This window comes from Protomyctophum parallelum, assembly GCF_964188405.1.
Source record: "Protomyctophum parallelum genome assembly, chromosome: 5".
Classification (NCBI taxonomy): domain Eukaryota; kingdom Metazoa; phylum Chordata; class Actinopteri; order Myctophiformes; family Myctophidae; genus Protomyctophum; species Protomyctophum parallelum.
This window is the reverse complement of record NC_139702.1, coordinates 3,267,946-3,401,866: the sequence shown is the minus strand read 5'-3', so window position 1 is coordinate 3,401,866 and position 133,921 is coordinate 3,267,946. Positions and strand designations below refer to the sequence as shown.

At 43.2% G+C, this 133,921-nt stretch overlaps 3 protein-coding genes across 8 annotated transcripts in view; 1 reads left to right on the top strand and 2 right to left on the bottom strand.

The window, feature by feature from the left end:
* The first annotated feature begins 33,756 nt into the window (after positions 1-33,756).
* Positions 33,757-79,612, top strand: cplx2a (complexin 2a). The gene is made up of 5 exons (XM_083765208.1): positions 33,757-33,839; positions 34,128-34,418; positions 35,483-35,613; positions 72,661-72,842; positions 77,823-79,612. The coding sequence occupies exons 3-5, from the start codon at positions 35,583-35,585 to the stop codon at positions 78,009-78,011; spliced, it is 402 nt and encodes a 133-aa protein (XP_083621334.1). The 5' UTR covers positions 33,757-33,839; positions 34,128-34,418; positions 35,483-35,582; the 3' UTR covers positions 78,012-79,612.
* Positions 79,613-88,488: 8,876 nt separating this feature from the next.
* tmod1 (tropomodulin 1) lies at positions 88,489-125,391 on the bottom strand (the record flags this gene model as incomplete). Of its 6 annotated transcripts, none has more annotated exons than XM_083766066.1 (12): positions 125,106-125,391; positions 118,825-118,919; positions 117,744-117,882; positions 112,493-112,649; positions 105,608-105,724; positions 100,137-100,226; positions 98,546-98,676; positions 97,303-97,410; positions 96,317-96,460; positions 95,184-95,328; positions 92,720-92,825; positions 88,489-91,863 (listed from the first exon to the last, which is right to left on the bottom strand). In XM_083766066.1, the coding sequence occupies exons 3-12, from the start codon at positions 117,864-117,866 to the stop codon at positions 91,845-91,847; spliced, it is 1,140 nt and encodes a 379-aa protein (XP_083622192.1). In that variant the 5' UTR covers positions 117,867-117,882; positions 118,825-118,919; positions 125,106-125,391. The 6 variants fall into 6 exon arrangements, with proteins under 6 accessions (XP_083622192.1, XP_083622191.1, XP_083622196.1 ...); XM_083766065.1 differs by having other exon boundaries at positions 118,829-118,919; XM_083766070.1 differs by having other exon boundaries at positions 95,184-95,235; positions 118,829-118,919.
* A 2,210-nt stretch (positions 125,392-127,601) lies between these two features.
* Positions 127,602-133,921, bottom strand: part of LOC310859201 (tudor domain-containing protein 7B-like) — a gene marked incomplete at its 3' end in the record, with an annotated part of 14,727 nt that continues 8,407 nt past the window's right edge. The window contains exons 7-11 of the mRNA XM_083765602.1: positions 133,525-133,682; positions 132,218-132,411; positions 131,049-131,209; positions 128,025-128,145; positions 127,602-127,701 (exon numbers count right to left, since the gene is read on the bottom strand). Of these exons, the coding sequence (XP_083621728.1) occupies positions 127,602-127,701; positions 128,025-128,145; positions 131,049-131,209; positions 132,218-132,411; positions 133,525-133,682 (734 nt within the window). The remainder of the gene's footprint in view (positions 127,702-128,024; positions 128,146-131,048; positions 131,210-132,217; positions 132,412-133,524; positions 133,683-133,921) is intronic.

The window sequence follows — 133,921 nt, the reverse complement described above, 5'->3', positions numbered from 1 at the left end:
GCATGACTAAACACTGGAGTATCTAAATGTAACTACACCATACTGCATGACTAAACACTGGAGTATCTAAATGTAACTACACCATACTGCATGACTAAACACTGGAGTATCTAAATGTAACTACACCATACTGCATGACAAAACACTGGAGTATCTAAATGTAACTACACCATACTGCATGACTAAACACTGGAGTATCTAAATGTAACTACACCATACTGCATGACTAAACACTAGAGTATCTAAATGTAACTACACCATACTGCATGACTAAACACTGGAGTATCTAAATGTAACTACATACTGCATGACTAAACACTGGAGTATCTAAATGTAACTACACCATACTGCATGACTAAACACTGGAGTATCTAAATGTAACTACACCATACTGCATGACTAAACACTGGATGTAAACTATCACTATTAACTTAAAAAATCACACCTGTGTGAACCGAGTGGTGCAATTCCCCTCTCTCTCTCTCTCTCTCTCTCTCTCTCTCTCTCTCCCTCTCTCTCTCTCTCTCAGCACTACCCCTCTCTCTGTTTCTGGCACCCCCTACTGGTATTAATAAATGCACGCACACAGCATTACCCCGTGTTCCAATTTCACGCATGCGCACACCACTCGTGCTCTTGACTGATACACACGGACATTCCTGGTTGTAGGAGTGGTTGCACCACTCAAAAAAACTAGCCTAAAACCACAGCCTAAAATAAAATGGTAAACATTTTATTTCCAACTTTATTCTTTCATTCTTTATTCGGATCCCCATTAGCTTCCACTGTTGCGGTCGCTAGTCTTCCTGGGGTCTGCACATAAAACATCACAACATAAATCAACATACAATCTTCATACAAACAACAATTGGCACTTGTCAGTCTAAACCTAAGTTACACTGTGCAGTATTTGTGTTATTTGAAGCTGATACTGTAGTGCTAAAGCTGTCTTAATTAGTCCCAAACCTTCCAATCGTATAAATGGTCTACTGAAAGACACAGAAACCCCTACCAGACCAGTACAGTACAGTACAGTACAGTACAGTACAGTACAGTACAGTACAGTACAGTACAGTACAGTACAGTACAGTACAGTACAGTACAGTACAGTACAGTACAGTACAGTACAGGTACTACTCACAGACAGTACAGTGCATCACAGGTTTATCCTCCAAGCTCACAACGCCTCGCGCTGTGAGGCATTGTGAGCTTGTATATTGGCTAATTCAGCAAAGACGTTTTGTTTACAGGGGAAAAGAGCAGACCAAGTACAGAGTGAAAGGTGAAAGTTTACTATTGACGGTTTAAGTGGTTAAATAACATACACAGATGACGACCTGCTATAAAACAAAACTAATCTACAACACAATTTTATAAAATATGTAGTGGGGTGCCTTGTTAAATCTGTCTCTCAGCTAAGGGGTCCTGAAAAACATTGAAGACCACGGAAGTAGGGCATTCATTTACGAGAAAAACCCCCACAAAGAGATCTCTTATCTGACAGCAACAATAGAGAGACTTCAGTACAGAGGCTGACACTATTGATTGTCTTAGCGATTATTCTGTTGATTTTTTCTTTCAATTAATCTAATAATCAAGAAGTGTGTTATTTTATACATTTGTTTTATAGATACTATATAGGCCCTATCCTATCCATTTAAATGAAACACATCCAATAGAGCTTTCATAGTATTCTTTCTACATCGATTAAATTTATTAGCTCTTGCAATGTACCCCATACTGTCATACATCAGTGCATTGCTGAAGGTCATTAGCATTAACAGCTGCTTCAGGTTCAGCCATGCATGCTACTTATCACCCGTTAACCTACTTTACTGCACAGACAGTTGGTGTTGGTACCTGGAACTGTTTTTGACCCACTTGCGACTTATATACATATTTTTTGGAAGTATTAATATACCTATGAGATTAGGCCTCTGTGTGGCCTTCTCTCTCTCTTGAGTTTGTCTATAACAAGGCTGTCTTCCTTTTATATTTGGAACATTGGTGTACTAAGTGTTCTGATTCTGATACAGTACATTGTAATATGTATGGAATGCTTAACCCTACCACACCCGGTCAAGTAATTTCCCCAAAGTCACGGTACCAAAAGTTAACTCTGAACTTAGACCTAGTAGACCTATACTAGAACTTAGTAGGTAGATCTGCTTTTAGCTTCTGTGGCCCGGCCTAATACATGGAATAACCTGCAAACAACAATAAAATTGACCACGTTGGTACCCTTAAGTCGTTTTAAAACCTTGGTGAGCATACAGATCCCCACAATATGTAAGTGTTTTTAGATCGTTTAGACATTTGTCTTAGCCTCTATTTATAACCTATGCAATTCACATGCATACCTTTTGTTATTCTTTTCCTGATCTTCTGATGTATTGTGATGTTTTTCTATATGATTTTGTATTACTCGACGACACTGAAAATGAGTTTAATTACTCAGTGTAATTTCCAGAATAAATAAAACTTGAATGAAATATTTTAATGTTATTGTTACGGTGTGGCTCGGCAGGAGTCTGCTGGACCCATCTGAGGTTGTTTTATACTTGATTTCATAATAAAAGGGGCTCTGAATAGGCTGTAATGTAACCTCCATTTCCCCCCATCTGAAACCTGGTGAGGGACGACCTTCACAGCCTCCTGTTCGCCGTAGGCGGACATGGGGGTTGGGGACGAAATCATCTAACAGACTGGTGAACAGGAAAGGGGGGGGGGGGATGGCATACTTAGTTTAGACTAGTCATTGGTTAGACATGGGTTAAGGTTAGGTTTAGGTGTGCTGCCCCGTGGGAGGTTAGGTTTAGGGTGAGGGTTTGAGATAGGTTGTAGTTGTAGGACTAATGACTGGTCTAACCAATGACTACCGGTAGTCGAAAACCAAAAACTGTCTAAACTAAGTGTTGTAAACTCTAATTGGACCCTAACAGGAACATATATAGTGCTGGATCCTAATGACGTGACAACAAGATATGAGACATAATAACATGCCTAGGCAAGGCTGACCTTGCTGTCTGAGATGTCTCTCGTAGCCTAACTATAAAGTATGCTACAGATCAGGCAGTACACAATACATATCAAGTACACTGTGTCTCACGTTCAAGTACACAGACATGGGCGGTCATGATTATAACACTAAGTGCACCCGAACAAGGCCTATACATCCATCTTGACATCGAGGGCAACACCGTCTGAATGATGTTCTGTGACTTCTCCAGTGCCTTCAACACCATCCAATCACAACTGCTAGCGGAGAAGTTTGCATAAACGCATGCGTGTCCTTCCCCAAAGACTGGACTTATAGTATACTATGATGTATTGTAAGCAACACAGCTGCAGCTAATCAAATTAATAACGGGAGTGTTAAATTTAGGTGTCATTGTGCATTGGCAAATGGCAATATATGACTAGGCCTACTGTATGCTTGCACATTGGCACACCCACGGCTCTGGGCAGTGGGAACCCTGTAAATACTGTATATCACGCCCATTATTAAATGTATTAGCTGCAACTGCGTTGCTTACTAGACTGTCCTGGTTTCAAACATTTAATCCCTACAGATAGTTGAACTGAGTCCCCCAGGGCTATATACTTGGGACGCTTCCTTTTGCCAGGTTCTTTGTACGGCAGCGCTGTGCTGCTATAGAAAGCACCTCAACCACTCAAAAGAACCGCTGAAGAACAACCATTTTGTGTGTGTGTGTGTGTGTGTGTGTGTGTGTGTGTGTGTGTGTGTGTGTGTGTGACTGTGTGTGTGTGTGTGTGTATACAGTAGTATTGTGCCTAGTTGATAATAACAAGAAAGAAAATAGATTGAAACCCAATCTCAGTTTTCAGTTCCATAGTAAAATGTGAGGGAACAGAGGGGGATCTAGTGATACTGTGGAATAGTATGTTCTGCTGATTGCAACATTTTAACTGAATCAATGAATCCATCCATCTACATGTAGCATGTAGTGTCCTCGTATGAAACTACTCAAACACAGCAGACTGATGATTAGCCCATTCAATCCAGGAAAGCATCTGTGTCATTTTAGATTTTACTATAGGCTACATATATCAGTTTATCAGGAAACTGTTTGGATTTAGAAGGCATTTGTAGAACCGGCGTCAGCGTCTAAATGGGTTACAGTAGGTCAGTGGGGTTCTCAAATGTTTGAGAACTACTGAAAACAAACTAACAAATCAGCCTATAGGGTTTCATCCCCCATCAAGTGGTTCTAAGATAGGTGCTATTGAAATGAAATAGGTTCCTAGGCTCATGATTATGAGCAAACTGGTCATTTTTACAGCTATAATTTAACACCATTTTTGTTTGCGTGTGTTAAGTTAAGTGTGTGTAATAACACATCATTTCATTGACAGGACGCTTTAGATTTGAACAGTCATGCTTTTTGTTCACGTGTCTTACATGTATTTCCTTCATACTGTATCGGGTGGAAACCTCTGTCCAAAGATCTCTTAATTCCGGTGATTCAAATGAGTGATCACAGAGCTTAATTGGTTTCCTTTGTGTTCATCCCAACATGTATCACATACTTTATTTGGTTATTTGATATTGTATCAGCCAGAGAGATTGATGGCAGATGAAGAGGGAATGTTGATACATTTTACATTTAGAGACATGTTTGTACAGCTATTCAGCTTAGCGTCTAAACATTTAGAGACATACAAATAGACACTTCTATGTAGCTAAAGTACAGAACAGGAATTCATCATATAGGAAGCAAAAAGGGAAAGGATACATATACAGTGAGGGGAAAAAAGGGGGGGACACAACATTAGGTTTGACACAACATTTGTGTTGTATGAGGGGGAGGGTGGCAGTCGAAACACAGCCGAAAGCCATACAACAGCTTGTAGTCCAAAATGTTGTATCAAACCATGTGAATTCCATTGGAAATGCATTGGGGCGGCCATGACACTTACATCTTGCTTACATCTAGCATGCATCAATACAATGTTGTATGCTACAGTACAAAAGTATTGGTATCAAAATGTACTTAAAGTAATTAAAGAATTTTCAAATGGCCCTGGTTAATGCATGTTTTGTAATAATCTAAATCTACAAAGTAAGTAGTAACTACAGTTTAAAAGAATAACATAATAATTTGCCTCTGAGATGTAGTAGAGTAGAATTAAAAGCGTTGAAAACTGGAAATACTCCAGTAAAGTAAAACTACTGTACCTCAAAAGTGTATCAGTACTTAAGTACAGTACTTGAGTAAATGTACTTAGTTAGTAGTTATACTTTACACCACTGCGTGCATGCATGCATGCATGCATATGTTTTGCAGTAGTTTTCCATCACATGCTGAATGACCTCTCTTGGTTGTTATTGGGTACTCTAACTCACATGGGATTTTGGGCGGCGTCTGTGGAAGCCAGCAGCTCATTCAAAGGCACAAACACTGTGTGATCAATCACAAGATAGCAGTGGTGATTTTTAAACGGCCTTTCACTAATCTTGTCTTTACAATTGCTGCACGTTATAGTATGTATAGCTTTGTTGCTAGGTGTGTTGCTTATACTTGCTCACCTAAATTACTGCTGTAGCTACAGTAGCATATATTGCCACTGTCAGGCAGAAACCTTTTGCCATATCTCAACGTTTTAAGATTATTTTATGAATGCCATACTTTGTTATAGAAGGGTGCCACGCAAAAGTAGCGGATATAGGTGATCTTGAAGCCCACAAACAACACGTCAGTGGCGTCACTTTGCAACGTGTTGTGAACTTGTAGGTACCGTATCAGCAATTTTTGCTAATTTGGAAAAACTCAGAAAGTAATAATAATAATAATAAAACTTTATTTGTATAGCACCTTTCATGACATGAAATGCAGCTCAAAGTGCTTTACAGAACAATGGAGAATAAAAGAAAAGCAAGGCAACGGCATTAAAAAACAAGCAGTAATGCAATACAGTGAGGACATGAATAACAAAAAAATAAAAGATCAATTAAAAGCAATGTTGTAGAAGTGGGTCTTGAGCTGAGTTTTAAAAATGCCTACAGAGGCTGCCTGACGAAGGTACAGTGGGAGCTTGTTCCATGCCGACGGCCCGTAGAAGCAAAAAGCTGCTTCCCCATATTTTTTAGTTGCCATTTTTTTAGGCAAAGCGAGCAGGCCAGCAGTGGAAGACCTTAGGGGGCGGTTTGGGACATATTTAGGCAGGCAGTCATGTAGGTAGGAAGGTGCGAGACCATTGAGAGCTTTATAGACAAGTAAAATAATTTTAAAATCAATCCTAAAAACAACCGGAAGCCAGTGCAGTGATGCCAAAACTGGAGTAATATGTTCTCTCATCTTAGTTCTAGTAAAAACTCTGGCTGCTGCATTTTGGACAAGTTGTAATCTGTCAGTTGTTTTCTTAGGCAGTCCTGAAAAAAGTGCCTGAAGAAAGTTCTCACTCATCCAACATTTGATGCTAGACAGACAGGTCAACAGCGGGTCTAAAGCACAGGGATCATCTGGAGCCACAGAAAGATATAGTTGGGTATCATCAGCATAGAAATGAAAATTGACTCCGTGATTGGTAATGAGTTCGCCCAATGGCAGGATGTACAAGGAGAAAAGCAGAGGACCAAGAATCGAGCCCTGTGGAAGACCAGAACTGATGTCGTGTTTGTCTGAGTCAAACTCGGCTAGATTGACAAAGTAACTTCTGTTTGATAGGTAGGAGGAAAACCAGGACAGGGCCGTACCAGACAGGCCTATCCAGTGCTCCAGACGCTGTATTAAAATTGAATGATCAATCGTGTCAAATGCAGCCGTTAGATCTAGAAGTAAGAGAACGGATACATGTTTCTTGTCAGCAGACACCCTAAGATCATTCATTACTTTTACAAGTGCTGTTTCTGTGCTGTGACCTTTCCTAAAACCAGATTGGAATTTGTTGTGGACATTATTGTTCTGTAGAAACACATCCAATTGATGAAAGATGCATTTTTCTAAAACCTTGCCCAGAAAGGGTAGATTTGAAATGGGTCGATAGTTACCCAAAACAGAGGGATCAAGATTGTGTTTCTTGAGTAGGGGCCTAACTACAGCAGTCTTCAGTGAGTCTGGGAAGACGCCTGATTGTAGAGAGCTGTTTACAATTTTTAGGATATCTCCAATCACACTGTCTAAGACCTCTTTGAGAATTGTGGTGGGAATTGTATCCAATGAACAGGAGGATGATGTCATCTCTGATATGGTTTTGCGGAGTTCGTCTTCATCAATTGTGCAGAACGATAATAGGCTCCCCCTGGAGAGATCTACCCTGGGACCATTAGCTGCTGTTTGAAGGTTTGCGCTAGCAGCAGCACCATTCATAATATAAGTCGTTCAATGGTAGAGAATAGGACTCTGGCATTTTTCTTGTTCTCATTAATAATGCCAGAGAAATATGCCTGCCTTGCTAGACGCAAGGCTTTGTTATAGGCGACTGTTGACTTTTTAAGAATCTCTAGGTGGATGGTGAGTTTGTTTTTACTCCAAGCTCGCTCAGCTCTACGACATTCTTGCTTCAGTGAGCGTGTATGCTCATTTATCCAGGGTGTTACTCTGGTGTTATGTTTCTTTTTTGTTTTCAAAGGAGGAAAGTGACCACATTTCAAAAGGAGGAAAGTGACCACGTTTCAAAAGGAGGAAAGTGACCACGTTTAGGCCTACTTAACCAATTGAAGTTATTAACAAGAGCCCGTGAATAGTGCTAATAATAACTACATTGGATCCATTGGATCGCAAGCTCTTTTATTTTAAATTTCCTGAAATACAAAATGTCAGGAAATGCAAGTTTTCCACGCGACATCGACAACATCTTTGTTCCCTTAACAACGTTCTAATCCCAGTCCACTTGCCCTATTGTACATTGATATTATGTTCATGGCACTTCCTCTGACCTTGATATTATGTTCATGGCACTTCCTCTGACCTCTGACCTTGCCGCACTGTAAATCGCTCTGCAAAAGAGCGACCGCTAAATTGCAAATTTTACTAGAGCATCTGCACTCGCAGCCACATAAATCACTGGCAGGGTTTTACATATTGCAATGCCACCAAGACACGGCAAAGAAACAATCTGTCATTGTCACAATGTGACATAATGTATACCCCATACTGGCCCCCAATTCATTTGATTTCAACCATAAATAACATTCACAACAGCATATATGCAGAAATTGCTCCACTTGGGAGCACTTAAGACCAGTGATGGAAAGTAACTAAGTACATTTACTTAAGTACTGTAGGCCTACTTATACTGTAAGTAAAATTTTGAGGTATTTGTACGTTGTCAATTGTATGTCAATTGTATGTCAAAGTATGTCAAAGTATTGTACTTTTACTCCACTACATTTATTTGAAAACTTTAGTGACTAGTTGCTTGTAGACCGGTATTACAAAATATACACTAACCGCTTCAGCTCTACAGTATATACATTTTGACCATTTGAAAATAGCTGATCTACAAGCTCACAATGAGTCATTTTGATGCCAATACTTTTTTACTTTTACTCAAGTACATTTTGAATTCCGGAGTTTTACTTGTAACAGAATAGTTCTACAAATAATGCAGTATTGTTACTTTTACTTAACTAAAACATTTGAGTACTTTTTCCACCACTGCTTAAGACTGCCGGATTTTCCAAAACAATTCCTCCTGGGGGTGAAGCAGAAGTGTAATGGGAATTCTATAATGATTACATTTGTACTGCAGGAAGGAACAATATACTTTGTAATCCAAAATGTTGCCATCTCTTTATGTAGTACAGCGCAATGTCTGTATTAACTAGTGATGCACCATTCATCTCTTTACGTAGTACAGCACAATGTACTGTATTAACTAGTGATGCACGATGTACTGTACAATGTACTGTATTAACTAGAGATGCACGATTCATCGGTAGCATAATCTACTGTATCAATGTACTGTATCAATGTACTGTATTAACTAGTGATGCACGATTCACTGTACTGTATTAACTAGTGATGCACGATTCAATGTACTGTATTAACTAGTGATGCACGATTCAATGTACTGTATTAACTAGTGATGCACAATTCAATGTACTGTATTAACTAGTGATGCACAATTCATCGTACAGCACAATGTACTGTATTAACTAGTGATGCACGATTCATACAATTTACAATTTACAATTTAGGCATTTAGCAGACGCTCTTAATCCAGAGCGACTTACATTTAAGCAAGAACAAAAGCATGGGAATACATCACATAAAAGCATTTATCAATATCATGAAACATGCGTAAGCTAAGAAAGTAACAGTGGAATATCTATATAATGAAACTATACATACACTATACATATAAACTATACATATTTACTACTATGCTATACATACGTACTATGGCGTGCTATAACTATATACAATACAATTATAGTGCTGTCTACATAACATGCTATAAGTCTGTGTCAAATGCTATCTAAGCCAACAGAAATGCTATCTAAGGGGTTAGGGTAAGTGCTATGGGCCATGATGGAGTCTGAAAATGTGGGTTTTCAGGCTACGGCGGAAGATTGGGAGTGATGCTGCAGTTCTGACTGCAATGGGAAGTTCATCAATGTACTGTATTAACTAGTGATGCACGATTCATCAATGTACTGTATTAACTAGTGATGCACGGTTCATCAATGTACTGTATTAACTAGTGATGCACGATTCATCAATGTACTGTATTAACTAGTGATGCACGATTCATCAATGTACTGTATTAACTAGTGATGCACGATTCATCAATGTACTGTATTAACTAGTGATGCACGGTTCATCAATGTACTGTATTAACTAACTAGTGATGCACGATTCATCAATGTACTGTATTAACTAGTGATGCACGGTTCATCAATGTACTGTATTAACTAACTAGTGATGCACGATTCATCAATGTACTGTATTAACTAACTAGTGATGCACGATTCATCAATGTACTGTATTAACTAGTGATGCACGATTCATCGGTAGCATCATCTGAAACGGCCATGTCGGCCATAGAAATGCCATATCGGTCTCGGAACGGTCTCAAAATAATACAGATTATTTAATCGGTTTTCACCAGCAAAAAATTAAATAAAATCTTTTTAATTTGCCATTCAGTAGTCTTGTGGTCTAATTTGTGTACTCATGCCATTCAGTAGTCATTGTGTAATTTGTGTACTCATGTCATTCAGTAGTCATTGTGTAATTTGTGTACTCATGCCATTCAGTAGTCATTGTGTAATTTGTGTACTCATGTCATTCAGTAGTCATTGTGTAATTTGTGTACTCATGTCATTCAGTAGTCATTGTGTAATTTGTGTACTCATGTCATTCAGTAGTCATTGTGTAATTTGTGTACTCATGCCATTCAGTAGTCATTGTGTAATTTGTGTACTCATGTCATTCAGTAGTCATTGTGTAATTTGTGTACTCATGCCATTCAGTAGTCATTGTGTAATTTGTGTACTCATGCCATTCAGTAGTCATTGTGTAATTTGTGTACTCATTTCATTCAGTAGTCATTGTGGTCTTCTGTATAATAAAATCTTTTTAATTTGTGTACTCATGTCATTCAGTAGTCATTGTATAATTTGTGTACTCATGTCATTCAGTAGTCATTGTGGTCTTCTGTATAATAAAATCTTTTTAATTTGTGTACTCATGTCATTCAGTAGTCATTGTGGTCTTCTGTATAATAAAATCTTTTAATTTGTGTACTCATGTCATTCAGTAGTCATTGTATAATTTGTGTACTCATGTCATTCAGTAGTCATTGTATAATTTGTGTACTCATGTCATTCAGTAGTCATTGTATAATTTGTGTACTCATGTCATTCAGTAGTCATTGTGGTCTTCTGTATAATTTGTGTACTCATGTCATTCAGTAGTCATTGTGGTCTTCTGTATAATTTGTGTACTCATGTCATTCAGTAGTCATTGTGGTTTTCTGTATAATTTGTGTACTCATGTCATTCAGTAGTCATTGTGGTCTTCTGTATAATTTGTGTACTCATGTCATTCAGTAGTCATTGTGGTCTTCTGTATAATTTGTGTACTCATGTCATTCAGTAGTCATTGTGGTCTTCTGTATAATTTGTGTACTCGTGTCATTCAGTAGTCATTGTGGTCTTCTGTATAATTTGTGTACTCATGTCATTCAGTAGTCATTGTGGTCTTCTGTATAATTTGTGTACTCATGTCATTCAGTAGTCATTGTGGTCTTCTGTATAATTTGTGTACTCATGTCATTCAGTAGTCATTGTGGTCTTCTGTATAATTTGTGTACTCATGTCATTCAGTAGTCATTGTGGTCTTCTGTATAATTTGTGTACTCATGTCATTCAGTAGTCATTGTGGTCTAATTTGTGTACTCATGTCATTCAGTAGTCATTGTGGTCTAATTTGTGTACTCATGTCATTCAGTAGTCATTGTGGTCTAATTTGTGTACTCATGTCATTCAGTAGTCTTTGTGTAATTTGTGTACTCATGTCATTCAGTAGTCATTGTATAATTTGTGTACTCATGTCATTCAGTAGTCATTGTATAATTTGTGTACTCATGTCATTCAGTAGTCATTGTGGTCTAATTTGTGTACTCATGTCATTCAGTAGTCATTGTGGTCTAATTTGTGTACTCATGTCATTCAGTAGTCATTGTGGTCTAATTTGTGTACTCATGTCATTCAGTAGTCATTGTATAATTTGTGTACTCATGTCATTCAGTAGTCATTGTATAATTTGTGTACTCATGTCATTCAGTAGTCATTGTATAATTTGTGTACTCATGTCATTCAGTAGTCATTGTGTAATTTGTGTACTCATGTCATTCAGTAGTCATTGTGTAATTTGTGTACTCATGTCATTCAGTAGTCATTGTATAATTTGTGTACTCATGTCATTCAGTAGTCATTGTATAATTTGTGTACTCATGTCATTCAGTAGTCATTGTGGTCTTCTGTATAATAAAATCTTTTTAATTTGTGTACTCATGTCATTCAGTAGTCATTGTGGTCTTCTGTATAATAAAATCTTTTTAATTTGTGTACTCATGTCATTCAGTAGTCATTGTGTTCTTCTGTATAATTTGTGTACTCATGTCATTCAGTAGTCATTGTGTTCTTCTGTATAATTTGTGTACTCATGTCATTCAGTAGTCATTGTGGTCTAATTTGTGTACTCATGTCTGTTGGCCTGTCGCGTGTCACCCCACTGTAGCTACATAGAAATGTCTATTTGTATGTCTCTAAATGTTTGTATGTCTTTAAATGTTTTGATGAATTGAACAATGTGGACCCTGTTGTAAACAAGTGTAATGCTTAATTGGGTCGTCCACTCACAGTTGACAGTCTTTGTATTGAGTTTGTGCTTAAAATGTACTGTAAATTCTACAAACTGTTAATAAATATTTCAATCAATCAATCAATAGTGCATGCATGTGCACATCTTTTTACCCGTGCACTACAATGGGAGGACACGCGACAGGCCAACAGCACACACACCAAGGCCCTGATTGGATAAAGGCTGGGCCACCTAGCCAAAAATGAAACCTATGGTTTTTTGACCCCCTGCGGTTCACCGGGGACAGGGAGGAACTCCTTATATGGTCAGCACACTCTATAGTAGGGAGGATTATCACAACAAAACAAGTGATATTTGAATTAAGTGAAATCACTGAATATACCTTAAAGCAAAACAAAGACACCAGGAAACACAATAACATGTTACTACAAAACAAAATAACACAACAGGATGATATCTCATGACACTATAGACGCATAATCTTTCTTTTGTATGATGTTACAAGCTGTTGGATGAAAACCTCCTAGAAGCGGATCTTTTTCAGGAATCCATGATGATGACTATTTTTGGATGGAAGTTCATGTATTTTTAAAACGACAGGATGGGCTTTAAATAGTCGCCTATTCATTATTGGTTCGTGATGAATGATCAGAGGTTCTGCTAAGATCCTCGTGGGACTGCAGCTCAATGTGCATGCAGCCTCCTTCACTGACACCATGACAGTGGCAACAACCGTGCAGACATGCATGGGTTACACTGATATAATGATGCGATTAGCAACTGCAAGTGTGGTTGCCTCTTGTTTTGTAATACATTTCACTAGACTTTATGTAATAAAGATGCTGATATGATGTTATATGGTTTATATAAGTGTTTTGTAAAACATTTCACTAGACTTTATGTAATAAAGATGCTGATATGATATTATATGGTTTATATAAGTGTTTTGTAATACATTTCACTAGACTTTATGTAATAAAGATGCTGATATGATATTATATGGTTTATATAAGTGTCTTGTAAAACATTTCACTAGACTTTGTTTATATAATAAAGATGCTGATATGATGTTATATGGTTTATATAAGTGGAGACGCTGATGTCATATGTCATACATCATAATAATGGAAAAGACCATAGACCTGAGTCATAGATGATTATGGCATCAGCCTGATAACATAATAATGGACAGGACATGCCAGACGTTACTCTAGAAACATACACATGTCTGGTTGCCCTGTATGTGTCCAACCACATAAAAAAATATAATATATAATATATAATAATAACAACAACAACAACAATGATGTTCTATCTATAAATAAAGTCTCTGTACTTGTGTGTGTTTGTGCGTACGTCTGTAATCCAAGTAACTCGGAAACCTTTCATCGCACCGACTTCAAATTTGACACACGCTGCAGGCTCTGGACAGGACCTCAAATTAGCCAATAAATCACCCCTGATCCCCCCTAGATCTCCACATCTCCATATATGGTGCTGGCCTGTTCTGACATCACAATGCTGTTCTTTTTTTTTTTTTTTTTTTTTTTTAAGATATTTTTTTGCGGCTTACGCCTTTATTGATTTTTTAAGGGATAGAAAGTAGGCTGACAGGAAACGGGAGAGAGATGGGGGATGACATGCGGTAAAGGCCGTGTCGGGTCCGGGAGTCGAACCCGCGGCACACCGCGACTGGATCACCAGTCCGGTGCCCAGACCGTTACGCTACGGCCTGGGCCTACACAATGCTGTTCTGACACCAGCATAGACTCCATATTTGGGCATGCCGTAATTCCAAGTAGGCCAGTGCCCAACGGGCACCACTCTAGTAATAATAATGATAATATCTCAACTTTCTTTAGCACCCCAAAGACCCTTTACACGGGGGGAGGAGAAAACAACCCAAAGACCCTTTACATGGGGGGAGGAGAAAACTGATAATAATGATAATATCTCAACTTTCTTTAGCACCCCAAAGACCCTTTACATGGGGGGAGGAGAAAACTGATAATAATGATAATATCTCAACTTTCTTTAGCACCCCAAAGACCCTTTACATGGGGGGAGGAGGAAACTGATAATAATGATAATATCTCAACTTTCTTTAGCACCCCAAAGACCCTTTACATGGGGGGAGGAGAAAACTGATAATAATGATAATATCTCAACTTTCTTTAGCACCCCAAAGACCCTTTACATGGGGGGAGGAGAAAACTGATAATAATGATAATATCTCAACTTTCTTTAGCACCCCAAAGACCCTTTACATGGGGGGAGGAGAAAACTGATAATAATGATAATATCTCAACTTTCTTTAGCACCCCAAAGACCCTTTACATGGGGGGAGGAGAAAACTGATAATAATGATAATATCTCAACTTACTTTAGCACCCCAAAGACCCTTTACATGGGGGGAGGAGAAAACTGATAATAATGATAATATCTCAACTTTCTTTAGCACCCCAAAGACCCTTTACATGGGGGGAGGAGAAAACTGATAATAATGATAATATCTCAACTTTCTTTAGCACCCAAAGACCCTTTACATGGGGGGAGGAGAAAACTGATAATAATGATAATATCTCAACTTTCTTTAGCACCCCAAAGACCCTTTACACGGGGGGAGGAGAAAACTGATAATAATGATAATATCTCAACTTTCTTTAGCACCCCAAAGACCCTTTACATGGGGGGAGGAGAAAACTGATAATAATGATAATATCTCAACTTTCTTTAGCACCCCAAAGACCCTTTACATGGGGGGAGGAGAAAACTGATAATAATGATAATATCTCAACTTTCTTTAGCACCCCAAAGACCCTTTACATGGGGGGAGGAGAAAACTGATAATAATGATAATATCTCAACTTTCTTTAGCACCCCAAAGACCCTTTACATGGGGGGAGGAGAAAACTGATAATAATGATAATATCTCAACTTTCTTTAGCACCCAAAGACCCTTTACATGGGGGGAGGAGAAAACTGATAATAATGATAATATCTCAACTTTCTTTAGCACCCAAAGACCCTTTACATGGGGGGAGGAGAAAACTGATAATAATGATAATATCTCAACTTTCTTTAGCACCCAAAGACCCTTTACATGGGGGGAGGAGAAAACTGATAATAATGATAATATCTCAACTTTCTTTAGCACCCCAAAGACCCTTTACATGGGGGGAGGAGAAAACTGATAATAATGATAATATCTCAACTTTCTTTAGCACCCAAAGACCCTTTACATGGGGGGAGGAGAAAACTGATAATAATGATAATATCTCAACTTTCTTTAGCACCCAAAGACCCTTTACATGGGGGGAGGAGAAAACTGATAATAATGATAATATCTCAACTTTCTTTAGCACCCCAAAGACCCTTTACATGGGGGGAGGAGAAAACTGATAATAATGATAATATCTCAACTTTCTTTAGCACCCCAAAGACCCTTTACATGGGGGGAGGAGAAAACTGATAATAATGATAATATCTCAACTTTCTTTAGCACCCCAAAGACCCTTTACATGGGGGGAGGAGAAAACTGATAATAATGATAATATCTCAACTTTCTTTAGCACCCAAAGACCCTTTACATGGGGGGAGGAGAAAACTGATAATAATGATAATATCTCAACTTTCTTTAGCACCCAAAGACCCTTTACATGGGGGGAGGAGAAAACTGATAATAATGATAATATCTCAACTTTCTTTAGCACCCAAAGACCCTTTACATGGGGGGAGGAGAAAACTGATAATAATGATAATATCTCAACTTTCTTTAGCACCCCAAAGACCCTTTACATGGGGGGAGGAGAAAACTGATAATAATGATAATATCTCAACTTTCTTTAGCACCCAAAGACCCTTTACATGGGGGGAGGAGAAAACTGATAATAATGATAATATCTCAACTTTCTTTAGCACCCAAAGACCCTTTACATGGGGGGAGGAGAAAACTGATAATAATGATAATATCTCAACTTTCTTTAGCACCCCAAAGACCCTTTACATGGGGGGAGGAGAAAACTGATAATAATGATAATATCTCAACTTTCTTTAGCACCCCAAAGACCCTTTACATGGGGGGAGGAGAAAACTGATAATAATGATAATATCTCAACTTTCTTTAGCACCCCAAAGACCCTTTACATGGGGGGAGGAGAAAACTGATAATAATGATAATATCTCAACTTACTTTAGCACCCCAAAGACCCTTTACATGGGGGGAGGAGAAAACTGATAATAATGATAATATCTCAACTTTCTTTAGCACCCCAAAGACCCTTTACATGGGGGGAGGAGAAAACTGATAATAATGATAATATCTCAACTTTCTTTAGCACCCCAAAGACCCTTTACACGGGGGGAGGAGAAAACACCCCAAAGACCCTTTACATGGGGGGAGGAGAAAACACCCCAAAGACCCTTTACATGGGGGGAGGAGAAAACTGTGAGGAATACCATAATGAAGAGGTGGGTTTTGAAGGATTGGAGGGGAGAGGAGGCTGCTCTGGGAGTATTGGGGAGTGCATACAAAAGGTATTGTATGTGTGTATTGTACCCGTCTCATTGTGAGCTGAGCTGGTAGATTGGCTATTTTCGCCCGGGATTAAGGGATGCTGTAAGGTTCAAGTGACTAACCTTTTAGATGTAATATGAAAGGACTCTTTTCAGGCCTGCAGGGCAATATGATTTCAAATCAGTATTGCTATTATTTAAAACGTCCTGCCTCGATCAAAATTAATGAATGACTACTTAAGTAACAACTTATTGTCTACCCCCCGATATATGGACAACAAGAGCTACCGCCTTCTATAAGTCCTTATAATTATGTCTCGTTTATTCGATGAACCTACATGAGTTATTGGTGCTGAATGCTGATGTATTTTTGGTATATTATCCATAAATAAAAACTATCAGACTGTCCAAACATGTACACAATGTACAGAAAACCAGGAGAAACTATCAGACTGTCCAAACATGTACACAATGTACAGAAAACCAGGAGAAACTATCAGACTGTCCAAACATGTACACAATGTACAGAAACCCCAGGAGAAACTATCAGACTGTCCAAACATGTACACAATGTACAGAAACCCAGGAGAAACTATCAGACTGTCCAAACATGTACACAATGTACAGAAAACCAGGAGAAACTATCAGACTGTCCAAACATGTACACAATGTACAGAAACCCAGGAGACCGTAAAATCCATGAGAGAACCAACCTACAGTATGGTCTGTTCATGTAGTGATTCACATGGGAACACTCACAGAGCCTTTGTGTGCGTGTGTGCGTGTGTGCGTGTGTGCGTGCGTGCGTGCATCTATTGTATCATGTGTTATTGTAGTGGGTGTATATTTCTTGCTAGTGCAGTGTATGTACTGTATGTACCTGTATTAGTGTGTGCTTATGCTTGTGTACGGTGCGCAAGTGCGTGTGTGCACGTGCGTGTGTGTGTGTGTGTGTGTGAGTAGCCTACTTCTATTAGCCTACTATACAGGTTTAATGATGTCCAAAATTCCCACAATTAGACCATTTTCCTGGCCCTAACAAGACAAATAGTTAATTGTTTCATGGCAAATTCGGGGAGTTATAATTAGGACGTTTTAGCAGTTAGGGTTAGAAGTATGCCTGGTTTATACTATAGGCTCACAGGAGCTTGTCTAGATCGGCTTTTTTTTATATAGATTTGGCTTCAGGGTTAGGGATACAAATAGCAAAAACTTTGCCATTCATGAAATTGCCATTGCGCGCGCGCGCGCTCACACACACACACACACACACACACACACACACACACACACACACACACACACACACACACACACACACACACACACACGTGTTGTTGTTGACGTTACAGGGCGTGCAGGCTATAAACAGGGTGATGGATGTGTGTGTCACAGTGTGTTGACCAGACACATGCTCTTCTGCATTGATTAATTGACGGACCCACAGGAGTTCAACGTTCCACCGCCCTGCTCTGTGTGCTCATCACCTCTCTCTCTCTCTCTCTCTCTCTCTCTCATCCCGCCCCGCCCCACCCCCCCTCTCTCCTTCGCTAAGCACAGAAGCTCTCACTATTACAAATATTTGCACGGTGACAGAGGGGTTAGAAGAACGAACTTGGAGTCAAGGTGATATGATTAGTGTGAGAGTAAGAAGCTACAGTAGGACGTGAAGGATAAAGTAAAAAATAAAAGGGAAAGCGTGTGCGCGTGCATGCATGCATGCGTGTGTGTGTTTCAGAAGTCCTGGCCCTCCCTGATGCTGAGGCTGAGCTGAACACAGTCCATGGGGAACACTGCCTCTGGCCCATTGAGCTGAGCACAGTCCACAGGGACACACTGCCTCTGGCCCAACAACATGTCCTGTTCTGCTGCAAAGGGCATATGGATAGTGCTGGAGAGTGGTTCTCAAAGTGGGATCCACAAGCTCACAATGTGTCGCAATGTGACACGTTTTGAGCTTGCAGATCTGCTATTTTCAAAATATATCCTTAAAAGATTCTTGAATGTTCTTGAAACATTTTTACAACACAAATCTTGTATGGGGGTCCCCTGCTGGCACGAAATACATACTACAGTATATTGCAATTTTGTCATGGACAGTTAATCACTCCAGCCCTTATCGGTTCATGCCATTAATGCGACAAAAACCCGATTCCTGAACAGTTTCTACCCAGCCGCCATCAGACGGCTGAACGAGGCATTGAAGTGCCTGAGGTGGGCGCCGAGGCTGCCTCAGGCCTGCCATTTAAAATATGTGTTGTTGTTGTTTTGACATTTCCATGAACTGATCTTTGAAGCAGCACCTTAAGAAACACAGTAAACCTGCTGCGACTTCATTTTACCCAGCCGTATGGCTTCACATTATGCTCACATACAATATGATGCTAATGTTTCTAAATCATGTGCCGGTGCATGTGACACTAATGTTTCTATAGGAGAACATGTACACACCTGCATGATGTGACGCTGGTGTTCTAAACATCATGTGTAGACCCATGTTTTCTATCTCTCCCCCTTCGCTCTCACCCTATAAGAAATAAGATAAAAAAATGAAATGATTAAGAATTTCACTCACTGCTTTACACCAGTGAAATGTGACAAATACAATCAGGTGGAAAGTAACTGAGTCAGCACTTTATTGGAGTATTTCCATTTTTCTGTACTTTTGGTTATAAATAAAAGTATAAAGTATATGCTAGTTATACACTTCTTACTACACTACAATTATTAGAAAAGTTTAGTTACTACAATGCATTGCATTGTTAGATTTGTATTAATATTATTATTATTTTGTATACATTTTATATTGAAAACTTAACCTTTTGCATACTTTCTACTTTTGGTACTTTAAGTGAATTTGATGCCAATTTTGAAGGACATTCAAGGACTTGTACTTGCGAACTGAGATAAATTCTTCTACCACCAATAAAACGGACTCTGAATGTGATGGTGATATTTGGGGCTCCTCCACTGCAGTCTACAGTGCAAGCTGCAGACGATCAGTGTCCTGGAGCTGGATGCGTGGGGGCACACACACACACACACACACACACACACACACACACACACACACACACACACACACACACACACACACTCACACTCACACTCACACTCACACTCACACTCACACACACACACACACACACACAGTACACACCCACCCACACATGGATCTTCAGTCATGGAAAGCGTTGCAGCATTGCAATGGAAATGCTGTTACATAATGAAACATACAGTATCGTTGCTGTCGGGGCAGAAACTTCTCTATCTTATCTCCATATTTTAAGTAAATTAACGCTGTACTTAATCATACTACAGTGTCACACAAAAGCGTCAAAGGTATAGCAGATCCACAAGCTGGAAGTTTCAAGCTTTTATATCTGCTACTTTTGCCTTTTTTCATCCTTACATCAACAGTTTTGGACATATGAGGTTTCCACCCGACAGAGACGATATACTGCATTGAGTAGTTTCTATACGGTATATGTTTCTGGTACAGTATGTGTAACCACTATGTATATACAGTATGAACGTTTAGCTCTGGTACCTCGAAAAACGTTTAGGTTGCCTGAAGAAGACCTCTCATTTCAACACACGTCGCTTATTGTCTCCACCAGGCCGAAGGCATGAGGGCAGAGTATGTTTTGCACTCCGTCCGTCCGTGTGTCCGTGTGTCCGTCCGTGTGTGTGTCCGTGAGCAGCTAATCTCGGCCACCGTTAACCCGGTCGATGCCAAATTCTGCACACACACTCCCTGGATGCCAACGATGAACCTCTGCCCCAAACTTTCCAGAACGGCCTGTTATAGCGCCACCAGGAGGCCGCTTTGTGCAAAACAAGTTTTTGCACAGTACACCTACAAATTTTGTCCAAACATCACGCAAATTGGTACACAGTCTCTCTAGAGCCATTCAACGAAACCGGTCTTTCAGATTTCTCAGACTCCATCCTGATTTACTTTTGTTGCCCTTTTATCCAACCACCAGATGAAGGCAAGCTGCAATGTCCTACATTCCTATCCTGGTGGAGACCTGTGCCCAGAAGGGCACTTTTTCTAGTTTGTCCTGAATTCACCGGGGAGAAAAACGACCTTGTGTCTGGTTTTGTTGTGTTCTGTTTTGTTTTGTTCATCACTTTGGCGGTTGGCCAATAACTTCTGCCCTTTTGTCACTTTTAGTTTTATCTTGTTCCCAGTCTGGCAACTCTGATCACCTTTAGCTCCGATCACGTTCCATTGAAGATAACCCCTAAAGAAACAACCTATACGTCCTTGACTGGTGACCCCCAGGGGTCATGGCCTCAACCCTTTGACTGGTGACCCCCAGGGGTCATGGCCTCATCCCTTTGACTGGTGACCCCCAGGGGTCAGGGGTCATGGCCTCGTCCCTTTTTAACCCATTCTACGCTATGCTTTCAAAATCAGTAGTTCTAAAACCAGATGTAGCGTGTTTGGTAAAACAGTCCTCTCTGTTAGAGCCTCCCATCACTGGAATAGTCCAGACCAGCAACTAGGCCTACTTGAACTTCAAATTCAACCTTAAGAGGTGACTTAAAGCAAACCAAATGTGTAACCATCATCAGCTCCATAGTCCATTTGTCAATGGTGTCACTTTTAACATTTCACTGTAGTTGTTCTGTCCCATATACTATTGTCTTACGGATTGTGTGGTCTTGCTCATTCCCTGATGGACTGATCGAGGGTAGCTACTGGGACGTAAATCAGGATTTGATCAACCCCGGCTGTGTCGCCTGAGTGAGGGGTATGATGTTGGTAGACCCGAAACCCTGTTGACCTCACTGAGGATACGTCCCAGGTGCATCCATGCCATGTATTTTTACTAGTTATAGTTATTCTATTTATAGTGACTCATAGGAATAGATTATGTGACAATCGGTATAGTCTGGTGACTATTGGAGAGACGGGTGACAGCCGGAATGTAGACGGCACCCGGGTGAGCAGTATGGGTTAGCGCCGCAGCCTGTGTCCTCCGTGAGGAGGAAGCCCAACAGACCTCTGTGAAGCCTTTAGGAGGGCCATTATAATCCACCACTACTGAATGAAGTGCCTGGGCCAGGTGAGAGCAGGAGTGGACCTGGTGAGACGTAGGAGGGGCCCGGACAGGAGTCAACCCACAGAGCCTAGTCCTTCCACGCACCAGAATCTGGTTCTCCCAGTCCCGGCAGAGTAGTTCCGGAGCAACGGATTGTGTGGCCTTGCTCATTCCCTGATGGACTGATCGAGGGTAGCTACTGGGACGTAAGTCGGGGTTTGATCAACCCCGACTGGGTTACCTGAGTGGGTTACCCCGAAAACCCTGTTGACCTCGGGATACATCACTGAGGATACGTCCCAGGTGCATCCATGCGATGTACTTTTAGTTATAGTTGTCTTGTTGTATTGTAAAATTGTATTAGCCTACAGTTTTTACAGGTGATGTAACTGATTGGTTAGTGACTGGTTAGTGATAGGAATAATGTTTGCGGTGTGTGTTTAGTAACAGGGGTCTCCCCGTCTCTCCGGTTCTTTAATACACTGAAAATATATTTTCAGCTGGGTGACCAATTTCATCCAATCAGGAGAGTGATCCCATTTATCATCTTCAACTTTAACTAGGCCTACTCCAATCACAACCTGAAAACATATGTTCTGTTTATTAGAGCTGAAGAGATGTGGGGTGGGGAACAAACTCTCTATTACAGCAGTGATATACTATGGGATAATGGGAATATATTATTTTAAAAACAAACATACGACTTACACTTCCTTTAAGCTAGGTTTGCTGAGAATGGGTCCAGTCAGCATTGCATGCTGGGAAAGGTCGTCAGATTCCTGGACCTGAAAAAGACAAAGACAAAAGCATGAAAAGGAGTTCAACTTCCAACCGTGAAAACAACACACTGAGATTCTTCAAGCTAAATACCTGAGCATATTGACACCTGCAGGCTACACACAAACTCATTCTAATGTAGGTACAGTATAGGAAGAAAGCCCGCTGTGACAAGTCACCCGTCTCCTTTATGTGCAGTACTTTGTGTTGTGATTCTGATTTGGATCTATATTTCAGAATAAGTAGGTTTCCACTTGTAAAAAACAAAAACAAAACAAAAACCAAAAACACAATAAACAGAGGGGCTTACTCAATCGCTTCTGCTCGATCTACTTGTGATTTCAAAAATAAAAGAAATTACAAAAATACTGTACTGTAGGTAAGTGTTATTGTGGTTTAAGGAACTTGTTAAATTGTGACTTTATCAAACATACCAGACAATCTACATTCATACCCAAAAAGAAATGCGAGTCTTAAAGGCAGTCTTATATCAGAAGCAGGGATGCAACATAATTATGAACCATAAAAATTAATGACTGGGGGGGATGGGGGGTGGAGATATCACAAGCAAAATCTCCAGCAAATCCAACCCTAGGAACAAGGAACTAGAAGTGCACATTATGTGCCTCACTCCATTTTGTGTGAATTCTACTGCAAAGGACTGTCAAAATGTGTTACACCCACCTCCATCCCTGGCCATGATGCATTACAGCAACGCCGTCGGATGGAAACCTTGTATGTCACAAACCTGTGTTTAGTTGTTTTTTTGTCACTATCTCTTGTTAATCTTAACGCATTTAGACCTGAGGCAGATTCTACAAAATGCCATCTAAATCAGTAGTTATTTTTCGTAATTCAAAGTAATTCAACATTTTTCAAACACTTTCAAGATTTTTCAAAAATAGATGTGCGGCACGATGTGACACACTGTGAGCTTTTGTATATCTGCTATTTTTGAATAGCCAACACAAAAATGTAAAATGACACAGATGTTTTCCTGGTTTTAATAGGCTACTTTTCACTGTGAAAAATTGCCGATCTACAAGCTTGTTGTATAGATCGGCTATTTTTGCTGCTTTTGTGTAACGCGACAAAGTAAGCAAAAAAAAAGAAAGAAACGATATGGAGATACAGGGTTTCTGCCTGACAGCCACGATAGTCAACAGCCTTCTGGGCAGCATTAGTGCAGAGTACAGGGCCATGCCAGGGTGCTGCTGCCAGTGAGACGCTCAGTGCAAATATGGGTCCAGCATATATATACACACACACACACACACACACACACACACACACACACACACACACACACACACACACACACACACACACACACACACACACACACACACACACACACACACACAGTGCTGCAGTGAAGGTACATTCATTCTCCATGACATTTCTCCTGAAGTAAATAAGTAGCAGGCCGTTAACACTCACTCTGTGCTGCTGTACGGTTACAGTGCAGGGGAAAGTATATATGTACATATATGTATATATACTGTGCTTGAGCAAAACTGTTGACTTTTACTTCACCTGAGTATTTAAACATTTTCAATACTTCATACTTAGACACTCCGTTTCGTAACGGGGGAGAGGTTCTCTGGAGTGGGTCGTTAGCCCACAGCCAAGCAGAACAGAAGTCCTCGAGAGGCGGCTGTTGGTAATCGTATAGCCACAGTGGACTCAGTATGGGGCTGAGACATGGACCCTATGGGGCTGAGACATGGACCCTCAGTATGGGGCTGAGACATGGACCCTCATCAGCACAACAGGAAAGATCCCTGGAGGACCCGTGTAGATTTTGACAGCACATTTTGATTTTGGTTTTTGGTCTCTTGAATAGTTTATTTAGTTTTAGTCACATTTTTGTCACCTGGAATGTTTCAGTGTTGTATTGTTGTATTTTGACAGGCCTTGATGCATGCCGTATATAGTAATGACTGATTTTACACTTGCTGAAAATAGCAGATCTACAAGCTCACAACTCGTCGCAACGAAAACATTTCGTCATAGTATTAGTCGACGAAATCAACACTGCCCTGGACGGAGTCTATACTGTGGCATTAGGACGGAGTCTATACTGTGGCATTAGGACGGAGTCTATACTGTGGCATTAGGACAGAGTCTATACTGTGGCATTAGGACGGAGTCTATACTGTGGCATCAGGACGGAGTCTATACTGTGGCATCAGGACAGAGTCTATACTGTGGCATTAGGATGGAGTCTATACTGTGGCATTAGGACGGAGTCTATACTGTGGCATTAGGACGGAGTCTATACTGTGGCATTAGGACAGAGTCTATACTGTGGCATTAGGACGGAGTCTATACTGTGGCATTAGGATGGAGTCTATACTGTGGCATTAGGACGGAGTCTATACTGTGGCATTAGGACGGAGTCTATACTGTGGCATCAGGACGGAGTCTATACTGTGGCATTAGGACAGAGTCTATACTGTGGCATTAGGACAGAGTCTATACTGTGGCATTAGGACAGAGTCTATACTGTGGCATCAGGACGGAGTCTATACTGTGGCATTAGGACAGAGTCTATACTGTGGCATTAGGACGGAGTCTATACTGTGGCATCAGGACGGAGTCTATACTGTGGCATTAGGACGGAGTCTATACTGTGGCATTAGGACAGAGTCTATACTGTGGCATTAGGACAGAGTCTATACTGTGGCATTAGGACGGAGTCTATACTGTGGCATCAGGACGGAGTCTATACTGTGGCATTAGGACAGAGTCTATACTGTGGCATTAGGACGGAGTCTATACTGTGGCATTAGGACAGAGTCTATACTGTGGCATTAGGACGGAGTCTATACTGTGGCATTAGGACGGAGTCTATACTGTGGCATTAGGACGGAGTCTATACTGTGACATTAGGACAGAGTCTATACTGTGGCATTAGGACAGAGTCTATACTGTGGCATTAGGACAGAGTCTATACTGTGGCATTAGGACAGAGTCTATACTGTGGCATTAGGACGGAGTCTATACTGTGGCATCAGGACGGAGTCTATACTGTGGCATTAGGACAGAGTCTATACTGTGGCATTAGGTGGACGGAGTCTATACTGTGGCATTAGGACGGAGTCTATACTGTGGCATTAGGTGAGTCTATACTGTGGCATTAGGTGGACGGAGTCTATACTGTGGCATTAGGACGGAGTCTATACTGTGGCATTAGGACGGAGTCTATACTGTGGCATTAGGACAGAGTCTATACTGTGGCATTAGGACGGAGTCTATACTGTGGCATTAGGTGGACGGAGTCTATACTGTGGCATTAGGACGGAGTCTATACTGTGGCATTAGGACAGAGTCTATACTGTGGCATTAGGACGGAGTCTATACTGTGGCATTAGGTGGACGGAGTCTATACTGTGGCATTAGGACGGAGTCTATACTGTGGCATTAGGACAGAGTCTATACTGTGGCATTAGGACAGAGTCTATACTGTGGCATTAGGACAGAGTCTATACTGTGGCATTAGGACAGAGTCTATACTGTGGCATTAGGACAGAGTCTATACTGTGGCATTAGGACAGAGTCTATACTGTGGCATTAGGACAGAGTCTATACTGTGTCATTAGGACGGAGTCTATACTGTGGCATTAGGACGGAGTCTATACTGTGGCATTAGGATGGAGTCTATACTGTGGCATTAGGACGGAGTCTATACTGTGGCATCAGGACGGAGTCTATACTGTGGCATTAGGACGGAGTCTATACTGTGGCATTAGGACGGAGTCTATACTGTGGCATCAGGACGGAGTCTATACTGTGGCATTAGGACGGAGTCTATACTGTGGCATTAGGACAGAGTCTATACTGTGGCATTAGGACGGAGTCTATACTGTGGCATTAGGACGGAGTCTATACTGTGGCATTAGGACAGAGTCTATACTGTGACATTAGGACGGAGTCTATACTGTGACATTAGGACGGAGTCTATACTGTGGCATTAGGACGGAGTCTATACTGTAGCATTAGGACGGAGTCTATACTGTGGCATTAGGACGGAGTCTATGCTGTGGCATCAGGACAGAGTCTATACTGTGGCATTAGGACAGAGTCTATACTGTGGCATTAGGACGGAGTCTATACTGTGGCATTAGGACGGAGTCTATACTGTGACATTAGGACAGAGTCTATACTGTGGCATTAGGACAGAGTCTATACTGTGGCATTAGGACAGAGTCTATACTGTGGCATTAGGACAGAGTCTATACTGTGGCATTAGGACGGAGTCTATACTGTGACATTAGGACGGAGTCTATACTGTGACATTAGGTGGACAGAGTCTATACTGTGACATTAGGACAGAGTCTATACTGTGGCATTAGGACAGAGTCTATACTGTGGCATTAGGACGGAGTCTATACTGTGGCATCAGGACGGAGTCTATACTGTGGCATTAGGACGGAGTCTATACTGTGGCATTAGGTGGACGGAGTCTATACTGTGGCATTAGGACAGAGTCTATACTGTGGCATTAGGACAGAGTCTATACTGTGGCATTAGGACGGAGTCTATACTGTGGCATCAGGACGGAGTCTATACTGTGGCATTAGGACGGAGTCTATACTGTGGCATTAGGACGGAGTCTATACTGTGGCATTAGGACAGAGTCTATACTGTGGCATTAGGACGGAGTCTATACCGTGGCATTAGGACGGAGTCTATACTGTGGCATTAGGACGGAGTCTATACTGTGGCGTTAGGACGGAGTCTATACTGTGGCATTAGGACGGAGTCTATACTGTGGCATTAGGACGGAGTCTATACTGTGGCATTAGGACGGAGTCTATACTGTGGCATTAGGACGGAGTCTATACTGTGGCATTAGGACGGAGTCTATACTGTGGCATTAGGACGGAGTCTATACTGTGGCATTAGGACGGAGTCTATACTGTGGCATCAGGACGGAGTCTATACTGTGGCATCAGGACGGAGTCTATACTGTGGCATCAGGACGGAGTCTATACTGTGTCATTAGGACGGAGTCTATACTGTGGCATTAGGACGGAGTCTATACTGTGGCATTAGGACAGAGTCTATACTGTGGCGTTAGGACGGAGTCTATACTGTGGCATTAGGACGGAGTCTATACTGTGGCATTAGGACGGAGTCTATACTGTGGCATTAGGACGGAGTCTATACTGTGGCATTAGGACGGAGTCTATACTGTGACATTAGGACAGAGTCTATACTGTGGCATCAGGACAGAGTCTATACTGTGGCATTAGGACGGAGTCTATACTGTGGCATCAGGACAGAGTCTATACTGTGACATTAGGACGGAGTCTATACTGTGGCATTAGGACGGAGTCTATACTGTGACATTAGGACAGAGTCTATACTGTGGCATCAGGACGGAGTCTATACTGTGGCATCAGGACGGAGTCTATACTGTGGCATTAGGACGGAGTCTATACTGTGGCATTATAGGACGGAGTCTATACTGTGGCATTAGGACGGAGTCTATACTGTGGCATTAGGACGGAGTCTATACTGTGGCATTAGGACGGAGTCTATACTGTGACATTAGGACGGAGTCTATACTGTGACATTAGGACAGAGTCTATACTGTGGCATTAGGACAGAGTCTATACTGTGACATTAGGACGGAGTCTATACTGTGGCATTAGGACGGAGTCTATACTGTGACATTAGGACAGAGTCTATACTGTGGCATTAGGACAGAGTCTATACTGTGACATTAGGACGGAGTCTATACTGTGGCATTAGGACGGAGTCTATACTGTGGCATTAGGACAGAGTCTATACTGTGGCATTAGGACGGAGTCTATACTGTGGCATTAGGACAGAGTCTATACTGTGGCATTAGGTGGACGGAGTCTATACTGTGGCATTAGGACGGAGTCTATACTGTGGCATTAGGACGGAGTCTATACTGTGGCATCAGGACAGAGTCTATACTGTGGCATTAGGACAGAGTCTATACTGTGACATTAGGACGGAGTCTATACTGTGACATTAGGACGGAGTCTATACTGTGACATTAGGACGGAGTCTATACTGTGACATTAGGACAGAGTCTATACTGTGGCATTAGGACAGAGTCTATACTGTGGCATCAGGACAGAGTCTATACTGTGGCATTAGGTGGACGGAGTCTATACTGTGGCATTAGGACAGAGTCTATACTGTGGCATTAGGGGACGGAGTCTATACTGTGACATTAGGACAGAGTCTATACTGTGACATTAGGACGGAGTCTATACTGTGACATTAGGACGGAGTCTATACTGTGGCATTAGGACGGAGTCTATACTGTAGCATTAGGACGGAGTCTATACTGTGGCATTAGGACGGAGTCTATGCTGTGGCATCAGGACAGAGTCTATACTGTGGCATTAGGACAGAGTCTATACTGTGGCATTAGGACGGAGTCTATACTGTGGCATTAGGACGGAGTCTATACTGTGACATTAGGACAGAGTCTATACTGTGGCATTAGGACAGAGTCTATACTGTGGCATCAGGACGGAGTCTATACTGTGGCATTAGGACAGAGTCTATACTGTGGCATCAGGACGGAGTCTATACTGTGGCATTAGGACGGAGTCTATACTGTGGCATTAGGACAGAGTCTATACTGTGGCATTAGGACGGAGTCTATACTGTGGCATTAGGAAAGAGTCTATACTGTGGCATCAGGACGGAGTCTATACTGTGGCATTAGGACGGAGTCTATACTGTAGCATTAGGACGGAGTCTATACTGTGGCATTAGGACAGAGTCTATACTGTGGCATTAGGACGGAGTCTATACTGTGGCATTAGGACGGAGTCTATACTGTGGCATTAGGACGGAGTCTATACTGTAGCATTAGGACGGAGTCTATACTGTAGCATTAGGACGGAGTCTATACTGTAGCATTAGGACAGAGTCTATACTGTGACATTAGGACAGAGTCTATACTGTGGCATTAGGACAGAGTCTATACTGTGGCATTAGGACGGAGTCTATACTGTAGCATTAGGACGGAGTCTATACTGTAGCATTAGGACGGAGTCTATACTGTAGCATTAGGACAGAGTCTATACTGTGGCATTAGGACGGAGTCTATACTGTGGCATTAGGACGGAGTCTATACTGTGACATTAGGACGGAGTCTATACTGTGGCATTAGGACGGAGTCTATACTGTGGCATTAGGACGGAGTCTATACTGTGACATTAGGACGGAGTCTATACTGTGGCATTAGGACGGAGTCTATACTGTGACATTAGGACAGAGTCTATACTGTGGCATTAGGACAGAGTCTATACTGTGGCATCAGGACGGAGTCTATACTGTGGCATTAGGACAGAGTCTATACTGTGGCATTAGGACAGAGTCTATACTGTGGCATCAGGACAGAGTCTATACTGTGGCATTAGGACAGAGTCTATACTGTGGCATTAGGACAGAGTCTATACTGTGGCATTAGGACAGAGTCTATACTGTGGCATTAGGACGGAGTCTATACTGTGGCATTAGGACAGAGTCTATACTGTGGCATTAGGATGGAGTCTATACTGTGGCATTAGGACAGAGTCTATACTGTGGCATTAGGACAGAGTCTATACTGTGGCATTAGGACAGAGTCTATACTGTGGCATTAGGACAGAGTCTATACTGTGGCATTAGGACAGAGTCTATACTGTGGCATTAGGACGGAGTCTATACTGTGGCATCAGGACGGAGTCTATACTGTGGCATTAGGACAGAGTCTATACTGTGGCATTAGGACAGAGTCTATACTGTGGCATTAGGACAGAGTCTATACTGTGGCATTAGGACGGAGTCTATACTGTGGCATTAGGACGGAGTCTATACTGTGGCATTAGGACAGAGTCTATACTGTGGCGTTAGGACGGAGTCTATACTGTGGCATTAGGACGGAGTCTATACTGTGGCATTAGGACAGAGTCTATACTGTGGCATTAGGTGGACGGAGTCTATACTGTGGCATCAGGACGGAGTCTATACTGTGGCATCAGGACGCAGTCTATGCTGTGGCATTAGGACGGAGTCTATGCTGTGGCATTAGGTGGACGGAGTCTATACTGTGGCATTAGGACGGAGTCTATACTGTGGCATTAGGTGGACGGAGTCTATACTGTGGCATTAGGACGGAGTCTATACTGTGGCATTAGGACAGAGTCTATACTGTGGCATTAGGACAGAGTCTATACTGTGGCATTAGGACAGAGTCTATACTGTGGCATTAGGACAGAGTCTATACTGTGGCATTAGGTGAGTCTATACTGTGGCATTAGGACAGAGTCTATACTGTGGCATTAGGACGGAGTCTATACTGTGGCATTAGGACGGAGTCTATACTGTGGCATTAGGACGGAGTCTATACTGTGGCATCAGGACGGAGTCTATACTGTGGCATTAGGACGGAGTCTATACTGTGGCATCAGGACGGAGTCTATACTGTGGCATTAGGACGGAGTCTATACTGTGGCATCAGGACGCAGTCTATGCTGTGGCATCAGGACGGAGTCTATACTGTGGCATTAGGACAGAGTCTATACTGTGGCATTAGGACGGAGTCTATACTGTGGCATTAGGTGGACGGAGTCTATACTGTGGCGTTAGGACGGAGTCTATACTGTGGCATTAGGACGGAGTCTATACTGTGGCATTAGGACAGAGTCTATACTGTGGCATTAGGACGGAGTCTATACTGTGGCATTAGGACGGAGTCTATACTGTGGCATTAGGACGGAGTCTATACTGTGGCATTAGGACAGAGTCTATACTGTGGCATTAGGACAGAGTCTATACTGTGGCATTAGGACAGAGTCTATACTGTGGCATTAGGTGAGTCTATACTGTGGCATTAGGACAGAGTCTATACTGTGGCATTAGGACAGAGTCTATACTGTGGCATCAGGACAGAGTCTATACTGTGGCATTAGGACGGAGTCTATACTGTGGCATTAGGACGGAGTCTATACTGTGGCATTAGGTGAGTCTATACTGTGGCATTAGGACGGAGTCTATACTGTGGCATTAGGACGGAGTCTATACTGTGGCATTAGGACGGAGTCTATACTGTGGCATCAGGACGGAGTCTATACTGTGGCATTAGGACGGAGTCTATACTGTGGCATTAGGACGGAGTCTATACTGTGGCATTAGGTGGACGGAGTCTATACTGTGGCATTAGGACAGAGTCTATACTGTGGCATTAGGACGGAGTCTATACTGTGGCATTAGGACAGAGTCTATACTGTGGCATTAGGACGGAGTCTATACTGTGGCATTAGGACGGAGTCTATACTGTGGCATTAGGTGGACGGAGTCTATACTGTGGCATTAGGACAGAGTCTATACTGTGGCATTAGGACAGAGTCTATACTGTGGCATTAGGACAGAGTCTATACTGTGGCATTAGGACAGAGTCTATACTGTGGCATTAGGACAGAGTCTATACTGTGGCATTAGGTGAGTCTATACTGTGGCATTAGGACGGAGTCTATACTGTGGCATTAGGACGGAGTCTATACTGTGGCATTAGGACGGAGTCTATACTGTGGCATTAGGACAGAGTCTATACTGTGACATTAGGACAGAGTCTATACTGTGGCATTAGGACAGAGTCTATACTGTGGAATTAGGACGGAGTCTATACTGTGGCATTAGGACAGAGTCTATACTGTGACATTAGGACGGAGTCTATACTGTGGCATTAGGACAGAGTCTATACTGTGGCATTAGGACGGAGTCTATACTGTGGCATTAGGACAGAGTCTATACTGTGACATTAGGACGGAGTCTATACTGTGGCATTAGGACAGAGTCTATACTGTGGCATTAGGACAGAGTCTATACTGTGGCATTAGGACGGAGTCTATACTGTGGCATTAGGACAGAGTCTATACTGTGGCATTAGGACGGAGTCTATACTGTGGCATTAGGACAGAGTCTATACTGTGGCATTAGGACAGAGTCTATACTGTGGCATCAGGACAGAGTCTATACTGTGGCATTAGGACAGAGTCTATACTGTGGCATTAGGACAGAGTCTATACTGTGGCATTAGGACGGAGTCTATACTGTGGCATTAGGACAGAGTCTATACTGTGGCATTAGGACGGAGTCTATACCGTGGCATTAGGACGGAGTCTATACTGTGGCATTAGGACAGAGTCTATACTGTGGCATTAGGACGGAGTCTATACTGTGGCATTAGGACAGAGTCTATACTGTGGCATCAGGACAGAGTCTATACTGTGGCATTAGGACAGAGTCTATACTGTGGCATTAGGACAGAGTCTATACTGTGGCATTAGGACAGAGTCTATACTGTGGCATTAGGACAGAGTCTATACTGTGGCATTAGGACGGAGTCTATACTGTGGCATTAGGACAGAGTCTATACTGTGGCATTAGGACGGAGTCTATACTGTGGCATTAGGACAGAGTCTATACTGTGGCATTAGGACGGAGTCTATACTGTGGCATCAGGACGGAGTCTATACTGTGGCATTAGGACAGAGTCTATACTGTGGCATTAGGACAGAGTCTATACTGTGGCATTAGGACGGAGTCTATACTGTGGCATTAGGACGGAGTCTATACTGTGTCATTAGGACGCAGTCTATACTGTGGCATTAGGACAGAGTCTATACTGTGGCATTAGGACGGAGTCTATACTGTGGCATTAGGACGGAGTCTATACTGTGGCATTAGGTCACATCATGAAATGTGGTCCTCTACGGGGGTTTACCACGAGTCACAGACAAGGTCAGAGAGAGATGGATGAGGCTGGCAGGGCACTGCGTCAGGCACGTGCAGGGCAAAGCCGCGGAGCCCCACACGCTACAGATGCACTGCTCACTTCACACGGTGTGATGTTTTTCGCTTTGTGAGCTTGTAGATCTGTTATTTTCATTGGAAACTTGTGAAATGGGACATTGTGCATAATGAGTACTTCTACTTATTTTGACGCCGGCAATACCTTACTTTACTCAAGTAAATTTAGAATAGGCCTAGTGTTACTATTACTTGTTGACCACGCAAAAAGGGTGAAATCCCCCAAAAGCAGGAGAAAAGCAGGAGAAGTGCTGGCGCAGGAGTTGTACTGCAGGAGGAATGGTCACATAAAAGAAGGAGTCTCCTGCGAAATGCAGGAGCCAGGAGGGTTGGCACTGGGCAGGTATGGTGGATAGGCCTATCTACAGTTTTCATATAGCGTATATCTGCTAGCTTTTCATCTTCATTTACAGGGAGGACAATACAGATGGAGAGGATGAGAAGTGTTAGTGTGACTTAAGAGAGAGAGAGAGAAAGAGCGAGAGAGAGCGAGAGAGAGAGATGTGGAGGGAGGGAGAGGAGCACATGTGATTGCCATCATCATCATCATCATCATCATCATAGGAGGAGGAAGGCGGCAGCCAACTGCAGTTCCCCCTCTCTCTGACGCCCTCCTCTTCTCTCTTTGCAGGAAGAAACGGTCGCTTCCTGCGCTGTGCGTGTGTGTGGTGTGTGTATGTATGTGTGTGCGCGCGCGCGTGCGTGTGTGTGTGAGTGTATGTGTGTGTGTGTAGACCGTGTACCTTTAGCTACTTGGAAATAACAGGGATGATGACCGCAAACTGAGTGCCTGGAAAAAAAAACTAACAACAAAAAAAAACCCCAACACTCGCTCCGTTTTGAGCGACAACTTCAAGGATAACACGACAACGCCGCTCTCTCTCTCTCTCTCTCTCTTTTGGCGACAGAAACAGGCTCAAAGGTAAACGATATGCGACCGTCAACGCCGCTCGTCATGTCGTGCTGGTGGCAATAAGACGAACGGTCGACTGTTTTGCGCTTGCGTTTGTGTGCACACGGGACAGGACGGGGAATCCCGAGGAACTGTCCACCCCACACGGTGCAGAAATACGATGCTAAACGCTAAACGGGGTGCCGTCGTGGCGTAGACAGAACCGAACCGGGTGCTTTTAGCGGTTCATTTGAGGTAAATAATAATAATACTAATAATACTAGCCTGCAGGGCATCGTTGTGCCGCGGATGCTGCAGGCAGACGACGCTCAGGTGGAGCCACTTAATTAATAACGCGATTGGCTGTTTTTCGAACTGCAAGTTTGGACGCCCTGCAGCGTGTAAATGATAGCCCGGGCCGAGGTTTGGGTTTTTTATCGTTATGTGACGTGAAAACGTTGCGGAAAATACTAGCCTCCAAATTGGGACAAAAAGATACACCGATCGGAGATTGTATAGGCTATATTTACACCACATAGGCTATATGCTAGTCGTTTAAGGAGAAGGCTATCTGCGGTTTCTCACTTTGGGATAATGCAAGTGTAGCAAATATCTTGTGCTTTTCACAGTGGCTACCTCAGTCCGCGTATCACCGAATACTGACATAATGAGAGCGGTCCATAAACCCAATACTGTATAGCAAAAAAAAATATATGCTCTAAAGTCTAGTATAGGCTATATACCTCATATCTGACCTGAGTTATTTATTTCCACGAAAACACATCACGGTCAGACAATTAAGCACAGTCAGCATAAATGCACAGCAGAGGAGCCTGCTGGGCTGAGGACGGAGGAGGAGGACGCAGGTGCACCAGCCACTAAGCCAGGCAGCCACGTACCGAACGCAGCGTTATTAGTCATCATCCAACCCCATCCCGTCAAACTTCACTATAGTAGGCTCATATACCACCGTCAGCGTAGTAACTTCACCATCGCATATTACCATCATAAAGCTATACTACTATATTAGCCGTATATAATAGTAACGTCATATATATAGGCTCTTGTTCTCTGCTCCTTCTCATCACATATAGGTTGTCATCCTCCAAACACAGCTGACCACAGAGGAACGGATCTTGTCCGTGATTATTTGAGGACCAAAAAGGAAGAGGAGTTACACAGAATTGCTTCATCATGAATTTTGTAATGAAAGCAGCGATGGGAGGTAAGTTATGTCGGAGTGTGACAGTGTGTGTGTGTGAGTGAGTGAGTGAGTGAGTGAGTGAGTGTGTGTGTGAGAGTGTGTGTGTGAGAGTGAGTGAGTGAGTGAATGAGTGAGCGAGTGAGTGTGCGTGCGTACGTGTGTGTGTGAGAGAGTGAGTGAGTGAGTGTGTGAGTGCGTGCGCGTGTGCATGCGCGCATGTGTGTATGTGAGAGAGAGTGTGAGTGAGTGGCCGGTCTGGAGGCTGGTTTAACAGCACTGCAGTGGAAAGGACTTAAAGGACTGTTGCGGCAGTATATATATGGCTATAGTATAGGTACAGTATATCGGCTATAGTATAAGGCTATAGTCTATATACAGTATAGTCTACCAGTATAGACTCAGTATAGTACGAGCTGGTATAGGTTGGGATGATAAGTCATCCTGCGCAAAAAAAACGAATGACTCCCGCCGTTCCTACACCACCCCTCCAGCTCCACCCCCTATACCCCACCCCCCACCTCCATATAGCTCTCAACAAATGGAACCAAAATGTGGACCCATGAGGCGGTCCATTTGCTATAGCGCTTGTATATACACTGAAAGGGTTCCATTTGGACCCCCTGGCGGGTCTCCGGAGACACTGTTGAGAAGCAGTGCATGTAATAAGAGCACAGGAGCAGTGCATGACTTGACCACGCTGACAATGAGCCCCATGGGACAGAGGCTGTGGCGCTGACGCCAGCCTCTGTCCCATGGGGGTCCCATGGGACAGAGGCTGTGGCGCTGACGCCAGCCTCTGTCCCATGGGGGTCCCATGGGACAGAGGCTGTGGCGCTGACGCCAGCCTCTGTCCCATGGGACCCCCATGGGACAGAGGCTGTGGCGCTGACGCCAGCCTGCTGTACCCACTGAGCACAGGCAGCATGCAGGGAAGAGACCTGTTCCATACATATACCCTTTAATGTGGGCTAGAGATAGCGGATGTACTGTATATATATAGGGTCAAAGTGGTCATATGGATTCTGATGCCCTGGAACCCCCATAAGGACCCCTGGGGTGTCCATAAGGACCCCTGGGGTGTCCATAAGGACCCCTGGGGTGTCCATAAGGACCCCTGGGGTGTCCCCGGACCCCACTTTGAGAGCCACTGCTGCAGGGTGGTCCCTTCATAATTCGTCTTATTAATCAGTTGATTTTGTTTTAGTCGACTTAGGAGACTTTGTTGGTTGATTAGACATTTTTATATGCTTTTTTCCAAGCATTTCTTGAAAATCAATACATATAATTTGGCCAGTCTATGACTTTCAACGTTGAATGCTGTTCATTTATGGAGTGCCGTGATTCTTTTCCACCCTAAAACATGATCATCAGGTATTATTATTATATAAGAAGGAAGATTTATTTCAAAATAGTGTACAGTATTTTTTTTTTAAATGTCGTTTTTATGTGGACATGCCCACCAGTGCATTAAGTGTGCCTGGTTTGCCTGGTGGGTGGTGATCCACTTGCAGAACTGAAGCCGCACCCACAGCTGTTGTTGTATGATAAAGGGTTAGGGGAGGGGATGATAATGTGATGTCACTATATCACTGTTAATTTCATTGGCACGTTTGACTGTCAAGGTTTCAGCCTCCAGGAAGAATCCCTAAATACAAAAGGGAACAGACATCATTGCACATAACAACCACATGCACTAAGGGGTCTAATGAAGTACTGTCACCGCATAAACACATGAAAAACTGGAAAAAATATCTTCTTTAAAATGCTTAACTTGACATGATCATATAGGCTATAGCAAACACAACTTCACAGAATGCCAATGACTATAGAGACTAAGAATGTAATTAGCCGAGGAGAGCCCTGGTACACGGAGTACCTTACTGTATCTTTGCTACACAGTAAGTTATCTGCAGGTTGTAGTTGTAAGCTGAACAAGGAGCCTAATGAACTAGTGGCTCAGGAGGTAGAGCAGCAAATTGGGAAAAGGAAGGTTCCCGGTTCAATGCCCAGCTCCCTCAATGTTAGTGTCGAAGTGCCCTTGAGCAAGACACTGACTGAACCCCTAACCACTCCCGATCAGCAGGTCAACAGTGCCTTGTATACGTTTCCTCTGCCGTGCGTGTAAATGAATGGGTGAATGAAATGCACGTCGTAAAGCCCTCTGGATAAAGGCACTAAATGCACCATTTACTATAACCCATTCTGAACGGGCACCCATTTTGGTGTTAGCATCATGTTATGCTTTAGCTATTGAAAAATAGCAGATCTACAAGCTCATATCGCGCCACCGAGTGGCGCGATACGAGCTTGTAGGTCTGCTATTTTTGAAAAATCGAAGACACTTTTAGAATCTGATCTGAGGTCAGAATGGGTTAATAATGAAACTGTCAGGATGTAATAGACATTTTTAGAATCTGATCTCAGGTCAGAATGGGATAATATAGTAAACGGTTCATTTAGTGCCTTTATTATTTTATTATACCATGCCTTTAAACCCATAATGCCAAACACAATGTCAGCCCTGACAAAGTGTGAACACTGTGTTGCGGTGTAGATACAGTATGCAGTTCTTGTCAAAACATTTTTGTCGCCAGCGGTCGGCATGCAGGAGGCATCCTCAACAGTTTTAATCCCACTTAAGAATTCCTATCCTGTCACTGCAGTCAAAATGTTCCCATCTCCTGTGCCTCACAGTGCTATAAAGCCATGTAATAAATGCAGCGATAACTCTGGGGGGCTGTGTGTGTGTGCGCGCAAGCGCATGTGTGCGCGTGTGTGTGTGTGCGTACATGTGTGCCTGCATGCGTGCGTGCGTGCATGCATCCGTGCTTGCGTGCATGCATCCGTGCTTGCGTGCATGCGTGCTTGCGTGCGTACGTGCGTGCGTGTGTGCAGAAGGGCATCACACCCACCTTGTGGAACACAATTATCTGTTTATTTCCTGTTGGTTATTAACAGCTGCAGAAAAGTGAGATGGATGTTTATTTTGAGCTCATCCCTATTGCACCTGCCTTACAATTAGTAGGTAACAAGTATAAGGATTATAATTTGCGAACACTGTGACCTTAATATAGCGTTCAAATCTGTTCAACCACTTCAACCCTATTTTATGCTTCAGGTATTCAAAACTCAGAGCTTGTAGTTTGGCTGTTTTTGAAAAGGTTTGAGTCATCTTGAAAAATGGTGAGAAATTGGAAATGGAATAATTGTGAACAGTCAATGTGAGTGGTCCATGACATGAGAACCTCTGCTGTAGCTAACACTGTTGTAACTGTAAAGACAGTTACTATAGACCATCCAGAAAAACGTGGGAAAACAATCCTTGATTATGCGATGAAATATGCAGGTTTTTACATGATTTTATGCAGTGAAATTGCGGGAAATTGTGAAATATGCGGAGAGTTGTGAAATATGCAAAATATGTGAAAAGTTGCAAAATACGCAGGGTTTTATGTGATTTTATGCGGTCAAATATGCAGGAATTTGCTAAATATGCGGGAAGTTTGCGCGATTATGTGCCCTTTTTGTAAAAATAATTCCCCTGCGTAATCTGCACCATTTGGCTGATTATCTGGATTGTCTAAGTTACAATAGTAACTCAGTAACTCATACTGTAAGTGTAAAGACATTAGGGATATGAGGTTGCAGGTACAGTGGTGTTTTACTGTAGAAACAGTTACAGTAGGGATGTGAGGCGGTGGTACAGTGGTGTTTTACTGTACACACAGTTACAGTAGGGATATGAGGTTGCAGGTACAGTGGTGTTTTACTGTAGAAACAGTTACAGTAGGGATGTGAGGCGGTGGTACAGTGGTGTTTTACTGTACACACAGTTACAGTAGGGATGTGAGGCGGTGGTACAGTGGTGTTTTACTGTAGAAACAGTTACAGTAGGGATGTGAGGCGGTGGTACAGTGGTGTTTTACTGTAGAGTTACAGTAGGGATGTGAGGCGGTGGTACAGTGGTGTTTTACTGTAGAAACAGTTACAGTAGGGATGTGAGGCGGTGGTACAGTGGTGTTTTACTGTACAAACAGTTACAGTAGGGATGTGAGGCGGTGGTACAGTGGTGTTTTACTGTACATAGTTACAGTAGGGATGTGAGGCGGTGGTACAGTGGTGTTTTACTGTAGAAACAGTTACAGTAGGGATGTGAGGCGGTGGTACAGTGGTGTTTTACTGTAGAAACAGTTACAGTAGGGATGTGAGGCGGTGGTACAGTGGTGTTTTACTGTACATACAGTTACAGTAGGGATGTGAGGCGGTGGTACAGTGGTGTTTTACTGTACAAACAGTTACAGTAGGGATGTGAGGCGGTGGTACAGTGGTGTTTTACTGTAGAAACAGTTACAGTAGGGATGTGAGGCGGTGGTACAGTGGTGTTTTACTGTACATACAGTTACAGTAGGGATGTGAGGCGGTGGTACAGTGGTGTTTTACTGTAGAAACAGTTACAGTAGGGATGTGAGGCGGTGGTACAGTGGTGTTTTACTGTACATAGTTACAGTAGGGATGTGAGGCGGTGGTACAGTGGTGTTTTACTGTAGAAACAGTTACAGTAGGGATGTGAGGCGGTGGTACAGTGGTGTTTTACTGTACATACAGTTACAGTAGGGATGTGAGGCGGTGGTACAGTGGTGTTTTACTGTAGAAACAGTTACAGTAGGGATGTGAGGCGGTGGTACAGTGGTGTTTTACTGTACATACAGTTACAGTAGGGATGTGAGGCGGTGGTACAGTGGTGTTTTACTGTAGAAACAGTTACAGTAGGGATGTGAGGCGGTGGTACAGTGGTGTTTTACTGTACATACAGTTACAGTAGGGATGTGAGGCGGTGGTACAGTGGTGTTTTACTGTAGAAACAGTTACAGTAGGGATGTGAGGCGGTGGTACAGTGGTGTTTTACTGTACATACAGTTACAGTAGGGATGTGAGGCGGTGGTACAGTGGTGTTTTACTGTACACACAGTTACAGTAGGGATGTGAGGCGGTGGTACAGTGGTGTTTTACTGTAGAAACAGTTACAGTAGGGATGTGAGGCGGTGGTACAGTGGTGTTTTACTGTAGAAACAGTTACAGTAGGGATGTGAGGCGGTGGTACAGTGGTGTTTTACTGTAGAAACAGTTACAGTAGGGATGTGAGGCGGTGGTACAGTGGTGTTTTACTGTACACACAGTTACAGTAGGGATGTGAGGCGGTGGTACAGTGGTGTTTTACTGTAGAAACAGTTACAGTAGGGATGTGAGGCGGTGGTACAGTGGTGTTTTACTGTACATACAGTTACAGTAGGGATGTGAGGCGGTGGTACAGTGGTGTTTTACTGTACATACAGTTACAGTAGGGATGTGAGGCGGTGGTACAGTGGTGTTTTACTGTACACACAGTTACAGTAGGGATGTGAGGCGGTGGTACAGTGGTGTTTTACTGTAGAAACAGTTACAGTAGGGATGTGAGGCGGTGGTACAGTGGTGTTTTACTGTAGAAACAGTTACAGTAGGGATGTGAGGCGGTGGTACAGTGGTGTTTTACTGTACATACAGTTACAGTAGGGATGTGAGGCGGTGGTACTGTAGCTCATTGGGATGCAGGAGGTGCCTCCGGTGCCTAGTTCTGCATAGCTGCCGTGTCCTGTGCGTCCGCGCACTGAATCCTTAAGTAAACTGCACTGCATTACGATTATCCCATTCTGAACGGGCACCCATTTTGGTGTTGGCATCATGTTATGCTTTAGCTATTGAAAAATAGCAGATCTACAAGCTCATATCGCGCCACCGAGTGGCGCGATACGAGCTTGTAGGTCTGCTATTTTTGAAAAAAATCAAAGAACGACTGACATTTTTAGAATCTGATCTTAGGTCAGAATGGGTTCGTCAGACCAGTGTGTGTCCAGCGGAAACCTCGTATGAATCTGATCTCAGGTCAGAATGGGTTCGTCAGACCAGTGTGTGTCCAGCGGAAACCTCGTATGAATCTGATCTCAGGTCAGAATGGGTTATATACCAGCACCACCGCACTGCTTTACTCTGAACCAACACAGTGGGAATATAACCGTCTGATTACATTTGTATTTTGTACACTCTCAAGGGTTACAAGTGGGAAGAAAAGGAGCACTGGGGATTAGTTTTTTACGGTGCACTCTCCGCTCTGCACTTGCACTTTTGGAATACATTTGACAGCATAGTACAATAAATCACACGGTTTTATTGGTCTTTGCACGTGTGTCAGCATGGTCGGTCTGCGTGGCTTGTGATTCTTGGTGGGGAGATGAAACCTTGTATGTCCAAACCCTTTACATTTCATGAAATGGGAAAAAAGAAGCTGTGGTACAATAGCTCCAATGTAGTTATTACAGTATTCAGTCACAGGCTCTATATACGTTCCATTGGTTAGATATTTATAAAACCAACAGACTTTTAACCACTTCTGACCTGGCATTCCTATTTTCAGCACGTCATTATACTGTAGGTCAAAAGTTCTGAGGATTTGCCAGTGATTTTATTTTGTATATTGTGATCGGCTAGTATTGGCACTTGCATGACACTGCCATACGACAAAGTATAAATATATTATTTATATATATTCATAAATATAAAACATGTATGAAAAATACATAAAAATATGAAATATGGGCACGCAAGGCTTCTGCCCAACAGTGACAATATGCATAATTCATGCATGCGAGTGAGATCCAAAGTCTATTGATAATGTTTATGTTGTCAATTAATTTATGTTTTACTGATCTCATCCATCTATGGCTCATCTAGGGCTATCGGTTGATATTTGCAAACAACATTGATCTCTCCTCTGAAGAAATGCTGACTGCATACTGAATATCACACTAGCCGGGTGGACAAAATAAAATATCAATATTAGTGATTAACAAATGTTTGTGAGCTTGTAAATCGGCTGTTTTCACTGTATTTTAACAATACTAATTCATAATGTACATTCTCCCTTCTTAGATATGTAGTGGAGTCAAAAGTAGAGTGTATATATCTTTAAAATGTAACAGTTAAAGTATCCAAAACCCCAAATACTCAAGTACAGATACTCAATAATTACTTAGAGTAATAAGTAAAAGTACTTCCCACTGCGGACAAAGCAGATAATGAAAGAAAACAATTATCCCAGAAATCAATTAGCTAAACCATCAATCAGTTGTTGAGAACAGTCAGTCAATACATTAATTTAAGTGAATAATTCTCTACAAAATACAATTGAATTACAATATTCACTGGCATGTAATCCCAAGGGAAATTCAGGGTGGGTATCAGTTTTAGGCTATTATATTGCGGATAGCTACTGCATGCTATTGCAGATACTCATTGAGAATGCAGGCCCACAGGAGGTCAAATTATTGATTAAATTATTGATTAAGTATTGATTCAAGCTTGCTTCTTAAACCGCATGAAGAATATGTCATTGCTGTAGGACAGAAACAGAATATGTCATTGCTGTAGGACAGAAACAGAATATGTCATTGCTGTAGGACAGAAACAGAATATGTCATTGCTGTAGGACAGAAACAGAATATGTCATTGCTGTAGGACAGAAACCTCTTAGAATATGTCATTGCTGTAGGACAGAAACAGAATATGTCATTGCTGTAGGACAGAAACAGAATATGTCATTGCTGTAGGACAGAAACAAAATATGTCATTGCTGTAGGACAGAAACAGAATATGTCATTGCTGTAGGACAGAAACAGAATATGTCATTGCTGTAGGACAGAAACCTCTTAGAATATGTCATTGCTGTAGGACAGAAACAGAATATGTCATTGCTGTAGGATAGAAACAGAATATGTCATTGCTGTAGGACAGAAACAGAATATGTCATTGCTGTAGGACAGAAACAGAATATGTCATTGCTGTAGGACAGAAACAGAATATGTCATTGCTGTAGGACAGAAACAGAATATGTCATTGCTGTAGGACAGAAACCTCTTAGAATATGTCATTGCTGTAGGACAGAAACAGAATATGTCATTGCTGTAGGACAGAAACAGAATATGTCATTGCTGTAGGACAGAAACAGAATATGTCATTGCTGTAGGACAGAAACAGAATATGTCATTGCTGTAGGACAGAAACAGAATATGTCATTGCTGTAGGACAGAAACAGAATATGTCATTGCTGTAGGACAGAAACAGAATATGTCATTGCTGTAGGACAGAAACAGAATATGTCATTGCTGTAGGACAGAAACAGAATATGTCATTGCTGTAGGACAGAAACCTCTTAGTTTAACTTTGTGTTTTTTGTTCGTAAATGAATGCAGCCCTACTTGATCATACAAAAGTATCCAAAATAGCTACTTTTGATATTTTTTTGTGGTGTGTACAGTAAATGCAGGGGTAGTGTTCTTTAACACATTTAGACCCGAGTTAAAAACATTCACTTTGAAAGAATATATATTCAAAGATTTGCGCCACATTCTTACGATTAAAAAAAAATAGCAGACCTACAAGCTCGTAGCGCGCCACTCGGTGGCGCGCTATGAGCTTGTAGATCTGCTATTTTTCAATAGCTATAACATGTTTAAAACACCAAAAGGGGTTCCCGCCACAAAATTAGTTAAATGATTGGTTCTCAAAGTGGGGTTTGGGGACCGCCAGGGGTCGTTAGGGAGGTGCCAGGGGGTGCCCAGCTAAATTATTGATAGTTAGGGACCAAGAAACCAGTCTGTATAGCCTAATCCTAAATGCATACTAAATTAGGGGTCCTTTGAGAACCATGCACTGCTGAAGCATAGATGCAAGCAAGGCATTTGTGTACAGTCTAATGATCGAACTCACAGATGGTGGACCATTTGTGGCATTGCCACTTGCCAGCTTTGACAGCATTTGAAGTGAGTGCTCGTCATTGTATAATGTTTGGACTGCGTCAGATTTGACAAGAGTTAAGAAACACTTGAGAGATAAATGAGAATTGCCTCGCAATTACGAAAGAAATCAGACCCGTCTGAAGTAAGTGGTACTGTACTGTACTGTACTGTACTGTACTGCACTGCACTTTGTAGTACTGTACTGTACTGTACTGTTCTTCGTACTGTACTGTAGTTCACAGTACTGTACTGTACTGTTCTTCGTAGTACTGTACGTTGTGAGCTTGTAGATCTGAGAATATTTGTGTGTGTGTGTGTGTGTGTGTGTGTGTGTTAGGCTGCGAAACAGTGACTCTTGGTGGTGAAAAAAGGTACTTCCGTGCTTAGACATACGGATACAGAGACATACAGGCACACATTGCTGCGTGTAGGAGTGGTTAGCGCCACTCAAAAAGAGAGAAAGGAGTGCATATGTTTGGCTGAAGCAAACATCCCCAACAAGGTGCTCTTGATTTGCAAGAAAGGTAAGAGACCAAGGCACTCTTGCGGAAAATGTCCAAAGCCTTTAATAGTCTGGCTATTGCATGGCAAGAATACAAAATACACCTACGCGTTGCGGCAACAATGCCTTCATCAGGGTGATTAAATCGTTAATCACACTTATTTGTGCAACAATTAATCAACTACTAAAATGTCATGATGGTGAGAACTCCAACAGTAAGGCAGTTACAGTAGGCATTCGCCAAGAAATAGTGTGTGTCTGTGGGTGCGTGCGTGTCTGCGTGCGTGCGTGCTCGCGCATGTGTGCGTGCGGTAGTGCGGTACATTAAGCTATTCACCAAGGCTCCTTGGTTCTAGATCTAGAAGAAAATATATATATATGTTAGCATGATGAGTCAGCAGGATTCAGCCTGAAGGCTACAGAAAATATATATATGTTAGCATGATGAGTCAGCAGGATTCAGCTTGAAGGCTACAGAAAATATATATATTTTAGCACGATGAGTCAGCAGGATTCAGCCTGAAGGCTACAGAAAAAATATATATGTTAGCATGATGAGTCAGCAGGATTCAGCCTGAAGGCTACAGAAAATATATATATGTTAGCACGATGAGTCAGCAGGATTCAGCCTGAAGGCTACAGAAAGAATATATATGTTAGCATGATGAGTCAGCAGGATTCAGCCTGAAGGCTACAGAATAATGATGAGACAGCAGGATTCAGCCTGAAGGCTACAGAATAATGATGAGTCAGCAGGATTCAGCCTGAAGGCTACAGAAAAAATATATATGTTAGCATGATGAGTCAGCAGGATTCAGCCTGAAGGCTACAGAAAATATATATATGTTAGCACGATGAGTCAGCAGGATTCAGCCTGAAGGCTACAGAAAAAATATATGTGTTAGCATGATGAGTCAGCAGGATTCAGCCTGAAGGCTACAGAATAATGATGAGACAGCAGGATTCAGCCTGAAGGCTACAGAATAATGATGAGTCAGCAGGATTCAGCCTGAAGGCTACAGAATAATGATGAGTCAGCAGGATTCAGCCTGAAGGCTACAGAATAATGATGAGTCAGCAGGATTCAGCCTGAAGGCTACAGAATAATGATGAGTCAGCAGGATTCAGCCTGAAGGCTACAGAATAATGAGTCAGCAGGATTCAGCCTGAAGGCTACAGAATAATGATGAGTCAGCAGGATTCAGCCTGAAGGCTACAGAATAATGATGAGTCAGCAGGATTCAGCCTGAAGGCTACAGAATAATGATGAGTCAGCAGGATTCAGCCTGAAGGCTACAGAATAATGATGAGTCAGCAGGATTCAGCCTGAAGGCTACAGAATAATCTTTCTTTCTTTTTTCCCCCTTCTTTGGCAGCCAAATTATGACCTTGGCCTGTTGCTCTGACTGTTGCTACTGAATGTGCACTGGTTGAATCCCATTGCTGGAAAGTAACCAAGTAGATTTACTTAAGTAATGCACTGAACATAAGTACAACTTTGAGGTACAAAACATGTACTCACCCAATTAAGCCATATTTTATACTTTGTCTATTCAAAAATAGCTGAGCATTTTGAATGTTATGAACAATATACTAGAATATTAGAATGTTAGTTCATCTTGTCTACTATCTCTCTGATATCATAGAGGTTGAAATACCACATGATCCAAGAATTTGGTTACTGGGCGACGTTACATTGATCAACACAAATTTCAACAAAGCATACTTTGTGTTACTCGCCAGTACAGCTGCGAAGAAAATCATCTTGGTTAATTGGAAATCTGAAAAATCACCTTCACAGAGACACTGGCTGAATGAGCTTTCATCATACTGTACCCCTGAAAAGATACTGTACAATGTAAGAAGAAGGCCTGCTACTTTTGAAAAAATATGGGGCAGGTTCTTTGAGGTTCTACCTTCAACATCTCCTCTGGGTTGATTTAGTTTGAGTTTTTATTTATATTGTTATTTTCATGTATTTATCCGAGTTGTTGCTGTCAAGAGGTGTTGTGTAAAAAAAGAAAAAAAAAGAAAAGATTATTAGAATGTTGAACAATAACAAACATTTCTTGGAACATTTCACAGCTCTGCTCTGAGCGGTTTCACTTATTTAGGTCGATACACACGCTGTGTGGGCTTGTTGGCTAACACCCTGAACAGGCAGACTTAAACTGGTTCAAATGAGTTCGCTTCGAGATAGGCAATGTTTACAATACATCTAGGTTTTTAGAGCACTATCTCATTGGGATATAGTACTTTGAAGAATGAATTATGTTGCCAGGAATAGAGAATTAGATTAAAAAAAATTGGCTGAGGACTTCCTACTCCCCAATTAAAATATTTCCAGTTTCCAGTTCACAACATCACAGCCAAGACGTGTGTGAGTGTGATGGAGCAACGGCTGAGCTCCATAAAGCCGCTACTCTACTATGGGCAATTATTACAGATAACAAGCTGAAATGCATCACTGCTTCTCAACATAGGGCCTGGCCCTGGGGACCACCAACATTTAGACGTTGAAATTAAAAAAATTATCTTCAAAAATTCAGACAGTTTTCTGAAATACCTATGTTTCTGTATCAGTATGGTGCTCAATATTTCATGTCAAGGACCCCAAACATTATATGTAATTGTCCGCCGACCCCCATCTGAAAATATGGTGTTCCAGGGACCCCCCTCAGAAGCAAAGATTTGAGTTTAAAACGTTCGCTCTGAAAGAATATATATTCAAAGACTTGCGCCACATTTTCACGATTTTTCAAAAATAGCAGATCTACAAGCTCATAGCGAGGCACCGAGTGCCGCGCTATGAGCTTGTAGATCTGCTATTTTTAAATAGCTAAATCATATAACATAATGCTTAAAACACCAAAAAGGGTTCCCGCCCAAAATGGGTTAATGCAGTGGTTCTCAATCTTTTTAGAGGACCCCCAAATTGATGTGTATTTGGCGGCAAACCCCCTTCTGAAAAGGTTTTGTGTCGGGGGCCCCTAGAAGAGAAGATTTATGTAAAACTATATACCCTATTGGCCTGAATATAAGACTATGTTTTTTTTTCTCCAATGGAAATATCCTAAAAAACAAACAGGGTTGTATTATAATGACTATTTGACATTAAATTAGTCTTGAAAAATGGGGGTGGTCTTATAATCATGTCGTCTGATATTCGGTGCAATACGGTATACTGTGTGTGCACGCACACGCACGAAAAACGTGTTGCAGCATTGTGAGCTTGTAGATCTGATGCGCTCGCACACACACGCACACACACACCCGTATTCGGCAAGTGTTTCCATCCCCCCCCCCATTACATTATTTCATTAAGCCACAAAATCCGCCTCCCGAAATACATTTACATTTACATTGAAAGCTTTATGCGCAAAATCCAAAATGTGCATGAAAACTGGTTGATGGAAAACACTCATTTCTAACTTTCTAATTATGGTACATACACTTTATTTCATTTAACTTTAAGGTTTTGTCTGTGTTTACAATTATGAGTTAATACAATATACACCACCACACCCCTTAAATACAAATCTATTGTAAATATTCAAACCACTTTGGTGACTGAGGTTGGGTCTCGGGTGTAAAGAGCAGCATGGCCTCTAGGGGGTGCTACAGTAGCTAGTGGAAAGTAACAATGGCACTACAGAGACATGTCAGCTGGTAGCTTGTTAGCATTTAAGATGCTAATAGAAACCACTAAGGTCAGCTTGACATTTGCCAATAAAAATTGATTTTCTCTTTTAGATTTTTGATCTCATCCCTATTCACTCATCCCCGACCGATCCTTCGGGGGGGAGGGTCAAGAGTTCCACCGATTTCACAAATTCCAATTTAACTCCAGGCTGCGGATGGTCAGTTCATCAATTTAACTGCAGGCTGCGGGTGGTCAGTTCATCAATTCAGGGTCGATGTCATCCAGATGTGTTGTGTATGGAGGGCCCTTTGCCACTAAACCACTGTGTCTCAAAGACTGGGTCGGGGCCCATTTCTGGGTCACGGACCAATTATTTTACCAACGGTTCTCTTCAGCTAAATTATTGCTAGTTGGTAACCAAATGGACCCTTTTACAGGTTTGTAATTCACCATTATGGGTTCATTTCGTTCCACTTCCACACTCTCATAGCTACTGCACCCCAAGTCGTCGGTCCTTGAAACTTTGAGAAGCACTGCTGAAAAATGTCAATGACAAAGCTGATAGGCCTGTCCCTAAATGACCTTTACTGTGACCTCGAAGCTTTGTGTTGTGAGCCATATATCTTTGTTCTGTTCAGCCTCAAGAGACAGCATGGTTGTAAACCACACACACACACACACACACACACACACACACACGCACACGCACGCACGCACAGTGTGTATATAATGCAAAATAAAAAAACGTATTGTCCACAGATGTTTGCAACATCAGCCTACGGTATGTGTGGGTGTGTGTTTAGTTTGTATGCATGTATAGGCTTTTTGGTTATTTAACTGGTTATTAAATAATAATAACCAAAAGGGCGAGGTCACGCTGAAACAACAGAGCTTCTTAATACGGCATCTCCATATAACATAACAGAGATTGTATTATTAGGGCATCGTCTGGGAATGCCCATATATGGCCCTTTTCCCCCCCTTTATTTTAATTGACGTTTTCAGGCCTGAACCAACAGAGCTTCTTTTTTTTTTGTTATGAAATGTTTTTTATTTAAGACAATAAAATCAGAAGAATGGGGGCTGGTACAGAACGTTGACTGGTGGTAGGTCTGCCATGGCCGGTATGATCGGCCGTGCTCCATTGCTAATGGCCTGTCTCCCGCGCAGGCCCCAGTACTGGTGAAACAGTTCATCGAAGACAGGGTCTTGACTTGAGTGAGAGAAGGACTCTGGTTCAATGGTGACAAGATGGTTGAAGTGCCATCTCGATCTTCCGTTGGTAAGAGCTTTGGACTTGTTGGGGAAGTCATGACTTTGGCAGTTATTCACTGTAGCGCCTGGTGTGGTCTGGTAGTCTGGATTGGTCTTGGGCAGGTTTGGATCCGAGGCTGCCGCCCCGTGAAGAGAGTGATTGGGCAGGTTTGTGTCCGAGGTTAACTGCTTGATGTCAGGGCAGGATGAATCTGGTGGCATTGAGGCCATCACCTGGTGCCGCTGGAATGCTTGCGGTGTGGAAGATGTACCGTTTGAAGACTGGTTGTGCTAGGGCTGGCGTTGGGTGCAGCATGTACGTTGAGCCTGCTATGGCTGGAAGTAGCCGAGAGGTCTGCTTGGATGCTGGCGTCGGCTGAGAGTCTGGTGTCAGGTGTGGCTGAGACGTCAGCTGGGAAGCTGGCATTGGGTCCTGCTGGTATGCTGGCTGCTCTGTGGTTGGTAACAAGGGCTGCTGGTCCGCTGGCTGCAGTGAAGGAGGCGTCGGAGGCTGCTGGTCCGCTGGCTGCAGTGAAGGAGGTTGCTGGTACACCTGCTGTGGTGTTGGAGGTTGCTGGTACACCTGCTGTGGTGTTGGAGGTTGCTGGTACACCTGCTGTGGTGTTGGAGGTTGCTGGTACACCTGCTGTGGTGTTGGAGGTTGCTGGTACACCTGCTGTGGTGTCGGAAGCTGCTGGTACACTGGAGGTGTCGGAGGTTGCTGGTACACTGGAGGTGTCGGAGGTTGCTGCTGGTACACTGGAGGTGGTGGCGGATGCTGCTGGTACACTGGAGGTGTCGGATGCTGCTGGTACACTGGAGGTGTCGGAGGTTGCTGGTACACTGGAGGTGTCGGAGGTTGCTGGTACACTGGAGGTGTCGGAGGTTGCTGCTGGTACACTGGAGGTGGTGTCGGATGCTGCTGGTACACTGGAGGTGTCGGAGGTTGCTGCTGGTACACTGGAGGTGTTGGATGCTGCTGGTACACTGGAGGTGACGGAGGTTGCTGGTACACTGGAGGTGTTGGATGCTGCTGGTACACTGGAGGTGACGGAGGTTGCTGCTGGTACACTGGAGGTGGTGTCGGATGCTGCTGGTACACTGGAGGTGTCGGAGGTTGCTGCTGGTACACTGGAGGTGTTGGATGCTGCTGGTACACTGGAGGTGACGGAGGTTGCTGGTACACTGGAGGTGTTGGATGCTGCTGGTACACTGGAGGTGACGGAGGTTGCTGGTACACTGGAGGTGTTGGATGCTGCTGGTACACTGGAGGTGACGGAGGTTGCTGCTGGTACACTGGAGGTGGTGTCGGATGCTGCTGGTACACTGGAGGTGTCGGAGGTTGCTGCTGGTACACTGGAGGTGACGGAGGTTGCTGGTACACTGGAGGTGACGGAGGTTGCTGGTACACTGGAGGTGTTGGATGCTGCTGGTACACTGGAGGTGACGGAGGTTGCTGGTACACTGGAGGTGTTGGATGCTGCTGGTACACTGGAGGTGACGGAGGTTGCTGCTGGTACACTGGAGGTGGTGTCGGATGCTGCTGGTACACTGGAGGTGTCGGAGGTTGCTGCTGGTACACTGGAGGTGACGGAGGTTGCTGCTGGTACACTGGAGGTGGTGTCGGATGCTGCTGGTACACTGGAGGTGTCGGAGGTTGCTGGTACACTGGAGGTGGTGTCGGATGCTGCTGGTACACTGGAGGTGGTGTCGGATGCTGCTGGTACACTGGAGGTGTCGGAGGTTGCTGGTACACTGGAGGTGGTGTCGGATGCTGCTGGTACACTGGAGGTGTCGGAGGTTGCTGGTACACTGGAGGTGGTGTCGGATGCTGCTGGTACACTGGAGGTGTCGGAGGTTGCTGGTACACTGGAGGTGGTGTCGGATGCTGCTGGTACACTGGAGGTGTCGGAGGTTGCTGGTACACTGGAGGTGGTGTCGGATGCTGCTGGTACACTGGAGGTGTCGGAGGTTGCTGGTACACTGGAGGTGGTGTCGGATGCTGCTGGTACACTGGAGGTGTCGGAGGTTGCTGGTACACTGGAGGTGGTGTCGGATGCTGCTGGTACACTGGAGGTGGTGTCGGATGCTGCTGGTACACTGGAGGTGGTGTCGGATGCTGCTGGTACACTGGAGGTGTCGGAGGTTGCTGGTACACTGGAGGTGGTGTCGGATGCTGCTGGTACACTGGAGGTGTCGGAGGTTGCTGGTACACTGGAGGTGGTGTCGGATGCTGCTGGTACACTGGAGGTGGTGTCGGATGCTGCTGGTACACTGGAGGTGGTGTCGGATGCTGCTGGTACACTGGAGGTGTCGGAGGTTGCTGGTACACTGGAGGTGGTGTCGGATGCTGCTGGTACACTGGAGGTGGTGTCGGAGGTTGCTGGTACACTGGAGGTGGTGTCGGATGCTGTTGGTACACTGGAGGTGTCGGAGGTTGCTGCTGGTACACTGGAGGTGTCGGAGGTTGCTGCTGGTACACCGGGTGAGGTGAAGCTGGCGCTGTTTGCCGCTGGTAGGTCAGCTGTGAGGTAACTGGCGTCTGGTGCTGCTGGTAGGCCAGCTCCGGTGGGGCTGGCGCATGGTGCTGCTGGTATGTTGGGTGCTGCTGGTATGTTGGGTGCTGCTGGTATGTTGGGTGCTGCTGGTAACCCAGCTCTGGTACACTGTATCCCAGCTCCAATCTGGATCTTATAATTAATATTAATACAGCACAAGTTGAGAAGTCTATTATTAATCTGGTGTCAGTGAGGTCAGATGTAGATTTGTTGGCCAGCTCCATATATGCAGATGTAGGTGATGATCCAGTCTTCTCCAGACAGCCATATATGGAGTGTGTCATGAGGCGTGATGTGGCGTGACTTGTCACAAGGCGTGACCATAATATGGAGACATAACGTGACACAACACGACTGACAGGAAAATTCAGCAATAGTAATTGCGACTTAAGTCGCAATAATAATAAAGATAAAGGAACAAAGTAACATAAGTACATTTACTCAAGTACTCTCAGAGTCAAATTTTGTTACTTACTTCACTGCAATTATTTGGCAGCTTTAGTTACTAGTTACTTAGTTTGTAGATGTACATTACAGTGTACATCAACCAATTCATACATGGACAAATCGCAGATCTTCAAGCTCACACCCCAAAGCTTTTGTGAGCTTGTAGATTTTCTATTTTTGAGTACATTTATCTTTGTACTGTTCCTAGTTCTGCATAACGTTACGGGAGTAGGCTATTTTTATATTGTGGTATTGATATACTTTTACTTTAATAAAATGAAGAAATCTGAGTACTTCCACTGGGAGCCAGGCAGTGTACAATCCGCTCTGTCTTGCTTTAGACTGATAAAGTATTTAACAATGACATTTAATACTGCAATTTCTACACATTATACTGACTGAGTGAACATCCAGAGATAGTGGCAGACTCTCATTATAGGGTTAGAGTTAATCCCAGCAGCTATATCGTCGCTGTTGGACAGAAACCTTGTATCAACGTATTTTAACTTGCTGTTTTTTCGTAAGCTACTTGATCATACTACAGCGTAACATTATTATTTATTTTATTATTATTATTATACTACAGCGTAACACACAAAAGCATAAAAAAAACTAGTACAAGCCGGCGTACTTGGAAGAGGATCTACAACATTTTGAGCAGCAGTGGATCAGCGGTAGAGTGGCCTGTAGAGCAGCAGTGGCTCAGCGGTAGAGTGGCCTGTAGAACAGCAGTGGCTCAGCGGTAGAGTGGCCTGTAGAACAGCAGTGGCTCAGCGGTAGAGTGGCCTGTAGAACAGCAGTGGCTCAGCGGTAGAGTGGCCTGTAGAACAGCAGTGACTCAGCAGTAGAGTGGCCTGTAGAACAGCAGTGGATCAGCGGTAGAGTGGCCTGTAGAGCAGCAGTGGATCAGCGGTAGAGTGGCCTGTAGAGCAGCAGTGGATCAGCGGTAGAGTGGCCTGTAGAGCAGCAGTGGATCAGCGGTAGAGTGGCCTGTAGAGCAGCAGTGGATCAGCGGTAGAGTGGCCTGTAGAGCAGCAGTGGATCAGCGGTAGAGTGGCCTGTAGAGCAGCAGTGGTTCAGCGGTAGAGTGGCCTGTAGAGCAGCAGTGGATCAGCGGTAGAGTGACCTGTAGAGCAGCAGTGGCTCAGCGGTAGAGTGGCCTGTAGAGCAGCAGTGGCTCAGCGGTAGAGTGGCCTGTAGAGCAGCAGTGGCTCAGCGGTAGAGTGGCCTGTAGAGCAGCAGTGGATCAGCGGTAGAGTGGCCTGTAGAGCAGCAGTGGCTCAGCGGTAGAGTGGCCTGTAGAGCAGCAGTGGATCAGCGGTAGAGTGGCCTGTAGAGCAGCAGTGGATCAGCGGTAGAGTGGCCTGTAGAGCAGCAGTGGCTCAGCGGTAGAGTGGCCTGTAGAGCAGCAGTGGATCAGCGGTAGAGTGGCCTGTAGAGCAGCAGTGGATCAGCGGTAGAGTGGCCTGTAGAACAGCAGTGGCTCAGCGGTAGAGTGGCCTGTAGAGCAGCAGTGGCTCAGCGGTAGAGTGGCCTGTAGAGCAGCAGTGGATCAGCGGTAGAGTGGCCTGTAGAACAGCAGTGGCTCAGCGGTAGAGTGGCCTGTAGAGCAGCAGTGGTTCAGCGGTAGAGTGGCCTGTAGAGCAGCAGTGGCTCAGCGGTAGAGTGGCCTGTAGAGCAGCAGTGGCTCAGCGGTAGAGTGGCCTGTAGAGCAGCAGTGGCTCAGCGGTAGAGTGGCCTGTAGAACAGCAGTGGCTCAGCGGTAGAGTGGCCTGTAGAACAGCAGTGGATCAGCGGTAGAGTGGCCTGTAGAGCAGCAGTGGCTCAGCGGTAGAGTGGCCTGTAGAACAGCAGTGGCTCAGCGGTAGAGTGACCTGTAGAGCAGCAGTGGCTCAGCGGTAGAGTGGCCTGTAGAGCAGCAGTGGCTCAGCGGTAGAGTGGCCTGTAGAGCAGCAGTGGCTCAGCGGTAGAGTGGCCTGTAGAGCAGCAGTGGCTCAGCGGTAGAGTGGCCTGTAGAGCAGCAGTGGCTCAGCGGTAGAGTGGCCTGTAGAACAGCAGTGGCTCAGCGGTAGAGTGGCCTGTAGAGCAGCAGTGGCTCAGCGGTAGAGTGGCCTGTAGAGCAGCAGTGGATCAGCGGTAGAGTGGCCTGTAGAGCAGCAGTGGCTCAGCGGTAGAGTGGCCTGTAGAACAGCAGTGGCTCAGCGGTAGAGTGGCCTGTAGAACAGCAGTGACTCAGCAGTAGAGTGGCCTGTAGAACAGCAGTGGCTCAGCGGTAGAGTGGCCTGTAGAACAGCAGTGGATCAGCGGTAGAGTGGCCTGTAGAGCAGCAGTGGATCAGCGGTAGAGTGGCCTGTAGAGCAGCAGTGGATCAGCGGTAGAGTGGCCTGTAGAGCAGCAGTGGATCAGCGGTAGAGTGGCCTGTAGAGCAGCAGTGGATCAGCGGTAGAGTGGCCTGTAGAGCAGCAGTGGATCAGCGGTAGAGTGGCCTGTAGAGCAGCAGTGGTTCAGCGGTAGAGTGGCCTGTAGAGCAGCAGTGGATCAGCGGTAGAGTGACCTGTAGAGCAGCAGTGGCTCAGCGGTAGAGTGGCCTGTAGAGCAGCAGTGGCTCAGCGGTAGAGTGGCCTGTAGAGCAGCAGTGGCTCAGCGGTAGAGTGGCCTGTAGAGCAGCAGTGGATCAGCGGTAGAGTGGCCTGTAGAGCAGCAGTGGCTCAGCGGTAGAGTGGCCTGTAGAGCAGCAGTGGATCAGCGGTAGAGTGGCCTGTAGAGCAGCAGTGGATCAGCGGTAGAGTGGCCTGTAGAGCAGCAGTGGCTCAGCGGTAGAGTGGCCTGTAGAGCAGCAGTGGATCAGCGGTAGAGTGGCCTGTAGAGCAGCAGTGGATCAGCGGTAGAGTGGCCTGTAGAACAGCAGTGGCTCAGCGGTAGAGTGGCCTGTAGAGCAGCAGTGGCTCAGCGGTAGAGTGGCCTGTAGAGCAGCAGTGGATCAGCGGTAGAGTGGCCTGTAGAACAGCAGTGGCTCAGCGGTAGAGTGGCCTGTAGAGCAGCAGTGGTTCAGCGGTAGAGTGGCCTGTAGAGCAGCAGTGGCTCAGCGGTAGAGTGGCCTGTAGAGCAGCAGTGGCTCAGCGGTAGAGTGGCCTGTAGAGCAGCAGTGGCTCAGCGGTAGAGTGGCCTGTAGAACAGCAGTGGCTCAGCGGTAGAGTGGCCTGTAGAACAGCAGTGGATCAGCGGTAGAGTGGCCTGTAGAGCAGCAGTGGCTCAGCGGTAGAGTGGCCTGTAGAACAGCAGTGGCTCAGCGGTAGAGTGACCTGTAGAGCAGCAGTGGCTCAGCGGTAGAGTGGCCTGTAGAGCAGCAGTGGCTCAGCGGTAGAGTGGCCTGTAGAGCAGCAGTGGCTCAGCGGTAGAGTGGCCTGTAGAGCAGCAGTGGCTCAGCGGTAGAGTGGCCTGTAGAGCAGCAGTGGCTCAGCGGTAGAGTGGCCTGTAGAACAGCAGTGGCTCAGCGGTAGAGTGGCCTGTAGAGCAGCAGTGGCTCAGCGGTAGAGTGGCCTGTAGAGCAGCAGTGGATCAGCGGTAGAGTGGCCTGTAGAGCAGCAGTGGCTCAGCGGTAGAGTGGCCTGTAGAACAGCAGTGGCTCAGCGGTAGAGTGGCCTGTAGAGCAGCAGTGGATCAGCGGTAGAGTGGCCTGTAGAGCAGCAGTGGCTCAGCGGTAGAGTGGCCTGTAGAGCAGCAGTGGATCAGCGGTAGAGTGGCCTGTAGAGCAGCAGTGGCTCAGCGGTAGAGTGGCCTGTAGAGCAGCAGTGGTTCAGCGGTAGAGTGGCCTGTAGAGCAGCAGTGGCTCAGCGGTAGAGTGGCCTGTAGAGCAGCAGTGGATCAGCGGTAGAGTGGCCTGTAGAACAGCAGTGGATCAGCGGTAGAGTGGCCTGTAGAGCAGCAGTGGCTCAGCGGTAGAGTGGCCTGTAGAACAGCAGTGGCTCAGCGGTAGAGTGGCCTGTAGAACAGCAGTGGATCAGCGGTAGAGTGGCCTGTAGAGCAGCAGTGGTTCAGCGGTAGAGTGGCCTGTAGAACAGCAGTGGCTCAGCGGTAGAGTGGCCTGTAGAACAGCAGTGGCTCAGCGGTAGAGTGGCCTGTAGAACAGCAGTGGATCAGCGGTAGAGTGGCCTGTAGAGCAGCAGTGGCTCAGCGGTAGAGTGGCCTGTAGAGCAGCAGTGGCTCAGCGGTAGAGTGGCCTGTAGAGCAGCAGTGGCTCAGCGGTAGAGTGGCCTGTAGAACAGCAGTGGATCAGCGGTAGAGTGGCCTGTAGAGCAGCAGTGGCTCAGCGGTAGAGTGGCCTGTAGAACAGCAGTGGCTCAGCGGTAGAGTGGCCTGTAGAGCAGCAGTGGCTCAGCGGTAGTGGCCTGTAGAACAGCAGTGGATCAGCGGTAGAGTGGCCTGTAGAGCAGCAGTGGCTCAGCGGTAGAGTGGCCTGTAGAACAGCAGTGGATCAGCGGTAGAGTGGCCTGTAGAACAGCAGTGGATCAGCGGTAGAGTGGCCTGTAGAACAGCAGTGGCTCAGCGGTAGAGTGGCCTGTAGAGCAGCAGTGGATCAGCGGTAGAGTGGCCTGTAGAACAGCAGTGGCTCAGCGGTAGAGTGGCCTGTAGAACAGCAGTGGCTCAGCGGTAGAGTGGCCTGTAGAACAGCAGTGGCTCAGCGGTAGAGTGGCCTGTAGAGCAGCAGTGGCTCAGCGGTAGAGTGGCCTGTAGAGCAGCAGTGGCTCAGCGGTAGAGTGGCCTGTAGAGCAGCAGTGGCTCAGCGGTAGAGTGGCCTGTAGAACAGCAGTGGCTCAGCGGTAGAGTGGCCTGTAGAACAGCAGTGGCTCAGCGGTAGAGTGGCCTGTAGAGCAGCAGTGGCTCAGCGGTAGAGTGGCCTGTAGAGCAGCAGTGGATCAGCGGTAGAGTGGCCTGTAGAGCAGCAGTGGCTCAGCGGTAGAGTGGCCTGTAGAACAGCAGTGGCTCAGCGGTAGAGTGGCCTGTAGAGCAGCAGTGGATCAGCGGTAGAGTGGCCTGTAGAGCAGCAGTGGCTCAGCGGTAGAGTGGCCTGTAGAGCAGCAGTGGATCAGCGGTAGAGTGGCCTGTAGAGCAGCAGTGGCTCAGCGGTAGAGTGGCCTGTAGAGCAGCAGTGGTTCAGCGGTAGAGTGGCCTGTAGAGCAGCAGTGGCTCAGCGGTAGAGTGGCCTGTAGAGCAGCAGTGGATCAGCGGTAGAGTGGCCTGTAGAACAGCAGTGGATCAGCGGTAGAGTGGCCTGTAGAGCAGCAGTGGCTCAGCGGTAGAGTGGCCTGTAGAACAGCAGTGGCTCAGCGGTAGAGTGGCCTGTAGAACAGCAGTGGATCAGCGGTAGAGTGGCCTGTAGAGCAGCAGTGGTTCAGCGGTAGAGTGGCCTGTAGAACAGCAGTGGCTCAGCGGTAGAGTGGCCTGTAGAACAGCAGTGGCTCAGCGGTAGAGTGGCCTGTAGAACAGCAGTGGATCAGCGGTAGAGTGGCCTGTAGAGCAGCAGTGGCTCAGCGGTAGAGTGGCCTGTAGAGCAGCAGTGGCTCAGCGGTAGAGTGGCCTGTAGAGCAGCAGTGGCTCAGCGGTAGAGTGGCCTGTAGAACAGCAGTGGATCAGCGGTAGAGTGGCCTGTAGAGCAGCAGTGGCTCAGCGGTAGAGTGGCCTGTAGAACAGCAGTGGCTCAGCGGTAGAGTGGCCTGTAGAGCAGCAGTGGCTCAGCGGTAGTGGCCTGTAGAACAGCAGTGGATCAGCGGTAGAGTGGCCTGTAGAGCAGCAGTGGCTCAGCGGTAGAGTGGCCTGTAGAACAGCAGTGGATCAGCGGTAGAGTGGCCTGTAGAACAGCAGTGGATCAGCGGTAGAGTGGCCTGTAGAACAGCAGTGGCTCAGCGGTAGAGTGGCCTGTAGAGCAGCAGTGGATCAGCGGTAGAGTGGCCTGTAGAACAGCAGTGGCTCAGCGGTAGAGTGGCCTGTAGAGCAGCAGTGGCTCAGCGGTAGAGTGGCCTGTAGAGCAGCAGTGGCTCAGCGGTAGAGTGGCCTGTAGAGCAGCAGTGGATCAGCGGTAGAGTGGCCTGTAGAGCAGCAGTGGCTCAGCGGTAGAGTGGCCTGTAGAGCAGCAGTGGCTCAGCGGTAGAGTGGCCTGTAGAGCAGCAGTGGCTCAGCGGTAGAGTGGCCTGTAGAACAGCAGTGGCTCAGCGGTAGAGTGGCCTGTAGAGCAGCAGTGGCTCAGCGGTAGAGTGGCCTGTAGAGCAGCAGTGTATCAGCGGTAGAGTGGCCTGTAGAGCAGCAGTGGCTCAGCGGTAGAGTGGCCTGTAGAGCAGCAGTGTATCAGCGGTAGAGTGGCCTGTAGAACAGCAGTGGCTCAGCGGTAGAGTGGCCTGTAGAGCAGCAGTGGCTCAGCGGTAGAGTGGCCTGTAGAGCAGCAGTGTATCAGCGGTAGAGTGGCCTGTAGAGCAGCAGTGGCTCAGCGGTAGAGTGGCCTGTAGAGCAGCAGTGTATCAGCGGTAGAGTGGCCTGTAGAACAGCAGTGGCTCAGCGGTAGAGTGGCCTGTAGAGCAGCAGTGGATCAGCGGTAGAGTAATAGTAGATCGCCACGCGTCACGTTTGACGCCTCATTATGTCAGCGCACCGGACAGAATATGTGGAGCCTACTGTACTGTATGTGGACACACACGGCCCTTGGACAGAATATGTGGAGCCTACTGTATGTGGACATTTGGTTAACAACTATCCTTTTAGCTGGGGACCACCTGGAGCCCCTCAGGGACCACTGGTGGTCCACAGACAATTGGTTGACATCCACTGCTTTAGCAGTTCATGCAATAATTTTACATGATTAGATTCCAGCATTTGTTTTGTGGGGGTTAAGGAAACTTATATTTTAATATATTTAAAGATTATAGCCCACTCAATATACCAATTTAAATAACTTTAAAGAGCTAATAAAAGCCACGGTACCTTGGACACACGGTACCTTGGACAGAATATGTGGAGCCTACTGTATGTGGACACACAGACGGTCCCTTGGCCATAACTTTAACTGTAGGTTGTTGATTCCTTTCGAATAAAGTAAACAAATCAAAAACTTTATAATTTATAGTGTGATGTGTCAACAACACACTAGGGGTGTTCTCAAAAAATATTCAGTGAGATACAATCTGTCACATTAAATATGAATGTACCAGACAAAAGTTTGGAGAAAAGGAATATATTTGAAGTATAGGCTAGCTCACAATGTTCTGACATTTCATGGAATGGATACCGTCGCTGTCGGGTGTGTTAACTTTTCAGGAAATGGGCTCTATTTTCGCCAGTGGTAAACCCCATATCCCTAAATTTTTTCTTAAATTGTTCAACTCACCGATCTACATCAAAACGTTGTGAGCTTGTAGATCGGCTATTTGAACTATCCAAAAATGTTTTTCAAAATAGTAAAACAGGCGAAGAAGTTTAATTGAGGGATAAGGGGTTTAGCACTAACGAAAATAGAACCCTGTTCCAATTGATCCAACATTATTATTAATTTTAGTCACAAGAAAATGATACTGTACTGAGCTGCATTGAACTGTATGGAGCAACAATGTGTTGATTTCGTCGACAAAAGCTATGATGAAAAATGTTCGTCGACTACCTTTTTAAAACGAAGCTATGTATCTATGATGACTAAAGCTAAGACTATAAATTCACAATTTCGTCAACAAATTAAAAACTAGACTATTGTGGAAAGAGATCCAGACATCCAGTAGAAGACAAGTCATTTTATGCTTGGTTGTGTGCAGGTGCCACTCTCCGGAAATAGCCGATCTACAAGCTCACAACGTGTTGCAGCATTGTGAGCTTGTAGATCTGATATTTTTGGCACACAGCCGAGTATAAATCAGGCCTTTCGACACCATCATGGTCCGCCAAAATACATTTTAGTCGACTAAATCAACTCTAGATTTAATCGAGGAGCACGGATCTGCCCCAGACTATAGCCACACACCTGCATACTGTACGCCAATAGTTCCCAAAATGTGATATGTATATTACTGTCTTGGCAAAATGAATAGCCTGTTACACTAGTCATTATTGGGGAAAGTAATAATATTACAGTAATATATTACTGAGTAACGCGTTACTGCCCAAAACTGGTCACATAGCACCAACTTCAAAACTATCATTTTCATCTGAATTTGGCAGTTATTTATTTATTTTATAATTTTTACTAAAAAGCAAAGCTTTTAAATAAAGATTTTGACAGGATGAGTGACTTCAAATGAGTTGCAGTGAGATCTGACAGATTTGTGAAGAGCAAAGTAACAGATGGCAGATTAAATATGCTTTTGTTAACTCACTTCTGACTTGCTGCCACAATGATCTGGATTCTGGAGCGTGCGCACGCACAGTCACGCACACACACGCACACACACGCACAGTCACGCACACACACGCACGCAGTGAACACTTCATTTCGCCGACTATGAAGATGTTTGTCGACTACCTTTTCTCACGGACTAAAACTACATAAAAACTAAGCTATGATGACTAAAACTAAGACAAATTATATTGACAATTTTGCCAACAAATAAAAACGAGACTAAAATCTTAGGGAGGGACTAGTGGAGAAGAGCTCCAGTAGAACGGGTGCTGCGCTCTGAAAATAGACGATCTACAAGCTCACAACGTGCCGCAGCACAATGCGTTGTGAGCTTGTAGATCGGCTACTTTCAGCATGCAAGTAAGTGTACAATAAGCATTAGTTTACCATCATGGCATGCCAAAATTCTGTGTTTGTGGCCCACCCATGTGTTAAGTGGTCAGATGGGTGGGCTTGAGCATGTTTACTTAAATGATCAATCATTCGATTGTGTTCTGCACTGGATCAATGGATCATAGTACAATTTAATTCTTATTTATCAATATCACAATTAACTTTTTTTTTTATAGATAATGTTTAATATTATCATTCAAATCTGAGTGCTTTGGCATTGGAGGCCCACTAACATAAATCCTCACGCCAGTGGGCCCCAGCCCACAGGTTGGGAATCACTTGAAATCAAATTAATTCAGTTTGGAAAGCAAACTGTTCACGAGCAGGAGCACCTGTGCCTGTGCTTATAGTGGCTGATCCCAGAACAGTATGCAGTAACATGAGCCATGACCCCCTTGAGTTGATCACGTGCTTTGCAGCCCAAGACAATACAATGCATTGGTTGATTTGGTTCAGAACGTTTCCTAATGAGGTTTATCTCCTTAGACCTCACCCCACTGCTTCGCTTCCTTCTGTTCTGCTTGTTGCAAGTCGGGCCTTTAAGGGCCTTTAAATAATATTCCATTGTGTTAACCCCGTAGATGAAATAATGGAAAAGATAAACATAGTTTTCCTGTGCTCCCTGCATGTGTACCAAAGGAAGGACACCTGGGGATCCAAATGTATAACTGTAGCCGGGATTCCTGGAGGTTTTCACCCTGCCAGCCAGAATGATTAAATGTATGTTTCTAGTTAACGCGCAAGTGTGCTTCTCACAAGAGGATGGAGAAACATGTTTGTTGGGATCCATGTACTCAAATGAGTATTAAATCTTATTCTTATTCGGTAATCATATTCTGTACTTCTACTTCAAGTAGCTATAAGCAATATAGTGTATCATTATTTTTTTACTTTGTGTTTTTGGCCAGCAATGGGTAAAACGCTCCCAAAGCTCTGTCTGTGACTCATCTAGGAGGCACAATGTGCATTCAAAGATTTTCCTAGAAGCTTTGTTATTGGTCGATTTCCCTGTCTACTTCATGATTGGTTAGTCATTTCAGCAGGGTTTTATTTTGTGTTTTTTTTCTTTTTCTTTTTTCTTACCAAAGGCAAATATTTATACTAGCATCATGACACGTTGTGAGCTTGTAGATCAGTATTTACGGTTTTGCATAAATGTGGTTTACTTCAGTAGGCCTACTATAAGTATACTTTAATGCACATTTTAATGTATTGGGATTTGGGACTTTTACTTCAGTAAAAAATAATAATCTTCCAACACTGCAACCCATGATACTTTAGGCACCACTGCCATAGGCATTACAATAAACCCATGATACTTTAGGCACCACTGCCATAGGCATTACAGTAAACCCATGATACTTTAGGCACCACTGCCATAGGCATTACAATAAACGTATTCCACCTCAAAGTGTTTCGCTGACGCGGCACTTTATGCTGGACCAACTAGCAAAATAAAGAAATAAATCTGAACAGAAGTGAGCAAAGACAAAACAGAACAGAACAGAATGAAGCGAAACCAACTGAACAACTTAACTTTAATTTCCAGTGCTGTGATATTTTATAGTCGATAACTGAAAAGGCTGAAGATGTTTCTTGCGCGATGATGACAAGCAGTGTCGGGTCTGGCCTGTTTAATGAGGCTACAGATATGGTTAGTTCCCACAGCACTTGGCAAACACTTCACACAGAATACTTCACAAAACAAACACAAACACTTCACACTCAGAATACTTCCAGGTAGTCTGAAGTGCATTTTTTATTCAAGGTATAACCACATGAATCCTAGTGTCCCTATTTTGGGGTGAATATTCGGCAAAAATACCAGATCTACAAGCTTAAGGTGACTATTTTCATAACTGAGAAACTGACAAATCGAATTTTGTTTGTTGTTTTGTTGTTCTTATTTAATCTGAATCCTGTGTGACCTCTGATTAAGTGATTATATCAAATTGGCATCCCGTCCTAAAATATTCTTTTCTTGAAAGTGCCTTACGCTGACCCACATTGGTTATTGAACATGTGCAACCTGCAAGTTGGCCTTCAACAGAGCTCTGTGGCTTGGGGGGGAGGGAAAACGTGATTGATTACTGTATACCTTGAGAGATGCTATTCTCTTTAAAAACAGGGTTAATCACATTTACAGTAGAGGCACTGTAAATGTGATTGGATGAGGGTTACAGCTCTGCATCACTTGATTGGCCTGGAGGTTCACTCTCTCCTTGCACACACACACACGCAGTGCCACGCACGCACGCACAGTCACACACGCACCTCCATCTCCTCCTATCCGCTCCCTTGAAGCAAATCAAATTCAATTCATCAAACCGACCTTGAGTTCCTCTTAGAGCGAAAAGTGTGTATGTGAAACTGTGTGTGTGTGTGTGTGTGTGTGTGTGTGTGTGTGTGTGTGTGTGTGTGTGAGAGAGAGACAGAGACAGAGACAGAGACACAGAGAGAGAGAGAGAGAGAGAGAGAGAGAGAGAGACAGTGTAAATGGGCACATGTCCAGAGATTCTATAAATAATGCATTCTACAATCTATCCTACAAAGTCACGACTGGGAGCAGAGGGAGAGAGAGAGAGAGAGAGAGAGAGAGAGAGAGAGAGAGAGAGGGGGGGGGGGGGCTAAACAGGGAGTGGGGGGGAGAAAGAGTAGAACAGAGGAATAGAGATATTTTATGAGAAGATGGCTGTCTGTGTGACCTTGGTAATGTGCAAAAAAAGTGAAAAGTGGAATTGAAGCAGCTATAACTCTGTAGGCTATAGTGTGTTTGCTCTACTGTAATCACACTGTATCACACACATTGGCCCTACTGTAATCACACTGTATCACACACATTAGCCCTACTGTAATCACACTATCACACACATTAACTCTGTAGGCTATAGTGTGTTTGCTCTACTGTAATCACACTGTATCACACACATTAGCCCTACTGTAATCACACTGTATCACACACATTAGCCCTACTGTAATCACACTGTATCACACACATTAGCCCTACTGTAATCACACTGTATCACACACATTAGCCCTACTGTAATCACACTGTATCACACACATTAGCCCTACTGTAATCACACTGTATCACACACATTAGCCCTACTGTAATCACACTGTATCACACACATTAGCCCTACTGTAATCACACTGTATCACACACATTAGCCCTACTGTAATCACACTGTATCACACACATTAGCCCATGGTAAGAAATTAACCGTTGTTTCTCAGGGCTTTTTGTTTTTTTGCCCCACCTCCCCTCAACTGATACTTTTTGGGGGAATTTGGCGAGAGGGGAGGGGGGGGGGCCGATTTGATATGCAGTGCTCACATTACAGTATGTTCCCAGTCAGCACTCTCCAAATAGCATGTTCTCCAACTACGGTACATATCAACTATTTTAAGAATATTTTATGAAAATCTTCTAAATCCTCCAGTTTTCTGAAATTAATATTTTCACGATTTTTCAAAAATAGCAGACCTACAAGCTCTTAGCAGACCTACAAGATCTTCAAGCGCGCCACATGGTGGCGCGCTTGAAGATCTGTTATTTTTCAATAGCTAAATTATAACATGTTTAAAACACCAAAAGGGGTTCCCGCTCAAATTGATTTAATATGTCTTTTACTTACAACTCATTTTCATAATATGTTTGATAATGCAATGTTAATTAATGTTAATGCCTCCAGATATTTACACAATTACAAAACTGTGGAGGGCTTTTTTCTGAGCCCCTTAAATTATTTTTGGGGGCATTTAGTAATTGTTTGAGTGCATTTTGCCCCAAAGACCCTGTTAATATCAAACCCCCGAAATGCACAGAATATAATTCATCTACAAAAAATGCATTCTGCAACCGAGACATGTTTTATATTCCTGCACACATGGTCTTTGCTCTCTCTCCTGTGCTTTAGCAAAGTACCAAACTGTTGGCTGTCCTTTGTGTGTCCCTCTTGAGTCTTGTAGGGCATTATTCACGGACGTTTAAATATGGATATCGTCTCTGACTGTCCAAGGCGTTTCACGATTCAAATTCAAAAATAGAAAAAGTACCAGATATGCAAGCTCAAAACTTCCAGACGTTGTAGTATGTAAGTTAATTTACGTAAAAAACTAAAAGTTAGGATATGGGGGATAAGAGGTTTCTGCCCGACAACAATTATATACAATGTTTTCCTGGCTCAACGAGAGCGGCCAAATCATCCTGACCAGACAGAATCTAAAAATTTACTTTTGTTTCTGGGCTCCGATCCTGGGTGAGCCAGTGTTCTAACTCTGTTCATTTGGATGTGGAACAGCAGGTGAATGCCATGCACTGCCTGGCTGAATGAGAATGGAGGCAGCAGCGAGGCTGCCTGGGTCCTGGGAGACCGCAGTCCAGAATCACTGGCGTCTACACAACGGAAGAGACACTAGCAATGCTGAATGCCAAATGGACTGCATTCTAGTGCTGTCATCTCCACATTTTAACTTTTTGTGATTTGTTTCTCAAACATTATACGTCCTGCTTGGTCATACAGTACAACAGCGTCAAATACAGAGACATACACGGCCACGCTGCTCAACAGCGCCCCTTTAGTTCACCCAGCGGTATTGCAGCTGTCCGTACTCAAACATACATACAGTAGTACATAGTACATACATACATACGGACAGACACACAGCTGTTCATTGGAGCGGTTAGGCACCACTCAAAAGTTATAATACAAAAGTAGCAGATCTACAAGCGGCACGTTTTGAGCTTTTCGGTCGGCTACTTTTTAATTTGAATCCTGAAAAGAAACAGTTTTGGACATATGAGGTTTCACCCAACAGAGAAGATTTATATAGTGCTGCTCTAGTCTTATATAGAATAGAAATACTTAATTAATCCCCGGAAGAAAATTATATTTAAAAACATGCGCGCGCACGCAAGTACGTGGAAGCACGAGCGATCATACGTTTACACCTGGCAACAAAGTGGCCGACGTGCATGGTCAGCGCGTTATCATGACATGAGACTATCTGGGATTTCGGATAATGACATATTAATGTGACGTGACATTAAATAAAACATAAAACGTGACGTTTTAATCACTAAACTTAAGCCTCATATTATAGTTTATAGATATATAAACTATAATATATACTTTCAACTATTTTCAAAAAGTGAAAATAACAGATCTGCACTTTGGCTATTTTAGCTATTTTTTTAAATGTTCAATACAATTTTGAATTGATGAATAAATAAATAATAACCACAATATCTATAGAGGTATTTAGTACAAAATAGTATAAATATTGTCCACATTGCCCAGCCCGGCACGGCCTACACTTCAGGAACAGTTCGGGTTTAAGGTTTGTTGCTCAAGGACACTTTGGACACGATGCTGCAGGGAGGGGCCGGGGTCAAACCTCCTCCTGAGCCACTAAAGGGCATGCATAAACCCACAGAATAATTACAGGCAGTGGTGTACCGTAACTAAGTACATTTACCTAAGTACTGTACTTAAGTAAAGTGCAAATACCTCAAAATTGTACTTGAGTATTTCCAACTTCAAATACTTTTATCTTCCTTGGTCACGTCTCTAACAACATGTACCTGCAGGTGCGTCTTATGTGGGACTGGGACTGAATGTTTTAAATATCAATCAACAAAACAATAGGAGTTCAAGAGCTAATCAAAATCTACAATTTAAGGCCTGTGCCGTGGCTCAGCGTTCCAGGCACCTTGGCCGGTAGTCCGGGTTCGACTCCCGATCCCGACGGCCTTTACTGCATGTCACTCCCCCCCAAAGTATAGAGGGTATGCGCATGCATAAAGGACCGGTAAGTGGCAAATCGAGTGGCAAAGTGAGTTTAACGTTGTTTAATACAATAAGATGGGCCTTTTCTTTGTGGATGCATGGGGTATGGGCTGTCAAGGCCAGAAAGTCGTTTTTTTCCACTCAGTAGGCATTCCCGCAGAACTTCCGGGTACACCCTATAAAATAACTCTTAACTGGATAATCAGGGAGCAGAATTTAAATCCTATCCGCATCCACATGTCACGCTGGGAGCCATTTCATTTCTTCAACAGCATTAGAGTGTAATGGAGTGATTCTCAACATGATCCTGCATACCGATACAGGACCACCTCCATCCACTTGGACACACACACACACACACACACACACACACACACACACACACACACACACACACACACACACACACACACACACACACACACACACACACACAGTAACAAAGATAGCAGAGACAGAGAGGTAGGGAGTTAACAATAAAGTGATCCAGAGTGACAGATTGCAATGACTCTTGAACGTCTGTCTGTCTGTCTGTCCTTTTGGTTAAATTGTAAATTAATGCTCAGAGGTGGACGTGACACCTTCTCGTGTGTTCCGCCGCCAACAAGACTCAGACTGTAGCTCAAAGAGAACACTCTGAACTCCCGGTGGTCCTTTGTAATGGAATACAACGGAAACACACGCTAGCTCCAGCTCCCACAGTATGAAATACACGCTAGCTCCAGCTCCCACAGTATGCCAATATGGAACACTGCCAGTGGATTACTGCATTTCAGTGCAAGTGGGAAAGTCGCTCAAAGAATGAGAGAGCATTGCATACAAAAACCCGTACCTTCTACATCTTGGGGTGCAAGAGGTACCCTTTTCACATTGACCAATTATAGCACCACCAGGAGGCCACAACCTGACCTGCCCTGGTGGAGACCTGTCCTATTATAGCGCCACCAGGAGGCCACAACCTGACCTGCCCTGGTGGAGACCTGTCCTATTATAGCGCCACCAGGAGGCCACAACCTGACCTGCCCTGGTGGAGACCTGTGCCCCGAGGGGCACTTTATCTAGATTTACATGAAAGTTGGTGGTAATGGTATATGAAAGTGGTTAAGTGTGGGTTTTTTATAAAATTATGAACCAATGAAAAGTATTAACAAGAGCTTGTAACTAAATAATCGCAACATTGAGGCATTGGAACACAGGTTATTTTTTTCCATTTCCTGCATGAAAGTAACCGTTTAAGGTTTTCATATACAGTATATGCTCACCATGGGCCCCTGGCAGAAATTGCTGGCTCTTACAGAATGTGTCCTTTGTATTCAAAATAACTGCCACCCATTAGGGGATAAACAGGCAGGAACAACAATGGCTAGACATTCTGCTGTCTATGAATTACTCGGCTGTAACATTTTCCCAGGTGTGACATTAGAGGAGTACACTACACACATACAATGGCTTCTATCCATTATTAAAGCCCGCCAGCTCTTTCCCTCCGTAGGGATTTAAATAAGGGATTTATATCTGCCAACGCTAAAATATAAAGTGACAGATACTTTGGCGGTTTTAACAGTTTAATCATGATTGTTTCAAAGAGTATATTGTAATGTATGTTTAACGTATTAATCTGTAAATGTGAGAGGACCTCAATGGAAATGAGTCCCTGGACTTTCTTGTGAAAATCCACATGGGTACCCATGTGGTTTTTAATGCATTTCAGTTTTCAAAAAAATCTAATCAAAATGTCTGTTCATATAGTACAGTACAGTGCCTCAGTGTCTCTGAAAGGTAACGGACAATCAAGCACACTTTCCCAAGAACCTCCATAAGCGTCTCCACTAATCAGAGAAATGTGAGTGCTCTAAAAGCTTTGTGAGAAACCGTACACCTGGCTCCATGGGGCTCGCTTTGGCATTAATATGAAGAAAGAGTCTCCTGTAAAGTGCTTGATAGGAAAGAACTAGAGCTGAGCCGTTATCTTATTAGGATATCAGTTGTGCCGCAGGTCTGCTGGTGAGTCATCACGATCCAATGAGGATTAAACCCCTTGTGTTCATGGGGGGAAATTATGCTTAACCCATTTTGGGCGGGAACCCCTTTTGGTGTTTTAAACATCATGTTATAATTTCGCTACGAGCTTGTAGGTCTGCTATTTTTGAAAAATCGTGAAAATATTTTTATTTCGAGGTCAGGCCTAAATGGGTTAAAGTACAGGATGTATACATTAATATAATACTGCATAGGCATGCATTCACAATGGTACTGTATGCGTGCAATGGTGCAGGATTGCAATTATTCATGCCCACAGCCCCTTGGGCCATACAGCACTCTCTGTGTGTCTCTCTCGCGCACACACACACACACACACACACACACACACACACACACACACACACACACACACACACACACACACACACACACACACACACACACACACACACACACACACACACACACACACACACACACACACACACACACACACACTACACCTGGAGTTATGAGAGAGCAGAGAGAGTGAATCACAGTCAAGCAGATGTTGCTGTGTCGGCATTAAATCTGTCCTCATCATCACACCGTTACATCATTACTGTAAATCAATATACCAGGTTATCAAAAACATATCTGATTCTCCATTTCTCTACATTTTTATAGTGTAGCAACCTCTCCTTTTCCTATTCACACACACCCTCCCCGCTGTTCGTCTCTTCTTTTGCCTGACGTGAACTTTCCTCGTGTTTTTCTGTCAATCATTTCCTCTCTTTGCCTTCCCCTGTCTTCCGTCTCTCACCCCCCACCTCTCTCTCTCTCTCTCCTCTCAATGTCATCCCTCTTTCTTTGGCTGCGGTGTCTCTGTCAGTACGCTGGCTATCCAACGGCCAGCTGCTCTGCTGTTGGCTACTGCATCTTTCTTTCTTTCTCCCTCCCTCTTTTCTCTTCCTCTAATTCCTCTAGCTCCTTCTGGCGTATCTCTCCATCCCTCTTTCCACCCCACAACCCCGCCGACTCCCTCCGGTCCTTCCGTCCTCTCTTCTCTCTGTCTCTCGCTTCACTTCCTTCCCCGTTTCACCCCCTTTGGCCTCCCTCCTCTGACTCTTTCCTCCCTCTGCCGCTTGCATGCGATTCTGTCATCCTTCAATCCACCCTCCATCCTTTCCTCCACCCTCTCCTCTTCTCCTTATCTCCTCTCCTCCACCTCTGTCTCTCCATCTACCTTTCTCTTTCTCATCCTGTTCAGTGTAATCTCTAACTGGAGCAGCTGGGCTTATTATAAAGTTATAAAGTTTCAGACAAGACAGACTTTCTTTCTCTTGCCACACTCTCTCCTATATTCCTCATTGTTCGCCCCACCAGTGGCAGGGCTCTAAGGCAAGGCAAGGACAGTTCATTTGTACAGCACATTTCAACAACGAGGCTTATTCAAAAAGATTTACAAAACATTAAGCATTGAGACATTAAGACACACAGCACTCAGACTTTGTCAAATGAACACATTATAAAATTACATTAGAATACAATTTAAAATAAAACAGAAAGATAAGTGAATAAAATTAGAGTGCAGAAGCAATTATCAAAGAAAAACTGTGAAAAAAGTCAAAGGCAAGGGAAAGGAGAATGGTTTTCAGCTTTGATTTACAAGAACTGAGAGTTGTACACCTGGAAACTGGGAGTTTGTACCAGATATAGTATGTTGTGTAGAAAAAAAAAGAAAAAAAAAAGAACATTGCTGCTTCTCCGCATTTAGCTCTAACTCACAAACCAGACCTGTCCCAGTCTGGACTGTTCATGATGTAGCACAAGATCTAGATCTTTTGGATGCAAACAATTCAATGCTTTATAAACCAAAAGTACATTTTGAACTGGAGTGTGCTCTACTTTCTGGTGTCAGATTTCTGAATCAACTGCAGCTTTCTGCAACTGCACCGTCCCCCAGTGGTTGAACGCTAGCGCCACCCATAGGCCAAACATTTTTATATATTTCAAAATCTAGTGGGCAGATTGCCATGGATTTTGCAGTGGGGAACTGGGGATTCATGCTTCAGGGAGGATGAACCCAGCTGCTGATGTATAGGTCACTAGAGGAAAGAGGCCTTTCCTCGAGTGGCACCCTTTAAGGCCAAAATGCTGTGGGGCTCCAAGTATGGAAATATCAGTTGTTTCAAACCACTTTGGTCTAGCTGGGTGTGAGAAGGCAACACAGCTTCTAGGGGCAGCTTGTGGGTCTTTTGACTCTTAAACTTGTGCTAAATCCTCCTTCCTTCTTTTCTCTTGGCCCTCCATGCATGTCTCCTACCTTCCCTCATCATTATCCGTCCCAGGTCTCTCCTCCAAATCCTTGTGACCCTCCTAATAACCCTCCTCTAATCCACCAATGCCTTGCGACAGGTTCTTTCCCTTCCGTTCTCTTGTTCTTTTGTTCAGCACTCAGCACTTCGGGGCTTCTTTTTTTTTTCCACTCGCCAGACAGCCTCAGCCTAAAACTCAGAGTGTTTGTGGTGCTGTTTTCTCTGTGATGCACGAGGCTTGTCCTACCGCGGACAATAAGCTTGCGTGAGCTGAATTCGAAAGCTTTTTTTGAGAACTTTTTGAGAGCTCCCTGCGTATGGTTTGTTTGGCCTTCTTGTCCCTCACCACTCTCAGGTCTCACCAGAGTCAAGTGGTGGATAGTAAGGAAGTGCATTTACTTGAGTACTATACTTAAATAAGTGAGTAGCTGTACTCGAGTATTTGTCTTTTTGGACAAATATTGTGCTTTTGAATCCAATACATTTATAGGAAGGGAAAGGGTGCATTATAAATGAATCACTTGAGCCCTATTTCAAACATAGTGAAAATAGCCAATGTAGAAGCTTACAACGTGTCATGTTGCGGCAAGTTGTGAGTTTGTAGATCAGCTATTTTTGGCAAAGTGATTTGGTGTAGAAGGAAAGAGCACAGTGCCAACTCAGTATAGAGGGTCTAAGTCCGTTTTCAAGTCAAGGACAACTGTGTTGAGATATTTGATACTTTTAACTGATTTTCAAAAATAGCAGATCTATACAAGTTCACAGCACGGCACAAAGTGACACACTGTGAGCTTGTAGATTTGCTATTTTTTAAATGGATAAAGTGGTTAAAATGATTGTGATTCTATGTTAAACCCCCCCCCCCCCCCCCCCCCCCCCCCCCCATCCACACGTCGTCCTTTAATCTTTAAGACTTCACTGGGCAGTTCATCATCAATGTCTCTCTCTCCCTCTTGCCCCCCATCCCCCCCCCCTTCCCTCTCTCTCTCTCCCCCAGGAGGCCCTCCTGATGTGGGTAAAATGATGGGGGGCGGAGAGAAAGAGGAGGAGGACCCCGACGCAGCCGAGAAGGAGGCGGAGCGACTGGAGCAGCTGAAGCAGGAGGAGGAGGAGAGGAAGGATAAGTACGCCAAGATCGAGGCTGAGAGGGAAGGCATGAGGCAAGGCATCAGGGACAAGGTACCAGAAACTGCTAACCACATAATACACTCACACACGCATGCACGCACTTTGTAGATACTGTAGTAGATTATAAAGATTTAAAGGTTCTTTCAGCAGGTGTGTCAAAGTACAGTACAAGGAACATCAACAATAAAATAATGACTCGGCCGTACACTTGCCTGAGGGGCATCGACAAAACGACGAACATAATGTACCGTAATTTCCGGACTATAAGCCGCACCTGAATATAAGCCGCACCAGCTAAACTTAGGGAAAAAAACAAATGTGTGCATATACAAGCCGCACTGGACTATAAGCCGCATAGAGGCCATAGAGATAGATTTAGGAGGTCCCCTAGTGGCCGTTAGCTGTATAAATCCATAGATTAGCCGCACCGTTGTATAGGCCGCAGGGTTTAAAGCATTGCGGGAAAAGTAGCGGCTTATAGTCCGGAAATTACGGTATACAATTAAGGAGGTAAAACTACAAAGTCATGTACCCATATTTGTCATTTGATGAATGCTGTTTTTGTGTTTAAAGTTGCAAGCTGCAATTTTGCCAATTGGTGTCAAGTCTGTCAACATTAAAGACTTAAGGCCCAGGCCGTAGCGTAACGGTCTGGGCACCGGACTGGTGATCCAGTCGCGGTGTGCCGCGGGTTCGACTCCCGGACCCGACACGGCCTTTACCGCATGTCATCCCCCCATCTCTCTCCCGTTTCCTGTCAGCCTACTTTCTATCCCTTAAAAAATCAATAAAGGCGTAAGCCGCAAAAATAATATCTTTAAAAAAAAAAAAAAACATTAAAGACTTAAAGGACGGTGGCAGGACAAGAAAAACACAAACTGTCTATAGAAACCTTGTATCTTTTCTCCATATTTCAGTTTTTGCTTAGTGTTTCATAATTAATGTCAGATTTCATACTTTGTTGTGAAAGAAGTAGCTAATATAGCCGATCTATACAAACTTACAATGTGTCACGAATTGCACCTTGGGAGCTAGTGGATCTGCTATTTGGACTATTTCTGAAATATTTATCATCTAAAATGGCATGCCCAAAAATAGGGATGACAGGTTGAAAGTTTGTCGTTTGGTTTCATAACTATTGCACCAATGAAAAGCATTAAGAAGAGCTTGGTCCTAAATAATATCTACATTGTCTCCATTGGAACACAGGTTTATTTTTTGTTTGATCTTGTTTTTGTGGGACACACAAACAAAATGACAGTCATAACTAGAAAAAGTGCCCTTCCGGGCACAGGTCTCCACCAGGTTATCCACAGATCCGTGCAGTTAGAGGTAAAAACACTTTTCGGCCAGTTATAGCGCCACCTTGAGGCTGAGTTGAAATTGTTCAAGTGGCATTTCGTCCTCGGCCTAGTGGGAATGTGGGTGCACAATTTCACGGAAATCACGCGATGTGTTCATGATTTGCAGCATTTTGTTTGAAACTGAGCACTCCTGTGAACTTTGGAAGCCAATCTTAACCAATCAGGATGGAGTCTGAGAAATCTGAAAGACCCGTTTCGTGGCTCTAGAGAGACTGTGTACCAATTTGCGTGATGTTTGGACAAAATCTGTAGGTGTACTGTGCAAAAACTTGTTTTGCACAAAGCGGCCTCCTGGTGGCGCTATAACAGGCCGTTCTGGAAAGTTTGGGGCAGAGGTTCATCGTTGGCATCCAGGGAGTGTGTGTGCAAAATATGGCATCGACCGGGTTAACGGTGGCCGAGATTAGCTGTTCACGGACACACGGACACACAAACGGACGGACACGCGGACGGACGGAGTGCAAAACATACTCTCCCCACATGCCTTCGGCCTGGTGGAGACAATAAGCATTATTACCACACCGCTGATTCCGTCAACTGAAGTGAATGTATACCACGTGACAGAAATGCAACGCGTTGCATAAACCACCGACCATCCATCCTCAAGATAAAGAAAACACCGGTTCACCTATAAATTGGGACAGCACTGGCCCTCAGGTTGCATGACTGTAGCATGGTGGTATAATGTCACGTAAGCTCACTGCAGAGAGAGAGAGGAGAGAGAGAGAGAGAGCATAGATGTAGCCAGAGATTATAAAGCCTCCGCACCTTTTCTTGGGAGGTTGGCCCATGAGGACGGGTTGAACTCCCCCGGCGTTTGTTACTACGAGCGTTCCTCTCATCATCTCCCTGAACGGCTTATCCCTCGATCTGCTCCAACAAAAACAAACAAACATAGAATGGATTTCTGGAGAGTTGGCATTTTGTTTAGAAGAAGACGTTATCAAAGACTAGGGTTCATTTCCCAATAGATAAGTATTATTTTGACCGCAATAATTCAGTATGTGTACTGTATAGTGCATTATACAGTGTATAATATCTTGTCTGTCGGGTTTAATCCTCATATAGTATGTCCAAAATTGTTACTTTTCAGGATTCAAATAAAAAAATACCAAAAGTAGCAGATAAGCTCAAATGCTACATCTGCAAGCTAGATTTGATACTTTGTTTTGAGACCAAAAAACCCCACAAAAAGTTAAAATATGGATATAGATAGATGGTGTAGCATAGCAGCTACTACATGCTACTACCCTCTGTGTACACATTCAACATGCTATACCAGCCATAATCAATAGGGTAGCATTGCTGTTGGGTGGAAACCTAGCTAGTCCAAAACCATTACTTTGTAAAATGTGATTGATTCAATGGATACAATGTAGTAATTTAGTCACTAGGCTCTTAAGTAAATACTTTTCTTAGTTTTTATTTCAAAAAATGTCTTTCCACCAAATAATGAATGAACAGAAATAAATATGGAAAATAAATAAATACATAGCAAAAACACACAGACACATAGGCAAACAGAAAAACAGCTTGACATAACTACAACAATACGTAAATATTTGTCATTGGTTAAATAATTATAACACACACAAAAATAACCCTAACCCCATTATGAAAAAGAAAACAAAGATTACAAGGTTTGTGGCCAACAACGACAAACATATACACTGCACTTTCTATCTTGCTTGAGTAAATGTAAAACTGCAAGTAAAAGCCATGATGAAATTAACTATACTTAAAGCCTGCATGGCTCAGCCTCACACTTCCAATAAACATCAATAAGGTTGTACAGTAGATTAAGACATTCTTCTGTCCCGTGTCAGAGCCAATGCCATAGATAGTTGTACAGCAGTGTACAACATCAGCATGATTAACTTTGTCACGGTGAAGCCTTTTTGACATCCTGTGGAACAACATCAGAGGCGCAGCTGCAGTCGGCAGAGATTCTGAGGAACTAGGTTCTATTTCTGACTTTCTGACCAAAATGTTTTCTCTTGCTGTAGGACACAGACAGACAGACAGACAGACTAGTGCTGCTCAAAACATGTCAACAGGAAGCTATGGCTCTGGGGTACGGAGGGATGAATTAATTAGCAGCTATCAACACACGCAGGCACACACACACACACACACACACACACACACACACGCACACACACCCACACATGCACGCACGCGTGCGCAAAATCCCTACGGTCTGACAGCATTGCTCCAAGCGTCCTCAAATAGCCTTTTAGCACTTCTGCTATGCTCAGATTTTACTGGGACAATGTTGTCTTATGTGTTATCGCAAGGAAAATAGGAAAGGGACGGGTTAGATGTGTGTGTCTGTTGGGTGTGTGTGGGGAGGAGGGTTCTGTCACCAGCTGTAGCTACAGTGGATGTTTGACAGAAAACTACCAGACCAGAAGAGTGATAAAGAAAGTGTAGACATCTGCCTAAATCTGATATAAGCGAAGAACAAGCTTACTGGACTGTTTCTTCACAGCTATAATGCAATACATAAATAATTAATCTTTACTTAGAAAATCTTCTGCATATTATAAAAAAAATTAAGCAAAAAATTAGTAGGCTTTCATTGAAAAAAACTAAAGCAAGAATAGCACATCTACTATTCTAAGGGTCGATTCATACTCGGCTCATCAGAATTTTTCAGTAGCACCGAAGAGCCGACTTTAGGACGGTACCTGCCCCCCCAAACCTCAAATTACGTGACATTGTAGGCTCTACAGAGCCGAACCGACTTTTATTCGGCTCTAAAACAGGAGTATGAATCGGCCCTAAGTGTTGCAGTGTAGTGAGCTTGTAGATATATGCTATTTTGGCTATTCGTAGTGTACAGGGCTTAAATGCTCTTTGCTCATTCACTGAATTACTGTACTTTACGTAAAGTTTTAATATACTTTACATGGGTATACTACTTCCTACACTTTACGTTACTAGCTACTTTAATTATTATTACAAAACACTACATTAACCAATTAAGGCAAGCTCATAGCGTGCCACCGAGTGGCACGCTACGAGCTTGTAGGTCTGCTATTTTAGAAAAATCGTGAAAATGTGTCGCAAATCCTGACAGAAAACTGTCAGGATTTAGAAGACATTTCATAAATTTCGACGTCAGGCCTAAATGGGTAAAACCCCAGTAGTATGGCATCAAGAAGCTTTGCTATACTTTAAGTAAAACCCCAGTAGTATGGCATCAAGAAGCTTTGCTATACTTTAAGTAAAACCCCAGTAGTATGGCATCAAGAAGCTTTGCTATACTTTAAGTAAAACCCCAGTAGTATGGCATCAAGAAGCTTTGCTATACTTTAAGTAAAACCCCAGTAGTATGGCATCAAGAAGCTTTGCTATACTTTAAGTAAAACCCCAGTAGTATATGGCATCAAGAAGCTTTGCTATACTTTAAAACTCATCCATCGCCAAGGACTTATTTAACTTCTTTTTTTATGATGTCCTAGACTGCCAACAACGTCTTTACGCCTTTTTAACACGTGTTTAACGTTGGGCAAAAAAAAAAAAAAAAAAAAAAACATAATAAAAAAAAGGAAAAAAAAAAAAGAATATATAGAAACTGGCAGTCAGGGTCTTTTGGCGCCCCCTGGTGGCGATGGATGAGCTTTAGTAAAACCCCAGTACTTCTTCCATCCATTCCCTGCAGTATGGCATCAAGAAGCGTGAAGTGGTGGACGAGTCCGCCGCAATGGAGCAGCAATCAGAGGGAAGCCTCACCAAGCCCAAGAAGTTGGTGCCGGCCGGCTGCGGTGACGAGGAGGAGGAAGAGGGGAGCATCATGGACACCGTGATGAAGTACCTGCCCGGGCCACTGCAGGACATGCTGAAGAAGTAGGGGCCGCTATAACACCGCTGACACCGACGGCATCTTAGCTTAGCTAACCAGAGAGGCTAGAGATTCACAATGCTGGCTCAAATCAAACAGTGTGAGTTGTTGTCGTCGTCGTCGTCGTTGTTGTTTTTTCCCATCCAAAATGACAAAGCTTTGGATTTTTTTGGGGACATTGTTGTCTGACAACAGGAGGGTGGGGGAAAGGATGTGGGTTTAGTCTTTTGTCACATTGGTGGGAAAACCATGATTTGAGCCACCCATGTGAATTGCAGCCATAGACAAAGGTTTAAGGCCAATATGGCCAGATGAAAGTTAGCTTGGCTGATGTTGAAGACACAATATACTAGATTGTTTATCCTTCTAGTTTGACAAGTTTTAGAGTAACCACTTGTTCTTCCTCTCTGCAGTGGGTGTGCAGAGATGTTTAGCAGCACCGTAAAATAATCTTCCTGTCCACCGGGCTTTTCACCAAATTTATTTGTAAATAAACAAAGTATATACAAAAAAAAAGGCTCATAATGGACAAAATAATCATATTAAAAATAATAAAATAATCATACTAACTGTGTGTCTGTCTATAAAATAGTAAATATAAATGAGAGAATAACTCGACAAGCCATATTTTAAAAAGGAAATTTGAAGACTCTTATCAGTGTACTACTAAGGCTATATGTTGTGTTTTCGTTGTTCTTCCATGTTTACGTCGATTTATGTCAAAACCTTTTGCACACACATATGTAGTTAGTGTTATAATGCATTCTCTCTGTCCGTTCCCCCCCCCCCCTTAGACCCCCCCGACACATCATCACGTCCAACATCACTTATCTGTCGTAAAGTGTTTCAAGGATTTTTCTATAAGACATTTAGGCTACCCCCCTGTTATTTGTATCTCTTACTGTCTTGCATGACATTTGTCTGGTCAGGTGTATTGTGTAAAATATGTACGACCCCCCACCCCCTTTCTCCTTTACGTCTTTGTCACGCAAAAATATTAAAAGGCAATAAAGTCTTGATTTTGAATGTGGTTTCACTATCCTGTCAACCAACAACAAAAACGAGTCAATAATAACAATAATGACAATGTGTATTGCATTCAGGAATTTTCATTTACAGGTGTACGGGTTTTATTTATTTTTTGTTTGTACGAGGAATTCAATAGGCCTTGTTTCAACAGCCACAAACCTTCAGCTTTCAAGCCACAAAACTGAGAGTTCAACTATGTAACCGTATACTGTACGTACATGCACCACCATCAGATTTCACTTAAAACTGTAAGAGGGGAACTCTAACCAGTGAAAACATGTTAACAATAATTTCTACATTTCAAAGTCAAGCAGTATTGACCAGAAAAGCAGGGTGGCTTTATTCCGCAGAGAACAATATTTTTGCCCCCTCAGATAATATGTAAAATATACACTGCAATTTGGCTTTCATTGATGTTTTCCTAAAGCCTGACTTCTACTTTTGTCGTTCGGCAGGGTCGCGCATCCAAAATAGCCGATCTACAAGCTCACAACACGCGTGTTTTGCAACGAGTTGTGAACTTTTAGATCGGCTATTTTCGGAGCGTGACACTGTTGTATAACGGAGTACAACTCAGTAAAGAAAGGGGGGAAAAAAACAATTTTAAAAGGAGATGTGATTCTGTTCTACGCATTGTTGGACTGAATGTGAAAATGTGCCGGCCTAGGCAAAGCAGAATGGAATGCCATTAAGCAATAAAGGACCATGTTGTATGTTTCTGCCTGAGAATCAATAAAAATCTTTAAAATTTGTTCACAGACAAAACCTGTGCTGTGATCTCTTTTTTTATGACGCTGTCTGATCATCTCTGTCTCAGCAGAAGTGCAGAGACACACTGTACGCACACACAGAGACACACTGTACGCACACACAGAGACACACTGTACGCACACACAGAGACACACTGTACGCACACACAGTACGCACACACAGACAAGATTTAAATAGGATCATTGTTTTGTTTTGTTTGTGGCATGGACCAGATTGGACTAGATTACTGCAGAACACCTGGTCTGAGAGGCTAGCTTTATCACTTTTACTCCCCTTAGATAGCATTTCTGTTGACTTAGATAGCATTTGACACAGACTTATAGCATGTTATGTAGACAGCACTATAATTGCATTGTATGTAGTCATAGCACGCCATAGTACATATGTATAGCATAGTAGTAAATATGTATAGTTTATATGTATAGAGTATGTATAGTTTCATTATATAGATATTCCACTGTTACTTTCTTAGCTTACGCATGTTTCATGATAAATGCTTTTATGTGATGTATTCCCATGCTTTTGTTCTTGCTTAAATGTAAGTCGCTCTGGATTAAGAGCGTCTGCTAAATGCCTAAATTGTAAATTGTTACTGCTTTTATGATCTGTATTAGTGGAGGAGCAGAGATAAGCCTCTAAAAACGGCTTCACAAATGTGCCCAAATGTGATGAGGTCATTACATTTAGCCACAATTGGGCAAGTGGCTACGGCCGAATTTAGCCCAAGGAGTGTTTTTCGTGCAGAACTAATGTTTGAAATGGATTCAGAATCATGAAACCCCCCTAGTTTCACACGTCACATGCTACTTAAATCAGTCCGAGCAAGGTCGCCGGCTCGGACGCCCTAGCTAAATCAATAGAGCATGCCCTGGGCTACATCTGTACAAAATGTTCCACTTTTAAACGAATTGGTGCGAAATATCCCTATTCTCCTCAACTACAGTATATGGCATACTACTACTACCCGACTCAATGCTATCAGAATTGCTTGTCCCAGTTACTAAGCGGGAAGCTAGTAGCCTGGATAATAACCATAGACTGCATTCTCTCAAAAGTCATGGAAAGAATAGAATTGGGTAGAGGTGTTGAGTATATTAACCCATTCTGACCTGAGATCAGATTCATACGAGGTTTCCACTGGACACACACTGGTCTGATTAACCCATTCTGACCTGAGATCAGATTCTAAAAATGTCTAAAAAAATAGCAGACCTACAAGCTCGTATCGCGCCACTCGGTGGCGTGATATGAGCTTGTAGATCTGCTATTTTTAAATAGCTAAAGCATAACATGATGCCGACACCAAAATGGGTGCCCGTTCAGAATGGCCTAATTATTTTGATAATCAGTTTGGTATAAAACCAAGGTAGTGAAAGGTACAGTAACTGGAAAAGGAGATTTACACAAGTCATGTACAGTATAATTTACTTTTGAGGTACATTTACTACATTGTACTTTTTACTACAATTATTTAACAGCTTTAGTTCATCGTTTAGATGGCTTGCGTCGTACACACCTACACAGGTATTTTTATGAATTTCGTTTTTGAAAATGTCGGTGTCTGTCTACACGACAATCAGAGAACTGATAGCAAAGATAACTGCTGATTTAGAAGGCATTTGTGGAATCGACCTCAGGTCTTAATGGGTTAAGTAAAAAGTCAGAGTTCTTATAAGCCATAAATAACTGCAGGAGGTTGACAGCGACACAAGACCTCATCAGCAGCACACACATGGGAGGAATGAGGAATCAGCTGACATTTAAATTGGGAGAAAATGTAAATAGTGAACGTAAAAGTTCACATGAAACACAGCCAACTAAACCAACTTGTTCTGTCTCTGTTTGGTACTGAGACATAATCCAATGGGATGAGACGAGGAAAAGAGGAGAAAGCTTAAAAAGAAGACCAAAAGTGAGGAGAATGAGAGGAGGAGAAAGAGCTGGACAGACGCTACATCTGAGGTCAAGGATAAGAGCTTTGGAATTGTTGGAATGGACCAGAGGGAGAATTTAGCCTCAAGCTAGAATCCAAGTTGGCATGACATAAATTAGGATTAAGTCTATAGCAAAATACCACTTGAAGAAGTTGAACAACAAAGGAATAAAACCTCAATGGTTTTTGTTTTACAGTATATACTCTACAGTAAATATCTCTTAATTAAACAAAAACAAACACCTGTATAGATAGTTCACCTTTTTTGCAAGAAAATGAAAAACTGCTAGACACCGGGCAGTGGTTCTCAAAGTGGGTACTCCGGGACCCACAGGGCGCAAGGCACCGGCGGAGGTCTCCAGAAGGTGGCCGGTGGTCTGTAGCCGAGCTTGGGGCCGGGGATGGACTGGACTGGACTGTACTGGACTGTACTGTACTGTACTGTACTGTACTGTACTGTACTGTACTGTACTGTACTGTACTGTACTGTACTGTACTGTACTGTACTGTACTGTACTGTACTGTACTGTACTGTACTGTACTGTACTTGGGGCCGGGGATGGACTGTACTGTACTTGCCCCTGAGAGCTTGGTGCTGCAGGGCCGCAGACCCTAAATCTAGTGCATTCATCCGGGCCTGACAGTGCTTGCAAATTGTCCATCTATGGAAACCTCATAATTATATGTCCAAAACGTCCGAGCTACATTACTCAAAATCCTACAGTATATGCATCAGTTTCTCGTCTACTCTGAGCCATTTCAAGCTGTCAAAGTGAGCTGGGAGGACGCGAGTTCTGGGATTAAGTTTAGAGTACTAATCTATCTAATTTGTTCTGGGCATTTTGGTGGCGCTGGTGTAGGCCTACCAAGAGAGGAACAGGCATAGTCAAAATGGCATTAAACCGGAGCCCCCCAAACTAAAGATTTCTGTTCAGAAACGTGGACATTCTCCCAAGGAATCTGACTCTCTGCTTGACCTTAGAGATAACTGTTTCAGCCATACTTTCTCCAGATAGCTGCCATCTTTTATATTACACACACAAAAACATACATAACGTACACTATACAGTTTAATATATTATTGTAGTAGAAGATATCGGAAATGTTCATTTTGACTAGGAAGAATTTAATTACAGATATCTGGAATACATATCCAGTCTAGCTGTTATATAAACATGACATGCCATAAAATGGCATCGCACAAGTGATAATTACATTGTTAAAATATTTATAAGCACAGCTGATATAGCCTAATGCACAAGCATTGCACACATATTGTGCTTTGCGAGATAAAGGTTTACTCTTTTAATTACACTGAACGTGCACACACACTTTAGTGTGTGTGTGTGTGTGTGTGTGTGTGTGTGTGTGTGTGTGTGTGTGTGTGTGTGTGTGTGTGTGTGTGTCTACCTGATGGTTTAGTGGTTTAGTTGTTGACTTGTCATTGATGTTGACTGTGAAGACATGCAGGTTCTGTCCACTTCCATCCATTTGCTCTCTGAGCTGTCCTCATCCTCAGGGGCCAGTTTGGGCCGGTCCACATTATGGGTCTGTGATTCTGTGAGAGTGTACAGAGTTAAATAAACACTGAATAAACACTGAGGATTTAAGTAAAAGTATAATATTGCAATGTAGATGTACTCCGTTACAAAATGAACGTTCAAAATGTGTACAAAATCTTTTGAATGTGACGCATTGTGAGCTTGTAGATCGGCTATTTTCAAATGGCTGAAATGTGTAGGTTTGAAGTGGTTGTATGTTTTTTTTCTAATATATTTTTTATCCCACGATTTTGTAACCCATTTTTCACCCCTGTGTCAATCATCTAATGTGATCCTGGGCTCTACACACCCTCCACCAACCTAGTCCCCATATATGGGGGACAAGGGGAGACCAACCTAGTCCCCATATATGGGGGACAAGGGGAGAGCAACGGACTTGAACTCATGCTTCCTTCATGCCTGAGTGTCCAAGTTGCTCCTTTACACCTGACAGGGGGGAGTTTCCCTGGTTGGACGTAGCGCGTGGAAGGAACACGTTATTCCAACCAGTTCCTTAGTTGTATGTTTTCTAATCAAAAATAAAATCTCCAAAGTAACTAGACACTAAAGTTTTCAAATCATTGTAGTGGAGTAAAAGTATACATTTTGGCTCTGGGATGTAGTGGAGTAGAAGTAAAAGTATAGTAGCCTATTGGAAAGTACAAATACCTCAAAGCTGTAAGTAGGCCTACAGTACTTGAGTAAATGTACTTACCGGTAGTTACTTTACACCACTGCCAAAGGGTTTGTTTCCATTGTGGTCCTATATGTATTCAATGTATACAATTCATTTCAATTCAATTCAATTATCTTTGGCTATAGAAGTGTCTATTTGTTGTCTCTAAATGTTTTGATGATTTGAACAAGGTGGACCCTCTTGTAAACATGCTTTATTGCGTCGTCCACTCACAGTTAACAGTCTTTGTATTGAGTTGTGCATGAAATGTAGGCTACTGTAATTCTGCAAACTGGTAATACATATCAAAAATAGAGAAGAGCCTAACAGCAAGTAAATGCATGTACTTTACACCACTGCCTATTACACTGTACGTTAATAATCTGCAAACACACACACACACACACACACACACACACACACACACACACACACACACACACACACAGAGTAGGCCTATTACCGTTTCCGTATCCGCTGTAGACTGGATCTGCAACATGCAAAGTGCATGGTCTTGGTCCCGAAGTCTCACTGTTTGTCTCTTTTGTTTGTTTGTTTTCCAAAACAACTAAACAAGGCTACTTTGGTTCTTTCTATTTTGGCAGGAAAACAGCGCAACATGAGAACTTTCCCCCCCCTTTTCGTTTTCTTTTAATTAATTAAGTAGCCGTACTAGCCGAGATGATTGTTTGGTTGGTTCAACATTCCGAGTTGGTCTATAAACACCAGAAAACGTAGAGCCACAGCATGGTGTTCTGTTGACCATAGTTGTTGACGAGGCAGCGGCTACTCGGTGTGCCAGGCAGTGTCAGAGAAGATATACGATATTACAGTTAAGATCTAAGATGGCAGATCATCATGGGTAGCCTACATTTAGCAGGTTACAGGTGTTGTCTATTGTAATTTCCCCCCTTTCACGTGAGCGCGCATGTTACTTTCAATTCCGCCAGCAGCTGGCGCCAGATAACCTATTTTATTATTAGCTCTGCAATAAGTAGGCTATAGCTTCATCCAAAAAAATAACATTTGTTCAGTGACATTTAAACAAGATAGATTTGTTAAATGACGTTCCGCCCGTTGGCTTCAACAACTTCATGAAATGGGATGAGAAAAGGGCACGACCAGGGCTCCTGTTGTTGTTGCTGAAATAAACAACTCTTACTCCAGATCTCCAGACATAACAGAAGCAACTGAAACCCCCTAGCCCTCCAAGCAGAACCCAAATGCTACTGAAGTTTCTGACATTTGTTCGACCCAGTGCATTGGGTCCTGTTCCACGTCGTCCATGCCACCTGATTAAAACATTTACTGGCTCATGTTTACATGTTTACCGCCTCCCCGCGCTCTTTGACGATATTCTTCAGTATGAGGCTTTCTGAATATGTAAAGTATAAGTACCCATACATGCCGCTGCGAATATCTCCTGTGGCGCGGAAGCCGTTAAGTATTTTTAATATATGTTTGCCCGATTTGGAAGCTTGGATTCTTCTTTTCCTTCCTTGTTTATTGACACCTCATTGTACCGCCTATCTGGCTAGCTAGTGGCGCTATAGCTATGACACAGCAGATCAGAGGCAGGGACGTAGCCTCACAAGCCAACCGCACACCGGGAGGCGGTACAATAAACGGTAAACAAACAAGAAGAAATAAAGCGACCAAATCGGTCAAACAAAGATTAAAAATACTTAACGGCTTCCGCGCCACAGGAGATATTCGCAGCTGGATGTATAGCTACTTAAAGTTACCGAATTCAGAATAACTCAAGGAAAATAATGGCGTCACATGCCGCGGGTCCTATTTTAGAGAGAATCTCCATATCCGCATATAGGAATTTCCATACGAAAATACAGTAGTGAGCAGGGACCCAACGTAAAACTCAACAAAAAATCAGAAAAGTTTTACGTAGGGTCCCGAAAGGGGCTAGAAACCCCCCATGGAGTAGAAAATGGGATGATCAGGAGCAAGTGCCAGTTGGAAAATATGTTAGAGAGAAAGGTCATAGGGCCTATAGCACTCAAGAGCTGCAGCCTCATTTGAGTTGAAAGGTAGCCTATAAAGTAAACATACTGTAGTGCTTATTGCGCCCGAAGGTCGCAGACTCGAGTCGCAGTTAACTATGGAATCGTGCATTTCCCGTCAGTCAGTCTTTGATTGATTGATTGATTGATTTATTAACAGTTTGCAGAATTACAGTACATTTCAAGTAGCTATACAACTCAATACAAAAACTGTTAACAGTGAGTGGATGACACCATAAAGCATTACACTTGTTTACAATAGGGCCCACCATTTTCAATTCATCAAAACATTTAGAGACGCACGAATATACACAACTGCGTGTATCACTCAAAATCCCCATACATGGCCATGGGGAGCTACAGTTAAGACACTGCCCCTGCTGCCACCCTTAGGCCTCACTCACACCTTTACAACAGACTGATGTATACAAAGGGTGTGATACATCTTGCCCCCCTTGGCCTCTGTAAAATCTGAATCCCCCCCACCCCCCCCACCCCATTTTCCCTCACTGTATATTGTATCTTTTCCCTTTTTTGCTTCCCATATGATGAATTTAGCTACATAGAAATGTCTATTTGTATGTCTCTAAATGTTTGTATGTCTTTAAATGTTTTGATGAATTGAACAATGTGGACCCTGTTGTAAACAAGTGTAATGCTTAATTGGGTCGTCCACTCACAGTTGACAGTCTTTGTATTGAGTTTGTGCTTAAAATGTACTGTAAATTCTACAAACTGTTAATAAATATTTCAATCAATCAAAAAAAACCCCAATGCATTTCCAATGGGAGTCACATGGTTTGACACAACATTTGTGTTGTATATGGGGGGGGGGGGGGGGGGGGGGCAGTCGAAACACAGCCGAAAGCCATACAACAGCTTGTAGTCCAAAATGTTGTATCAAACCATGCGACTTCCATGGGAAATGCATTACATCTTGCTTAATACATCTAGCATGCATCAATGTTGTATGCTAGATCGAAAGGTGTGAGTGAGGCCGGCTTAGATCTACGGATCTGACCTGTTCTGCCATATGTTGATCTGACCTCATCAAACCCTGTACACTCAAGACACGCTCCATATATGGCCAGTGCACGCGACCCGCTCGCCCTTTAGTGCATGGACGCTTCTCGCCCTCAGGCGTCTGGATGTAGGCTATATCATGTTGTTTTATACTGATACATGATGAAGAAACGCCCTCAGGCGTCTGGATGTAGGCTATATCATGTTGTTTTATACTGATACATGAAGAAACGACAAAACCTGTAAATACCCTACGAGACTCACTACCCTTCTCTGTAATTACGGAGTGCTCCCACCTTAAGGGTAACAAGACAACTCACCCCGTTTCTGTTTTCCTCCCAGAATGTTCTGGGTGGGAGAGGCTGGACAGCAGAGTGTCTTAAGATGTGTGTTGCTTCTTGAATGATTTAGTACTGTATGAGACCTGTACAGTACAGGTCACACACACACACACACACACACACACACACACACACACACACACACACACACACACACACACACACACACACACACACACACACACACACACACACACACACACTGAATTAATTGTAATTCTACTGTTTAGCCACAGGATGGCAGGATTTAGCTTGAAATGTAATCCTTACAAAATGTAAAATAGCACAGAACTTTGAACAAATAAAGAAAAATTACCTAGTAATTTTACAACTTTTCAATATATCTAATATCTACTAATAAACAAAGAATTCAAACACTTAACTATCTAACATAGAGATAACATAGTGAATAGTGAACAATAGCAATAAAATGAAACAGAACTGCTCTACAATGAAAAATAGAGCACGTCTCTTCATGTGTAGTCCCTATACGTTCAATATACAACCACAGTTCCACTACTGCATTCTTTCATTTTCTTGCAAAAAAGGTGAACTATCTATACAGGACAAGACAGAATTAACGCACGTCCTCTGACTAGCCAACTGCAAGAGTAGCAAAATCCTAAACTAAAGAAAGGGTTTGCAACTCACTTTTATTGTTACAAACTTTATTGCAAACTGCAGCAAATATTATTCGCTGCTGTTGGAAATACGTTTGGAGCATTAAAAGTGACTTGCGGACCCTTGTTAGGCTTATCCAAACTAAATAATTTGATTAGATAATACATTATGAAAGCCATAATTATACATTAGAGATAATTAAGAAAGCTATGCCCCAATTTTCTGCAATGGTGTGCCATAGTGAGTGCCATAGTGATCCACATCATATATCTTTTGTTTTTGATTCTTTCTTTTAGTTTCCTTGCTCGCCTCCACCCCTTTCCTTCTTTTTGGAAACAAAAACAATGGAGCTTGCAGAAAAACTGACTTCACCCACTGTTTTACACCTGTAAACCTGTGATGTGACTGTTGTGAGTGACACTAAGGTGATTATAATCAATGCCAACACAATGATAAGACAGGACAGTGCAGGTGTTTTTCACTACTCTAATGTAAAACATAAAATAAAAGGAAACAGTTTGTGGTATTTAAACTCTTGATATTGAATGTTTATTTGACCTTTATGTCCACACAGACTATGACCATGTTAAAAGGCCCAGCCCAAAATCAGTGTAAAATACCTGAACACACTGTACACACCACAATCTGACCTGGAATTTGGGCTTTAATCCACTGATGGGAAACTGTACAACCACACAGTAAAATCCTGAGGAAATTTAACTCTGAGAGTGTACAAATAGAGTTAAATATCCATTTGGTACCCAGTTATCAACGATGGCCTGTAGCTGGGGACCCAAATGAACCTCAGGGTGACTCTTGAATGGAAACAAATGGAACGATTATGGGTCCATTTGGTTACATTAGTACACTCTCATAGTCAGGCATTTACAGTGCATCTCATATTTAACCACAAAGCTCAGCTCCAGTAAATAACACAAGCACAAAAACAATCAAAAAAACAAACTGCAGCTGGTTGAAGTTGTAATCAGAATCCATTCAAATACAGTATGTTTACACTGTGTGGTGCTGGCTTCTCCACAAAGTTCCCACAGCCAAAACATTGACATTTGACCTATTTTCTCACCCTAGCATTGGAGAGATGAACCAAGTCACTTCAAGTCATATTTAGATTGAGGCAGATGGCTGCCCCAAGCAGAGCCTGCTTTTCTTCCCGTCAACCACATTAACCCTGGTGTCCGATTTTCTTTAAAAAAAAAGTGTGGTTATGACCTGCTCTAGATGTAAAGTGCTATGATGTTGTACTATACTGTACGATTTGCCACTATATAAATCATGTTGATTGATGGCTATGCAGTGGGGTCCTGTGCTTTTTGGCGTGATGCTACTGTAGTCTGGAGGCAGGCAATACAACTTTATGTAAAGGAAATCCATCCAGACTTTAGTAGAACACAGTTTGTGTTGCTATGCTAGCTTAGGCACACTCAGTCAGTGGTGTAAAGTAACTAAGAATTACTCAAGTAATGTACTTAAGAACAGTTTTGAGTTTTCTTCTTTTTTTTTACTTTACTGGAGTATTTCCAAATGTCAGTACTTTTACTTCTACTCCACTACATCTCAGAGCGGGCAAATATTTTACTTTGACTCCACTACAATTATTTGAAAACTTTAGTTACTAGTTACTTTGTAGATTTAGATTATTATTACAAAACATACAGCGCACCACCACTTCAGCCCTGTAGATTTAGATTATTATTACAAAACATACAGCGCACCACCACTTCAGCCCTGTAGATTTAGATTATTATTACAAAACATACAGTGCACCACCACTTCAGCCCTGTAGATTTAGATTATTATTACAAAACATACAGCGCACCACCACTTCAGCCCTGTAGATTTAGATTATTATTACAAAACATACAGCGCACCACCACTTCAGCCCTGTAGATTTAGATTATTATTACAAAACATACAGCGCACCACCACTTCAGTCCTCTACATGTTTCTTTGAAAACGTGTGAAGAATGTTACATTCTGCATAATGAGTACTTTTTGGTCATAATCATCATTTTTCATGGATCATGGATTTCATAATACCACACCAGCCTTCCCAGTTCCTGCTTGTGATGACATCAGGGAACAACAGTTTTCTACCTCTGGTCTGCTTTGAGGCAGAATCCAGGACTCCAGAGAAGGAGGGAAGATATAACCTCATGATCAGCTCTGTAGCAGTGGCCGGCAAACTGTGTTCTTCTGGATTGGACTAATGAAGAAACACATTGATACTTTTACCTAAGTAAGATCTTTTTCCACCACTGTGCTCAGCCAAATCTCATAATGATGTGAAAGCTATTTGAATAGATTCATACTACATAACTTCTTGCCAGGTCTACCAGAAATAAATACAATCTGTATAATAGTGGACCGGTCTAGTAACCAGGTTTATATATCAACCCATTACTGAAACATCTCTCTGTAGGCAAATACAAAATAAAATAATCAGTGTTCGTTTAACTCAAACTTGGATTAACACTCATGATTTGACAGTGTAGACACTTGACTACAAGATACTATCAAGACTACACAAGAATTCAGCCGGATGGAATGGCCACTTTAGTGTTTAAATATGTTAAAGCTACCCTGCAGGGTGCATCCATATTAAACCAACATCAGTAGAAAGACTGTGACGGGATGACAATTACAAAATCAACTTCATTTACAGCAGAATATTATAATAATTAGAATCCAACAAACTCTACAACAGCGCTTCATTGACACAGGAACGGCACTTAAAATGCCCATTTAAAAAAGGTTTTAAATGGGCCCTAGTTCAAAAAGGTTTTAAATGGGCCCTAGTTCAAAAAGGTTTTAAATGGGCCCTAGTTCAAAAAGGTTTTAAATGGGCCCTAGTTCAAAAAGGTTTTAAATGGGCCCTAGTTCAAAAAGGTTTTAAATGGGCCCTAGTTCAAAAAGGTTTTAAATGGGCCCTAGTTCAAAAAGAAGAAAAAACAGCCCTTAGTCTTTGTACATTGGAAACTAGACCCTGTGGAGAGTTAAAGGGTTGCAAATTAACAGCATGTTCCAACTACTGTATAGGTTTTAAAAAGCTACAGCAAATGGTTATTCAAGTGATTTCCCCCCAAACTGGGAGACATATCCCCAGTTCCCCAGCTTTAGAAACACTGTGCTAAGGTAGGCTAACACACAGCGCTAGTTCGGGTCACTTGTTCTCAGTGACACTCAAAACATTTCCTGCTGAATTTGCGTACAATCACATCCTTTCAAATCTACTGCAGCGGTTCCCAACCTTTTCTGGATCAGGGCCCACTTCATATCTCTAACCAGTTCGTGGCCCACCCATGTGACCATCTCACACTGCAGCCGTTCGGCTGCCGTGTTAAGTGGTCAATTGCGTGGGCCGTGTCCGTTGTCAGAGCTATTTTAATCATCAATCAATCAATTGCATTCTGGCTTGGATCAATGGAAACAACGTAGTATACTTTAATATCTTATATATTGGTATCACTATGAAAACAGGTTTTATCATAAAAAATATATCGTAGTGTTTCACCAAATATTTGGGGAAGACACCTGCAATACCCTGGCGGCCCACCAGTGGGCCCCGGCCCACAGGTTGGGAATCAGCGATCTGCTGGAGGTGTCTAGGCAGCTTAACGTAGAGGGATTCATCACAGACCATCTCGGATCGCCGTGCCTTCCAGCCCAGTGGCGTCAGGCGGGTCACGAGCTTGGGGTAGATCATGGGAGGACATGGAGCTTGGGGAGGACAGGGGTCTGGGGGCCCAGGCAGGGGGAAGGGGGGTCTGGGGGCGCAGGCAGGGGGAAGGGGGGAAGGGGGGAAGGGGGAGGTGGTTCGCGCCCCAGTTTCTACACGTTTGTCCGACACTTGGGGAAGATGGGTCCTCCTTCAAGCCTTCTCTTTCTTACTGTGGGATGGAGAGACAGGGGTGAGGGATGGATGGAGATGGAGGAGAGAAATGGGGAGAGAGAGAGTGAAAGAAAAACGTGGAGAAGTAGGGGAGTGGGGGGGGGGAGACAGGGATCAATGGAAGGAGGGATGGAGGAAGGAGGTTGGGAAGAGGAGGGGCGAGAAGAGAAGGAACACAGAGAAAATCAAAGTCAGAATTTACAAAAACATAATTTTTAGGTAATTGCTGGGATCCCTGTAATAATAGAATTAACAATGAAAAAGTGTTCAGCTTGAAGGAAAATAAAGTATGTGAATCAACAGCTTTGCAAGAAGCACATTTCAAAGAACAAGCTTTAAAAGGGAAAAGTGAGAAACGATTCAAATGACGTGTCGGTCGTGTTACTTATCTTCCAAGTGGCAGTAAAAGTTTAGCTATTAGCACTCAAGAAAATACTTCTGAAGAAGATTTGGAGCTTCTGAATAGTGACCTTTGAAAGTGTGGTATTTAGAGGAGAAGAAGCCTTAAAATTGGAAATGGAAAATAGAGGAAAAGAAAAAGTGTCCCTAGCCTTGTGGAGCAGAAAATACCAAAGAGCAAGTCTGCATGATAACCAGACGCAAAGAAACAGCACAAACACAGTCAGAGGAGCACTGCAGAGGTGTCATAATCTAGAGCTTCACACAACCCAGAGCTGAAGAACAAACAGCAGCAAGAGATTCTTGCAGAGCAGAACTCAGGCAGACAAACTAAAACAAAAGTAAAGAGACAGATGAATGTTCTGTAGCAGCAGAAGATCACAGAGGCTGGAGTTCAGAAGCAGAAGATATTTGCAGAGGTCTGAACGGCTGGTTCGCCTGTGGCGTTGTTTTACTTAGTCTTGGACTTAAACTTCTTGCCAAAGGCTCGCTCCAAATCAGGAACCGACAGGGTGAGAGTGAAGGAACCATCAGAGTCCACTTCTGATCTAATTACCCGGGCTATAAGAGATGACAGGGGGACAACCAATTGGCAAATAACAGTCAAGTCAACAACCATAAATAAGTGTACACTCTGGCTAAAAATAGCTCAGTTAAATACATCACCTTCTGTAAACATGATCCAATGCACCATGAGTACACACTGCAGGCACTAATTAATCAATTGACAGTGAGTCAGAGTCATGTTACGTGTTTTTTCTAGAAGGGCGATTTGCCACAAGAGCAGTGGGTCATCCAAGTTGTTTTCGTTGGCACACGCTCTCCTACTTTGGCAAGAGCCTAGAGAGGGCTGTCAAACGGTGATGAATACAGCCATGAATGGGCTCTTCTAATACTGTCATTCTCTAAGTCATTGGTTAACCTTTTCAGTCTGTGACCCCCAAAATAATCATATTTGGACTGGGGACACGGAACACCCACCTTGACAAGCACTTGGAATTGTAGGAATTGAGGCATTACATTAAGTTTGACTCTGTTCAACTGATAAATATTGTGAAAATAGCCGAACTACAACCTCACAAGCTTGCCCAATTTGGAACTAAAAAGGTCTTAAAAGTCATTAAATTGTAGAAATGTGCAGATAGATGCCATGTATACACTTATGTATACATATACTGTATGTTGTTTTTCTTTTTTCTTTCTTTTTTTACTGTTGAGTGAGAAAACAATCTTGCACATTAAAGGTATATTCAGTGATTTCTCTACTATAGAGTGTGCTGACATTATAAGGAGTTCCTCCCTGTCCCCATTTAACCCCTGGGGGTCAAAAAACCTTAGGTTTAGTTTTTGGCTCTCTATCCAGCCAAAAACAAAACCTAAAGTTTTTTGAGTGAAATCACTGAATATACCTTTAACTGCCTGGTAATAATTAATTAATAATTTCGCCTTGTGTTAAGGTGAAAAAAAACACAATAAAGGATATTTTCTAGTGACCCATAAAAATTGTAACCTGACTCCACCAGATGGGGGCGGTATTGTGAAGAAAGCTTCTTCAATCGGGCAGAGCCAGGTTATAAAAATGGGCCCACGACCCACAAAAAGGTCCCGACGCACTGTTTGGGAAACAGTGTTCCAGCTAGCACACTGTTTGGGAAACAGTGTTCCAGCTAGCACACTCTCCCACAGGTCCCCACGGTCCGTTCTTAGTGCTGATGTCACGGCCCAGGAAGCCGTTGTTTTGATTGGCTGGGGGCTTTCCAGCCGTGCTGAGTTACCGGGCCAATGACATCACTCTGATTCCTCTGAGTTGGAGGCTGATTACAGCACAACCATATACAGAGATAAAGAGTTACCACCGATAAGCACTGCCAAGAGCAGTACAACTCAAAGCCCCTCTGAACGTAATACAACTCCTCTTTTACTGCTGCACGGAGGTGTGCAGTGGTTTAATAGTAACAATTGTACTTGTGCAGCACTTTACTTGAGTATTTCCAAGTCTTGATACTACTACCTACATCTCACAGGAAAAAGTTGTACTTTTTTACTTTGCATATTTAGATTGTTATCAAGTAATTAATCAAAAACCTTTCAAATTAGGGTAGATACCCTCACAAAAACATGCCGTAATCCTGGTCTCTAAACTACCTCCCCCCTGGCCAGCCGGGGCGCCTGATGGAGGGGAAAGGAACTGGTCGGAATAACGTGTTCCTTCCACGCGCTACGTCCGGCCGGGGAAATTCCCCTCTGTCAGGTGAAAAGAAGCAGCTTGGACTCCTCATGCATAGAAGGAGGCATGAGGTCAGTCCGCTGCCCCCCCCAGGTTGGCAGAGGAAGTGTAGCGCCCAGGATTACATTAGATAATTGGCACTGGGTGAAAAGAAAACCGGGTTACAAAATCGTGGGATAAGAATTTAAATTAAAAAAAAAAAAAAACTTTCAAATGTAGCCTATACTAAAGGTCGTGATGTGACACAGTGTGAGCTTATATTTGACAAAATAGAGCTAAAGTGTCATTCTGTATAATGAGTTATTTTACCTTTGCTACTTTAATTATATTAAAAATGTGATGTTAATTATTTTTTTACACTGTGGTATTGCAACTTTTATGAAGTAAGAGTGCTTCTTCCACCACTGGATGTGTCGGTGAGCTCAGAGGAGTGCCATGCACTGTACTTTTGACACTGTAGTTTGAATCCAACTCATTTGATGATCTAAATCATGTCCATCTTATCTTTCCTGGCGCTCTCAACTGCGTATTGCAAGACAAAAACATTTGTCAGCTTATATATATATACACAGCTTAAATCATCGTAGAGTCTTTGCACGTGTGTAAGGTCTAACTACTAATACTAGTGAGTGAGTGAGTGAGTGAGTGAGTGTGTGTGTGTGTGTGTGTGTGTGTGTGTGTGTGTGACCCACCCAGGTCGTTGTTGTTCATCATGGCATTGGAGCTACGTAGGCGGGGTCCCTGCTGGGTGAAGTGGTAGCCAAACTTTAACAGTGTGGTGTTCTTTTCCAACATGTTTGCTATCTCCATCTCCACATGGTTCCCCAACGGCTGGCTCTGCACGGACGCAGAGGAGAGGAGGAACGGAAAGGAAGGAACGACGAACAAACAAAAGATGGATGGATGGATGGATGGATAGATGGATAGATGGATGGATGGATGGATAGATGGATAGATGGATAGATGGATAGATGGATAGATGGATAGATGGATGGATGGATGGATGGATGGATGGATGGATGGATGGATGGATGGATGGATGGATGGATGGATGGATGGATGGATGGATGGATGGATGGATGGATGGATGGATGGATGGATGGATGGATGGATGGATGGATGGATGGATGGATGGATAGATGGATGGATAGATGGATAGATGGATATATGGATAGATGGATAGATGGATAGATGGATAGATGGATAGATGGATGGATGGATGGATAGATGGATAGATGGATAGATGGATAGATGGATAGATGGATAGATGGATAGATGGATAGATGGATGGATAGATGGATGGATAGATGGATAGATGGATAGATAGAAAGAAAGAAAGTGGTGAAAGTTAGTGAAAAGTGAGATAAAACAGGCAGATGTGAAGAAGAAAGAGAAGTAAGTAAAAGGAGTCAGAAAGTGCGAATGAAAGAGAGGAAGAGAAGAGTGTACACACAAGATGGACAAGAAAAGGACCAACAGGGAGAGGGGTCATTGGTCAGAGAAGAAGAGAAACACAGGAAGAACAGTGTCATTCCCTTTAAGCTTCCGTTCTAAATACATAGGGAACAGGCTCTAACTGTTGGACAGACGACCCCCAGCCTAGGTTTCAGGTAGAAAAGTAAACGTTATTTCCATGAGGTAGCCCCAATATGCCATGCCTTGGTGTATGTGGTAGATATAGCCACAAGGAAACAAATAAAGTAAGAGCCAGATACTAGAGCTGTCATCACAGAGTCTGTCTCTGTGTGTGTGTGTGTGTGTGTGTGTGTGTGTGTGTGTGTGTGCGTCCGTGCCTGCCTGCGTGTGTGTGTGCGTGCGTGTGTACCTGGTTGTCTATCTTGAGCTCCAGCAGTGTGGTGTTGGACTGCAGCGACTGTATGAGGGCCAGTATTCCTGTCCCTGTGATGAAGTTGGACTCCACGTTCAGGCTCTTGAGTGTCATGTTCACCTTTAACATCTGAGCCAAGGTCTGCAAGAGGAAGGACACACATCATCTGAATGGCACACGGCTTACATCAAACTCCTCAATATCATACCATTAATAAAGTCCACTTTGGATGGGAAGTAGGCATGCAGACTCCTGTCCACACACATGGCAGCAGACATCTGTTTGTATGGTGTGGCCCCTGCCCGTACCACAATCACTATATCTCTCCTTTGTTAATGAAATTCTGAACCTCGTCGAATCTTCTTTACTTTCACGTGTGTTTTGTTAAACACCTCGTCATACAGTAGAAAGCTACTGTTTCACTGGGCGCTGAAATGTCATTCTTTCTTCCATGAGAGATCCCTAAGAGTTTATCTTCAGAGCCTTCTGGCACACTTAAATTCTACTAAATTAAACTATTCAAGGTTGCACACTTCTCCATTCAAAGACATGATTTATTACTACACTGACTCAACACACTCTGGCAATATGCGTTCTCCAGGGTGTCGTACCTATCTCTGGATAATTCCTTACTTTTACAGCAACAAATATGAAAGGTGTCACCCTGAAGTCAGACTTACACCCATTACTCCCATGAAATAATTATATGACAAAACTACATGGAATACATCTTAGTGTTTTGGCAATTATTTCAGGGGCCCACTTACAGTATCCTCACCAGTGGGCCCAAGCTCACACAAAAATATCAAAAGTAGCAGATCTACAAGCTCAAAACATTACTATTAGAGATTATTGTTTCGAGATTGTATATCTGATACTTTTTTATCAAGTAGGGCATTCATTTACATAAAAACACAAACGAGATTTCTGCCCTACAGCCACAATATGTACAGTATATAGCGTCTATTGGAGCTGTGACTTACAAAGGCGATGGGGTCATTGCTCCGGGTCCCGACGATGCTGAACCTCTCCACCACTGTGTTGTCAGCCAGCGCTGTGGCATACTCCTTCAGCATGGGGACAGGGATGCTCTATACACCCAAACAAGGTCATTAGAATTGCATTACTAATTATTATATCTTTTTTTTGTAGCTTACTTTATTTTCAATATCGGTAGTGTGTTTTAATTAATGTGTTTGCTAGTTTATTTTATTTTAGGTTTTCTGGGTATTAGATTACGTTTTCTTATTCATTTTATTCGTTTTGTAATATGGCCAAAACAAAACACAACGTGTCGCATTGTTTGCTATTTTTGAAATGTTTTGTCAACTTTCACAATGGGGCTTAAAAATGTCATAGCAAAAAAATATTGGAAGATCAGATTACCTATTTACCCCCAAATATTGGGCTTTTGTATGACAATATTGAGAAAGACTAAAACTAAGGACATTTTCTCTCAGTTCAAGCGAAAGGTACAGGTCAATACAAAACTGCTATGAGGATTGAAACCAGAAAAAGCACTAAGTCTTGTTTACATAAGGGTCCTCCATTTTCAATCATATAGAAGTAAAAAGGGTGGTTTTGAAGCAGTCTAGGGATTCACATTTCTTAATGGCTGTTAGTAGGGCGTTCCAAATTTTAGTGGCATCACTGGCATGATAGGAGCAAAATGATTTTAATCCCTTGTTTGAGCCGAATTTGGGTTGCATGTGGTTTGTTGAACTCCCTCCGGAGTGCCGCGCTACGAGCTTGTAGGTCTGCTATTTTTGAGAAATCGTGAAAATGTGCCTCAAATCTTTGAATATATATTATTACAGAGTGAACATTTTAACTCAAATCTTTGCTTCTGGGGGGGGGGGGGGTCCCTGGAATGGGGAGCGGAGGCATATTACATATAATCTTTGGGGTCCTTGACATGAAATATTGAGCACCACTGATACAGAAACATACGTTTTTTCAGAAAACTCAGGATTTCGAAGACATTTTTTTAATTTCGAAGTCAGGTCTAAATGGGTTAATGGCTTAGAGACAGTTTGTCTAATGCTGCGACGGCCGAGCGGTCAAAGCCACTGCAGTGGACTCTGTGTGTTTGTGTGTGTGTGAGAGAGAGACGAGAGAGAGAGAGAGAGAGAGAGAGAGAGAGAAAGAGAGAGAGAGAGAGAGAAAGAGAGAGAGAGAGAGAGAGAGAGAGAGAGAGAGAGAGAGAGAGAGAGACTGCCAACATACTCTGATGTTGTTGAGGTTGACCTCCACCAGCTCCGGGTCATTCCTCTTTATTCTCATCAGGGTCTCCTCCACGTCTGTGGAGTTGGGTTCCTCGTCTGGAACGGGTTTATACTGAGTACACTGGATCACACCTATAGATGTACAGTAATACAGGTTTATACTGAGTACACTGGATCACACCTATAGATGTACAGTAACACAGGTTTATACTGAGTACACTGGATCACACCTATAGATGTACAGTAATACGGGTTTATACTGAGTACACTGGATCACACCTATAGATGTACAGTAACACAGGTTTATACTGAGTACACTGGATCACACCTAGATGTACAGTAATACGGGTTTATACTGAGTACACTGGATCACACCTATAGATGTACAGTAACACAGGTTTATACTGAGTACACTGGATCACACCTAGATGTACAGTAACACAGGTTTATACTGAGTACACTGGATCACACCTAGATGTACAGTAATACAGGTTTATACTGAGTACACTGGATCATATATATATATATATATATATTAGGGACATGCAGCTATGACAACTTTTCTTCTTCTATTATTATGATGATGTGTGTTTCGGCAAATAATTACATTCCTACATTGGGGTAGCACTCAAAGGGTAATCAAATGACAGTTCATCTAGTGTCCCTCCCCCTCTTTGGGGGAGTGCTTTCATAATGGATCTGAAGTTGTTGAGAAGTACTAAACAACTATCCCACCCCCCTCCCCCCCTCTGTCTCTCTGTCTCTCCCTCTCCCTCTCTCCCTCTCTCTCTCTCTCTCTCTCTCTCTCTCTATTCAATGCAATTGAATATTAGTCAAACTAATAAAGGTGTAAACAGTAGAATATTCACTAAAACTCCCTTGTGAAATGATAACATACAGAGCTGTGTTACATTAACACATGGGAGTAGAAATAGTACACTACAACTATCTATGACAAAACCTGTTCACTCCCACTCTAGCTCTCTCTCCGCCTCTCTATTCTGTCACACACAATGCGCGACGTTCAGGCGACATGTTCGGCGACATGTCCCGACGTTCAGGCGACATGTTCGGCGACATGTCCCGACGTTCAGGCGACATGTTCGGCGACATGTCCCGACGTTCAGGCGACATGTTCGGCGACATGTCCCGACGTTCAGGCGACATGTTCGGCGACATGTCCCGACGTTCAGGCGACATGTTCGGCGACATGTCCCGACTTTCAGGCGACATGTTCGGTGAAATGTCCCGACTTTCGGGGAGCTTCCTGGCGAGATGTCCACACTTTTCACAGCGAGTCGGAAAAAGGGCAACTTCTGCTGTTACCATTTGGAAAACGTATAGGATAAACTACCGTACCATATAGAATAAACACATGATGACTCATCAAAGCCTGTGTGTGTGTGTGTGTGTGTGTGTGTGCGTGCGTGCGCTCGTGCATGCATGCGTGCGTGTGTAAATGCAAAGTGCTATAGTTTCCACAGCGTGGTGTAAGTCAGATAAACAGATGAGCCATACTCAGGATTCCATAGTTGTACACATAGCCTGTGTGTGTATGTATGTATGTATGTGTGTGTGTGTGTTGGACTTACTGTTGAGTCCTTGCTTATTGACTATGGTGCTGCTGGCCAGAGCCTCGTAGTACTGCTGGTTGCTCATCAGTGTGTGCATGCCTAGGATGGCTGCACACACACACACACACACACACACACACACACACACACACACACACACACACACACACACACACACACACACACACACACACCAAGAGAGAGAGATAACAGTGAGCAATTTACTGTGAAGGAACAGAGGGAAAACTAATCGATCACTCATGAGAAATAATAGATTTTAAACGGATGAATGGAGGGACTCTATGTTTTCCCTCCTTTATTTGTACCCTGGGAGGTATAGCTAAGCTAGGGTGACAATTTGCCAAATACATTTTGGGGGTCCTTGGCACAGAAAAGTGATTTACTACTGATTTAGAAGGCATTTGTAGAATCGGCCTCCGGTCAACCCAACACTCAGGATGTTGCAGTGTGGACAGAACACACGAGTGAGTCTTTGATGGGGGTAACAAGAAGACTCACCCCGGTGCGTGCCTGTTTTTCCTCCCGGAATTTTCCCCAGTGAGGGGGATAACTTTGTAATATGCTATTGGCTGTTTGCATTCTTTTTGCAAGAATATAAAAAGATACTCCAGTGGAAAGGCTATATTATATTACTTATATTGACCCTATAAACAATTTTGTATTATTTAGTATATGTAAGGTTTTGCCCCCTCAAATGGTACCTCGTCAGATAATCCCCACATATCCTACAACAACTTCTGTGAACAGACTTCACTGTAGTAGCTTTTCATAAATTATATTTGTACTTAGGCTGTCTGCTGTCATGAAAGTTTATAGTTAGAGAAATTCAAAATCCAGCCGTCTGCTGTTCAGCCTCTCCCACCCCTCACTGGGGAAAACTCTGGGAGGAAAACAGAAACGGGGCGAGTCTTCTTGTATTCTTGATGGGAGCCCATTAAGTGCTGACACACTCAGTCTCACCTGACAGCAGTGTGCAGTAACAGTATGGACTAGGGAGGCAATATGGCTTTTAAGGGAAGCGGCAGCAGCTACATTAGAGTGGCCTGTGAAACAAACCTATTTAGAGAGAATTATCACCCTGTCCATGTGTCAGGGAGACAGAGAGCGTGAGAACGCCATGTGTTTGTAAAAGACATAAACAGCCGGAGAACGTGCAAGCTGCCAAAAGCCATTGTCAGTGGGCACGAGGAGGACAGTGAATTAATGACCACTCACACCACTTTGCATGCTCCGAGACCTGGTCTCCTTCACCAAGCACCGAGCATACGCATCACATGAGTCAGCGGCTCTCACACCTTTACAACCTTCAACAATTCTGCCTATACTATGCAAAGTGATTCGCTTGAATAGTTGCGATCAGGCACTTGTGACACGCCTACTACACATAAGTCACAGTTTCTCAATCTTTTTTTGAGTGGTGCAACCACTCTGAGGAACAGCAATGTCCATGTTAACCTATGTATGTTTGTGACTACAGTATGTGACTTTAATGAGTACCAGTAGGGGCGCTGTTGTGCCAGAAACAGAGATATAGTGCTGCACTGTTGCCTGCTAATGAGAGAGAGAGAGAGAGAGGAGGAGGGGGAGGGGGAGAGGAGAGAGGGGAGTTGCACCACTCAGTTCACATGGGTGTGATTTTTTTTTAGCTCTGGACCACTATCATAATTTAGAACAATCCTCAAGAAGGCATAACACACCCATGTCCCTATTTATTATTATTTAAAAATGAATAATCTTAACCCATTCTGACCGGGCACCCATTTTGGTGTCAGCATCATGTTATGCTTTAGCTATTTATAAATAGCAGATCTACAAGCTCATATCGCGCCACCGAGTGGCGCGATACGAGCTTGTAGGTCTGCTATTTTTGAAAAATCGAAGAGCGACTGACATTTTTAGAATCTGATCTCAGGTCAGAATGGGTTCATCAGACCAGTGTGTGTCCGGCGGAAACCTCGTATGAATCTGATCTCAGGTCAGAATGGGTTAAAGCCATATTTATATATATATATACGGGGGCACGGTGGCACAGTTGGTAGTGCTGTCGCCTCACAGCTAGAAGGTCCTGGGTTCGATTCCCGCTGGGGACGCTGTGGGCACTGGCGGCGTGTTCCCTCCTCCGCGTCATCAGTGCCCATACCCGAGGCGGGGGTTGGCGATAGGGCCTTTCTGTGTGGAGTTTGCATGTTCTCCCCGTGTCCCCTAGGGTAGATACCCTCACAAAAACATGCCGTAATCCTGGTCTCTAAAACTACCTCCCCCTGGCCAGCCGGGGCGCCTGATGGAGGGGAAAGGAACTGGTCGGAATAACGTGTCTCTTCCACGCGCTACGTCCGGCCGGGGAAATTCCCATCTGTCAGGTGAAAAGAAGCAGCTTGGACTCCTCATGCATAGAAGGAGGCATGAGGTCAGTCCGCTGCCCCCCCAGGTTGGCAGAGGAAGTGTAGCGCCCAGTATTACATTAGATAATTGGCACTGGGTGAAAAGAAAACTGGGTTACAAAATCGTGGGATAAAAATTTAGGTTAAAAAAAAAAGCCATATTTATACTGTACTTGGGCCTAGTTGCGCACTGAAAATTGCCTATCTACAAGCTCACATGGCGCCGTGCTGTGATGCGCTGTGAGTTTTTAAACAGACTATTTCCAGGGTGTGACACCGGCACAAAACTAAGTGTATCAAGCTCTTTACAGTCATTATTTCATTTAACGTTTTTTTTTCTTAACTTTGAAGGACTCATGCCATTATTATCCAACATGTTTTTGATACATTTAACAAAAACAATATATATTTGTAAACATTTACAGCATTTTCCCATGGACAATTTTAATTATGCCATGGACTGCAGGCACCTGTATGTTAATACAATTATAAGTAGTACATCCATGGACCACTAGTATGTTAATACAATATATATACTAGTACATCTGCAGTGGTTGAAGGCACCCTGGGCAAGACCTAAGCTGAAAAGACTATCAGCGGAAGTTACGGGGTTTTAGCGGAAGTGAAATCGTTGATGCTTTACAAATCAGTTTACATTCTCCGCGAATGAAACAAGTGTTGTGATTGGTCGGGAAAATATCGTATCCGGGGGAAATACATTCGACGGCTGTTCCGGAGGATACAACCGCTGATAGCTTCTCTGCCTTAGGTTGTGACCAGGCTTTTCTTTTCGCAGATAAGTAAGCCTGGGACCGAGGCTAGGTTGAAGGTGGTCTCCCTACTCTGGTAGGACATCTACTAACAAGTAGTACAGCATAAAGTTCATAAACACAATCCGAGCAGTATACTGTACATACATCATGCAGGAGGGGACTGGCAGTGTATAGTGGTGGAAAGACAGTACTCAAATGTTTTTACTTAGGAAAAAGTAGCAATTCTGCGATGTAGAAATACTCTTAAAGTACTAATTATGCAGTACAGAATTTGCATCTGAGATGTTAGTGGAGTAGAAGAACAAGTATTGGAAAATTGGAACTACTCAAGTAAAGTACAAAGTACAAATACCTCAAAATTGTACTTAAGTACAGTACTTAAGTAAATGTACATAGTTACTTTACACCACTGGAGACTGTAGTTTTGAATGTTAGAGAAAGTTAGAGATTGCAGCTTTGAAGCTTAGAACATGAACATGACAGAACAACGGAGGCCGCCCAATGCACACGGCGTTGCATTCTATACCCTGGATGAAGCTCTGCTAGCGGACAGCTAGGTCCACCGCTGGAGATGGGGGTGAACACAGTGGGAGGATGGCGAGATAAATGAAGGAGGGGTGGGGGTGGTTGGTGGTGGGGTCACGGTGAGAGAAAGGTGGAGGAAGGAAGGATGGATGGAGTGCTAAAGGAGACAGGAGAGTTTATATTAGGGGGAAACACGTCAACAAGATGGTGAGACGAGAAGGTTATGCTTATGATGTGCGGATGTGTGCTTGAGGCGAGTTCACAGGTGGATTAGTGGAAAGATGGGATGAAGAAAATGTATCATTACAGTATGTCAACCACTTAAACCCTATATGGTGAAGGGGAGTGCGTTTTCTGTTATTGCCGGGAATTTCTGTTTTGCTGAATTTGTCGTCGTCAGTTCGTCGATCGGCTATTTTCTACGAAGGTTTCCCCACATGCTATGGGGGAAACGGATGCTGGGATTTAAGTGGTTAAAAAAACACTTAAACCCTATATACTTGGTTGATTGGTGTCCCTACTTAGGGCTACTGGGTTTTCTCCTATTTTAATTTCACCGAAAATAGCCGATCTATAAGCCCACAACATGATGCGCCCCAACGTGTTTTTGAGATTGTAGACCGGATATTCGTTGCAGTATATAGAGGGGGGCAGTCAGCCAGATATTTCGTGAAGCCTCATTTGAAATCGGTAGTTCATATAATGGCCTGTTGTGGCGCTGGACTGGACCCAAAAAGCCCCATAGCTCCATAGAGGCCCATGTATTTTGGCCCAACTTCACCTAGACTGTATTACCTTAATAAACATGGTCATGAATACTTTCTTCTTCCAGTCACTAGTTTAAAGTCTCATTTCTAATGTCATAATATTCTTTTTGGAAAATTATGGTCCCATTAATTAAAATAATGACCATAAAGTCGCGTATGTTCTGAGGGGCGTGGCTACCGTTACAGTCTATGATCGGGAGTCCCCTCCCACTCAAGAGTCTACTCCTCCCACTCGAGTCAAAATAAAAACCAACGGAGAAGAAGGGGGGAAGTCACGCCTCGTTGTCTGGGCAGCCAATGGCCAGCTGGGCCCAAACGGAGCCAGCCAATGGCCAGCTGGTACCAAACGGATCTAGAAAGATGGCGACTTACATCAGGAATTAGCATATCATTACAGGCTTCATTTTACGTTCATGTTAGACCCGGCGAACGCTTTGTCCATATTTTTTACAGTCTATGGCCCCAACGTGTTTTTGAGATTGTAGACCGGATATTCGTCGCAGTATATAGGAGTCAAAGTATATACAGTAGGACTCCAGAGGTAGCAGGGCAGGTTACATGGAGTCAGTGTAATGCAGAAAATGAAGTCGACACTAGGGGCTCCATCTTACGCCTTATCCCTTATCCCTAAACTAATTTGCCATTTTTTACTATTTTGAAAATCATTTTAAAATAGTTCAACTAGCCGATCTACATCGAGACATTGTGAGCTTGTAGATCGGCCATATGAACCATTTAAAAAGTTTTTTTTTTAAATAGTAAAAAATGGCAAATTAGTTTAGGGATAAGGGTTAAGGGGTGACGCAAGATATAGCCCTATAGGACTGGTGTTCATTTCAGTTTGACACATGTGTTATATTATATTATGTGGGGTGGTAATGTACTCACTGTACACATGTATGTGTAAACCTGTGTATGCGTGTGTGTGTGTGTGTGTGTGTGTGTGTGTGTGTGTGTGTGTGTGTGTGTGTGTGTGTGTGTGTGTGTGTGTGTGTGTGTGTGTGTGTGTGTGTGTGTCATACCGGCGATGTCACAGAGCTCGGCATCGCTGGCGTTGGCCAAGGCTTCCTCCAGCTCTGGCTCCAGAGTCACGTTCTCCATGATGGGATCCACCATCTTCTTTGGTATAAACGCTTTACCTACGATGACAAAAGAAAACAAACACACACACAGTTACACACACATACAGTGCTACAACCACTCCTGGACACTGATATTGTCCTTCTAATCTGTGGGGGGGGGGGGGAATGAAATACAGCATAATGAAATGTACAGTAATTGGCAAAACACAGTTATCTCACGCATTAGAAGGACAATATCAGTCACCAGAACCAAGGACAGGGGTTTTCAATGAGTCATTCAACATGGTTAAAATAAAGTTTGAAGTTACAATGGGGTTTACAGATCAAATATCTAAATACTGAATAGAGCAACTTAACCCATTTTGGGCGGGAACCCCTTTTGGTGTTTTAAACATTATGTTGGCACGCTTTCCCCTAAATTGCTATTTTGGTCACACACATTTGGGAAGGCGCAAAGTGGAGTTTAAAAGCACCCGTAAGACGTAATGCCAAATTAGTTTGGTATATCGGCACACACTGCGTCTGTGCGCCTGCAATGGAGATGTCCTTATTCTCCTACGCATCTCTTTGTAATTTTCCTATAATCAGCAGACGTGAGTGTCTGTCACTTCCTTGTGTCCATTGTGTTTATATAATTGTCTAGTCAAAGAAGTTATTTGGCTTGTGCCAGGCATTGTGCGTGATTCCATTTGCTTGTTCAGTTTCATCACACCCATATGCATCCATGGGCTATGAGCATAGCCGTAAGGCTATGGAGCGATATAGCACTGGGCATAACGGGCAAGGGATAATGGATCTCTTAAAGGCAATGGCACCGTGATTGTTTTCATTATTGTAACGCCCAAACCACACCTATGCATAATGTAACGGGTAGCGGAGGTGTTTTAGAGATTTAGGCAGGTGACCAAAATAGCCACTTTAGTGGTGGAACACCCCTTCCCCAATTCTAAATCCCCAATTCTAAAACGGTTAGTCCCAATACTTGATTCTGATTGGCTGGTTACTGTCACGTGACCGTTGTAAATGTCACCGATAACCCACACCTTCAATCACTTTACATCAATCCCAGCTGATTCCGCAACTCTGTAGCTGTACTGGGGAAGGGGAGAGCTTGATTGTCTTACAAACCCATGCCGTGCGGACGCCTAAGCACCACCCGACTCATATGACTGTGAATGTGTGGCTCCAGGCAGCCCCGTAAAGACATCAAGCGCTATTCTCCCTTCAGATAGCCTACTTGCCGAGCAAAACAAGGAAGTGATGTGGCTCGCTCTGGTGGCGCAAAGCGTTGCTACTTTTGTAAATTGAATAGTTTTATTATAATATTGCTATATGTTTGTAACCGTTTTAGAAAAGCAATAAGCAACTCGAGGCCCCAGCTTACCGGGTATTTTACACTGGCTGGGAGTGTAGAAGACCCTCTGCGCGCCTCCCAGCCATTGTAAAATACCCGGTAACCTGAGACCTCTCGTGGATTATTGCTTTAATAGTGGCTTTAGAAAGCTCGGACGAAAATGGAGCCTAGAGTTACAGACCTGTAAGTGTCCATTTGGAAACCCCTCAAGGAACTCAGATGGTCCCTGGATCCCACTTTGAGAACCTGCACTGTCCCAGATTTGCTTAAATTACACGCCGATGTCGGAAGTAAAAAATGGTATCGGTACATGATCTTCTTCTTCTTTTCCTTTCGGCTGTTCCTTTCAGGGGTCGCCACAGCGAATCATCTGCCTCCATCTCACCCTGTTCTCTGCCTCCTCAGCGAATCATCTGCCTCCATCTCACCCTGTTCTCTGCCTCCTCAGCGAATCATCTGCCTCCATCTCACCCTGTTCTCTGCCTCCTCTTCTTTCAGAAAAACTTCATGTCCTCTTTCACTACATCCATAAATATCCTCTTTGGTCTTCCTCAGTTCCAACCACAACATCCTTCTACCGATAATATTATACTCACTATCCCTCCTCTGTACGTGTCCAAAGCATCTCACTATCCCTCCTCTGTACGTGTCCAAAGCATCTCACTATCCCACCTCTGTACGTGTCCAAAGCATCTCACTATCCCACCTCTGTACGTGTCCAAAGCATCTCACTATCCCACCTCTGTACGTGTCCAAAGCATCTCACTATCCTCCTCTGTACGTGTCCAAAGCATCTCACTATCCCACCTCTGTACGTGTCCAAAGCATCTCACTATCCCACCTCTGTACGTGTCCAAAGCATCTCACTATCCCACCTCTGTACGTGTCCAAAGCATCTCACTATCCCACCTCTGTACGTGTCCAAAGCATCTCACTATCCCACCTCTGTACGTGTCCAAAGCATCTCACTATGCCACCTCTGTACGTGTCCAAAGCATCTCACTATCCCACCTCTGTACGTGTCCAAAGCATCTCACTATCCCACCTCTGTACGTGTCCAAAGCATCTCACTATCCCACCTCTGTACGTGTCCAAAGCATCTCACTATGCCACCTCTGTACGTGTCCAAAGCATCTCACTATCCCTCCTCTGTACGTGTCCAAAGCATCTCACTATCCCACCTCTGTACGTGTCCAAAGCATCTCACTATCCCACCTCTGTACGTGTCCAAAGCATCTCACTATCCCACCTCTGTACGTGTCCAAAGCATCTCACTATCCCACCTCTGTACGTGTCCAAAGCATCTCACTATCCCACCTCTGTACGTGTCCAAAGCATCTCACTATCCCACCTCTGTACGTGTCCAAAGCATCTCACTATCCCACCTCTGTACGTGTCCAAAGCATCTCACTATCCCACCTCTGTACGTGTCCAAAGCATCTCACTATCCCTCCTCTGTACGTGTCCAAAGCATCTCACTATGCCACCTCTGTACGTGTCCAAAGCATCTCACTATCCCACCTCTGTACGTGTCCAAAGCATCTCACTATCCCACCTCTGTACGTGTCCAAAGCATCTCACTATCCCTCCTCTGTACGTGTCCAAAGCATCTCACTATCCCACCTCTGTACGTGTCCAAAGCATCTCACTATCCCACCTCTGTACGTGTCCAAAGCATCTCACTATCCCACCTCTGTACGTGTCCAAAGCATCTCACTATCCCACCTCTGTACGTGTCCAAAGCATCTCACTATCCCACCTCTGTACGTGTCCAAAGCATCTCAGTCTGGCCTCTCTGGCTTTATCTCCAAAACATCTGACATGCGCTGTCCCTCTGATGTACTCGTTCCTGGTCCTATCCATCCGTGTTACTCCCAGAGAGAACCTCAACATTTTAGTCTCTGCTACCTCCAGCTCTGCTTCCTGTCTTTTCTTCAGTGTAACTGTCTCTCTAAACCATACAACATAGCTGGTCTCACCACCGTCTTGTACAACTTCCCTTTCATTCTTGCTGATACTTTCCTTTCACACCTGACACGTTTCTCCACCTGTTCCAACCTGCTTGCACTCACTTCTTCAATCTTCACCTCTTTTCCACACTCTAGTCTACATTATATCAGTACATCTCTAAACTCTAATCATGATGCATCGATGCAGTGTTGATTTCGACTAAAACTATGGTTACAAATGTTTGCCGATTACCTTAGTTATTTCACGGGCAAAAACTGAATAAAAACGAAATAATAATTAAGCTAGGATGACTACAAAGTACAAACTATGACTAAATATAATTTGACAATAAAAACAATGTTAGGGAGGGTCGCAGAAATGACTTCATGAAATTATGCAACATCTGAAACCTTGAGGTATCACATGATGTCATGGAGAACCCTGGCCTGTCGTCACCGCGTCTGACTGACTAGAGCGTGTGTGTGTGTGTGTGTGTGTGTGTGTGTGTGTGTGTGTGTGTGTGTGTGTGTGTGTGTGTGTGTGTGTGTGTGTGTGTGTGTGTGTGTGTGTGTGTGTGTGTGTGTCTGTGTGTGTGGCAGGCAGGCAGGCAGGCAGGCAGGCAGGCAGGCAGGCAGGCAGGCAGGCAGGCAGACAGACAGAAAGTCCAGCAGAGAGTGAAAGACAGACAGGATAGACAAAGAGAAGAACAAAATGTCACCATAATATGGTATATCAATTAATATTATAAAGAAAGTTTGTGGAATATGAATATGCTTTGAGATTACATTCTAGTATTTATGGATTCTGGTATTCAGGTGTAATTATGTTTTAGGTCCATGGTGCAATACATGTAATAGTGACATGTCTAATGCGGTGGTTCTCACATCTCATCCTGGGGGTCGCGACTGTGTGCTCCATACAGAAGCCAGTCAAGACTCAATCCTTCGGGGTGAAGAGAGGAGAGTCCGCACACAGATTTGCTCCAAGGTGTTTGCTTTTTATTCAAAACACCATAATTAATACACAACGTTTCGGCCGTGAACGGCCTTCATCAGGTGATTCAGGTGATTCCTTCGGGGCGCCCGCTGGCCAAGCGGTCCAGGCGCATCATGCCACATACAGGCTTTGGCCTGACAGCACGTTGCGTGTTTGAGTCCCGTTCATGACGACCTTTGCTGCATGTCTCTCCCCTTCTCTCTCTCCCTCTTTCCTGTCAGTCTTTACTTGATCTTCCTGTGTGATGACCCATCCTGTTTGTGTCTGGTGTTAATGCTGTTCTCTGTTCATGTGCAGGAGGAGGGGACCAGCCTGCAGGGGTGGGCCTAGATGAGGAGGCACACCTGACTCCAATTGGGCTCAGCCTATTTAAGCAGGCTGGTCAAGGCCATTCCTCTCTCTCTCCTGCCTAGGGAACAATGTTTGTTCTGTGGCTCCTTTTAGTTAGTTTTTGACCTGAGTTGCTGCACTTGCACATACACTACACTTTCACACATCCACACATGCAATACACTACTGATCCAACTGATGACTCACACCCCACTTCACCGGTTAAGTATAATTTAGTTGACTAAGTTAAAATAAATACTTGTTTTTGACATTTACTCCTGTGTGTTGTCTCCCATTTTTGTCATGGTTAAGTCCGTTCATGACACCTGTTACAGTAAGATCTATCTAAAAAAAGTACCACACACCTGACCCGATACCACACCACAAGTACCGTCAGCCTTGACCGCAACTGAGAAACAACGTGGGTAAGAACATTGAGCCAGCCAAAAGGTTTGAGAACCACTGGTCTAATGTCAGGGTTTACAAACCTTTCAGGCCACGGCTGCCCAAAATAATCATATTTGAACCGGGGACCCTGACAATTTAGTTTGACTCAGATAAACATTGTGAAAATAGCCAAACTACAAGCTCACAAGAGCTATTTTCATAATGTTTACCTATTTCTTATGTCATATTTGGGTCGTAAAAGCATTCAATTGTCCCTTTAAAATTGTGCAGATACCCAGTATACACTTACCTAGTATATTGTACCGATTTATTTACTGTTGAGAAACCAATGTTGCACATTATTAAGCTAATCATCCGGGGATCCCCCAAAAACAGTGCTGGACTTGGGGAACCATGGACATTTTGGGATCACAGCAGACAGAGCTTCTAGGGTTTCAACCAGAGATGCCTGGTATCTGTCACCCTTCGTCACACCCCACCATGTGCATTGGATCGCCCTCCTGCAAACACCACAATATGTGCTTGTAAGGATACCCAGCCAAGCCAGAGGCACCGTGGACGATACAAACCCATTGGGCTCCATTTTCGTTCTGAATATTCTATTTGGGGATTTAGCAGTGGGGAAGGGGTGTTCCCCCACTAAAGTTGGTATTTTGGTTACCTGTCTATGTCCCTAAAACACCTCCGTTACCCGTTACATTATGCATAGGTGTGGTTTGGGCGTTACGATAATTAAACCAATCACCGTGCCACATGCCATTGCCTTTAAGAGATCCCTTATCCGTTGCCCGTTATGCCCTGTTCTATATTGCTTCATAGCCTTACGGTCTATAGCCCATGGAAGAGTGATGTGTTGCTGCCTTGAAGTCTCACTTGAAAAGTTCGGTAAAACGGATTAAACCCCATTCGCTGCGCTATGGGGTGATGAAACTGAACGAGCAAATGGAATCGTGCAGACGTGCACGCCGCACAATGCCTGGCAGAAGCCAAATAACTTCTTTGACTGTACAATATTACAATTATATAAACACAATGGACACAAGGAAGTGGCAGGCACTCACTTCAGCTGATTATAGGAAAATTACAAAGAGATGCATAGGAGAATAAGGAGAGATGACGCTGCCTGACTCCGTGGACATCTCCATTGCAGGCGCACAGACGCAGTGTGTGCCGATATACCAAACTAATTTGGCATTACGGCTTTACGGGTGCTTTTAAACTCCACTATGCGCCTTCCCAAATGTGTGTGACCAAAATAGTAATTTAGGGGAAAGCGTGCCAACACGCCCATGTCATGCCATGTGTCAGCATAATAGATAGCGGGTGACGCTGGACCAAAATACCATTAAGGGACAGAGCAAGCTCCTATACTCGTAATCTTTCGGGCAGCGGCTGACTTGCGTGCCACGTCATGGGTAACGGCGGAGACGAAAATGGAGCCCTTAGTATACTATCCACGGTGGTGGTGGTGGTGGGTAGGACCCTGTGCCACCCGTGAGCCCTCTTTCTCCCTCTCTTACTTCTACTTTCACTATCATCATTTTGTTTCTCTCTCTTTCTTTCTCTCTTCCTCCCCTTCTTTCTTCCTCTCTTCCTCTCATTCTTTCTTCATTCCCTCCTACCCCCAACTGTTTTCACATACAGCCTATGTCTTGATCAATTCGATACATTGGACCACAATGGAAACAAGCCCCCAGGGCTTTTTGTGTGCATTGCTTTTAGCATTATTGTATAACTGTACCTCTGTACCTTTTGGCAAACTGTTAATAAAGTATTGAATCAAAAACCTCTCTTCTCTCCAGTAAAGGGCACCAGATCTTCTTTGTCAGGATGCTCTTTGGCTTGTTTCTCCAGGTGAGCCAGCAGGTTGTCTCTCTGGAACATTCCGGTAGGAGACTTCTTGGTCTGGTCCTTCTGCCTCATGCCCGCTGGCAACAACGCATTCTACCATTGGATGAGCAAAGAAAAACAACATATTGTTTCTTAGCAATTTATAATGCATAATATATAATGCAACTTACAATAAACACTGTAATAATCACATCACTGTAAATAGAATTCAGAGCAGTGTAGTGTAGTGTAGTTACAGGGCAAGAGAGGGGTGTCCGATACTACCATCACCTTATTGAACCTTCTATATAAACATCTGGAAGTCAGCATGAAACATGCTAGGCTGCTTTTTGTTGACTTCTCATCAGCCACAAAAATAGTTAACAACTTCGGCTTAGACTCATGCAGGTATTATTAGTTGGGTTCTTGATTTCCTCACAAATAGAACCCAGAGGTTAAGACTAAGAGTGAATAGAACTAACATGAGTAACATCATCTACCGACTCACCCCAAGGTTGTGTTCTACTTCTTTCCCCACTCTTTTTGTAACACTTTCTTTTTCACTCAGTGTCAATTGTCTAATCAGATTCTGATGTAATCCTGGGCACTACACTCCCTCTGCCAATTTGGGGTTAGCAACGGACTGACCTCATGCTTCCTTCAATGCACGATGAGTCCAAGACGCTTCTTTTCACCTGACACGTTAGTTTAGTTCACCTGACATGTTAGTTTCCCCGGTTGGACGTACAGTAGCGTATAGAAGGAACACGTTATTCCAACCAGTTCCTTTCCCCTCCATCAGGCACCCGGCTGGCCGGGTTGGGGGGGGCAGTATAGAGACCAGGATTACTGCTTTTTGTGAAGGTACCATGCAACATGCAAACTCTACACAGAAAGGCCCTTTTGCCAACCCCACCTAGGGTATGGGCACTGATGACGTGGAAGAGAGCACACGCCCCCAGCGTCCACTCCGCGGTCAGAGTAGTGCAGTAGTGTCAAAAATGGCCATCAAGTGGATTTGGTAACCAGACCTATCATATATTTAGGGTCCATTATCAACAATCATCTGAAATTTTATTCACATACTGAAATGTTGTGTAAGAAGCAGCGCCTCTTCTGTTTACGGAAGCTAACCACATTTCAGGTGGATAAGTCACTGATGATTCTGTTCTACAGGGCTTTCATTGTTGCTATGGAAACCTTGGCGGTAGACATAAGAATTCCCTTAACGGTGTTGTTAAGGGGGCTAGCTGGTAAGATTGTGGGGGTACAATTCAGCTGTCTGAGTCATGTATACAGTATGACGAGCAGGTGCTCCAGAAAGTGCCATCTATTAGAGCAGACAGCTCTCACCCCTTAAATCCTTAATATCACTTATTGCCTTCAGACCAACGGCTAGAGGCCCCTGCAACTAAAAGCAATACGTATACATTCTCATTCATAGCTGCCATCAGTGATGAAAAGGGGTGATGTGGGTGAGGGGATGGTTGGTTGTACTGTTGCACTTATATTTTTAAACTGTTATTATCTGGATCTTGTGACCATGTACATGTCTATGTCTGCTCTTGTTTATGTATGTTTAACGCAGTGGCTCAGGGGTAGAGCAGCCGGGTGGGAACTGTGAGGTTCCCAGTTCCCAGTTCAATCCCGGGCTAAACACTGTTACCTCACTCACTCCTGCCTTTTGTTTTCAGTGAGTTTTGACTTTATTTAGATTTGGAGCACAGTAGAGACACAAGGCAGAGAGAGACGTACAGCACAGGTCTGTAGATGGAACCAAACAGAACCACAGGCAGAGAGAGACGTACAACACAGGTCTGTAGATGGAATCAAACAGAACCACAGGCAGAGAGAGACGTACAGCACAGGTCTGTAGATGGAACCAAACAGAACCACAGGCAGAGAGAGACGTACAGTACAACACAGGTCTGTAGATGGAACCAAACAGAACCACAGGCAGAGAGAGACGTACAACACAGGTCTGTAGATGGAATCAAACAGAACCACAGGCAGAGAGAGACGTACAGCACAGGTCTGTAGATGGAACCAAACAGAACCACAGGCAGAGAGAGACGTACAGCACAGGTCTGTAGATGGAATCAAACAGAACCACAGGCAGAGAGAGACGTACAGCACAGGTCTGTAGATGGAATCAAACAGAACCAACACAGGTCTGTAGATGGAATCAAACAGAACCACAGGTCTGTAGATGGAATCAAACAGAACCACAGGTCTGTAGATGGAATCAAACAGAACCACAGGCAGAGAGAGACGTACAACACAGGTCTGTAGATGGAACCAAACAGAACCACAGGCAGAGAGAGACGTACAACACAGGTCTGTAGATGGAACCAAACAGAACCACAGGCAGAGAGAGACGTACAACACAGGTCTGTAGATGGAACCAAACAGAACCACAGGCAGAGAGAGACGTACAACACAGGTCTGTAGATGGAACCAAACAGAACCACAGGCAGAGAGAGACGTACAACACAGGTCTGTAGATGGAACCAAACAGAACCACAGGTCTGTAGATGGAACCAAACAGAACCACAGGCAGAGAGAGACGTACAGCACAGGTCTGTAGATGGAATCAAACAGAACCACAGGCAGAGAGAGACGTACAGCACAGGTCTGTAGATGGAATCAAACAGAACCACAGGCAGAGAGAGACGTACAACACAGGTCTGTAGATGGAACCAAACAGAACCACATCTGATTCTGTGGTTGACGTACTATCCTGTCGGCACACTCCCGAGTCCCGACTGACTTGGTTTACGTTGTGTTTTATTGGGCTGACGACTGGTTTTTCTCCATATGCTGTTTGGGCCTTTTGTCCATTTTGGAGGTGGTCATGTTCTAAAAACTGTTAAATGAAGTCCAACTTGACAGAGAGAGGTTTGCCAGACCTCCAGAGTTATTCTTATACCTACAGAGACAGGGCCCTCACAAGTGCTACTTATAGCCTCATATCTTATCTCCCCTCTCACCGCTCTCTCTCTCTCTCTCCCCCTCAGCTCGCTCTCTCAATCTCTATCCATTTTACCCCAGCCCCCTCCCTCTCACCGCTCTCTCTCTCTCTCTCTCTCCCCCTCAGCTCGCTCTCTCAATCTCTATCCATTTTACCCCAGCCCCTCCCTCTCTCTCTCTCTCTCTCTCCCCCCCTCCCTGTGGTGACGGCTATGAATAACAAACAAATTCTGAAAACCATGACAGACAGACAGCAACACTCTCCTTCAAATTTTTGTTCAATCAGCGTGCGGCTGTCTGACGGATCAGTGCAGTGCGGTCTCTCTATCCATCTCCTGTGCATCTCTCTCTCTCATCCCCCTTTATTTTTACAGATCAGCTGGAAGGCCTCTCTCTCTCTCTCTCTCTCTCTCTCTCTCTCTCTCTCTCTCTCTCTCTCTCTCTCTCTCTCTCTCTCTCTCTCTCTCTCTCTCTCTCTCTCTCTCTCTCTCTCTCTCTCTCTCTCTCTCTCTCTCTCTCTCTCTCTCTCCTCTCTCTCTCTCTCTCCTCTCTCTCTTCTCTCCCCCCCCCCCCCCCCCCCCCCCCCCCCCCCTCACTTAGCACCTATAGCAGTGGTCTTTAAGCGTCCATATGACATGGTATTTATAGTGCGGACTAGAGCAGGGTTTCTAGTTCCTAGGGTGCCACAGAATTCCTTGATAATATTTGGAAATTAATTAATATCACTTAAATGTAACCACTTAAACCCTCTATACTTAAACCCTCTATACTTAAACACTCTATACTTCGCAAGACAGACCACCAAACCTCTTGGGGTTCAAGTGGATAAACGTATAAAAGTTATTTTCAATCTGTCATAAAGGAATTAAACTACTATGTAGTACTACTTACGTACCGTAATATGGCATGAATAAGGTTCTATAAAGTAACGAAGTAATTCAGGGATGCCTTAGATGAAAAGGTTTGGGAACCACTGTACTAGAGTATACATACAGTATCTATCAATCAACCATTCGTGGACAAAGTAATCAAGCCAAGTGCTGGTCAAATATTACTCAGTGTGAAAGTATCCAAAAGTACATATACTCCAAGTACAAATAGCATGATGTGACGCGTTGTGTGCTTGTTGCTCCGCTATTTAAAAAACAAATAAACGTACAAAATAAATGTACGGTTTACTGCCTGATTCAGCATAATGCACCATCATCACAGTCACAACAAGTAATACTGTAACCGTATCACTTTTAATTAGTAACATCAAAGTAACTCCTCGCCCACGGATGCTCATGGTTTAAGGGAGGAAACAATATCATAATGTTTGTGAACATCAGGTACTGATGATTATAGTAGGACAAATATTTTTTTCAAAAAAAGCGTACAGTAAGTGTTAAAATTGTGTTTATATGTGGCACCTGTTCATTAAGTATGCCTGGTTTGCCTGGTGGGTGGTGATCCACCTGAACTGAAGCCCCACAGCTGTTGTTGTTTGATAACGGTTGGAGGAGGGTATGATATTGTAATGTCACTTTATCACTGCCATTTCTATTGGGCCTTTTATATATATATATATATATATATATATATATAGAGGGACAGACAGTAGGCTGACAGGAAATGGGGGAGAGACATGCAGCAAAGGCCGTCGGGATCGGGAGTCGAACCCGCGGCACACCACCAGACTCGGACCACCGGCCAAAGTGCCTGAACCGCTGAGCCACGGCCCAGGCCTCGACTGGGCCTTTTGACCTGGGCCTCGATTGGGCCTTTTGAGAAACCAGAAATACACAGGGAAGACATTTTTCAACCACATTTCTAACTACACCTGGGGGTCTATTAGAGTAATTAATGTTAAGTCCACATACAAAACAGAAAAAGTACAAAAATGACGGCACTCCATCTTTAATATTGGTTAAACACTTTAACAACAACACATCTTCTCTTATGGGGGTCGCTGGCACGGAAAATGTCCAGATGTGACTGCCACAAAAGGCACAAAACACGGAATACGACTATGTCCCTATGGGTGCGCTCTGCACTGTCCAGAGCCCGGGCAGAGGTCTTTTTGGGGCGATTCTGGACAACCGTGGTGCACTTGGTGCATTTATAGATAGATAGAAGATAAGGGTCCATTTATTTGGTTTGCATTATTTAGCCGGGGACCACCTGGAACCCCCTCAAGGACCACTGATTGAGAACAACTGAATGAATGAATGAACCAATCAGTAATGTACTACTCACATCAGGGTCCAGCTCCTCCAGTTCGTCCTCTAAGCGCTGTAACTCATCCTCTGACAGCTTCTTCAACAGCTCGTCCTCATCAATGTCTAAGTACTTCTCCATCTCCTTCTTCAGCTTCGACATGATGCCTATAGTTCACCTGCAAACGGCAGAGTCACCTTACTGTACTTACGGCAGGAAATATACCGTATACGCAGTCAAATTTACTCTGTGACTCAGAAATTATGACTTTAGCTGTAAAGTACATTTACTGTACTTAATTACAATTTTGAGATATATTTTTTAACTTACCGGAGTTTTCATTATGCTTACTTCTAAAACACTACACCACAGAAATATTGTACTTTTAGTCCACTACAATTATTTGAAAACTTTAGTTACTATAGTTACTGCAGATTTTGATTGTCTGTCTGTCTGTCTGTCTGTCTGGGATTCAAATTATCGATTAATTCAATAATTGATAAGGGATAACCTTATCGATCAATTACCCTGTTTTTTTTTAACGAGACAATCTTACTTTCCCTCAATAATGTCTAACATAAAAATATATTAAAAATATATTTTGCTGATATACAGAAAGCATACAAAAGGCATATTATATTCCTTAATTCAACATTTCGGTGGCTAGCAAGGTGGGGAGGACTTTCTTTTAACCAGCCCACATGTGCGTTCCTCGGCCACGCATGCACAGACAGCATTCAATGTTAACTGTTGAATAATTGAATAATTTCTTAACAGCGATTATTCGATTCTTAATTCATTGTTAATATCCCTACTGTCTGGCAGTCTGTCTGTCTGCAGGGACAAAGGTCTATGGACTTTTAATCGTTGTTTGGAGCCTAATTATAAATTCCCCATCGCCAGCCAAGTCTATGGAAGTTATAATGTTTGTTCAGGGCAGTAAATGACAAGGTACACCATATACAAATATCTAGTAATACATTAATTTCATTTTTAATTTCATTTTCTTTCATTTCATATTCTCACGGACATGAGAACATCAACATGCCCCTAAGAAATATCGGGGCGCCCCTCACTTCACACAAGTGTGATTTTGTTTTTGCCCTCAACATGGTTGTACTGACCTCACTGACCTCCGGCCTGCAAAGGAAAAGTCACTGGCAGTTGAGTTGAGTGCCTGGAAAGCCCTGGAAAGCCCCTGGGAAAGGGAGAGACCTGGAGGAAAATAAAACAAATGGATAGAGTGAAGAGAGATTAATAGCATGGAATAGAATCCATGCAGCAAGGCATCTGTACAGCCATCTCAAAGTGGGCTCTGGGTATGAAATTTGTCTTAGCTTCTATTTCGAACCTATGTAATTCATATGTATACATTTTGTATGATCTTCTGATGTATTGTGATGTTTTTTTGCATTACTCGAAGACACTGAAAATGTGTTTCAGATCTACATGCTCACAACTCACTAAATCATGTGTGGGTTTATTATCCCTGGCACAGAATATGTTCTGATGGGGTTCATGGGGCCAGATAGATACATATGAATCTTGACATGTAAACGGTTGAGAACCACTGCAGTGGACTATGACCCAGTAAAACCAGGAAAGCATCTGTGTCATTTTATATTTTCTACAAGCTCTCAACGCTGTGATGTGACACGTTGTAGATTGGCTATTTTCCCTAAATGTGTGCACCACCCGTGTACGACGAAGTAGGGCATTAACTTAAACATCACACTTGAAGTGTGAAGTGAGGGACGCTCTTATCATCATACATCATCATATATCACATCCCGTGCTCAGTCAATCAAATCATTGCTGTGGTAAAAACACACACAAAGTTAGGCATAGGAGGTGCTAGCGCCCATCAAAAATCACACTTGTATGAAGTGAGAGGCGCCCAGATGTTTGGGGGCATATATTGATATTACCATGTCTGTGAAAAATATATCGGCGAGATCACGTCTTACAATAATTTACCCTCAACAAACATTAAAGTCCATAGATTTGGCTGGCACAAATTACATCATCATTTACACTAAACAAAAATTAAAGTGCATAGACTTAAATGTTCAAAAAGGGGCGGAGGAGTTGAAACAAGGGTTGGAGATACCAGGAAGTACAGTATAGCCCATTGCTGCTGCACTGGCACTATCACTATGTATAAACCAAGTACAGTTTGATATGGGCTGCACTATCACTATGTATAAACCAAGTACATGTTTGATATGGGCTGCTAAATGTTTTCTCTCACGTGCACATTACACAAAGGACTGTGATTTTAATACCTGCTGCTACATTATATCTGCTGCAAAATGTGGCCTCTACTTGCACAAGGGACTGTGAAATTCTACCTCATTTGTACTTCATTTCCTTTGTTTCTTTCTGTATTCTCATGACAATTTACAATTTAGGCATTTAGCAGATGCTCTTAATCCAGAGCGACTTACATTAAGCAAGAACAAAAAAGCATGGGAATACATCACATAAACAGCATTTATCATGAAACATGCGTAAGCTAAGAAAGTAACAGTGGAATATCTATATAATGAAACTATACATATAAACTATACATATATACTAATATGCTATACATATGTACTATGACGTGCTATGACTACATACAATGCAATTATAGTGCCGTCTACATAACATGCTATAAGTCTGTATCAAATGCTATCTAAGTCTACAGAAATGCTATTTAAGGGGGTACTAGGGTAAGTGCTATGGGCCATGATGGAAGTCTGAAAAGGTGGGTTTTCAGACTACAAAAACAAACTTCTACTCAATCTTTTACACCTGTACACTTTTGATGTGACAATAAAGTTAATCAAAAAGAACATCAACTTCATTGTGACACTGACAGAACAGATGGTGTTTAGTCTCTCTGTCTATGACACGTCTGGGAAGACTCGCTGTTTTGGCTGTTAGACAAGAGGATCCATGATGGATGGGGTGGGGCAGAACATGTGTGCGCCACAACAAAGCTGAATGCTTGGCATGGTTGCCAGCTTGCCGCCTCCAAGCCCTGATGGCACCATGACCGACCACGGGGACTTTGTCCTGTGGAGACATTCATTGTGGGATCCGACTCATTCATGGTGGTTATTTCCATCATGTCCATACAGGGGCATTAATGGGCCTTAGTTCCAGAGCGATATTCATGCAAACATGTACTACTTCTACTTTGCCAAACATGGACCATGAACATACGGTAACTACTAGTTAACTAAAGACAAAGTGGCATTTATGTCTTGACTTCTTAAATTCTCTGTGTTCAACATGGACAGTAATTCGTGGAAACATTTGTTATTTTGTTTTGTTCCTACGTGCTGCACATGAATCCTGCACAGGGTCAAGCCATTCAATTATTTGTTCTAATTCTTCTTGCACCGTGACCAGACATGCGGTTCCAGAACCAAACATGTACAACTGGGCTCAACTCCAGATAACGCTCAAGTCTGTGAGGAGAGGCTGAACTGACCTAGCCAAGCCAAACAAACAAACAAACCTGGGGGCCTGGATTTAAAATGTTTCTTCTTTTCAGTAAAATAAGGTTATGTTGGCGTTTCTATTTCACTACAAGAGACAGACAGACACACAGACAGACACACAGACACACAGACAGACACACAGACAGACACACAGACACATACACGCACGCGGAAACGTGGAAACTGTAATATTACCAGAACAACCAACTATTCAAGTTTCCAAGGAAAGGAGCTGGGATCTTCGACTGCAAGAAGCCAAGTCAGTTTAAACACAACTTGTATTGAACTGTACTTTCGCTGAACTGTACCCATTATACAAACTGTTAATAACATTTTCAATTAATCAATGCCATTTCCATGAAGGCTTTTACATCTGCACATGTATATATTCAAAGGTATGTTACATATTACAGACAGTCCCTGGACCGTATTGCTTCCAAACCTCTCAGGACTACATATAGTGTACAGCTTATTAAAAATAAGCAAATAAAGTATCCTAGTCTCCGACACTCATGTAGGCTACAGTACAGTTATAACAATATGGCATTTGTGCACTGCTGTCATTTAAAGGTAGGTTAAGTGATATAAGGTTAAAGCACAATATTCTGATAGTTATCATTGGTACAGACTAAATGGTAAATGGTGCATTTATATAGCGCCTTTATCCAAGGCGCTTTACATAGATTGTGCATTACATTCACCCATTCACACACACGCATTCATACACCGATTGCGGCGGAAGCCATACAAGGTACCAACCAGCACATCAGGAGCAATTTGGGGTTCAGTGTCTTGCCCAAGGACACTTCGACATGTAGACAGGAGGAGCCGGGATTCGAACCGCCGACCCATGGATCATTGGACGACCTGCTCTACCGCCTGAGCCACAGTCAGACTCAGAGTGTTTGTTCTGTAACAGTGGACTCCCTGCCGCTTCAGCTATTTGATGAACAGAAAATACATTTTCAGGAAGGTGACAAACATTCAGACAATCAGGAAAGCATACCCATTTATGAGATTAATTTTTACAGTGTTCTAGTAAAGTTCCAATTGTGTAATAGTAGTAATGTACAGTATTTGTTTCATCACATCCAATTACACTTGTTTAATCTATCTGGGTTCTTACTGAGTTCTCCATCCTGATTGGATAATGGATATAATTGGTATCCTAACCTAAAATGCATTTTCTGTTTAATAAAGAGCTGGAGAGACATGGAGACTCCTGATACTGAACAAAGAAATATAGCAATGATTACTATCAGAATACAGTGCTGTTTTACACTTAACTAAAGAAAATAACGTATCCTTCCATTTAACACGTGACAATGGAAACTGTAACACAGTGCAGTACAACTAAATTAAGCTTTGTCAGTTTGAAGTGAAAATAGTAACTCGTCAAATCACCTCAATGTCAGTGATAACTTCTGCTAATGACGTTAATGGTTCAAGTTGGTTAGACGGTACTAATCTCTAGTAAACATTGTTACACTTGAAAATCAGAACTTGACAGCACTGAATTGATATACTCGTCGTAGTAGGCTATATAAGTTAGGCTTCAATGCTTGCAAACCTCGGACCCAGCATTTGGAAAATGAAAATGAAAAAATACATAAATTAAATCCAAGTGTGTTGGCCCCCTTGTAGTGACTGATGGGTAGAATTTGCCATATTGTGGTTTTCTTTTCTTGGACTGAAAATGTCTAAACTCAACTAGATGTCATAAATCCTACTCGGGCACATCAGGGCAGACGCAGAAGAGAATAATTTACAACCAGCTATTTGACCCAGGCGTGACTGCCAGGACAGTAGATCTTGTGGGTACAAACACCAAGCTCTTCCCAGTGGAAAACAGCTGAGGAAGAGAGAGACGCTTCTCTTTAGAGAGATTGGTACCAAAGCATTAGTGATTTAGAGCAGTGGTTCTGACATTGTTATATGTCAAGGACCTGCAAATTAATATGGATCTGCCCCATGGACCCCCATCTGAAAGTGTTCTGTGCCAGGAAGGATTGATGTTGTTAAAATGTTGTTGTGAGCTTGTAGACCGAATAATGTTGTTAAAGTGGTTAAACTGATTGTGATGCCAATTATATCAATTAATTTTGCCGAGACCCCCTGGAACCTCCTCAAGGACCCCACTTTGAGAAGCATTGTTTTAGAGAGATTAACAGAAACATGATGATGTGTGTACATGAAGGATTACAGTATGTCAAGGTATATTTCTAGGCATTATTGCTGTTCTAAATTAGAGCATCATAAGTAGATGTACTCAAGGACTTTACTTACCGATAATTGCAATTTTCAGGTACTTTTACTTTACTGGAGTACTTCCAATTGTCTATAGTCCAATACATCTCAGGGACAAATATTTTACTTTTATTCCACTTGAGTCCACTACAATCCTTTGAAAACTTACTTTGTAGATTCTGATTATCATTACATACATTAACCATTTCAAACCTATTTAAACTTTGGCTATTTGAAAATAGCCGATCTGCTATTTTCAAAAGATTTCGTATACATTTTAAACATGTAGCCTATACTCTGCATAATAAGTACTTTTGCTTTTGGTACTATAAGTATATTTTGATGCCTATACTTTTGTACTTTTACTCAAGTAACTTTTGATTACCAGACTTTTACTTGTAACAGAGTGTTTCTACGTTGCAGTATTGATACTTTTACTTAAGTACTTTTTTCCACCACTGATAATTAGGATGTCCCTTTCTCAAACACAGTGGATTCAAATGTATAACATTAGGCCTACTATGCTGTGAATTGCAGATTGTCTGGCCTGCCTTTGAACAAGTATGGACACTTAACTAAAATAGACACTACAGCACTTAGCCTACAGTCGTATATCATGAGCTTGGTAATGAGGAGACTATCTGCTCCCTCCCAGAGTCCAGAAGTTGTTCTGCAGCAGCCAAGAGCTCCTTGCATTTGTCTGTAAACCTTTCAGGTTGTTAATTTCTACAGGCCGTTAACAAAACCACATTGAGCACATAATGTAAGCTGTCATGAAAAAGTTAAAAACTAAGTTATATACCACTGCCAGTAGAGAGCATGATAAAGATAACAGATGCGTTCATGGACGCAAACTATAATAAAATAGACTATTTACTGATTAAATTATTTCCTTAAGTAATGTGGTCTTCACTGGTCTAGGTCAGTGGTTGTGATTCGTTTGGACTGGAGACCTAATGGACCTATGGCCGGGTCTTAGCCTAAGATTTAGACTCTCATAGATGTATTTTATCCATTCTGACATTTAACAGCTATATTGTACAAAATGGCTAACCAAATAATGCATCTGTCTGGGTTAAATTAGCTTTGAGGATTTTACAGTAGGCTATTAGAGATTGGGGTCCCAGAGATTAAACTGGGGGTCCTTGGAGGAATGAATGAAAAACAGTTTGAGAAACACTGCTGTCATGAAAACAGTTTTCACGTTTTGCTGAAGTATGATAATCTTTAAAGATATCAGTGTGGTCTTCACTCCTCCTTAACTCTTCTAGGGGTCATCATGCATGCATGGAAAAACACTCATACCATTCCGTTCAGATGTAGGTCATAGAATTGACACAACTGTTGCATCTCCCAGCATGCAGCTATGCTGCAGCTGTCACTGTAGGATTAGCCAGGCTATTTATTTGATTTGCTTTAAACACGAGTTAAATCTTAATTATGCATCCAAAATGTCTATGTCATTATGTTGCGAGACATTTCATTCAGCCGTGCTTTAAATGACAAGCCATTTTATCATTAACTCGACATAAATAACTATAACTCACATTAACAATCGTGCTCACCATGTTTTAGCCTATAATAACATGAGAGCTGAACAGTCGTGTGTTTACCAGTTCATTTGCACATTTTATAGCCCTACTTTGCATCAACTTCAACGTACCTCCTCCAGTGCTTTTATCCCCCGGCGCTATTTATAGCCCGGAACGTCCTGCTTTGTGACAGCAACGAATACTTTGACCAGATATGGTTTCCTTTCTGATCGAGCCGCCCCGGCACTAGCACTCTTAACAGTCAGCGTCTCTTGTTAGCCAGCCAGAGAATGCAAAAACTCGGCACAAAACTTTTTACTGCACAAAACCGTCCATGACACCCAGAGACTGAGATAATATCCTTTGAATGTGCTTAAGTCGCTCCGGAGACCCGCGTATGGTGGGAGCTTCTCTAACTAGTGCCTACTACTACTGGGCTGTACTGTAGTCAGAGAGGCTGGCTGTTCTCTCCCCCCTCCTCCCCCCCCCCCATCTCCTCTCCTCTCCCCCTCCTCCCCCCCCCATCTCCTCTCCTCTCCTCTGGACCCCTCATCCCCTCCCCTCCCCTCCCCTCCCCCCTATGGAAGCATAAAGCTGCCATAACTCAAAATGGCAAATACGAAAAGTCAATTGACAAAAATAAATCTAAAATGCAAAAGCTTTTACATTTCATCTCCAGGTGTGCTCATTCTATGACAGAATGAAAACGATAAATAAAAGATCATTTGATTTTACATTTTCCAAAAAAAAAATGGTCCGGTAATTAGTGGACAATATTAAAATGCAATTGCAATTTTGAAAATGAAAATGAAAAAAAGAGAAATGCCGTTTAATCTTCAGGTCATTAACACATTTGAGACAAAAACTAGAAAAAGTGCCCTTCTGGGCACAGGTCTCCACCAGGATAGGAATGTAGGACATTGCAGCTTGCCTTCATCTGGTGGTTGGATAAAAGGGCAACAAAAGTAAATTAGAGGTAAAAACACTTTTCGGCCAGTTATAGCGCCACCTTGAGGCTGAGTTGAAATTGTTCATGTGGCATTTCGTCCTCGGCCTAGTGGGAATGTGCGTGCACAATTTCACAGAAATCACGCGATGTGTTCATGATTTGCAGCATTTTGTTTGAAACTGAGCACTCCTGTGAACTTTGGAAGCCAATCTTAACCAATCAGGATGGAGTCTGAGAAATCTGAAAGACCGGTTTCGTTGAATGGCTCTAGAGAGACTGTGTACCAATTTGCGCGATGTTTGGACAAAATCTGTAGGTGTACTGTGCAAAAACTTGTTTTGCACAAAGCGGCCTCCTGGTGGCGCTATAACAGGCCGTTCTGGAAATTTTGGGGCAGCGGTTCATCGTTGGCATCCAGGGAGTGTGTGTGCAAAATTTGGCATCAACCGGGTTAACGGTGGCCGAGATTAGCTGCTCACGGACACACGGACGGACGGACGGACGGAGTGCAAAACATACTCTCCCCCCATGCCTTCGGCCTGGTGGAGACAATGAGTAAAATGCTGCAATTTGTAAAAATGGCTAAATATGACTCCTAACATTGTTGACGAGGGACTGGGACTCATCTAAATGACCATCCCTGGGACTCATCTAAATGACCATCCCTGGGACTCATCTAAATGACCATCCCTGGGACTCATCTAAATGACCATCCCTGGGACTCATCTAAATGACCATCCCTGGGACTCATCTAAATGACCATTCCTGCACTCATTACATTGAAAATCTATTTACATCACTGACCTTACTACTCGGTAGGTACTGTAGTAGAACTCCTACTTCCACATTTCATTAAAAAAAATGGCAGCTCTACAACCTCCCAATGTATCACTAGGTGATGCATTGTGAGCTTTTAGATCAGCAATTTATTTCATATTTTATAAAGTACCTCCCTGGTTATCACAGAATTTCAGATTCTGCAAAGATTCAGGTTCTGGATTACTCTTCATTGTCTAAAAGACTAAGACGCAGCTGAGACGACATTGGAAGTTTATTTGGATGCAAATGAGGCGAAAAACTAAGACCTTCAAAAGTTCACCAAATGGATGCTTAATGACAAGGCTGCCAGCCAGCAGAGAGCCTGATGTGTTTTCAACCATGCCCCTGCTACGGCAGACCCCATACATTTGGCTGTCTAATTATTCAGCTGATGTGTCCCTATTTTTTGTGACGAAGACCCACAAGGGTCGAAACGTTGTTCATACAAATAAAGAATTTTCCCTGGGAGCAGTGAATCAGTGTGCGGACATCCCTTTCTTTTCATTGTACGTATATTTTTAACCATCTGGAGATGTGCGTGCTTCCCGTCGGATCCTATCCCTATTTATACCACTTTAAATCTGGTGCCCCCGTCTTGGGACACCAGGTTTTTTCTATTTTTCCCCCTTCTTTTTAAGAAATTTGCTTAGATAAAATGATTAAAAAAAAAAAAAAGAGTTTAGAAGTGTTCATTTCTTACACATTTATTTGAAACACAAGTCTTTTTCAAATTATTAAAGAAAATTACAATTTAAGAAAACATGCATTTAAACCACAAAACAAACAAAAGGCTCAAACTATTCAAATACAAACAGCATGCAGAAACAAAACGATAATAGAACTTTTTAGTGTGTCCTAGTCAGTCAGTGGTGGGCAGCTTCTCTGCAATGTCTGCCATGATTTTGTGGATCCACACGTCACTGTTTTCCTGGCTGGTGTCCACCAGGTACACCGTCAGCCTGCGTGGTAAAGTAGGGATGTCACTCACTCATCATTACATTTATTTATTTTTTTACACTGAAAAATAAATACACATTTACTTTTGCCTTTTAGGCTTTGTAAACAAACATTTCACAGGGTAGATACATATGACTCACAGCTTATACTGTATACGGCGAAATGGCAGACATTTAATAACTTTATACTCTCAAAATGAAATAGTGGAAATGGCCCAACTGCATAATGCATCGCGTTGAGCTTGCATATTGGCAATTTGTTTTTATAATGTTTTAAATCTTATTTAAGTGATTGTGATTAGTGGTCATAATTGTGAGCAACCTACCTGCGTGCCCACACCTCCGGGCCCTCCTGCACTCTCTCCACCTGGGCTACCAGCGCCTTCTTCTCCACGTGGTTCCTGAACAGGTTGGAGGCTTCTTCGGACCACTGCTGCTGTCCCACACCTGGTGTGCAGACAGGGATAATAATAATAATAATATCCCTCTAAGCAAGTACCCCTCAGTTTGATATGCATTAGGGATAATAATAATAATAATATCCCTCTAAAAAGCAAGTACCCCTCAGTTTGATATGCATTAGGGATAATAATAATAATATCCCTCTAAGCAAGTACCCCTCAGTTTGATATGCATTAGGGATAATAATAATAATATCCCTCTAAAAAGCAAGTACCCCTCAGTTTGATATGCATTAGGGATAATAATAATAATAATATCCCTCTAAAAAGCAAGTACCCCTCAGTTTGATATGCATTAGGGATAATAATAATAATAATATCCCTCTAAAAAGCAAGTACCCCTCAGTTTGATATGCATTAGGGATAATAATAATAATATCCCTCTAAAGCAAGTACCCCTCAGTTTGATATGCATTAGGGATAATAATAATAATATCCCTCTAAAAAGCAAGTACCCCTCAGTTTGATATGCATTAGGGATAATAATAATAATATCCCTCTAAAAAGCAAGTACCCCTCAGTTTGATATGCATTAGGGATAATAATATCCCTTTAAAGCAAGTACCCCTCAGTTTGATATGCATTAGGGATAATAATAATAATAATATCCCTCTAAAAAGCAAGTACCCCTCAGTTTGATATGCATTAGGGATAATAATAATAATAATATCCCTCTAAAAAGCAAGTACCCCTCAGTTTGATATGCATTAGGGATAATAATAATAATAATATCCCTCTAAAAAGCAAGTACCCCTCAGTTTGATATGCATTAGGGATAATAATAATAATATCCCTCTAAAGCAAGTACCCCTCAGTTTGATATGCATTAGGGATAATAATAATAATATCCCTCTAAAAAGCAAGTACCCCTCAGTTTGATATGCATTAGGGATAATAATAATAATATCCCTCTAAAAAGCAAGTACCCCTCAGTTTGATATGCATTAGGGATAATAATAATAATAATAATATCCCTCTAAAAAGCAAGTACCCCTCAGTTTGATATGCATTAGGGATAATAATAATAATCCCTCTAAAGCAAGTACCCCTCAGTTTGATATGCATTAGGGATAATAATAATAATATCCCTCTAAAAAGCAAGTACCCCTCAGTTTGATATGCATTAGGGATAATAACCCATTCTGACCGGGCACCCATTTTGGTGTTAGCATCATGTTATGCTTTAGCCATTTAAAAATAGCAGATCTACAAGCTCATATCGCGCCACCGAGTGGCGCGATACGAGCTTGTAGGTCTGCTATTTTTTTTATTATCGAAGAACGACTGACATTTTTAGAATCTGATCTCAGGTCAGAATGGGTTCATCAGACCAGTGTGTCCCCAGTGGAAACCTCGTATGAATCTGATCTCAGGTCAGAATGGGATAATAATAATATCCCTCTAAAGCAAGTACCCCTCAGTTTGATATGCATTAGGCGCCACAGACAAAAAACATTGGATTCAGACCCAATCTGAATCCGTCTGCACACGGCTGAGAAACGTAAATATATATATGTAAATCCCCCTCCCCACCTTTGTAGCCACAGAAACACCTCTTTGCATGTGATGTGACCGTTACATTTATTTTATATTTCATGCAAAGATGCCATTGCCTGTAATCGCAAATATGCTTTTTGTATTCTTTCTGTACATTATATCAGCAAAGTGTAGATTTTTATGTTTGAGGGAAATTAAGATTCTCAGTAAAAAAAAAAAAGAAAAGGCATTTATCAACCGGTTAATCGATCGATAAAGAAAACGTAATAAATTAATGACTATCAATAATTCCTATCCCTACTACTGTAAACCTCAGTGTCAAAAGTGATATTTGTCTGTAAAACTAAAATTGCTTTATATTCTGATATTAAGGCTGCGGGGTGCGCACGCTTATCTAACACACCAAAAGTCTGACATGCGAAAATCACCCGTTGGTCCGACATGCGTTGGTCCGACATGCGTTGGTCCGACATGCGTTGGTCCGACATGCGTTGGTCCGACATGCGTTGGTCCGACATGCGTTGGTCCGACATGCGTTGCATCCCGCGTGTGGTTAGCGTTTATGGTAGACTCAGAGTATCGGACTAATGTTGGACTGTTAGTATGTCGGAACTTATGCCTGTACCCAAGGCTGCAACGATTCATCGTAATCAAATGGATTATTCAATTAGTTGCCAACTCATTTAGTAATTGGCAACTAATCGCTGGAGTTTTTCTGCAATTAATCGTGGGTGTTTTCCCACTTTGTTTTTCCAGTGTTAAATGTAACTACCGTCAGCTAAAGAGGAGTCCGCCATCGGTCTTCCCTTACAATCTGCTGATGGTTGCACATGCACAGTAGCGACTGCAAAGCATGATACATTAACAATGGAGAATCACATGGTATCCAAAAACATCTGATTTATTTCAATGTCATTTGTCTTTTATTTGAATAGCAGCCTAATCAGCAGCTGAGCAAAATGTAATAATGTACTTTGAATGAATTATTCATCTTTAATGTATTTTTTTAGTTAGAACATGTCTAAAATAACCTAATATGTAATGTATAAGGCGATAGCTAAATAAGCAATACAATTAATCGTTTATTTGGCCGATTAATAGATTATGAAAAGAATCATTAGTTGCAGCCCAGCTGCCCCATCTGATAGTAATCACGAAATGAAACAAGGAAACGAGCAGACACATTTTAACTCAAGACTACAATTGAAGCTAATAAATGGGTTCCCTTTCCTGATTGAATGAAATTGACAAACTACCTGAAAATGTCTAAGTAAAACCGTCCATGTCTTTCCGGCACCCCAGAGCTATTTTGAAGGAATCCTGGGAATGATTGTGTCAATATCACCACCGTAGTTATTTAAACTATTTTACATTGCTTTGCACTCAACTAACCTGCCAGCTGTGCGGTGATGGCCTGGAAAGGAAGCTGTCTGAACTCCTCTATGAGAGTCTGGAGTTGAGTAGAGCTGACCAGTTCGTGTTTGCCGTAGTCCAACTCGTAGATGGACACCAGTCCGTTGGTCAGAACCCCCTTCACCATCACACGGTGCCAGCTAGACAGACAGACAGGTCAGGTTTATTGGAGGAACATGTCACGTTATGAAACAACAAGCACGACTATTCTATGACGGATTTGCAGGATCTAATGGAACGCAACATTGAATTCACTGTGTTGCAAGAACATATGATTCTCAAACCTTTTCATTTCAAAGAGCCCCAGTTACTATGCATCAGGCTACAGATGGCCATAACTCTGATACTAATAATTTAGCTGGTGACCCCATGGAACCCTGGGGGCCACACTTTGAGAATCACTGTGCTAGAGGTGATATTGGGTTGGGTAGTGTTCAGTGAGGGAAACAAAGAAAACGATGCTTTAACCACGTCAGACCGTACAACGTGTACAGACGTCATAACTAATCCAACCGATGGATCCAGTGGACATGTACACACGACCTAGCGCTTTTTCATTGATGTCAAACAAACAAAAAGAATATTCAGATTATTTTCTTGCGTTGGCCTCTCCTTCTGCACCATACTCTGTTCACGCAGCGTTGGCCTCTCCTTCTGCACCATACTCTGTTCACGCAGCGTTGGCCTCTCCTTCTGCACCATACTCTGTTCACGCAGCGTTGGCCTCTCCTTCTGCACCATACTCTGTTCACGCAGCGTTGGCCTCTCCTTCTGCACCATACTCTGTTCACGCATGCACGCTGCCATTCACTTCCTTGTTTAGCGCTCCTAAAGGCTCGTCTCTACTAATCTAGGGAGCTCTCCGTGGTTTTGACCAGATGGGTATACTTCCGTCTTCATTTCTGACTTCAACATGCCTCTGGTTTAAAAATATCAACGCTTCTAGAGACTCTCGTAATGATCGCAAGGTAAGCAAGCAACATTATGCCTGCCTCCCGGTGTGAAGTGTCCTTGAGCAAGACTGAACCGTTAATTTCTGTTAACTTGTTGTGCAACTACACAATAAATAATATATATATATAGCGCTGGACTATTTCAGTTTGTTGACCCTAGATGCAACATTAAGAAAAAAAAAAACTGCCACTTACGTCTTGTCCACTTTCCCGGCATAGACGTGTCCTTTGTGGATCAGTGTGTCTGTGGAGGCGTCCTCGGTGCGGTTGTAGTAGAGAGCCATCTCTCCCATCAGCACAGACAGCTTGTACAGCTCCCCCCACGGCTGCACCACGAAGTAGCCCGGGTGAAGAGCCACAGACACGTACACGTCCAGGTTCTGACCCGCCTACAACAGCAATGAATGGATGGACATAACGATGAGGAAGCATCAAGATAATATTTATATGGCGGGGCATTTTCACTGGTCTCACTACCTTCCTGGACTACAATTCCCATAATTCTTTGGTGCACTGCTCCTCCTTGTGGATAGGGGGAGAGCTGTCTTACTGAGACAACATGTAGTCCAGGAAGGAAGTGAGCCCAGTGTCCATGACATCAGAGACAACAGGCTCACTGCTACAATCTAAAATATCTAAAACCACATATTACACACATAAAGACCCCCAGGAAAGTGTTCTAAAGCTTCTAAACGTCATTAACATATTTTTTTTTGCAAAAAGGGTGTCCCTTTAACCCATTCTGACCGGGCACCCATTTTGGTGTTGGCATCATGTTATGCTTTAGCTATTTAAAAATAGCAGATCTACAAGCTCATATCGCGCCACCGAGTGGCGCGATACGAGCTTGTAGGTCTGCTATTTTTGAAAAATCGAAGTACGACTGACATTTTTATAGAATCTGATCTCAGGTCAGAATGGGTTAATCAGACCAGTGTGTGTCCAGTGGAAACCTCGTATGAATCTGATCTCAGGTCAGAATGGGTTAAGCCACAGTACTGTACTTCTACACCCAACACATCATGTGGAAATGACATAACTGCAGTGCATAGCCTCTGCAGAGGTGTTGTGCTGTATTCATGCACCATTCATTTTCAATGGAAGCCAGCGAACGGCAGACGTTTGGAGCTGCTACAAAATCTACAATCCAATTTGAGCTGGCTTCAACTGCAGCTACAAAATGACCACGTGTTGTTTAACCATCTTCTCTCTGCACACAATTCCTGTTTGTAATTAATGGGGAAACAAATGTACACGATCCAGTTCCTTGATATCGTTATTGGCTCGTCAGGACACATGCATAAATCAGTGTGAACACACCATTATGTGGTGGTGCTTTTTATATTGTTACTGCGGGCAGAAACCTCTTATCTTCATATTCAAATGTTTTGGAGTTTTATTTTGTAAATGAATGCCCTACTTGATCATGCATCACACAAAAGCATCAAAAGCAGTATTTTTTTTTACTTGAATGGTGAAAAGTAACAGTTTTGGACACCCACCCGGGGAGCCTCCAGTGGAGGGGGCAGGGACAGTGGCTCCTCTACAGCAGTGGGGGTCTTGGCAGGGCTGACCACTTCAAGCTGGTCCCGATGGGATGAGCTGATGGGTCTCAGGGCTGGTCTGCTCAACCTCTCCACTACAGTCGAGTCATCATCACCTATAAGGAGTATGAACAGCCTGTGAGTCATCCTTGCACACGTCTTTAATTCTGGCCCAGTTATTATAATAAGCTACCATGTGTTGTCCAGAGGTGAATAAACTGTTCAACGTGAATGACAAGACATCAAAATTATACTATAGGAAAGTCAATTGTATGCATTACTAAATGTGACAAAACTTCCCTGTTATGTAGTAGCTTGAAATTAACAATCATTTGAAGTATCAGAAAAGACACAT

What these genes read in the sequence shown, in the direction of transcription:
- cplx2a (XM_083765208.1), top strand. Translation starts at nt 35,583, where the DNA reads ATGAATTTTGTAATGAAAGCAGCGATGGGAG. An exon ending in AATGAAAGCAGCGATGGGAG is followed by an intron (nt 35,614 to 72,660) that starts GTAAGTTATGTC and finishes TCTCTCCCCCAG; the next exon opens with GAGGCCCTCCTGATGTGGGT. An exon ending in GGCAAGGCATCAGGGACAAG is followed by an intron (nt 72,843 to 77,822) that starts GTACCAGAAACT and finishes CATTCCCTGCAG; the next exon opens with TATGGCATCAAGAAGCGTGA.